Source organism: Lagopus muta, chromosome 3, assembly GCF_023343835.1.
Source record: "Lagopus muta isolate bLagMut1 chromosome 3, bLagMut1 primary, whole genome shotgun sequence".
NCBI lineage: Eukaryota > Metazoa > Chordata > Aves > Galliformes > Phasianidae > Lagopus > Lagopus muta.
The window spans coordinates 72,865,789-73,009,967 of NC_064435.1; the positions used below are offsets into that span (position 1 = coordinate 72,865,789).

Consider the following 144,179-nt stretch of genomic DNA (forward strand, 5'->3'; position numbering starts at 1 on the left):
TTACATTTATTCAGACACAATTCCAACTGGTGCCAGAGTACATACTTTCTATGGAAATATGTATGTACTTCGTGCATCTATCTTAAAAAATATTAAATGGGAGAAAAAAAGTAATATGGCATATATAAGTCTACTGTTGCAGTTTCTCAAGGGAGTATTTTCTTGGTCTGTAGTACTTAATCAATTCAAAGAAAATGATTATAAGCAATAAATTCTTGCAAAAAAATTAACAGGCCTGATTAATACAGAACTGAAACTGACAATCTCTGTGTTGGAAATACACACTGTTCCTTTAAGCACTTGTTCCAAACTCTTACTATCATCTTGGGGAGGAGTGTGTAAAGTTAAATTTTCTAGTCTGTTCTTTGTTTCTATATCTTCTTTTAAACAATTTATCTGTAATAAATTCCTGTGGGGCATTAGACACAGATATCATTTCATGAGAAAATTCTGATATAAATTTAACACTGATGAAAGCTCTAAATCAATATGAGTTTATGATTATGAATGCATTATAAATTTTCCTATTAATACGCATAACTAAACCCTACCTATAATGGCTTACTTATATTATTAGGCAGGAAACAGAATTCCCTGTGAATACTTACACATTTTAATACTTGTTTTTCATGAGCAGTCACAGACAAAATAACTTATTCAGAGAATTAAATTTAAACTTTCAGCAATGAAACAAAGAAAGAATCAATTTGCTTCAATATCAAATGACTAATCATGCTTTTTTTTTTTTTTTCTTTGAAAGAAATAGATAAATATTTTTTCAGGAATAAATATATCTGAAGAAATATTCCACTTTCACTGCACACATAATGAAAAGGAAATATAATTTAGAGTAAATGATTTTTATAATTGAAGAGTTGTGGTGAAAGACACTGTGCAAGCCTAGTTAGTGACAGTCTGAATTTCTTTTAATGTAATATATGCCTACACCTTAACCAGCTTTGAACTCATGTTTGGGTATATCACAGTTAAATTGAACATATATTTGTGAACCAGGACACATATTGAGCACTGAACATATATTTGTGAAACTATGATCATCTTTTTCTTCATTTTCAGAGTTTTGAAGTATAACTGCCACTGTCATTTCCATGTAATTTCGTTCCCTTCAAATTTATGCAGGGTTAAGAATCAGTAAGTTAAGGTTAATATCTGTGAATCATCTTATGAAGAGTTAATGATTCAAAACTGACATTTTGATCAAAGTCTTCAAAGCAGTTCCGTGTGAAGTCAAAATCCTGGCTATTTATGAGACTAGAGTGTGACATGATGAGACAGATGCATATTAGATGCATTTGAGGAAAGAGGGTAATCTCTGCTCAGTCCACAATGGCAAATACCAAAGAATATCTGAATAGGCTCTGAGGAAGTATTACTCTTCTAGGAGGAATTCATCAACTAAATCCCAGTAAAATTACTGAACAGCTTCCTCAAGATATCTCTCTGTGATGGAAGAAAAATTAGGACAGTGATAAAAAGTGAGAACACACCTAACAGAGCACTGTCAATACAGTAATATTACAGTAATTTTATTCACAAACATCATGCATAATCAGGCAAAATTAAATATAAGCAGCTGAACACACTGCTAGTTATTAAATGGCATGGAGGTTGGTTGCAGCAGAACCTGAAGGACAAGCCTGATATTGAAAGGAACAGTTTTTGTGTTCTTGCCTTACTCTTATATTGATCCATTTTCTGTTTTCCTGCTTGAATATAATATTTACCAATTTCCGTAAACAACCAAGGTTTCTAAAGCCACTTCAAAATTTACTGACAATTTAATTTGTAACTTCAAGATCTCTGCTTCAGTGTCTCTCTTGCGTCAATCAGCATTGTAGAAATTATTTAATTTGCAGTTAAATATAAGCACATAACATTTACATAATTAGCATGCATTAAAAGAAAAAATAATGACAGAAATATGATTTTGACAATGATAAGGAATGAAAATATTGTCTTCTGTAAAACAAGTAAAAAAAAGTAAAACACTTACAGGCCTGGATGTGGAATGATTAACTTCTTTATTATTGATGTGATTAGTACTTTAACTGAATAAAATTAGATAACATTGTGTTAAGGTATGACCTTGTCTTGTCTTCCAGCAGTTAATGATGTAATGGCAGGTTGGAATGTATACTCTGAATACAAAGAGCTTCATTTGAATTCTGACATTCACTGAAGTCTTCAAATTCATTTTTGATCTGCAGGTATGGGCTTTTATTTTCTATTTTATTTTCTATTCATTTCCACCCCTTTGCTTCATATACAGTTCCATGTCAGATACCTTTTTTTCAGACTCTTTCAACTCTTTTTTTTTCAACTTTTCAACTCTATGAGAGGGTAGATAATAGCAGGAAAGGGGGAAATGGTTTTAAGTTGAAGGAGAGAAGATTTAGGCTGGATATCAGGGGGAACTTCTTTACCATGAGAGTGGTGAGGTCCTGGAACAGGCTGTTCAGAGAGGTTGTGGATGCCCCATCCCTGAAGGTGTTCAAGGCCAGGTTGGATGGGGCCCTAGGCAGGCTGGTCCAATATTAAATGTGGAGGTTAGCAGCCCTTCCTGTGGCAGAGTGGTTGGAGCTTGATGATCCTTGAGGTCCCTTCTACGCCAAAGCCATTCGATGATTATGTGATATGATTCAGACTGCCTCTATGCTGCCATCTGTTGCACAGCAACAAAATGTAATGGAATACTGGCCAACATCTGCCGCTGTCATTGTGAGCCAGCAAAATAAAATAGGAGGCATTACTTTGGAGGAGCTTTCAGGTGTTTGATGAGTAGAAACTTCAGATGCAAAACATTGGATGAAACTGCTTCAAGGCCAATGTCTCAGCTGTCCTAACTGGTAGCTCAACAACAGTCTATGTAGAATATTAGGAAACGATTTACCTTCAGTTGTCAGAGGTTTATCACACACAGACTGGAATTCAGCTGGAAAAGATTCACCTGCATTAGACACTGCTATTGTAAAGGGCTATGTAGTTCATGTAGAAGCATCCTAGAATTAGACAGTAGCTCTGCCTTTAGTTTTTCTGTCCTGTTCTAAACTGCAGCCTCTTTTCTCCCTTCCTCATAGTACCCACTAGGACAGAAAATGATGTCATGCAGGAGTCAGTGGGGCCAGAATATAAGAATGTATATAATCCCACTTTCATTTGAATTAGAAAAATGCGGTAGACCATAATTTGTTGCTTTTAACAGACTGAAAGCTACAAAACACTTCTGTTAAATGAAAATTTTGATCACAAGATCAAAACAACAGTGAACATCCTCAGTCTGTTTCTTGAAATTTGAAGGAAAAAAAATCCATTCTTAAAGACTATCCACTCTTAAAGCTCATAGGTTTTATTTTACCAAGGTCATGCTGATCAATTACTATTTTAAGATTTACTATTTGTGTGAAGTAAAATTTCGAATCATGAGTGAATTTTTTTTTTTTTTTTTGTAACATTGCCCATATTTTGATGACACAGTCTCCTACAGTTTGTGGTTGATATTCTTTTTCAGTACTACAGAACTTTAAGTAGAAATTTTAAGCTTTTAGATAAAAGTGATGTTTAATAGAGCTTTAGGTAGGGACGGTGTCAACTTATTTAATCATACGGACAAAATAAGAAATTTCAGGGATATGCTATTTAAATGGAATGATATTAAATAAATACTGCAACTCAGATTGAAAAAAAAAAGACAGGAAAATGTTATTTTGTAGATATTTTTAATCTTATAGTGTATCTTTACTTTTTTTTTTTTTTAAAAAAAAAAAAAAGAGGTCACAAACTGGCAACATTTGAAATTGCTTTGTGCCAAAGATATACCTTATACAGTATTTTGTACTTTTTAGAAAACGCCGTACTCTTGAGACTTCCTCTCTGTCAAATTGATATTGTTTCAGCAGCATGCAAAAATTATTGGGAGGTATATATTAATACTGACATATATAAGGAAATAAAATCTATTAACCTATATAGTCAACTAGAAGAAAAAGGATTGCAATGCATGAAAATTCCACATAATATTATGAAATATTCTGAGTAATCAATTATTTTTTCCTCACTGATGTCAGTGAGATGAAATATGGTTTCTTTCTTTTAAATAAGATAAAGAGTAACTCACATTTATTCACCTGCCAACTCTATTAGGCCAGCCTTTTCAGAACTCAATGGGAACAACCAAACCATTAGTGCTTTCCTGTTAACAAATGTCACTGTCTCTTGTATGGCATTCCCAGCAATCTTTAATTAGCAAAAATGGAACCAAGCTCCAACAATTATTGCCACATTAATTTGAATTAATTTCTAAGCTGAAATAGCTGTCTGAAGTCTCATATCAGATTGTATGCTGTAATGGTTATCTGCAGTACATTCTTCTCATGAAGAAGCAGCCAGACAGGCTGACTAAAAAATAAAAAAATAACTAAACACCCCATAGCTAATTTTTATGTCCCCATAGCATTTTGATTATGAATTAAATATACTTTCTTTCATTTCCAAAAACTGAATTACTTTATCATTCTGTAATTAGTAAAAACATTTAAGGAAGATCCAGTAAAGTTTAAGAAAATTAAAATAGAGGCAATAGTTACTTTAGTCAGCCAATAGAAGGAGATTAAAGTAAACTTCATGGCCTCTGAAATTCATATTTAAGTGATTATGTTTAAAGAGTGCTGAGTCAAAATATTCTATAGAAGATCAATGAAGAGCAGTGAAATAATATTGGAAAAGAAATTTGTATTCTCCATAACGTTTAAGTGCACTAGAAGAAAGAAAATTCACATGAAATGAGAACGTAGTTTTTAGGTAAAGAAAGAATTAAAGTGAAGAAAGGAATAAGACAGAAAGGAAAACATGAAGCATTACTAATGAACTGAACTGTATTCATACAGGTAAAATAGCTACTTTTTTTTTGTATGGTGCTATATGTGCTAATACTACACAACACAATGAAAGAGCCTGGAGTGCTATGTAATGAGAAAGCCAATACAGGGATGAAAAGTAAACTAAAATAAGAACTGTGACCAAAGCAGAAGTATTGTTATATATTCATGACCCAGAGAGAATGATGAGAGAAATTAACACGATTGGATAGTATGCATGTGACTAAACAGACATAATAGAAGGAAGATAATTTTGATAACATGGTGTCAGTTTTAGCAAAATTATTTTGAGAATACAAAGTTCTATTTATACAGTGGTTTGAATCTCATGCAGGTTTCAAAGGTCATGCTAGCATAGCATCAGAAGTCATAATGGGAAAGTGAAGTCACCAAACACTAGAATTGCATAGGGAAAGAAAAATAATCATAGAGATTCTTCTTCTTAAAAAAACCAAACAATAAATATCAGAAGTCAAGGGATTTGAGAAGAAATCATTGGAAACCTATCACGTAAGGGAAGAAGCAAGGCAGAATAAATATGCAAGGGTGGCTCTAGCATAGAATTAACACTTAACAGAAATGGAAATTGGGAGCAGAATAGAACAGTGTTATGAATCATGCCAGACTAATGCCACTGTTCTCCAAGATGAGTAGGTGTTTTTGAAACAAAGGATGACTAACTGAGGACCAGAGTGAAATGTATGATGTGATGCTATATTTTAAATAATATATTTAAAAATGAAGATGTGAGGAATAGTACAAGAATTGCAAAAAAGATAATATGGCATGCAATGAGAGCATTGTATATTAAAAAAAGAAAAAAAAAATGCTTGAAAGAAAAATAGTTATTTGTGGAATCCTTTAGAATTTTATCTTGATGCTCAACTTTAATATTCCTTAATGACTGCAGAAAGTCCTTCTAAACCCAGACTTCCTCCATTTCCTATTTTACCACTAAAGATTTACTGTAAAGCAGATTCTGGCTGCTTCTGTTTGCAAAGTTGACTTGTCTTTCCAGCTTCCTACTGCAGTCTTTTCACAAAACATTTGTCTTAACAACAAAAAAAATTGTTGTGGTCTGTGTAGGTTATTAATACTGTCACATCTATTTCTGTGTTTACAGATTAAAAATATGTGCCTTCTTTGGTCATATATGAAAGCAAATCTGGAAAAACTTTTTCACATTTGAAACATACTGGATCTCTTAGTAAACTCTGCTGTATTATATATGAATTTACACATCAGAAACTCTTTTACACAGAATAAAGGGTATAAGCAGTATCTCCTGCTATCTAAGACAATGTGTGCATACAATAAGTTGAATAACAATCTTCCCTTTATTCATGGCAGAAGATTTCTATAACACAATTCAGAACAGGTTCTTTTCCTTCCAAAAGCAGAACTTATTTTCTGCCATCACCTTACTTTATGAGCCAAAGGAAATGAATAATTCTGTTTTCTGTAGAAGTTTCTAAGCATATTGTGCTTCTACCATGTCTCCCAGTAGTTTGAGATCTGCCCATATAAGTCATATATCTTCTCCAAACATATCCCAGCTTGGAAAGATGTTCACAAGTTGAGTAACTTAAGAAATTGAGCTCAATGCCGTGCTGACAACAACTCATGTCACATTGTGATGTTGGCCTTGCTTGATGCAAGTTTATCCAGTCTTGTTCTTTTTAAACGCCCTTTAAGAGCTGCAGAATTGACTTAAAACCTTTGTGGCAGGCAAGTGCAGTTAGCAAATTAGTAACTGCCAGCAACATATCTATTTTTCCTCTGTGATTCTTACAGCATTTCTGTGAAGGATTACCTTTGCTTATTCTCAGAATTCAGATGTGCTATATGGATCAAGTTGACAACTTTCTGCAAGTAGTGAGCATTGTTGGCTAAATCATCTTCCTTCAGCACTTCTGTCCTGCCTGTATATTTCAGGCTTAGCATGCACAAATAGGCTGTTGTCAGGTCTCTGAAAGTATTTCATTGCTTGACAAACTATTTTTCATCTGTGCTAATGATCTGTGTGCGTTTGCACTGATCTCCTGGAAGGAGAAATGTATCATGCCCAGTGAGAAAAAGAGAAATTAGACAAGGAAAGACAGCTGAATACCAGCCAGGTTGCAAATCTCTTTTTTCATTTAACCAGTTAGACTCGCTTTGTCATCAGTGACTTACCCAGGGACTTTTCTGTGCTTCAGATGACTGCACTACCAGTTGTTTGTTTTTTTTTTTCCACAAGTAGTTGTCTAATTATGCTCCAGAATCAAACAGTTTAAAATATCTGATTATGCAAACACCTATCTGACTTGATGATACAGCAAACAGTAGCACTTTGTGAGCTTAAATGATTGCATTATTGTTCCACTAAAACTCCACCTAGAGAACATCTAGGCTTGCATGGGAAGACTGACAGGCAGTGAGATGCAATGGACAAAAACGTTCTCTCGTGAATCCAAACACAAGTAGAAGTCTGTTGAAACTAGTGTCTGAAGTTTAAACTGCACTTACTAATTACCTAAAAGGAAGCGGACAGCTAGAACAGTGGAAGTCCCAGAATCTTCTGTCGTATCAATACGCAGTTCACAGCCACATGATTGCCAAGTCCTCACCTGTAAAACCGAAGCATTGTCTCTCTCATTGCTATACTAGTTTAGATGATTACAGGTAAAATTGAAAACAGTTAGCAGATTTTAGCTTTCTTTTTTTTTATGTTAAGACCAATCAATCTCTAGAATCTACTGTAGCAGTTACGGACTCAGATGTGTGACGATCCAAATTGCTCTAATATCCGTTAAGTACATTTCCAGCTTCCCTCCTGTAACTTGCCATCCCCCTACACATCAACAGAACACTTAAGTCTCCTTCATATCTAGGCACTAACTGCCACCGCTAGTGCTCATCCAATCAGAGCCACAATTGCTTCTATTCACGGGCTTCTTCTCCACTCATGGCCGTCATTATGTGGAGATTACTCGCCCCACTTGACTTCTGGAGACACCTTTTGTTCTCAGCGTCCTCTTCCAACCTGTCAGACTTGTTCTGTAGCCTGTGTTTTGATCGTTGTGTTGAACCCCCTCACCGACCTCTGAGGAAATAATTTCTTCCAAACATCTAAACTTATTCTCCCTGCTTTTAGTTTAAAGCCCTTCCTATTTTTTTCCTGTTGCTATCAAACTCTGTAAAAAGTCAGTCTTTCTGTTTATAAACACCCTTCAAGTACTGGAAGGCCACAGTGATGTCTCCCAGAATTTTCTCATCTCCCAGCTGAACAAGCCCAACTCCCTCAGTCTGCCTAGAGGTGCTCTAGCCCTCTGGTCATCCTAGTGGCCCTCCTCTGGACCCATTGCAGAACCTCCACATCTTTCCTGTGTTAGGGGCCCCAGGTGTGGACGCAGTACTCCAAATGGTGCCTCGTGAAGGCAGAGTAGAGAGGAATAATTCCCTCCCTCTCCCTGCTGGCCATGGGTCTTGATGCAGCTCAGGATACAAGTGTTCTGGGTTACGAGCAGACACTGCTGACTTTTGTACAGCTTTTTGACCACCAGAACCCGCAAGTCCTTCTCCACAGACCTGCTCTGTGTTACAGAGAACAAAGTAGTATAAAACATGCTTTATTTATTTTCTTTACAGGTCTCCACAGTCTTGTAATGGAAATGTTAAGTCACGTCCTCACCCGGTGATTGAGCACCTGGTGGGAAAGCAGGGCCAAGCCAGGGGAGCTCAGCTGCATGCAATGTGTCTGACTAGAATGGGTAGAGCCAGGATCCACCCCTCCCCAGACCTCATTTAAGGGTTGGCAGCGGAGCTGAGAGCATCTTATCTAGTGACTGCTGGGTACACAAGGACCTTATAGATCTTCTGAAGGTAAGTTGCTTCTTTATTTTTATGGCCACTGCTCTTGTATCTGAGTAGCTCTTTGCTTGCTGTGCTCTGGGAGCTGGCTGTTCTGGTGTCTTATCATGTTCTCCATTGTATTACACGGTCTTCAAATTAAGTAGTTCTCTTACAAGCAAAGTTATGCTAAAGGAAATGAAGTAAGTTGTCAGATCTAAGTGTTTTGTTTAAGGTAGAGCTCATGTTTTTCATGTTTTGTAATCTCTGGTGTAGTTTTTTTTTTTTTTTTTTTTTTTTTTTTCCCCTCCTGAGTGTTCTGCTCTGCCAACTTTTTAAATAATTATAGTTATTGGAGTTAAAGGACTGGTGACTACTAAGAGATGCATGGAGATAAGGACTGATTTATTTCTCTTAGGCATATGTTATTAATTTGCTAATATCTTTTAGGCCAATGTGCTCCATTGAACAGTGAGTAACAGTGCACAGTCTGAATTCACTGGAAGTTGCTCATATGCAATGATTATCCACTGATTAATACAGCTATTATGATGCATAGCCCAAAGGAATCAGTGAGAAAGTGATCATGTCCAAATGTTCTTGGTAATTAGATATGTATCAGTCATATCAGTAAATTGTTTATTTACATAAGAAAACGTGCCGATTTTTCTTCTAATGGTGAAACAAATCTAATATTTTATTTATATTGCAGTATAAAGTGACCTAAAATATTAGGTTGCTCTGTATTGCCTTGTAAATATTTCAAAACAAAAGAAATGTTATCTGGATAATGTGATTTTTGTTGTTGTTGTTTTTTCTGCTTTTTAAAAGAAAATAGCAGTTGTGTTGAGGTTTTGAAGAATGCTTTTTGCTGAGTTATACCAATAAGAAGTTAAATGTAGACTTGTCTCTTGAATGGTCTTGTGTTGTGTGCTGCGCATATTTGTGAAGTCCTTGGGTTGCAGATATTGTATTATATATCGCGTTCATGCTTTTCTCTCACAAAGTACCGGAGGTGTAAGGAAGAGATACATTTGCATTATTTCTTCATAAAAATTTTCTCTTGTTGTGCATTTATAATAATACACAATTTGTAGTGTCTTGACTCTTTTTCTTCAAGAAACTATCACAAAGAGAATACATTCAGACTGATCTCTGTGATTTTTTTTTTTTTTTTTTTTTTTTTTTCCATGTTGGCTTACTGGCATGTTTTGGGTTTTTTTTGAGTAAATCAATAGAGCTACAAGTCTACTAAGAGTTCTGAATATGTGCTCAGACCACTTCAAACAGGCTGCCAGCAGTATACTAGCAAGGTATAATGCAAAGACGAATGGCTTTTCAGAAGTCAAATTCATTGAATCATCAAATTATCAACTGATTATTTTTCTAGGCTAGATGAGCAGCTGACTATCACTACAGTCTTGAGCTCAAAAATTTCTTTTTCTTAGATTCAACTTCTATCTGAATATTTCTCATGTTTGCTTGGGCATGTTTTTATGTTTGGTTTTAGTCATGGTAGGGGTTGTGTGTATCAACACTGTATATGATCATTTCTTTGCATCCATCTATTTTCAAATTTGTTTTCTCACTGCTGTGGGGTCAAGAGCTTTCCTGTTTTGCAGAAGCTTTTGAGTGGAACAGCTTTAGCTGAGGTCAGAAATATAACACTTAACTCATTTCTAATACACAATTAAGTTATCTTGCTTTTGTGATCCCTCTGAATTCAATTCCTTATGACCCAGATTCAGTATTGGAAAATGCACTTTAGATTTAGAGTACCTTAAAGGTATACTGACTTCCTTTGCAATTTATTAGTTTGAGAGGTGGATGAATTATAATTTTTCAAGGGATTGGTTTGTAACTGATTACTACTTTATCCTGAGATATAACACTTTGCTTTTTCTTGATCAGAGCTTTGCTGAAAAAAACCTCTACAAAGTTGATTTTGCATTTCTGGCCTTAAGAATTCAACACCAACTGGACTCAGCTGAGAATTTTACTCCTTTTATAAGAGTTTCACCATAGAAATAACAAAAATGTAAACCTGAGATTTCAATCCAGCTACTTTTGTATTCTTCTAAATAGCTAATAACAGTGGCTCACATTAAGGGTGGAATTAAGAACCACCTGTGTTCTAGTGGGTCTGTAGAGAAGGTTCACAGTCAAATTATCTATCTCTCACAGTATTGCTTGTAGCAGTGCCCCTGGCAACGGTTTGGGGCATGCAGGTGTGACCTATTTGTGAACTGATAGAATAGCATGAATTTAACTGGTTTGGAGGTGCTTAAAAATTTATGCAGCCTGCAGCTTTGCCCTCTGCCCTTCCCATGATGATATTGTGCAGGCTAAAGCACTTAATACAAGTGCTGTTTTCTTTACGCTGGTTGCTGCAGAGGGGTAAGAAGTTTGTGAGGAAGCAGTACACAAGATTAATTCAAATTGGCAGCAGAGATGTTATGGATGTTCTTTTGCACAATATTTAGGATAGGCTGGAGAGTTTCCCTTGTACTGTTTCTGTCTAGCACTTTAGAGACAGTTAAGGAAGTCAGATGAACCTCTGTAGTGTCAGGTATCTTTAAACACTTTCCCTCCATGATACAGTAAGGAAGTTAAGAAGATCTTAATTACGTTCGCTTCTACTTTCACGTCTTGCTTCATCAAAATCTCTTAGGTGACCACTTATTTTTCTATCTTTTACCATAAACAGTGCTGCAAAGACTTAAGCAGTAGTACAGTAACTCAGTAGTAGGGTGTTATAAGGTACATAATATGTATCATGTATGTATACTTAAAATTTTGCCTTGGGTGGCAAGGTCTTGGTAGTGGGAGGGCTGCAGCAGTGCCCCTGTCAGACCAGAGCAGCTGCAGCTGCTTCGAAGGAACCCACTGGCTGCCACAGCTGAGCTGTGAGCAACACTGGGGGTGTGTTTCAGTGAGAGCTAAAAAGGAAAAATCTGCTGAATAACAGCAGCTGGGAGAGAGGAGTGAGTGATGTGAGAGAAACAGCCCTGCAGGCACCCAGGTGAGGTTAGGAGAAGCTCCAGGCACAGAGCAGCATCTTCCCTCAGAAAACCCCTGAGTACGTGAAATGGAGATATTATGAACTGAGAAAGGATTGCCTTCCATTTGCTTATTGTAGAAGTGCTATTTATTATTTAACTAAAAAAAAAAATGGCTTGTTCTTAACATATAGAATTACTCCCTTCTACCTGCTTAGCATTATTCAGGCAATAAGAACAAAAAAAATCAAGTTTTCCCCTCAGATGGATGTTCTCAAGTATACTTGAAGAGACTAAAGGTTATCCCTATTTTGATGAGATGGTCAGATCAGATTACCTCCAATCTAAACATTCATAATGGATGCCATAGTAGCTTGGATAAAGTGTAAATGTACATGTTACTAGCTATGGTAATATTAACTTTAATGGTTTGAGTGAGGCCATTGTTGAGGCTGGAACTGAAGTATGAACTATTTGGCTACTGTTACAGTTCTTCATAGCACACCAGGGAGACGATTGGTGCCTGCCTTCCTGCTCTACCCAAGCACAGTCCTGGATTGGGTTGTGCCTGTTCAAGCTGCTTGTGAAGAGTTCAGTCTTCTGTCACTGTTTTCTGAATGTTCATCACTTCACTGGCGGCTGTTCTGTGGGGAAGTCTTAGTGAAATAACAACACAAGCAGAAAAATCAGTGTCTTGTAATGTCTGGTATCTCTTAATAAATCTACAAGAGGAAGAAGGCATGAAACATTTTACTTAAAGGTGTCGATTTTATATGAACTCTTTTTCCTGATAGCTGGTAAAAAGATGATGATTCTTAGAACAGTCAGCTTAATAAGCAGCTCAGAAAACCGTCAGTGGCAAAGGGGAAATTCATTTTGCTTGGTAGGAGTAAAGTGCAGCAGTTTTTTGTGTCTAGCTTGTAAAAATGAGGCAATTACTTTTCCTAAAAATCTAGCTATTATTTTTACAAAGACAGCTTTCCTACCCAAATATAGGAAGGAAGAGATTTTTGATCAAAGTATAATTACTTTTTAATTTTCACAGTATCACTGTGTACACAAAATGTATTTCTTTAGGCATTATCATACACAACCATTGAGGAATGAGGATGCTGTATTTTCAGTAACATCTTTTATGCCATTTTAAATCCGTGTACTTTTATCCTGCCTGGCTGCCTAGTGTTAAATGAAAGTAGTATGTCTAATGAATAACAACAAAAAGTAATGCAGTAATAGTAAGCTTAAAAATACAGTATAGAACATGATTAATTGGTAAATGCTCACTCTGCTTTCACATGGACAGATGGCCTAAATTTATTTGTTATAGGATTGAATTTGGACTAGTCTAATACCATGGACAACCCAGAGCTGGACAGGAAAGAGACTGAGAAGACTATCAGCCTTCACCTGTTCAACAGCTTAGTGCACAGCTGACAAGGTGGGAGGCTTTGCTGCTCAAAGGCCAGGAGTAGAGTGCCTAGAGGAGAGAGAATGTTCATGGTGCCGGGAGGTGGAATGTATGTAAGAACAAAGCATTGTTAGATTGTGTCACAAAAAGTTCATCCCCAATGTATGAAGAAGCACAGAGAGCACGGAGGTTGGTGAAACCTCAGTAACCTCATCAGATGAGTTCCTATCCTGGCTCTTCTGAGGGCTGTCATCATTGAGCCCCTCGCCACGTGATCCAGGGGTGACTCAACAGCACTACAGAGTTTTTCAGATTGAGATTAGGGAATACAGAAGAATAACAGCTTGTAATTGTACAGTGTCTTGGGATCTTCAAGCAAGGACCAAAGGCAGAGTAAGGGGTCAAGGTTGTTTGGGAAGGAATGAGTGTGCGTTTGTGTGGAGGGGGAAGGAGAGGGAAATAAGAGGCCAGTCATGTAAAGAAGTTTCTGGCAGTATCCTTATCTGGCCATGGCTTGTGCATGATCAGTACACCCTCTCTGTTCTTACTAAGCATCTTCTTCTGCAGTAAAGGTAGGGAGTGAGCTTGGGATACCACCAACTGGAGAGAATGGTGTGTGTGTGTTTATGTGAATGTGCAGTCACTAGCTAAATCTAAGTTGCACTAGCTGATGACAAAGGTAGGAGGCAACTATTGGAGAGAGAGTGTAGGTCTGGACCAGATACTGGAGAGACTGGGGGAGTCTGAGGCAGCGCTGGAGAGAGTGCTACTGCAGTTCAGTATGGAGAAGGCTATAGCTTTAGACCAGATTCATGTGTGTATGTACAACAGTCTGTGAGGCAACTAGAATACTGGGGGACATGGGACAGAGACTGAATAGACCTAGCATCAGAGGTGACTTTCTGGAAGAATTCATACTGCAATCTGGTGTGTGTGCCAGAACCTCTTACTAGTAGCTGGATTCAGGCTGTAGGCTCAGGGTTCTGTATGCCCAGCAGCTCCTGGAGATCAGGAGATCCTAGGTCAGATACTGGATAAACTGGCTGCTGGAGGGTTCCATATAGTCTACACAGATGTTTGTGTGTATGCTGCGGCCCCTGCCAGTATTGAAATGTCTGTGTACATGTGTGTATATGGTGCACAGACCTGATGGGACTGGGAACAGGGAGCTGTGGCAGCCTCTATTTTTAGCATCACACAAGGCATAAAATCTCTTCTAGTTTTAGCTTCTGGTTGAGTATTCCTGAATAAAAAAAAAAAAAAAAAATTCTTAATGTTGCTTAAAGGTTTAAACTTGATCTAAGAAGAGGTGGTGCTGTAGGGCCAGTGTCCTTTCTGTGCTTTTGCTGAGCAAATTAGATGTTTAAATTACTTTGGCTTAGGGGCTATAGATATTCTTTTTGTCATGCTGTAATCAAAGAGACATGCTGTCTTAAAACTTAGAGGCTACAGTCCTAATGTTGCCACTAGCTTATCAAAACAGGAGAAGCTCATGTGAAGCATGTCTAAATCGGAGCATGCTGCGGACTCTCTGTGCCTATCTCCTCTGACATTCTTATAAAGGCATTTTAATGAACTTTCTTTGTAGAATGCTGGAGGGCAACCTCTTACTGATACTAAACAGAATATGAATATGGTTGGTGAACCAATAACTTCAGTGAAAAGAGATGATCTTTGGTGTGATGGAGTTCAAACTTGTAACTTGGAGGGTACTATTGTGAAGTGTCAAAAATAATAATAAAAAAAGCCTGGATCTGAAAACACCAGAACAGTGAGCTTTTGTGATTACATGATTGAGATCTTTTGATATTTTCTCTTTAGATGTTATTTGTTGCCGAAATAACCAATACCAATAGTAATGCATACCAGAGAATTTCGAATCCCATTAAGTTCATAACAGTACAGGTTATTACAGTGTTTCACTTGTAGCTTTTAGTCTTTCAGATCAAGCAGATTTCTGCTGCAAACTAATGGCTTTATTCAGTATTTGCCTAAAAGATTGGTTAGAGTAGCATGTTATCTTTGCATTTTGGATGCAAGTTCACCACATTTGAGTTTTCTGCTTGACCGGTAACACAGAGATAGTAATCAGAATAGGTGATTAATTCATGTACCATTTGTAATTGTCAAATAACTTGGTAAACTGGACAAATCTGAAGCCACCAGTCAAATACAGCAGTTATGTGTATCCTCCAGGGTAGCTGTAGAAGTACTTAATTTTCTAATTAACTCTTTATACTTCTGCTTGAATAGTCAAGTAACTGACCCTAAGCCTTTCTTGCAAGAAGCATCATGTGAGGGTTTAGTGAATTGTCTGCATTTGTGGTAATTAATAACACATGACATTGGTTTTGATGTTTAGAGCTTTCCCTTGTGGTTGAAATTATTGCAATAGGCATTATGTGGGTGGAGAGTGGGTTGAAGAGATGATGCTCTTGCTGCAGTGAAACACAGAAGTCTGTTCTACGTGTGTCATTGCGATGTAGTGTTATTTAATTTCACTAAATGAAGAAATGTCAGAAAGGAAGGCCTATGGCTTTATCCTAAAGGTCTAAACAGCTTTCCTTTTCAGTTTTGATTAGTTATGTATGCAGTGTATGCAACAGCATGACAGAAAGCCCCTTCCAAAAATAACCATTTCCTGTGAACTGTTGATTCTACAGCGTGACCCCAGGTCTTTACTCTCTGCATTCAAGAGGCTTTACTAAAAGCTTCAGATTACAACATCCTCACAACTCCACATCTTAATTCACCATTGTAATATAATCCTTCTGTTTTGTTTAGGGATGCATTCAGAATGTGTGGACTGTAGCTCTGAACTTTAGTATAGGAGCTATATGTAAGGCTGTTTCTCAAGAATCAGCTGAAGGACATGAACACTGAATACTGATCAAGGCAAGAGGTATTTATGAAGAGAATCTTAAGTAAAATTAAGAGTATATATATGAGAGATTTATGGATGTATGGAGAGACAGGGAGAAAAGTATGTTTTCATTGCTTTTCTTCCTGGAATAAAAAAGGAGCATTAAACTCAGGTAGCAAGTTCACAACAAGGGAAGAGGGGTGGTTTTCTGTGCAACTTTTTATTAAGCCAAATAACTGCCTGACATAGTACAGTATCAGCTCTGAAAATCTGTGAAGTTTAAAAGGAAGTCATTTGTAGACAAGAAATCCACCAGAAGGCATTCAGTACTTAAACTACCTCTGCTTTTAGAAGTGTTTGGGGATCAAAAAGCTGGAAGAAAAAAAAAAATTAATATACATGTGAATGTATAGTAATTCTTACACTCACAGACTTACGCTTTCAGCAACAGTCCTTACCTGAACAAATGCTCGTGCTTGTATGTTTCTTTTATTTACATGTTTCCACAGTCTTGTTGCTTCATGAGTTAATATACTTTGTTAGGATGTCCTCTACTTATTCTTTCCTCCTCTTTAAATTCTTTTTCTTGAACCTGGATTAACAAGTCTGAACCTCAGAGTTCAGTTCATGGTCACATAAATAACTCATTCTTCACATTAATACCACTGTATATGTCTTTAAATTCCTCATACACTTCAGAATAAGAATCACATTGTTATTTTCAGGACTGAATTATGTTGATGGCTTGAATTTTGATTACTTAACACTCCTGGTCTTTCTCTGCTGGTTTCCATTTGAATACTGTAGTTTATAAAAGATATCAAGCTTAAAGTGCATGGACTGGCATCTTTCTGATATTTCAATTTGCTACACCTTCTTTCTTTTTTTTTCCTTGCAATTCTACCCACTTAGCTGACAATTCCTTCAAGAGATTTATTGTCTGTTCCATCTCCAAAATCATAAGCATCACAGAATATACAGGTAAAGGAAACTTTAATGCTCTGTGTAAATCTTCTTTCAGTTCCTTCCCTACATAGCATTCCTTATGGTATATTGCAGAGCTCATCATCAAATAGGCTTGTATCTACCAATCATTTTGCAATAGCATGAAAACTGTGTGAATAAATGCTCCAAATGTTACAAGTGTTGAGGACAGTCCTAGTGATCCCATAAGATGAATACAATGGTGGTACCTGTTCATCTCAGCTTGACTGCTGCTGGAGTCACTTTTCTCTTTTAAGTCTAAGTCTCTGTAAAAGCAAATTACGAAGACTACATTTATAATAAAATGTTATTTGATGTTTATGAGTTAGCAAGATCTTTTTGCATATAAACAAGCTTTCTAGATTAGAATTACAAACATCTTGTTTTTTTCAAAAGTAGGCTGTAGTCATGCATGGAATTGGGAAAACTCCCATTATTAATTAATAGCATTTAAATAGTTCCAAAAGATCTGTTTAATTTATTAGAGTTTCTGTACTGCTTTTCTCAATTGCCACACAGTGTTGTTTTTTTTTTTTTTTTTTTTTGAACAAAACTGATTTTCTGATTGTATTGGAAAGGATCTGGATTTGAAATGAACACACATAATGGAACTAAACAGGAAAATGTACATACCTTTCTCTTTCGGGAATACTAGTTGGAGTTCTACATAGTTGCTTCTGATTGCTATTCTTTATTTACTGGTATTTCTTCCCAGTTGAGAAAAAGACAGCTTTTCAAACTGTACTAATAGAATATCATACTGTTTCATGTCATGTGAACTTTTTGTTGCAAGGTAATAAAACAAAGAGGAGTGTTAGATTGAGAGTAGCCATGTACAATACAATGTCAATGTAAATTCCAAAAACAAATGTAAGATTCAGCTGCATTTCCATATTAAGAAATACTGAACAATATTTTAAAATGCTGAGCTCTGGTTTGGTTCCTATACTGAGATAAATTGTGTTAATTTCCAAGTTATTTTTGCTTTCTTGTGCATAACTGTGTTCTCTGTTCTTAACACTAGCAGTTTCTGTGATGTATACCATTTGTGTTTGATCTTTTGATCAGCAAGACCAGACTGTACTCAGATATTGGTTGACTAATGCTTTGAAGATAATGGTGCATCTTTTTGAGGCCTTTTTTTCCTAATCAGATGTATGATTCCACTTACCTCAATCCTGCAGAAATTTGGGAGATCAAACTACTGCCCTTGCCTTCCATTTGTCAAATGTCATCTATCTTTTGTCATGAGTTCCTCTATCTGAACAGCCGTGGTTACATAGCTATTCCCTTAGCAGTTTTAGAGACTATTAACTATGTCATCAAATGCATTTTTGTTCATATTACAGAAAACAGTCCATATTACTGTGGACTGTTGCAAACCACCTACTTTAAACTCAAGTGCTTTCAATATTTTTCAAATCAAAGTTCATAATGGAGAATCTATAATTCAGTGTATAACTTGCCTTTTTATGGCATAATTACCTAATTGCATAGTAAAAAAGAAAGCTATACAATCCTCAAAACCAGCAAATTAGACCTCTTCATGAACCTCTTTCATTTTGTGTAGATGGCTGTTCATTATAATTTATGTGAACCAAAAGATAGAAGTTATCTGAAGTGTAACTTTGTAATAATAGAGAAGTTCTTCTGTAGGTATATATCTTGTCTCTCCCTAAAACAATCTGCTTTAAAAAAAAAAAAAAAAACAAAAACAAGCACAACAAAAAAGTAAATGCAGTCTAGGAAGACTTCATTTACTGCGCTGTCCAAATGTTGGCTTGTGGATATTTGGTATGCATTATAAGATGTCTACCTGGAAAACTGGGAGGAAGAAAGACACTTAAAAAAGTCAATAATATTTTCTGGGCAGTTAATATATTTAGAAGCTGAAGACTTGTGGTCAGTTACAATATACATAAACACATTTTTATATGTATTGTCATACACATGCACATGACAGTGACAGCAAAAACCACCCAAAGTAATGCCTTTTGTGTACTTAAGGTCACAAAACAGACTTCAGTCTTGACAGTCTACATTCAGCTAATGTGGCAAGGTTTCAGTAATGGGAGGACTGCAGGGCTTACTCTGTGAACTCCAGAAGCTGCTCCATTTCAGTGAAGAGCCAATTTTAGCCAAGTCAAAAAGGGATCTGTTGCTTGCCAAACATGTGATGTTGCTTACACATCTGTGATAGTATGTTTAAGATGGGGGGCAAAAATCCTGCTCAACAGTAGCTGTGGTTGGATAAGAAAATAAGAGATAAACGGTTGTACAGGTACCAGAGTCTGTGCAGGAGGTGCTCTGGGTGTGGAGCAGAAGTTCCCTGCAGCCCTGGAAGATGCACATGGAAGAGCAGGCCATCCCCCCGCAGCCCATGGGCACTGTGTGGAACAGATCTTCTGGTGCAGTCGTGGAAGAGCCTGTAGGGCAGCACTGGATGGTGATTGAAGGAGCAGAGCCCGAGCCTCTGAGAAGACCCTGTGGGATCAGTTTAGGAAAGACTGCATTTCATGTTAAGGACCTTATGAGGAGAAGAGATTGAGAGTGGTGAAAGAGGCAGAGATAAAGCATTATAGAGTGACTGCAGTCCCCATTCCTTGTTTCTCTTGAGGGGACCACCTGAGGGGGGAGGGGGGGGGGGGGGGGGGCGGGGGGAGAAAGATGTGGATGGTGGCAAGGTGCTTTTAATTTGCTCTTAACTTCTTACAGATCTAGTCTGTTTTCTGGCAATATACTATATTAATATCACTTACACTGAGTCTGTCTTGCCTGTACTGGTATCTGTTGAGTGATCACCCTTTGTCTCATCACATCAGCCCTTCTTAATCATATTTTCTCTGTATGTACTTTTGTGGAGGGATGGAGTATGGTGTGGTGAGGGTGAGGTATTGCCCTGCTACCCCCAGCTCTCTTATGGGATTTCTTTATCACTGAATGATTTTGTGGGGCAGTTTCAAAACTTATGCTTAATGGAGTATAAAACCTCTTAAAATTAGATTTCTATTTCTGCTTGTCTGTGTATCATAGCAAAAACAACTGGTGAAAGCACAGTTACAGTGAAATAGTGTCAGCTAATTTGAAGCAGCTGTGCAATTAGATTTGATTTCCTGAAAACCTGAATTTTTCTCTTGTAGTTGATCTACATTTTCCTGTTTGTGACAGAACTTGGCTAATTAGTTTCCTTTTTAAATTTAGTTCTGACAATCCAAGCAATGGCAATCTACTAACTCAACTCAAAACTGGTTTCCTTGCTAAAAACACACAAGCAATATTAGCAGGTATCCTCCTTCTCTTTCTTTCTATGGAAATCTAGAATAATAATCAATAGTACTTTCTTCCACATTTTAATGATGCTCTTTTAACTATGGTTGTTTTGTAAGATCAACTATGAATTAAAACACATATACTTGCTGGTTGAATTTTTTGGGGGGGTTTATTTGTGTTTTTAGCCTGTATTTTATGTATTCTTTAACAGTATGAAATTAGCTCTTCAATTATGTCCTCTTTTGATTTATGGCTAGCACACTTAGTAGATCAGCAAGTGGATAATTAGACAAATAATATCTGCACGTACCATCCTCTTGTACTACTTCTAATTATTGTGGTTGTGGTGACAGCAGGGTATGTTACCAGTTGTGTTGAATGAGTACTCTCAATCATCTGCTGTGAGCTGAAGTTTTTTAGCCATTGGCTTGAAAACTGATGTTTCGCTCCATCTGTTGCTCTCTACTCTACCTGCAGAGATTGGCTTCTGCTAATTTCCTTGCTCTTATACTTCTGAGATGTTGATGTCCATCTTATGTTTCTGTTACTGTTACCCTTTACTTTCATTTTGTCCTAAACTTTATAAGCACAGAGCTATTCAATGTTAATTGTCACCTTTTAATTCTGGCTTGCATGCTCTCACCAGGATCTGCATTGTATCAATTGCTATAAACAAAAAATATTACATATATTTTTGCTGAAAAAACATCTCTGGAAGAAAATATAGTTAGTTCAGAAGAGGAAGGCATAGTGGACTAAGCTTGGCAAACAGCCATGGTCCCGAATTTGGGGAACAAGGCAGTCACTCACTCCACCTTTAGCAGGAGATGGTGAAAATTGAGTACGACAGAGCTCGTGGGTTGAGATAAAGACGAAGAAACAGTGATCAGATGAACAGCATTGCTTCTTCTTGCTCAAGAAATTTTTGTTGGGATCAGAAGAACAGAGAAATCTTGCATGCATTTGACTTGGAGTCTGAACTCTTTGAATTTTTCAAGGCCAAGCTACTTGAAGTCTAGTGAGAGCTCAAAGTTCTTTCTGAATACAAGGTTTAAATTGGAGCACACGCTTCTCTGTAGGGAAACCAAGAAGGAGAGCTACTCCACCATCTGCTCTCCTTTGAGCCGAATGTATTACACCTATATGAGGTTTTTACATGTAGTTAAGATTAGAATAACTGAAAAATATTCCAGAAGGTATCATATATGAAGATATCCATTCTGTTAAGTATAGGAAAAGGAAACTAAAAAGAACATTGGAATTTTGTTAGGTGTGATGCTGAACTAAACAGCACCTTTTCCATTTCAAAATATGAAATCTAACACTGAAGGAACAGCTATCTTAATGTGATTTTTTTTTTTTTTGTAAGCTTTTTGCTTGCTGATGAGCTGTGATTAGTTCACAGAAATAAATCAGGTGGAGGACTATCTATGTGAGAAGTAATACAATTTTTTTTTACTGGATAGCTAATAAAAATGAATATGTTGTGTGCCAGTACTGTTATAGGAAAATAGCTCTTGGTACTTCAAACTGTAATGATGATAAAAAAAACTGGCGTAAAGTTATTTTAGGAGGAGAAACTTTTCAAAATTGAGAAATCTTTCTAGTTAAGAATCAAAATTATTTGAGGAATGTAGGACCAAAAAGAGGATATTTTATCTGAGGAAGAAAATAAACATACACTTCTTAAAGAGAAGCTCAAATATCTCTTCAGTGAGAATTTGGCTTTAGGATATATAAGCACAGAAGAATTTCTTGCTTTTGTTATACTGTAAACATTATAAGAGGAGCCATGAATAAATTGTATTTAAGGTTCATGTGTCACTTCTGTTTTCAATGTCCTATTTAATTTGAGTAACCAACTTCCAGGCAGGTATAAAAAGCTTTCTGATTATCTTGAGCCTTTAGAATTAATTTGAACTGCATATGTTTTGCTCCAGATCCATTCACCAATGAGTTTTCAAAAAAGATTCTGACTTCTGTCCTTTAAAAATTGTTTTTGCCTTTTTATATGATTTGAAAAGTGACTTCTGCATATTTTATATGAAAATCATTTGGTCTTTGCTGAACTTGAAGATATTTGATCCATTGCCTTTGGAAACTGTTGCTGTATGGCAACTATTGCATGAGGATGTGAGTTGTATGTGTGTCTGTATTTACTGGCATAAACTGTGGTTGTAGATCAACATAAACTGAGTGTATGTGTAGCATTAGTAGCAGCTGGAAAATGCATCAATTTCTATTGGAAGTAATTCCCAGCTGGTGATAGTACTAGGAGTGCTTCAGATGGAGTAGGAGTTGTTAAAGTTGTAAAAGGTGTTTGCTTTTGAAGTTTAGTTTATTTTAAAAAGCGAATGTTGTCATTGGTCTCAAACATTAATTTAAAATAAAGTAGTCAGTTTGAGAGACTGCAAAGAAAATGCATTATAAGAGACAACTTATGGTGGGATCTGGAGAAATAGGTTGCAATTAAAGTTGTCTTTTTCTGTGTTGGATTCATTGGCAGTGGAAGCTGTTCTTCGGGGTTATTACAAACTAAGCTGAAAATACCTTTTATAACTGATATAAATATGTTGAACCTAGCAGCTACTTCCACTGGGTGTACGCTGTTTGTTCATCTGCTACTATAATTAAAAACATTTTGTTTAGAGCCTAAAATCCTTGTTTGATTAGTGGCTGTGCAGAAGGCTACACAGTTAATGTAAGTTTACAATAGGTTATTTCTACCACAAGAAGGTTTTGCCCTGTCTTTTTTGTATGTGTGTAGAGCAGCTGTTTAATACACAGAATAATTCTAAGGAGATGGTAAGCCAGCGAGTCAGCATTCCCATCAGATGTAGATATAATTTCTCATTGATTGTTAATTATGTTTTTCAGAAGTGGGTTGGGAAGTATTCAGTGTGTTATACTCTGAATTAATTCAAAGGTAGCCCACTGCCCTTAAGTTGATTTAATTCCAAGCTGAACATTGGGCTGCTGTCATCATGAAATACTTAATTACAACTATATTTATTGCTGTGCACTGTAGTGCCCTGATTGCTTCTTCTATAATATATGCTGAGGACACATCACCAAGAAAACAATTTTCACAAGGGGGACAAAAAATTGTATGCGATTTTATAATATTTTTGTGATTGTTCACACAATCAAGTGAATCCAGGCAAATAACAAAGACAATGGGGAATAAAAAACACTTGAACAAAAAGAGGGTAACAGCACTGAAATCATATTGAACTCTTCATTTGCTGCTTGCAGTGTTTATCACTGTATTCAAGGCACTGTGGAAAGTAGGTAGTGTTGATGCAGAAAGTGTTCTCAAGCTTTTACAGGAAGTTACTTTTATGGTACATAAATGGATGCAGCAGAGTTGCCAAAAGACAAACCTAACATTCAGTTATTTCCCATTTTTTATGTAATACAATATTTAGTGGATAGAATTTTCGTGCAAACAGAAATTTTGCTTCTCAACTTAGACAAAGAAGGTAAGGTGGAAGACTTTAGGTAGTTTAGTAACTTAGAATTTGTCTGAACTGCCTTTCCTTGGTCAGTGTGAACAAAAGGCTGGCTTTTCTTCCCCTTTTTTGAAATGTGATTGTTATACACTGCACTCTTCAGATATGGGGGCATAAATCAGGTAAATCAGATTTTGAGCAAAAAAAAATAAAATCTTAAAACTATTCTCTGTAATATGAATGGTAGGCCTTTAGATTAAAAAAAAAAAAAAAAACATTCTATAAACTATATATATACTATGTATTTTAAATGCATTTACTCGAGAAAAACTAATTATAAGACTATTTTACTGTAAGCTTCCTTGTGAGATGACCCAGTCTCCACTGGAAGTAAAATTAACAAAGCTAGGTTAACACACTTTTATAAGTAGGTTTGAACACTTTTATAAGTAGGTTTGCTTGTATAGAGTTTTATATTAGTAGATTCTAAAGTGATGTTTTCAAATAATCATTTTCTACCTCCATATGGTTGGTCCGTATGAAGTCCCTGCAGTGTGATAAACACAGGCAGTAAAAAAAAAAGGCAATTTTGACAGCATTTTGCACTTATTTTCCACTTGTACTTAATAATAATATGCTGTGTGCATGATGATTTCAGTCCAAAAACTGCTATGTAGCATGAGTAAATGCCTGACTCCACTTTTAATAGTCCACCAAATTTCTCAGTCCCATCTTCATCTTTCCTTTTTAGAGTTATTGATGTCTACTGCAAAGTAAGATATTTTTCTCTTGTGATAATGGCTTTGTCCCCCAGAAAACATATTGTGGTTAGTGATATATTTAGATAAAAAATAAAGAGGAGCTCAAATAAAACAAAATGTAGCAACATAACTAGCTATCTGTTTTTTGACTTTTGTTTGATTTTTAACTTCTATTAGCCGTTAATAGCATTTGTTTCTCACTTCTGATTTATACATCTCATTAGAGACAGTATTCCAGTGGACCATAGACAGAAATGTCTAGGATTTCTGATCTTGACGTAGGTGTCATTTTCTTAGTGTGTTTAACACTGGGTAATGGAACTAGTAAATGCAGATGACAAGACTTGATAACAAGTAAATCTACTCAGAAGGACTCCTCCATCCTGATGTCCCATTGTAAATACTTTGCATTAACTGAATCTGATGTTACTCCATAAAAATCCAGCTACCAAAAATACATCTGTGTCAAGTGTAAGGATTCACACCATACACATAAACACAGATACAAAGCACGAGATATTAAACAGGTATTTGTATTGTGTATCTATTTTTCTTCTCCCATCAATTCATCAGTTTTGTCTTGGTTGCTTTCTTACTGTGTATCTCATGCCCTTTACCCTCAAAAGCAGGGATGAGAAATGGGACTGTCTCAATCAAATCCATCCCTGGGGGCTCTTGCTGTCAAAACTGCTTGAAAGTGATTGCTGTAATGGTGGGGAGAAGGGATTAAAGAAGGCAGAGTTGTGAAATAGTCTTTCCTATTATTCTCACCACAGGTTTACACAGAGAAGCTGACTTTAAAATCCATTTCAGAGAACAATAAAATTGAAGCAGATGTTTTAAAATATATACATCCTTTAAAGTACTGCATCTTGTGAAAGTAAAATAATAATTGAAATATGACATCCTATATCCTTAAAGTGTATTTTGTGCTGAATAAGCTTAAAATATCTTCAGATTCTTTTTCCCTTACATGATCTGTCTCAGTCAGATTCTTTTCCCTATCCAGTCTCCTGTGCGTTCCTACTGGCTTTTCTCTTTATCTGGTTTTATGTGACTGGTTTTTGGTGTACGGGTTTTATATGACAAGATTTTGATAGTGGGAGGGCTGCAGGGGTGTCTCAGCGAGCAGAGCCCAGCAGTGCCCCATGTTAGCCCAGAGCAGCTCCAGCTTCTCCAAGGGGACCTACTGCTGCCACAGCTGTGCTGTGAGTGATACTCCTAGGTGCAGGAAGCTGTGCCTGAAAAGTGGGACCCACGGGGCAGTGCTGGAAGAGCTGCAGCCCATGGCAAGCACATGCAGATCAGTTTGGGAAGGGCTGCACTGTAGGAAGGACCCATGTCTTGTGGAGTTAAAGCCTTATGGACTGGCCACAGCCCCATTCCTTGTTCTCCTGGGCCATGTGAGGGGAGGAGGTAGAGGAGGGTGGGAAGGTGTTTTTACTTTTCTTTAAATTCTCATTGCTTTAGCAACAGGCAGTAAGCTATATGAATCTCCTTATATTGAGTCTATTCAGCTTGTGACAGTAAGTGATATCCCTGTCCTTATCTTAAGCCACAAGCCCTTTTTCATCATGTTTTCTCCCCTTCTTCCTTTGAGGAGGGGGAGTGATAGCAGTTGTGGTGAGTTTAGCTGCCCACCAGAGCGAAACCTCCATATATGTAATGACGAAAACTTAAGAGAATTAATCCTTACATCTCTGCTAATATTGTACTCTATGGAGAGAAAACCAACCAGGCAGTTTGGTCATTTCTTAAAATCAGCAGAGGCTCAGGGAAGTGGCTAAAATACTGTGATTTTCATTTGAATAGCTGTTTTTTCTGAAAGGCAAAGAAAATAGGGTGATGAGTCTTATGTTTTAGACAACAGTCCATTTCTTAAGCTAGAGTGCCAAAAGTAAGATGTAATAACCATAAGAGTTCCTGTTGCCTAGAGAAAGTCACAATCCCATTATTTTCACCTATGACATACTCAAAAAGCACAGCTCTGAGAATCGAACTTTCTAAATACAGTCAAAGCAAGGAGATAGAATTGGAGTAAAAATAGTTGTGGCTGTCACTGCTCTGATTAGTGTAGATCAGTTTATTAATGGTACATTAATTTTTTGTCACTGAGGTGCTGAGTTTCATTTCAGTGGTATATGAATCGGTAGAAACCCCTTACTCCAGAATCTTCACCTCTGAGTGAGATTTTTGTATTTTAGTGTCTTTCAGTATTTAGTAATATGTAATCATATTAAGATTTTTTTCGCATGATTCAATGTGTTATCATTTCTCTCCCTTTGACAGCACTTAAAAAATAATTGTTTTTCTGATCTTGTATGATTAATTATATAATATACTCATTGAGGGTGGATGTTATCCATCCTTCTCCCACATTCAGGTGGAGCTTATCAGATACCAAGGTACCTGAACAGATATAATTCAGAATGATATTCAACTATTTTTCTTCTAGGTAGGTGTTGCCACTACCTTAAATATGGCTGTAGTATGTCCACAACACAAACTTTTCAGTGTTGGGATCATAAAGGCTTTGTTCTTGCTACAGGAAATAATGGAGATAAAGTAATCACTTCAAAAGTGATTAAAACTACATACACCTAGTTATTTCTTTTGGTAGCTCTCAGTACCATACGTATAATTATGAGCCTCTAACATGAGCCTGTTTTTGTTTCCAAGGCAATCTTCTGACTTCTTATACTGAACTCTGCATTGCACATGTTAAGTTTATGAAGCTTACAAGCGAGGTCTTGAAAGAAAATATTCTCTGCCCCTTTCAGTTTTCTGTGCTCACTTATTCCTTTGATCTCTGAGATGCTTTGTCTCTGTTTTTGATGTCACATGAAGGAGGAAGATGAAAGAAATGTCAAAACAAAAGAACAGGAAAATTGAGAAAGCAGTAGAACAGCTGTGACAAGGAAATAATGTGAGCTTTAATCAATTAGCAAGAGATACCAGATTCTGCTACAGATAGAATGATTTAAATGAAGAGGGTGTGAATGGCTGGACATATGGCTAAAAAGAGTGGCGTAGGTGTTAGTCACTGCTTTTTATCAGCACCCACAAAGTTTTACAGGAAGTATCAGTCCCTTCACATACCTGATTCATGCAGTGCATGGAACAAAGTTTAAGGATAAATTTGAAATGCACTGTAAAAAGTTAAGTAAATTTGTTGCATGCTTATGTATTCCTTCTCTCAACATTAAAACTATGCAAATTAGTAAGAAGGATGTATTCAATGGGTGCATGTGTGTATAGGTTTAGTCATGATTTAGGGATAGTTTAGGATGGCTGGTGAGTTGTTTATGTATTTCCATGTGATGCTATTAATTTCATAGCGGTAAAGCAGAAATAAATGTATTGCAAATGTTCTCTTTACTGATGTTGTATTCTGGATTGCAGGTGTCTTTAATCTGGACTTTGAAAGTTGTGGTTTCAAAAAAAAAAATCAAATACAAGTTGTTAGGAAAGGCAATAGCAAAACTGCTTTGAGTTTAAATTAACAGGTGATATTAAATATAGTTCCCTTGTGAACTTCTGAATATCTATAATGTTTAATTGACATCAGTTAAATACTAAAATGATTTTGTTTTATTTTATACTGCTTTCATGCAGGAATTTAACCTTTATAAATGCTCCCATTTCAAGAGGAAAAAAGGTACTTAAACTATCAAAAGAAATTTTGGATGTCACAAAAAGACAGTCATCCTGCAGCACTGTTTCATAACCCTTAATATTTGCCTGACAGACTTGGAATTCATAATAGGCTTTTGTTGATAAGACTGCTATGCAGAGAAAAACAAGACATGGGTAATTAAGCAGGTGAGAGAACCTGTTTTATTCAGTTGTCTGGAGTTTAAAGAAGTGAAATGTGCTGAAAGGAGAAAAAACACTTTCCAAACTTTCCTCTTTGAAATAAAAACTAAATAAAGAAGCACACTGTAAACCAAAACACACAAAATATGATTTCAGGTAAAATATGAGAATATCTTTTTAAGACTGAATGCAGCTCATGAATTTACATGAAGATTATACTAAATATTTAAGCGTGTGAAAGAATCAGTAATCAAAGTTAATGTTAATTGTAGGCTTGAAAGATGAGAAGAACAAAACACAGATGGTTGTCTTTGGGGGAGGTGATGAAATTCAAAACTGTTGCCTGTAGATAAGCTACAGTCTGCAGATTTGGAATTTTGCTCAAATAATTATCACTAACTCTACATCAGACAAAATCTTGAAAGAAATAGTGCTAGTGCAGTGTAGATCTGTTTTACATGGACTGGGTCTCCATTTTCAGAACAGGGCAGGTAATTCTTTTGCAAATTCCCTGGATGTGTTTTAAAAACCATTTGGATGTTGTGCTCAAGGACATGATTTAGCAGAGGGTTGTTAGAGTTCAGGTAGTATGGTTATGTTGCGGTTGGACTTGATGATCTTTAAGGTCTTTTCCAACCTGAGCCATTCTATGAAATTCAGAATAAAAATTTCAACACGTGGAGAGTACTGATCAAAAGTTGCTGGTCAAGTTTGGTTCTTTGTTTGCTTTGGCTTGCTTTTTTTCCCAGTTTTTTTTTTTAATATCTAGAAGTATTCTTACCTTAGAGAATCTACTTAATCATTTTCCTTTCCATCCCTTCTGACTTCCTGCATGTTGTGTACTCTGAAAAAGTCTTCCAGTTGGTTCACTTACAGTTCAAGACTGTTTCTCTTTGATGTTACTATTCATTCAACCACATGGGAAAACATACATAGAATAGCTTCTTTACCCGAAGCTTTTCAGGTGAACAGCACTGAAACTGCTAGAAATTGTACACGTCCCCAGATTAATTATATCTGATATTGAACAATTAACAGAAACAAATCATTTGCATTTTAATAACATGGTAACTACCTGGTAAATGAATCCATTAATCTTGATTAGCTGTGTAGCAGACACTGGATTTTATAGCTCACTGAGGTGTGTATGGTTAAAAAAGATTCTTAAGTTGTTTGAAATAATTTTATCTATCAAAGGACTACTTTGCCTTGATTAAGATGATGTAAGATACTGATCTGTAGTCCCAGTAGGAAAGAGATGATAAATATAAATAATATGATAGCTGAGGCAGAAAAGTGGCTAAGCCATCAAAACAAAACTGATACTTTTCATCTATCTTATGATATTAAGGTTTTCAAGAATACACACTGTAGATTAAAGATGATAATCAGAGGTGAAGTTGAAAATCTTACTGATATCAGCACTTAATGTAGTTAAAAATAATTACTGAATGAGAAGCTTGGGAAGGTCATGTACTTTGTATATTGCTGTGCTTAGGCAGAAGGTCAGACTGGTATCAATCACTTACGCGGATTAAATCAAAGTTCTACATTTGAACACTAGGAAATGAATTTTCCTAGTGAGGTAATATTTTTTCCCTCAAGCAATGTTGCTGGATTTCCATTCTCTTTTATGAATAGTAGGCACAATTATGAAGCAATAGTTTAGTCATTATGTAACTTAATTTTAGCTCAATTCTTAATTGCTGCAGAGAGTAGATCTTGATGGTACAAACTATAATGCTTTAATCTGAGTGCATTTGTGGTTCTGTGGTGTTTCCATTCATGATCTTTGTTCTTTTGTTTCTTCTCAATTAGTTCTCAGAGATGTTACAGGAGATTTGGACTTTTTTCCAGCACTTCTGAGCTTTCCTAGGTGTATTCCTAAGTGAAGAGAGCAACTTTATTCCCTGTTCCTTTATTGATACACAGGTGAGAATTGAATCAATAATAAGCACCATCTCTGTAGTTTTTCTTCTTGGAAAAACTGTCGAGTCTTTTTTTGCCTGTGATGGTAAATAGTGAGTAGCATATCTGTCTCTCTCCTGACCCTGCAAGGTTTTCCATTTCATTTGCCCCCCCCCCCCTTTTCTGTTGAGAAAGTTTTTCTGTTGAGAGAGTGCCTCGTCAGGCATCTGGAATCCAGCTCAAGTTAGCCAACCACAAGATCTGTTATCTATTTCACTGAAAGCATCATGGGACCAATTATTATAGCCTCTAAGTATCATGAAATGCAATGCTTTAGCTCTCAGTGCATTAATTTATAAGTCATTTTTAAGGCTTGAAAATGTTTTGTTTCTATGTTTTGTTTTGCTGTGCTGCCAGTCATGCATTTGTAAGATCTTCCTGAAGTTTTTCAAACTTATTTATTGCTTTTAATGCTCTGAATAACTCATTATCAGCAATATGTTTTCACAGAATTGCGGGGGTTGGAAGGGACCTCAAGAGATAGAGTCTGACCCTCTGCTAAAGCAGGTACCATACAGTAGATCACACAGGCATCTGGAAAGGTCTTGAATATCTCTGGAGAAGGAGACTCCCCTCTGGGCAGCCTGTTCCCAGTGCTCTGTCATCCTTACTGTAAGAAGTTCTGTATGTTTGAATGGAACTCCCTATATTCAAGTTGCTCAAGCTGCTGCTCCTTGTCCTATTGCTACGCACCAGCAAGATGGCCTCTTCTTTTGACTCTCACCTCCATTTAGGTGGTGATAATTAGTTATAAATGTTTATCAGATCTCTCCTCAGCCTTCTTTTCCTCAGGCCAGGTAGACCCAAGTTACTTAGTCCTTCTTCATGGGGGAGATGCTCCAGGCCCTCTGTCATCTGTGTAGTCCTCTGCTGGACTCCTTTCAGGAGATCTGTCTTTCTTGATCTACTATTTACTTCTCTTTCCAGACCATCAAAAAACAGTTTAATATAGTACAGCAAATGACACTGATCACATCTGAAGGAATGTACACAGTAACTGCTTTCTGCTGAGAGTACAGACTTCTTATTCTCAGTCATTGGTTCCTCTTTTTTTTACTGATTTATTTTTTTTGTTATTCAGGGATTTCTGCTGTTTTGCTATGATTGCTTATTATACATAAGTTATACATTCTTGAGTCTCTTAAATTACTTTAATTTTAATTTTAAAAAATGGATCAAATAATGAGTTTTAAAACTGAAGTACAGCTTTATAAGTGTTCTGACACTACCAGTCTGCATATAAAGAATTTGAGAAATACAGTATGTTCTTGCTTCAACACTTGTTGATTTTAGCACAGTTGCTTCATCAGTTTCTTTTCAGAAAAAGAAAAATAATAAGAGGGGTGATACTTGATAATTTTTTTCAATTTTCTTTATCATTTGCATCCAGAAGTCATGGCACATGACTGTCATTGTGATGGACATGCAAAACTATATAGGTTGGTCTGAAAGACTGAAGGCAGGGATGTTACATTCATTGTAACTTTATAAATGATGATAGTGGAAAATGCAGTTTCTCTGAAGTTTTGTGACTAACTCTCGCCCAATCATTGTCTTGTCATTCACACTTTCTTATAGAACTTGAGGTATCATGAAGTCGGGTGATTTAACACTGTCTGTCATTTCAGTATTGTTCTTCAGTAGATAATCATAAATAGTACAAAGAAAAAGCAAGAAATGAGAGATGCCATTTCTCTGCTATCAAATTGTAGTATGTAACATTTGTCTATGATACACTTTGAATCCATTATTTTCAGAGAAAATGTGATTACTTGCAGCATGAAATCTGGAGTGGAACTGAAAATGCCTGTATGTAGCTCATTTTAGTTTTACAACTTCTACACACTGCAGTATTGTGAGGAGTTTTCTGTGCTGGTGTAAAATTAATTTTATTTTCTGCATGGCACTCTCCAATGTCTATTCTTACAGAATGTTCCAAAAGTTGTATTGTGTTCATATGATATTTTCTTGGCTGACCTTATACCACCATTAGTAGAAGGTCACCAGGAATGATTCTGGCATTCTCTTCTTAGACCACTGCGATGGTTGCTGTGACAACTGGACACAGATGCTTGTCTATGCCACTAACCTGTGACTGAATTACCATTAGGTTGTTTTCACTGTTCACTATTCCTGTTATGTTTCCTTCCCATTTTGCATCTTCCTCCTAACTCGTTTTATAGAGAACTTGTATTCTTCATGATGCTTAGTTTTTTCCCATGCTCCTCAGCAGCTTACCAATTTCTCTGCCCATCAGTCCTGAATGCTTCCAAAAGCTGAGATGTTAAATGATTGTGATGAAAGCATGATTTCTAGAAAGGCTCCCCTTTCCAAATATAGTTATGGTTATTCAAAAAACATTTCAGCACATATGGTTGTACTGTGAAATGTTTCTTTCCTTTACAATTTTGTACTTGTATTTTGTACTTGTAATTGCTTCAGAGGCACTTAAAATTCAAGGAATCAGTGGGATGAGATGGGATTCTGCCTTCCTGCTCTGCATGTAAAGGAATATTCCCTCAGTGAAAGACAGTTTAATGCATTATACATAAGAAAATGTAGCCAAACAGAAATTAGTGCATGCAGTAGGATTACTTGAAAATCAAAGTACCTGAGCACTCTAATGAATGAGATTTTATATAGTTCGCATGGAAAAGGACCTATTAAATAGAGCATTTTTTTTCTACTTCCGATATAGATGGAATATAGGATGACATACCTGTATCTGTTTTCTTGGTGGGAGACAGTATGATCTTATGGCACTGTCAATAATCCTGTGCCTATCCAAGGAATGGGGACTACTTTCTGAAAAGAAAACTTTCATGCTTAACAGGGAAAGAAGGATTTCATTGGTAAAGACTTTTTAAAGAGCAAATGATACTTTTGAAGAACTGTTTTTTATGGGAACGTCAGTATTTCATTGTGCTGTAGAGACAATTGAAAGATTTTAGCAAGTCAGAAGGACAAAATATATACTGTAGCTTTATAGTTTATGACATGAATTGTCTAGCAAGCCTCTACCATTTTACATCCAAAGTTAAGTGTAAAAGTATAGAATTGTTTTCTGTGTTTTTTTTTTTTTTTTTTTGCAGGTCTTTTAATGTCCTTTGCCAAAAAGCATGTTCCAAAAGGTAAATTTTCAGGAAAAATATGAATGTTTACATTAATAACAGCCTTAAATTAAAACCAGCTCCAAAGCCAGGCACCTTATGCCTATCAAGTCTCCATAGCTATACTAAACTTGGATCCTTCACTGTAGAATTTCTATAGCTATGCTGCAAATGGCATGTGTAGGGCTTATGTCTTATCAAATTATATACTGCTGTTTATAAATGTTGTAATCATGGCTCTAAAACATCTTGGAGGTCAGTTCTGCATAATTTTGGATTTAGATTTAATATGCAATTTATTACTTTAATGTTCAGATTTGGCGTAAAACACCACACTTTTTTTTTTTTCCGAATACTTTTTACTTCTGCTCTGAATTTTTATTTGGAGACTGTATCATAAACAATATAGTGAGGTGCATAAAAATAAAGTCATCCCTGAATTTGTTTAGCTTTGGTCACCAGTAAAGGAATGCTTAGGGGATTTACCTCCTTTCAGTAAAGGTATTAGGAAATAGCTGTAGCACATAACAAAAAGAAAATGCAATTAAAAGGAAAAAAAAATCATTCCCTTTCAGTGTTCATCAACACATGAAGAAGAGATGGAATTGCTTTTGTTACAGTAGGTTATGAAAAACCTATTGAAATAAAGGTTGCTGACTTCTTAAGCGTGCAGCTTTGCTCTACAAAAAGTCTTTGAAGCCTAATTTTTCAGTTATTTACTTCCACAGTTACTCCTGTATAATGTACTGCTTGATGCAGTTCTGAAAAATTCTTTAGGCAAGTAATCCAAGTGTTGCCTATTAATAAAGTGAAAATTAGACTTAACTAAATAGTCAAATAAGAGGACTAAGGGCACATACATGCACTGCATAGTTATCTGTCAGAAGCTGGCCTTACTCCTGGGTAGAGTGTTCTTTTGGGAACATCTGGGGTTAGAAATACATCCACATATCTATCTGTTCTGCACTGGGCTTATTAGTATCAAATTGTAACAACTTGATAGTATTGATAAACTGATAAAAACGTTTACTAGGGAAAAAATCATTTTTCTATTTTTAACATGTACCCAAAATGATTAGAAGCAGTTGTACTGACTTTAAAATGCACTTTTAAATCTTTATTTTATTTTGGTCAATTAAGGAAGATATCATCTGAAAGGATTTTGCATAGTAATACAGCAGTAACTGGATTAGAATGTATTATGTAGTATGATTAGAATTAAAGTTCAAAATCATCTGTAATACATTTTTATTATACCAGGCACTACTGAGATCTACCATAGAATATTTTTTTAGAACTTAAATGCACCTGCTGAATGTTACATCTATTATTAATGTAATTTGAAGCGTAACTGTTCGGGTGTTTACAACAAGTGTGTAAGTACAGACATGGCTACCTCCATTACCATTACAATTCAGAGTAAGATGGGTGTGGTAGCAGTTCACATATTCCTTACATTTTTTTCCTATAAGAATCTGATTATGTCATGCTTGATGAAAATATCTGTATAGCTAATGGATTGAAACTATTCATAATTTTCCCATTGTAAGCTACTCACTGATATATTAGAAAATCACTTATTTTCTTCTTCTCATTGCTGGATGTGTATATTGTTCTTCTGGGCTGCTTCTGCCAGAGTTCATATGACTTCCACTCTCTGTCAAATTGGCTGTGTTGGTGTTCTTGATCTGTTCAGATCTAGGGAAAGGATTTACTTCAACTACATCTGTTGTTTGTTAACAGACTGGTCAAGATAGAGTATCTGAAAAGAAGGTGACAGTATCTGTGTGCTAGAGGAGCCTCTCTATTTCTTCTTGAAGAGAGACCTGGATTCCTTTCACACAAGGCAAATACAGTTACGGCCAGTTTCAACCACACCAGCTGCAGTGTTACTATTTTAGCCATTTCAGTAACAGTGCTCTCTTCTCTTCCCCCATTCATCCATTGTGTTTAACTGGATAAACTGCTGTGGCTCAGATCGCTACTTTGTCTATAATGTTAAATCGACTGTGGCCAGGATTGTTCTCCACTGCTAATGCCAGCTGGCATTAAATAGCCAGTGTCCGTCCTCCTAAGCTCTCTCACCCCTCAAAAAGTCTGTTTGGAATAGTCTTTGGCCTATGGCAACTCTTGGGGAACTACCAGAAATGGTTTGAGAGAGGACTGTCTTGTCTATGCCAAAATCATGTCAGGGACTGTTGCAATATGTTGACTACATGTGTGCACACAAAAGGAAAATTACAAAAGAGGAAAATTTCATGGCACTGTTTAACTTAGTGACACAGACACTCCCAAATAGACCTAATTTTTATGGTACTAAATCTTATTATCTCTGGATCCTAATACCAGATTGGCCATTGCAGCCAAGAGTTTGGCTCTCCATAAGCAAGGAAATCTAATAAGAAAACTCACATCAGTCAAGATGCTGAGAGATGGATAAATTGGAAAAGAAATGCTGTGTCAGAGAGAAATTCCTCTTGGCTAAGACATTGACTTATATGAAGGACAGAGTCTTCTGAAGTATTTTGTTTGTTTACCATAAATGACACGGGAGCAAGCATTTCTAAACTTTGAGCATATGGAAGCAGATCAAAGATTTTTTTTTTATTCTTATTTAAAGTCATTATTTAGTATGACTAATAATCCTTTAATCTTACTATCACCATGCATGTATATATGAATGGTGTACTGTAACTATATTAATGTTATATTGCTTTCAGATGTTCTGTTGACGAGTGCTTACATATACATATATTTAGTGTAGGATGTAATTATGTTAACTACTATTAAATTTGTATTGACTTTTCTACTCCAGGAATATAAAGAGCTGTTCTTCTGAGCTTAATCTACTTAGTCAGGAGAAGCTCTTTTTTGTGACCTCTTTTGTCATAAATGAAAGAAATTTATCTGGGACAGTACAATTCCAGCTTGCTTCTCACCTGAGGATCAAAGTTTTCACCTGACTGCAAGATGGAGAGTTCTCAGTTAAGCTACGTTTCAGTACTGACTTTTTTTATACCATATTAGGATAGAGATTATCCTCAACATAGTGATGTGCAAGTCAGAATTACTGTTACATTACAGTAACCCCATCCCTGGAGGCAGTCAAGGCCAGGCTGGATGTGGCTCTGGGCAGCCTGATCTGGTGGTTGGTGACCCTGCACATAGCAGGGGGTTGAAACAAGATGATCACTGTGGCCTTTTTCAATCCAGGCCATTCTGTGATACAATCCCACTCAATTTCTCCATTTTAGATATGAGAGTAAGAGGGCACAATTTCAGAGTAGTTTAATAGACCCACTCAGGCCTCGAGTTAGTTTTTTGTATGTATGACAACAGTGAAGCCCATTTTCCTGAACCCTTCCAGGCTGGTTCTTAGTGCTACAGTTTATATTATGTTAAAATTAAAGTACAGCTGAGTTAAAAGCAAACTAAGCAAGTAAAATCAGTCTATACAATGAGTGTGTGAATGGGTGGCTAGGATTAAGCATGCTACAAATTATGTGTAATGAAGAATTGACCAGCTTCCACACTGAATAGGTTATAGTGTTTCACATCAACTGCATAAAGAATTACCAGATACTAGGAAAAAAAACCAAAACAAACAAACAAAAAAAACAAAACACGAAAACCTACTAGTTGTTTATTTTATGATGTGGTCCTTTTATCCCTCAAGTCAGTTTCTTTGCTCCTTTTTATTCCTTTTTTTATTATGAATTTGGTATGTATGCAGTCCAGTATATTTTCTCATTGTTGTTTGTATTACTTACATGCAGTAAATCTATTTTTTCCAGAACACTTCTAGTATTGATGTAAGCCTGTCTGAGTTGTACATTCCTCGTGTACATGGTGTCTGTCACAGTTCAACAGCCTTTGGAGGTTCTGTGTTTCCAAGGCTTTTCATGTTTCACAGTTGCTAAAGTTACTTGTACAAAGGTTTTTCAGAGCTACTTGGGAATAGTCAACTCAGTCACTCTTACAGTGTGTATAGATGAGTGCTTAGAAAACACTTTGAAAAAATACTTTGCTTGTTCAAAAGTAGTGCTTAAATGTCTGACTTTATCTTGAGGTTTGGTGATTGAAATATAAAAGGTAATCCTCAGAAAACTGTCTATGGAAAGCTGCTGAAATTGAACTTAAATTCTCTGAAGAACATTAAGTCCTGGAACCTAGAGTCAAATGTTTAGAACTATAACAGGAAATGAAGAACTTTTGAAGTAAAGTTTTATGTTTCTTTTATGGGAAGTAAAGATTTTAGAATTATGTCATTAGATTAGCCAGAAAAATGTTGTTTTAGAGATGGAGTCCAGAAGGATACAGCTATTTTCATTGAGTTTAAGCTTCTTTAGCCATAGAACGGTTGCAGCTCCTGCTGTGTACAAGGAGGGTAACTCTTCCTCATGAATTTCAGAACAATATTCAATTGAACTTACAGCTAAGGAACTTAGTGTCTTTTAATTCTGGGAACAGTTCTGATGGTTTGTTTAATGCACAATATTTGACAAAAGGAAGACTTTTTTGTCTTCTGAATGGAGCTGTTACAGGCGCAAAAGACATTTTAAAGAAATACAGTACTTTATTAACTAATTCATTTAAAACTTCGATAGGTTGGATGGCTTTGAAATTTCTGTGGATGTAGGAGGACAGTTTGCACACACTTGACAACTTTTTCATTTAATTTTAATGTCTGAGGACCAAGAAATGCGGTTTTGTACAACTTAACATAATTGATGCTTTCAATAGAAATTAATCTGCTGTCTCTGTTACATAGAAATACTTACTTGAATGATGAGGTTTTATTCTGCTGCCTATTTCTGCCAATATGTAACAAGCTGTTATTATGTGATTCCCTAGAAGATGAATTAAAATGCTGTTTTCACCAAGAGATTATTCTTTATCTCATTCTGTAGAGTTTTTTTAATATATTACTCTCAGTTTGATAAAACTCTTCTAGTTTTTGATCTTTGCAAATGAGCTTGAGTAACTACCTTAGTTTTTGTAACTATGTGAGTAGTACAAACATAGCCGCGTACAAATCAGACAAAGAAATTACATAATGAATTATTAAAATATCAGTTTTAGTAATTTTGAAAACTATTTTTATTAAGTGTGGTGCAGTCAAATATTACTTGAGGTCCTCTGATATATATTTAATGGGCTATATGGCAATATTGCCCCTTTTAACAATCAGATGAATATGGAAAATCTTAAGGATTTGACCCCGAAAACTTGGGTCAAGTACATAGCACATGTCATTAAAAAATTAATTAAAAAAAAAAGTAGGGATGGACAGGATAAAATACAATTAACTTGTTTTTAGCCATAGCTGCTGTATGTGACTAAATCAGCAGGAAAAATGTAACTATGCATAGTGACCAGAATAAACTCCAAGGGCAAAGCTTTTGTTCTTGTTAAGAAGTTGTCTAGAGTGAGATGTGAAGGTAGACTCAGTGTCATACATCAATAGCATAAAATATGCTGTGTTTTAACTACTACACATTAGTTGCCTCTGTACTCTTAGCCAGGTATTTCTGACTGGCACAAAAAGTACACTAACAATCTGTAGACAATGGGATCCTCTTACAGCTTAGGCAATGGAGTAATGTACAGATACATGACCTAGCTTGAAGTGAGCTAGGGTAATTACAGGAAGCATTGGTGCCAGGCTGACACAGGCAGTCAGAGGTGTGTTTTAACAAACATTAGGCAGGTGTGATCTGTGCACAGTGAGACCTTGGGAGCAATAGCGAGCTTACTGTAAACTCAGTCTGTTTCAGTTTCCTGACTTCCTGCATGAGTGAGTCCTATTAAATTTCTAGCTAAATTTAGGTGCAGCTCCTGGTCTGAATAGATTGTCTCAGTCTAAACAGACAAAACTTAAAGGTGCAGTTTGTCAGCAACCAAACTGCAAAACATAGAAAAGATTTGCCTTGGCTGTATTTTCAGCTAGAATGCCATGGTTTTATATTTGTTAGGAATATTTTTACTAATCACAGAGAATCCAATCTTTAAAAAAACAAACAAAAAAACCCACCATTTTTTAATGTGACTTTCACATTATGTGGGAAATCCTGCTTTTGAGGAACAGTAAAGGTGGGCTACCCTGCAAAGGAAGGTGACACTGGAGGGGAGCAACAAGTCACAACAAGGAAGCCAGCAGATCAGAGACAGTGATGGTAACTGCAGTAAGTCAAAAGCCAAGTGAGCACCCAGCAAGTCCATAGTGATGAGGGAGGGCTGAGGTCAAACCAGAAAGCCAAGTCAAAAGGTTGCATGTCTGGATCAGGAAGGTGTAAGATGTTGTCATGTGAAAAGGACAAAGAAATTTGGCATGAAATAAATCCCCTTGCTACTCCAGCTTGTCCTCAGGTATCAGAGGGGCTGGTGGCATCTAAGCTTAGTTTCTGAGTGATGCCCAATCTAACACTACCTGATTCTGTTCAGTATATGAACTGTCACAGTTACAAATGCACAAATTGTGCACCTCCCTATTTGTCTAGTCACATTCAAATGGACTCTCATGACTACTTTTAAGGAATTTGGTTGTGTCCAATATGAGCTGTGACAGCTAGACTGACAGTGTAGTTTATTGAAGTTTATTAAAATCTATCGTGGAGCAGAAGGGCAAAAACTCGCTTGATCTTGAATTTCAGTATGAATACAGACCGTGAATGTGGGGCCTCACGATCCTTCTGACTTTGACGATTTTGGGTTATTTTGGGATTGCCGATGATGAATGTACTATCTGCAAAGCATATAGTGATGTTAACCTGGAACATGAAAAATATGGCCAACTACAATCACATTAAATCAGGGGATAACTGTAAAGATTTGAGTTTCTTGGAAAAGCGCTCAGTATAGCAGAATGTGTGAATCTTAGCCAATAGTTGTCTATGTGAGGGGAGAAAGGCTCAGCTTATTGACTGATCCCAGTTTGTCTGCAGTGGTATTCTTCCCTCATGAGATTCCTTCTCTCTTAGACCATTTTTTATACTGTTTTCTTATTTCGAAGTAGAGTTTGAGTGACTCTAGTTGAACATACCTTCATTTTGCAAAACTTACTTGAAAGTGTTTTTGACAGATGGGTGCAAAGTCGCTGGCTCAGGAAAACAAGATAGTTGATCAGTCCCAATAGTGTCAAGTCCCCATTACTGCAAAATGATCACACGGTTGGGCCACAGGACCTTCACCCTTCTCCATGATCCACGTTGTTTTTTCTTAGAGACAGCATACCAGGCTCCCTTGGTGTTTGCTTACAGCTAAGATTGCAGGTCATATTATTTAGGGAAATATCACAGAGCAGATTATCCAGTGCATTTCACTCCAGAGGTTTACCTTCTCTCAAGAGGTGGAAGTTTCAGTAAATTTCAGTAAATATTCCACAGGCTCCAGATGTGATGGTAATGCAGCTGCAGCCTAGCTAAGCTGAGCATAGTGGCCTCAGCTTAGTCAGTGCCCAACTGAAGGCAGGGAGAGCCACTGCTGAGCCTTCTTCCATCTTTTTTTTCCAAAGAGCTCTGAAATTGGTTGAGGTTCCTTAAAGAGATCTCTCTTATCAGTGAGTTGGTCTTGAAAGCAGCCTGTTAAAATTTTAGGAGGAATGCACTTTTTTTTTTTTTTTTTTAACCTCCCTATGAATCTGGCTCATGCTCCCCTAAAGACAGTTGCCATGCTTGTGAATGTTATTATTTAAGTGTAACAGGTTTTTTTTTTTTCCATCTTCTGCAAGAGCAAGTTCATCAGAATAGCCCTCCCTACTGCTAGCTTTGGATCTTTAAGTCCAATTCAGAAGAACCTCAGTCTAAGTCATTTGTATTTTTGAAGAGATGTCCAAACTTGCAAACAGGTCTAAATATTTTTTAAACTGGAATATGTAAAAACAAAGTCTCATTTCTTAATAATTAGCATTCAGTTATTCTAGTCGTGGGCTTTAAAAGTCTTAGTAAGCTTCATCTGTCCTCAGGCTTATTTGGGTCTTCTCTTTTTGTCTTCTGCAGTTAATTTATATGTGTAAATCAAATTTTTGGTTTTGTTATTGATGTTTGATTGTTGAAGGACAGTTTCTAGCTTTTTTTTTTTTTTTTTTTTTTTTACACTTTCCTGGTTATTTATAGTCTCAGAGAAAACTACTGTTGGTTATACAAAATTCTCTTACTAAATGACATCAGATTTGCTGGAAATACTCACATGTTTGCATAAAGTAACTTTGATATGGTGTTTTAGAGTTTGTGCTATTGTAAAATAGATGTTAGATGGATGTTGAAGTGAAATATTAATTTTGTTTGGAAAAAGTAAAGAGATGTTGCATGGAAACAGAGATTAGTTTCAATAATGCATTCCTGTAAGATTGATGTAAGAATTACATGACATTAATTGCAAGTATTTTCTAGAACAGTTTATCTGAATCTGTACATTTCTACAGACACGTGTTTTTTAATGAATCATTGCTTTTGTGGGATGAATATATACTGACTTTACAAAAACTGTGCCATGTAAGTTTTGCCAGTAAACACTTTATCAGTACTTGGTTCTGGAGGTTGAGGTGGTCGGTCTTAATATCTTATTGCTGTGGGAAGATGAAATTGAATTGGATGTTTTTTCTCATCTACTGTGAGACATCTGTTTTACTTCCTCTGCAGGCTTACTTTGGTTTTATGAAGCCTATCTCTAGTTTGTCTTTTTCAGATTTTACTACTTGCACACTTTTTTCTGCTCCTTTTTTCCTATAGCTGTACTATCGGTTCATTTCTTTGTAGTTTCACATTAATTTCATGCTTAGCTAAGATTAAAAAAAAAAAAGCTTTTTGCTTCTTGTGTTATTGATTGTATTACAGTGTTAAAACTTGCTCATACTCTGTTAGCATATATTCTTTTGAAAGTTTTTTTTCCCCTTTCTGCCTATATCTTTTTTTTTTTTTCTAACCTCTATTATGGATAGAAATTAAGCAGTGGTCGACAGGTGAAAATAGAAAAGGCTTAAGAAGCTGAAATCAGACCACAGAATTTCCTGAATAATTAGTTCCTGAAAAATAAGTGCTTATTTGGAATGCAGTTATAGTAAACAAGGCTCTCCATGTTGGTTGAAAATGGCTTCTATCATGTTAAAATACTTCTGTTTTCATTCTCTGCATGATACAAAATTCATTATGGGAACAAATTTTATAGTTCCTACAAAGAAGCTGTCTAATGTGGGATATCAAAATATATTTTTTCTTTAATATATAGTATAAAGCTGTGTCTAGATTTCAAAAGATGTATGTAGGTGGAACTGAGAAAGACGGGATGAATTGCTGGTGACAACTGCCAGCATGAGAGCATGGATGTGGTAATCAAAAACAATGTATGCACTCATAAATCCATCATCCTTACTGCTAGAGAATGTCTAAAAACAATGGAGGTTAAAGTCATCTCTGAAATGTTGTTTTTAAGAAAATGCATTTGCTGAGACGCGAGGAAATCATTACCCTGTATCAATGGCAGACTTGCATCTTGTCAGTTCAGACATTCCTTCATGAACCTACTGTGGTAGCATCATGCCCATATGGAAATAAGATAAAGTACAAAAGGCTTTTGTAATCAGGATAAGTAGTGAATTTTCAAAAAGGAGGTAAGTTTGTAAGGATGTGCATTTTGTATTTCTCTCCAATTATGCAAAAAGAAATTCTAGTATGGCTGTTAATTGGGTAACTTATTATGAGTAATGTATTGTGAACCTTTTTTTTTTTTTGTGTTAATAATACAGCTAATTTAGTCACAGCCTTCATTAAGGGTAGTGGATACATCAGAACATGTAGGATGGGAGTTGAGCAGGGCATCAAGGCCTGGTGCCTTTTTTGATTATGCTTCTATGAGAAAAACTGGATGCATGTAATCCCTTCCCAATCTGTTCTTCCGTCTAATTTGCTCCTGATTACTGAAGTAAATCCACTTGCACAAACAGTGAAGGCATCAAACTGCTTCAGCAAGTGTGGCTGAAGTTTTCAGACCCTGAAAAATTAGACATAAAATCACAGTCATAACAAGGAAAAGGACTCCAGAACAACACTGAATTCTCCAGTTCAAGAAAGCAATAAGTGTGTATTCAAAAAGGCTTGTGTATTCTATGTCCAAGTGGAGGCCAGTAACGAGCGGTGTTCCCCAGGGGTCTGTCTTGGGACCGGTGCTCTTTAACACTTTTATCAATGGTGGAATCGAGTGCACCCTCAGCAAGTTTGCTGATGGCACCAAGCTGAGTGATGCAGATGACTTGATTGAAGGAAGGGATGGCATTTAAAGGGACTTTGAGAGGCTAGAAAGGTGGGCCCAGGTGAACCTGATGAGGTCCAACACGGCAAAGTGCAGGGTTGTGCACTTTGCCAGAGGAATCCCAGGCATCCACACAGACTGAAAGGAGCAGTCCTTGTGAGCAGCCCTGTGGAGAAGGACCGGGGGTCTTAATAGATGAAAAACTTAATATGAGCCAGCAGTGTGCCCTTGCAGCTTGGGAGGCAAATGGTATTCTGGGCTCCATCTGAAGAGGGTGGCTAGAAGGGACAGGGAGGTGATTGTCCCCCTCTACTCTGCTCTTGTGAGGCCCCAACTGGAGTACTGCATCCAAGTGTGGAGCCCTCAGTACAAAAAAGACAGGGAGCTGTTGGAGAGGGTCCAGAGGAGAGCCACAAAGATGATCGGGGGCTGGAGCATCTCCCCTATGAAGACAGGCTGAGGGAGCTGGGCTTGTTCAGCCTGGAGAGAAGAAGGCTGCAAGGTGATCTCATTGCAGCCTTTCAGTAACTAAAGGGAGTCTATAAATAAGAGGAGAGTCAACTCTTTGAAAGGTTTGATAACAGCAGGACAAGGGGAAATGATTTTAAGTTGAGGGAAGGAGGATTTAGGTTGGATGTCAGGGGGAAGTTCTTTACTGTGAGAGTGGTGAAGTGCTGGATCAGGCTGCCCAGAGGTTGTGGATGCCCCATCCTTAGAGGTGTTCATGTCCAGATTGGATGGGGCCCTGGGCAGCCTGGTCTAGTATTAAATAGGGAGGTTGGTGGCCTTGCTTGTGGCGGGGGGTTGGAGATTCATGATCCTTGAGGCTCCTTCCAACCCTGGCCATTCTGTGATTCAAAAACTCATTTGTGTTTGTTCTTCCACTTCATCAGTAATTTTTTTCTAACAGACGTTAGGCCATCTCAGGCATCTCACCAACTTCAGGAATTCCAGAATATGCCAGGCCAAATTACTCTGCAGCTTCCCAATTTCACAGTTATCACTTTTTTCTCCTCTAGATTTTAGGCGGTTAAAAAACTAGACTATTGTTGTTACTACTACTTTTCCTATTTTATGTAAGTGGCTATTTTTCTTGTTAAAGTATGTTTCCCTAAACTGGAGACTGTATTTCAGCTGGAGTATGATTAGTGCTGAGAAGAATAATTTCCAACATACAACATCCATACTCGATGTATATATGCATGCTACTATTTTTTTCGCAATATTAGTTGATATTTAGTTGGTGACTTCTTAGAATGTCTCTATTCTTTTTATTTTTCTCATTCTTTATTTGCATACTTGACTTTTCTGTTGAAGTGTGATATCCTCCAGTTCCATTTGTATTACCTCCACTTTTGACCTTGCTATCCTTATATTGTTTACTCAGTAATGAATGTGACTTCTTTATAACATTCAGGAAGATGTATGTCTCATGTTTATGACTTAATGCATGAATTAATTATAATTAGGAGACATCATTCCATCAGTTCACTTCCCTGAAAGAACTATGTTTTTTGCCTCTGTGACTGATAGTACCTTTAGCACATGAAGAAAAATCTCATATTAAAACAAATCAATTCAATTTTACATATTGTGCTTTCACTTTCAGGTCATTTTGAATTTCAATAGTCCTTTTGATGCAGTTGCAGTTCTTTAGGGTTTCCACTGCTTGCGATCACAGAACACACTGAATTATTGAATGCATTATTTCACTGATGCTATGTGGAGAAATAATTCACTTTATCTGGGCTATATTAACATAAGCAGAGCTGGTAGTTTGGGGGGATGTTTTGGTGCCTTTTTTGACATTTGTTAATGTCAGTTCTGGAATACTGTGACTAGTTTCAGACAGTTTCAGAGGAAAAATGTTAATGAAATAAGCTCAACAAGGGACTTGCAAACTGGAAGGAGGTTAGGGGGCAGAGGAAGGGTTGGAGCATTTGTAAGGGATGAATGGTTCTAGCAACTCCTGCAAGTTCCTCTCCCCACTGAATTCAAGTCTGAATTCAGAGAGTTTGGCTTTGCTTTTCTTAATCTTCTCATGACTTCTATATAAAATTTCCTTGTTCTTGCTTTTTGTTCATCTAGTTTCTGTGATTGATCAATATAGAAAGAAACCTGTTGCTATGAAATCTTTTTGTTTGGACTCATCTTGCAAGTTTACTTGAGATGTTTTTGCAGAATGATACAGAAACTTTAGTGAGTTATCTCTTATTGAGAGACTGTATAGCTACATTAGCAGGGTTTTGTGCTTTTTTTTTTTTTTTCAGTAAAACTTAAAATTTCTACATTTGTAGAACTATTTAAAACAGTAGAAAGTGTGTCATTCTTATTGGTAATCTCTGTATTTATGTTGGATAGGGCAAACAGGATTCCATCAGTGTGTGTTTGTATGCATGTGTTCCACAAACTGATGAGAGAGTAACAATTTCTATGATCCTCTTCTATAGAAGAAAAACTGAATTATTCAATTTCTTCAATCTTACTTGTGGCTTCTCAAAACACTGTTGTTCCTTTCTTGCACTCTGTCTTTTATTATCATTTTTGTCAGACAGTGTGACAAACAAAATAACTTTGTGAAATTGAACTAGTTCAGTGCTTCTCAGTAATGTAGGCAAACTAAGGAGAAAATTAAATTTCTTCCTGCAATGCTTGTTCATACCGAACACAACAGATCTCTCTAAAGCGCTGAAGGTAACTCTTGCAAGTTGGGGTACTTGTAAGAGGTTATTTTTTAATATTAGAGACAAAATAACACTCAAGATAACTTTTGCTATCTGATGGCAGATTTCTGTCAGAAAGTGTCACTGAATGCCCCACTGACAGGTTCTTTTATGATGCCAAAATATCTGAACAGCTCACATTTCTGATGATAGTTAATCCTTCAAAACCCTTGAAATAAATCAGAACTATTATTCTCATTTTACAAGAGTGGTTGTGAGTGACAGGGAACTATTGGGACTTGCCACCATTTGGATTAACAGGCCATGGATGAACAAGCAGCTGTAACCCAGTTTTCTAAGAAATACTGGTACTTAACAGAGAAAAAGAACAACAAGTCTTTGAACCATGAAAGAGTCCTTTGCAACAAGATAGCATGCTACAGTAATTCATCATGTTGGAGTTGTGCTGATGAGCAGTCTTTTACTGATAGAAAGACTCAGGCAGTTGCACTCATCAGTGTGCTGAACTGCCTGCAGAGGCTCAAAGGTCAGACTGTGATCTTCATTTCTCATTCCTCGTCTGAGCAAGGGTAGAGTTCTGTTTGAAAGGAAAACTCGATTTCTGGAGGAAGTGAACCTTTCAGGCCACTGTCCAAAAATTCTTTTATCTGAATAAAGAATGATGTGGATTCCTGTAAGAATAGTCCCCACAATACTGTTAAAAGGGTAATTCAACAAAATAGAGGAAATTCGTTAAAAAAAAAAGTTTTCTATCTTAAAGAATTTCTGCTTTTCTTATTACTTTGAAATACTGTGATGCAAAATATTAGTGGAACTTTTCTAATCATGTTTGTTTTTTCATGTATTTGCAGAAAATATCTTCCTGATGTACAGATTCTGTATAGTGATGCTTTTATTATGTCAGCCCTTTTACTGTCACAGTGTAGTAGTTCTTAGTTATCGGTATCTAGTGCAGAATTAGGAGCTGTAATTCCTCAAGGCCTACTGCATTTCCTTTCCCACTTTCTCATTGTAAAAGTGCCATTAACTTTAATCTAACTCACAGGCCATTTTCTAAGTATGTGGTCCTAGATTTCCTATGTTTTGACAATAGAACTACTCATTGCTGTACATAATGCTATGGCACATTTCTATCCAATGGTACAGCTGGAAAAAAAGACTAATATAGGTATGCACTTAGCTGTTGAGAAAGGTTTCAGTGTTTTTTTGTCCTAATGTATCCCCCAACCAATTCTTGTGGCATGAAAAATTACTATTTATTTTATGACAGTGCTCTTGACCATCCGCCAGTCTGCCCTGAGTGCATGTCTGTAGAATGCATTGTGGACCAGTGTAACTATAAACTATATAATTCTCTCACATGCTGCGTATTAAAATATTCTTTGCAAATTGACTTATTCTACAGTGACTAATTTGTGAACAGATGCTAAGTTACTCATCTGGGGGTTGCGTTTTTTTCCCTGCAGGGTATTTTCTGATGATTTAGGCATATTTGCCAGGACAATGCCACCTGCTTTTCCTAGTATCAGGAGGGTACGAGTAGGTACACAGACAGCTTACTCTACTGTCTGCTGCAGGCAGAATAGTTGTACTATACTATAATACACTATAAACATGCAGTATTTCTTGTGTAAGTTGCCAGAGGTGATCCAGATAAAGGATTTTGATCTTAAAAAAAAAAAAAAGGATTAGTGGAACAAAATGTGAAATATTACACTAAAACATACATCTGTGTTTTGCCTTTATCCAGAGATAATAAATAGAAGCAAGTTTTAACTGTTCCTACATCATGCAGTCAATGGAAGTAGAGTAAGCAGCTGCTCTACAGTAGCAGTTCCCAGTTCATTTATTCTGTTTTTCATAGCAGTAAAGGATGTAGAGGAGGCAGTGGAAGTGGGGTTTTGTTTTGTTTTGAAGAGGGGAGGAGAAAAAAATTGTTCCTGAAAAACAGTAGGAGTTCCAGTTAAGACTCATGTGCTAATAGTAAGTGCTAGGCTGGAATGTAAGCATACTTTCATTCATTAAGCACCTATGTGTTTCCATTTTAATACTCAAGTGTTGCATTTTCCATATTCCTAAAGCAGATGGCTGTAGTGTGCCTTGACTTTGCAGCTTAGCTGCAAATTTTCCATGTTTAATCTTAGTGGTTTTAGGTTCATTTTGAAACATTAAAGAAATAAAATTACAAAAAAGTAAACCAGATTAGCTAGGAGTCTATGGTTTGATATTTGATATGATTTAATGACTTTAAACAAGAACAAAGCTGGTAGGTAGCAGTTGCGGTAAGATCAATCTTTTGGGTGCTGACAAGGAATAATTATATTATTTGTCCCCTTAAGAAAAAAGTATGCATGCAATGGAATCCATTCACTACTTCCACCAGTAGGCAGATGTACAGCCACTTCCAGGAAAGCAGAGCTCATCATACGCAATAGTTTATTGGGAAGACAAAAACCATCACTGCAAATGTCCTCCCATTTCCTCCTTCCTTGCCTCAGCTTTTATTGCCAAGAATGATGCCATGTGGTATGGAACAGCCTAGCTTAGGTCATCTGTCCTGTTTCTGTCCCTTCTGAGCTCCTTGTGCATACCCAGCTGCTTACTAGCAAGGCAGCATGAGAAGTGAAGAAGTCCTTAGTGCACACGGTGCCTAGCATCAACTGAAACATCAGTGTGCTAACACTATTTTATTAAAAATACAAAAGACAGCTTTATACAGGCATCTTTAAAGAAAATAAACACTATCCCAGCACAAATTATGACAACTGGACAGTGACGGTATGTAGCAGCAGCTTATTTAACTAGGTAGTTCTTCTGTGGTTTCTACCTAATCTATACCATAATCCCTATCCCTAAAGGTCCTGAGAGTCTCTCCTCTTAACAGACTATACATACTGTTCTCTGTGTTGCTTGACTACTCTGTTTTTAATCTTAACTTTGGAGAGAAAGGGAAGTTATTTAAAAAAAAAAAAAAAGACAAGGAAATGTCTGTTAATGAATCCATTGTAATGACAAATTCTGTCATGTTAGAGCAAATCTAATAGAAGATTCTTACTCTGCTTCCACTTACATCTCGTGTGATTTACATACATGGAAAATTCAAAGAAATGTGGCTACAGTTGCAAACTTTATTTAAGGTGTGAAGAACTTGTTTCTATGGAGTGAATGCTGTAATATTATATGTAATATAAAAATATCCTACTTATAATACTATCAGTGGCTCTGTTAAAAGTTGCAGTCTTTACCTAGCAAAACCACCTTCTCTGCAAATATTTTAAGTCAAGGAGCGGAGAACTATCCAAATGTAAACTGAAATTATCAATCATCAGATTGGGCCCTTGTTATCTTAAAGATAAACTGATGGTATCGGGAGACCATTCATACAAACAAATTCCGTTATCTTGGAAATTTAATGAGGAAAAGGTTTTAAGGAAATCTGTTCCTGAAGCCTTACAAATTCAGAATGGGAATTTTTGAATTTCAGCTGTATTTTTTTTAACGCTTATTTAGCTGAGGAAAGTTATGATACCAGGGAGATCGAAAGGTCTTATAAGGTCCTTTTTCTCATATCTTTTCTTACTCATTAACCTGGCTATTTCTCACTACCTTCTCTGTTCAGTTTTTTGTTCACCTGCTTTCCTGGTTCTGAGTTCCCAAGAAGCGTATGTGCCAGCACTTTTAAAATCAAGATATACAGTATTTTATTCACTTTTAAAAGGAGCACAGTGCCTGCCAAAATAATCTCAGACTACCTGCATATTTATTAACTCAAACATAATTCTACATTTGAAGATAAAACAAAATACACCATTGAAATTATCTAATTAGCTGGTTGCTTTTCTGTGGCTAGGTTCCTCCCACACATCAGACACATCACCAAATGAGAAGATGGAGGGGTCAGAAGAACTTTTGTTCAAGGGAAAACTGGCAACTAAGATCAAACGTAACTGAGCAAGCTAGTCAGTATACCTTATTCTTTTCCACTTAGGTCAGAATTAAAGGCACCAAACCAACATTTATCATATCTTCTGCTACTGCTTTAAAAAAAAATTTTCCTTTCTCCTGTGAATTTAATGCTATTGAAAAGTAAAAAAGCAAAGCACAGGAAACAAATGATTAATTCCCCTTAGCTCTTATTTTTATAATACATTGTTCTTTTTTAACATGTGTTGTTAAAAAGTTTTAAATAAGGGAAAATGTCTCAGTGGCTACAGAATACTCATCTCTCTGCCAGAGGGAGAAGTAGCACTTCATCAAATACTTTCTCATGTATTTAGGGCATCTCTCACATTCTCATCCTTCTGCAGCTGCTCGTAAAATGATAAGCCTGTGGATGTGAAGTAGCTGGAGATATTAAGGTTCTAATTGCTTAAAAACTCCATCATTGCGTTTTTCTACATTATTGTGTTGAGAGACATGGTTTATTGAGAACTATTAGTGATAGGTGAGTGGTTGGATAAGATGATCTTAAAGGTATTTTCCAACCATGGTGATTTTGTGATTCTATGATAATTTGTTTCCCACATTGAGGAAAAATAATTTTAAAAAGAACTAGAGATATACAAATGTTCTACTGATATATTTATTTGGTGAATTTAACAAATGTGTTCAGATTTTCTCTTTTCCATGTAAAGCTCTGCCACTTCTATCCTGTTTTCAGCTAATGCTTAATAATGTTAGGTTTTTAAAATAAGAGTGAATACGTTAGGGAAGAAAAATTAAAACCATGATTGTTATTTATAATTTCATGTTGTTTAAGCATGAACTAATTAGATCTTAGAGTTTAACCCATCTACAAGTGTGAAAACATCAACTGCTGATTAAATTGCATCTCTCAAACATTCAGTTGTTGAAGATTTGAGTTAAAATGTCAGAGAACACAATAAACATTTGTGAGTTTCCTTTTTTTTTTTTTTAACACTTATACAATCCTTCTACAGGAGCAACCAGAGGCTAGGAAAATTAAAATCCCATGCAAAACCACTGTATCAAATATGTTTAAAAATCACTTCAATTATTTTCCCACTTATATCCTTGTTAATTGGCATATTGAAAGTCTTCTACCTTTGAAATATCTTCCAGCTGTGTTATTACTGACTACAGCTACAGTCATGTTTAGATTTTAATGAAGTTTTTGTCTGGTGATGTTGGTAGGCTTACAGAGGCGTGCACTCTTTCACTGTAAGATAACATATGAGGTTGCTCAGATAGGCATCCTCCTTTGCTGCTGTGGATCTAATCCTTCATGAGCATCTCTTTGGGATGAGAGAATAGAATTTGTTTACATTAAGTTCTCAGACAAGCAGTCTCTATTGTGGTAATGAATTTTGTGTGTGAAAACCACAACCTCTGAGTTTAGCTGAAATGATTGAAAGTTCAGTGATTAGTGAACATAAGATACAAAGTAACTTTAAGTAGAGTGAATCACTTCTTTTTGGTGGTTAGAATTTGTAAATATTTTAATAAAATCTGGTGGCATGTTTAAAAAAAAAAAACCAAAAATACACAAACTATAGCAGTCCTTGTCACAATACAAAAGTATGTGAAATGTAATGGTTTAAGTTCTGATTCCTTACTTATTTTAAACAATGTTTTATTCTACTAGATGCCAATTTATACATTTTTCACTTTCCAGTAATATCTTTACAGTCAGAGATTAAAAGTTAAAAAAAAATAAAATAAAATAAGCCATTGGAGAGCTGAACTTGGGCTTACACAAATAGTAAATTTAATTATCTTTAAAGTATACATTTTCTTTGAAGCAGGTATGAACAACTGTTGGGATTTGCACTAATTTAAATGTGTGCTTGCTATAAAGTCTTCAAGAAGATTGGACATTAGACATGATTAAATTGGTTTGTGGATGAAAAAAATGTTTCATATCAGAGTGACAATTCAATTGTCTGGAATGCACAGCAGTTTCTTTAGAAAAAGCTCTAATTTTTCACATACTTGCTCTGCCATTCATCTATAATTAGTCTTATGTATTATTAGATTTACTCTTAGAAAGGAAATGAATTTTTCTGTAATGTCAAACTGGAAAATGAATATTTAATGTCCATTTAGCTTTCTTATTCCCTTTCAATATAGGAAACATAGAAGTGAAGGGTCTTGAATGACTTACTGAAAATCTGGTACTAGGTGTTTCATCATGAACAAGCTATGATGTCACAGCTCCTAATGAATTGCAATCATATTTTCGTTGTGAATTTAACAACAGTCAAATTTGTCAACAGTCAGCAGACCTCTGCTCCTAAATAGTGGCTTCCTTTATTGAAGAAAAGCTGCCTTCATATATTGTTTTCGGCTGATAATTTTCTTTATAGCAGCCTGTATAGTGCTATGCACTGCATTTGTGACCAAGCCATATTGGTAGCACACTGCTGCTTTAGCTGTCACTGAACAGTGCTTTCATAGAATCAAGGTCTCTCTTTTTTCCATTCTGCCCCCCAAGCAAGTAGGCAGGCTGTGAGTAAGAGGTTGGGAGGGGCACAGACGGCACAGGTGTCCCAAACTGATGGAGTGGAATGTCATGCCCCTCAACAAACTGGGAAGCAGTTTGCCAGGGCTTTACCTTGCTCAGGGATTTGCTGGGTACCAAATAGCTGGAGATGAGTGACTGGTTTTTGAATCACTTCTTTTGCTTTGCTTTGTCTTTTTTTTTTTTTTTTTTTGTTTTACCTATTAAGTTTTTTAATCTGTTTCCACAGATATGTGGTATTTAGCTACTGAGGTTAACTCAAAACACCCATCCAAAAAGGAACATACAGATCACCATTGGGATAGTAGTGTGCAGGATTCATGGTGAAAGCAGTCTGCTTACAAAATATTGTTATTTTAACGTTCCTGACAAAAGGCATATCTGTAATCAAGCATGCTGTCAGAAAATAGTACAGATATCAAAATGTCTAATATGATATTACAGTATTTTGTAGCATGCAGTAGGCATAAATCACACCTCCATCTTCAGTTTGAAGTCCAGGGCACAATATCCAGACAAAGCTTTCACGTATGTGCTATGTTTTACTGCCTGGTTTCCAAGCAACCTTTGTAAAGAGGAAGACATTATCTGGCTTTTCACAATACTTGCGATCATTGGCTAAAAAAAAAAAAAAAAAGTTTAGCAAGGTCACTTCTGACAGTTTTAGCTTACTTAGACAAAATTGCAGATTATATTTAGTAATGGGATTGTGCAAAATCAAAACCTAAAAGATTTGTGGCTGAAATAGTTATTTTTTTGGATTTTAAGTTGGAAGCAAGTGTGTGTAATGAATAGAAGAGAAAAAGTAGAATCATAGAATTTCCAAAGTTGGAAAAGACCTCTGAGATCATTCTGTCCAACTGTCCACCTATCAAGAATATTTCCCACTAAACTGTGTCCCTCAGTACAACATCTAAATGTTTCTTGAACACCTCCAGGGATGGTGACTCCACCACCTCCCTGGGCAGGCTGTCCCAGCTGAATGATCAGGAGATCATTCTTTTGGAGAATTGTTTCCTAACATCCAGCTTGAATCTCCAGTGGTGAAATTTGAGGCCATTTTATCTAGTCTTTTTGCTAGTTATGTGGGAAAAGAGGCTTCCCTTCAGGTAGTTACAGAGAGTGATAACTTCTCCTCTGAGCCTCCTTTACTCCAGAACAAATTGTCCCAGCTCCCTCAGCTGCTCCTCCTAAGACTTGTGCTCCAGACCCCTCACCAGCTTAACCGCCCTTCTCTGAACAGACTCCAGAGCCTCAGTGTCTTTCTTGTAATAGGGACCCAAAACTGAACAGATTATTTTGGGGTTCCCTTTTCCCAGAGGTGCGGGTTTTGCAAAATCCCTCCACCTGCTGGTCACGAAACTGGGCCAAACCAGCCTGTAAACCTTTGACAACAGTACTCAAAGCATGGCCTCTTCAGTGCTGAGTGCAGAGATATGATCGCTTCCCTGCTCCTGCTGTCAGCACTATTTCTGAGACAAGCCAGAATGTCATTGGCCTTCTTGGCCCCTGGACACACTGCTGGCTCATGTACTGCTGAGCGTCAGCCAATATCCTCAGGTCTTTTTTGTGCGGTTTTCCAACCACTCTTCCCCAAGCCTGTAGTGTTGCCTAGGGTTGTTGTGGCCAAAGATCAGGATCTGGCAGTTCTTATTGAACTTCATCCTATTGGCAGCAGCCCAGCTATTCAGCCTGTCCCAATGGCTCTGTAGGGTCTCCCTACCCCCAGGCAGATCAACACAGTAGTCTGTATAAGGGAAAAAATGTGCTTTAGCATCTAGTCTCAGTACCTGAACAATGCAAAGTGTTTGATGTAATTCCAGCAAAGACTACTCAATCAGTTGATTGCTGCCAAATTGTGAACCATCACTTTAAAACAGTTTACGATGAGGTAGCATTATTGTTTTCTAAGTAAATGACTGAAATATCTTAAGTGAATAAATGATGAATAATGCAAGGCATCTTGACTAAGGTCTGGCTCTGCACTGCATGCTATCAATGAAAATGAAAGACTGCTTGCTCATCCAAGCTTCTACAAACAGAAAATGGGAGTGAATAGGAGTATTTCTAAGAAAATCTTCATGAGCATTGGCTTTGTTACATGCAGAAGGTGCAGAGTAGTATACAGTACATAGGTCAGTCTGAATGTAAACCCTCCTATTCATTTCCATGGAAATTACAACAGATAAAATGAGCACCAATAATATTAGGTGATAGAGAAAATTTTCAGCTACAAAACTGTTTTTCAACAGTCACCACCATCAGCAGTGCTTTTTCACCTGTTGTATACAAGACCCTGCTTGCCATACTCATAAAAATCTGCCCTAGCGAAGGTGCCCCGTTATCTCACAGCTGCCAGGATGGTGTCATTGCTAGGAAAATGTTGCCCACAGTCCATCTGTCATGAGCTGAACACATGGAAGTCAGAAAGCACCAAATCCAGACTTTAATGTGGATGTGGTAGGCCAGTCCAGCCAAGATTAGTAATGTGGTCCACAGTTTTCAGTCTGGTGTGGGACCTGGTGTTATTGTGTTGCAAGACAGAGGTTGCCTTCTGTGGCCTGACTCTAAAAAATTTGAGCATTTAGCTTAGCAGTGGCATGATGTTGTAGTGGTCAGACTTAGTAGTTTGTCTCGGTTCCAGGAAATCCATAATGTTCACCCCTTTCCTATCTCAAAAGACAGTGCACATCACTTTAAATACTGAAGGCTGCATCTTTAACTTTTTCTTTGCTGGGAGATTCACATATTGCCATTCCATGGACTGCCATTTTGACTGGCTCGTAGGTCTCTACTACTAAGTAAAGGTTTCATAGTAAATAATAAACCTAAAAGTTGCAAAGGTATGCTAGACCTTGCCATCTCATTTTATGTTGTTTTGGGTGTTTTTCTATATATTTCAGCTAAGACCTCTGCATTATGAGTAATTTAATATCATTTGTGCTCCTTTAATATATAATACTACTAGACTAGTTTAGAAGTACAATATCTTTGCTCAGCTGTGCTATTCACCTGCAGGCTGAGCTGGGATATTTTACTTTCTGCTCCCTGTCCCATTTTAGAAAGTAATATTAACATTATTGTCACATCTTTGTTAAAACTGCTACAAACCATGTATACACATTTATTGGTCTGTAAAAATTAATGTAATTTTATTTTAATTCATAGTGCGGGTCTATTTATATACATTGGAGTAGGCCATAAGTTTTATTCATAAAGAGATGCAAAATTAAAAGCATTTCAAACCTTGTTTTTTTTTTTTTTTTTAATTTTACACCACTAAGTAATTTTAAAACAATTCTATTAACTTCTATTACCTTTCTAAAAAAAAAAATCAGCACTTAATTTACATACTGATTAAGCATCTTCCACGCCTTTCTAAATTATTCTTAATTACAAAGGCTGTTTCCATAGTTACAGTTTATATGTTCATTTCATAGTAGATTTATTTCTACTTATTCAGCTCATTCCGTTTATCTGCCTTATTTGTTATTTGAACTACACATAAACTTAAAGGCTGCTTATCGCTTACGGTTTTTGGGAAGGAAAAAATGTATTAAGATGGAGATTAAAAGTGTTCAGTATACAGCTAGCTCAATTACCAGGGAATATCATTTAGACTGTTCCCTTTAATAGAAATACAAGCCTTTGAAGAGAGTCTATAAGAAAATAAACCAAAGAATCAATTAGATTGTCCTAGAATTCAATAAAATACAATAAGCACCATTTAAAATGTGTAATAATTTTTAACTAACAACCATAATTTTTACTAGGTTTGTGAAACATAGATAAGTCATGGAGACATTTAAAACACTTCTAAACAATTGTAATGCTTAAAGAAGTCCATTAATATTTTAATTAAAGTTGCAAAATATTATTCATTTCTCTTTATTATGCTTATTTCTACGGAAGGCAGACTTTATGGTTGCTACTTTGGTCTGTATATCACTTCAGATCCATTTCATGCTTCAGCTGTATAATTAAGTCACTTGTGTATTTCCCTGAAATATTTAACTACTTATGGATTTGTTCTGCTTCTTTTTAACAGAAATGACCTAATAGAATTTTAAAAACCAAAATAAATTATATGGAGGATGTTCTGCTGCTTGGAATTAAATACACAAACATGTATACATTCTACAGCATATCATACATATATTTAATCACATGCTTTTGGAAATGCCAGTTGAGTTATTTTCTTTAAGTGATCACCACCAGAACTAAAATTTAAAATGAAATATTTCTCCTTAAAAACACAAAACACACACACACACACACACACAAAACTCTTTTTCAGTGTGAAGGTGCCCTTTTTTTCACCTGAACTGAGAGAACGTACAGTCCCAAACAAAAGTTACGTTACCGCTTCACTGTTGTGTTTTTTGTTGTTGCTGTTGTTTGTGGGTTTTTTTGTCACTTGTTTTTTATTTCATCTATCAGTAGACTTGTTTTCATAAGTCTAGTGACACACAAATATTTCCTCCACGGCTACTACTCAGAACATGGTTTCGGGTCAATAAACATCATTCATAGATGTGCTTTTCCCTTGACCCGTTGAGAGTGAAGGGACCCAGTGGTGCTGGGCATCTCACAGGAACCAATGTAAATCCTGTCACTTTCTTTTGACTTGACAGTTTTGCGTCAATGAGGATCTATCCATCTATATCTGCACTCTAGAAATAAGGAAGATTTCCTTTGGTGTTGTCATATAATACATTAAAAATACATTAAAATTCCCATGTTGTGACCTGCGTTCTTTTTAGACAGTATTTTCATGGTGAAGTGATCATAAACTTAGGCCCCTGAAAACTAGCAACATAAAAGACACAACTGGCAAATTAACAAAACATGAAAACAGACCTCAAACAAAGAACCTTAGAATAAGTAGTGTGGTGAACTTATGAACTGTATGTGCCAATTTCTTTAAAGTGTCCTCAACTGTGAGGCCTACTGACACTTAGTAGAAATAACCTGGCAGCTCACTTGCGAATAACACATTTATTCTAAGGCTGTGTGTAAAACCTTTACAACTTGCTTCAATCTCATTTTTACTGAATCACTGCAGAGCAGTTTCAAGGTTATTTATTTTCTGAGTTTGAATATATTAAATTCTGCTTTTGGCAGTCACTGTTGTTCAGTGATACAATGCTGAGCTAGTCAGAAATGCTATAAAAAAAAAAAAAAGATGCCAAACTTTTAACAGAGCTCAGTCATTGGTAAAGAATAGTTACCATCCATCTCTTACTTGACTAAAATGAACTTTCTGAAAACAATTTCTTGCCATCTGTTACCTTAGTTTGAAAGTGGTATTTTTCTCTCTGTTGGGGCTACTCTTTTATTAATCCATTCCTTAGAAAGCAGTGCAGAAATGAATTATATCCTCCAGTATAACTGAAGAGCGGTACTAAGGAAGTCTGCAGTTGCACAGCTTAAGGTGCGAATTCTGCACTTTCCCCTCACTGCCCAGCTCTCTACTGAGATTGGGGAGCTCCTGCCTCTTGAAGTTTAGCCTTTAGGGAAGGTGTAGACTGAACTGTGATTACTAAATCAACTAAACTGTCTTCTCTTAGGGGCCAAATCAGATGTCAACATAGTCAGGTTGTGTTCAAGCTGGATCTGGAAATAAGATTCTAGATTACTTTTCATAGCATGAGGCATCTGCCCAAGGTCAAAAGGTTTTCACTGCACACTGTTTGTAGACATAAGCCATTATGCTATTGTCTAAACTGCTTTGGTTTTCAGCATAGTAACAACGTTTATCAGTATCTGTTTTCATTTTTGCTCCTTACTTAGGCAGTCATTCTGTGTCACATTTATGTAACCTTTCCCTTCTTGCATTACCTGGATTTTGCTTTAGGATATAATGACGTAAAAGAAAAACAAACAAGCAAACAAAAAACCCCAACAAAATCCCAAAAACAAACAAAAAACCCAAAATCTCTCTAAATCAATTGTATGTGGAGTATATGGATCATTCATAGACCACATGCTTTGTTCTGCCAGGTGCAAAATAAGAACACTCAGCAAAGAGAAAGTTTTCAGTAATTTCTAGTTTCTTAGTTCCACCAAATATTTAGAATTTCAAGTTCAGAGGCTATATTATAGTCATCCTTATGCCCCAAACCAGACTTTTTCTTACATAATTAATCAGAATTCTTTCAGTATTTGGCAAACTTCCCCCTTGTCTCCCCACCACAAACTTCTTGAGAACAAGCTTGAATTCTCACAGGCTGTTAATGAAGATGAATGCTTCTCCTTTTTTCCCAGATCTAAAAAATTAACTTGGGAAATATGGACAGAATGACTGGCAAAGTCATTAGCAAATGAAAACAAAACTCTTAACTAAAAACATGAGAAGATGCTAATAGACAAAGCTCAGCAAACCAGCAGAGACATTATTTCTTTGTTATCCTTGGAAACTTATTTGGATTCTTTTTCATCCATATAATTGCTGTCTTGTAGCCACATTGTATTATTTACCCTGTTCTTAAGACATTTTTGATTTTTTTTCCTGAAGATCAAAGTGCTTAATTTTTTTTGCCTGATTCTGTGATTTCAAATTATGTTTAAAAAAAGCAATTCATGTCAACAAGTTGGCATATTGCAAAATGCCGTGCTTCTGCCTCAGATCATAATTCCGGTAACACACTCAACAATCTTATATGTTATTTGTTAAGGAGAAAAAAAAAAGTGTCAGATTGATCCAACTGTCTGTGATCGAAGGTGGAATATTACTTCAAGAGGCTGAAGAATGAATGCGTCCTCAATAAGATGCAAGTAGCAATTACATACTTTCTTTTATTTGTTCCAATAGATTATGGGCTAAAGATCAAAACTGAGACTTGCTCTCAAAGCAACTATCAGTGAAGTTTACTTCAAGGAAACAAACTTTCTCTCTTATCTGCTTCAGAGTGATGACTGTAGCCTTCATTGCGTTTAACTGCAGGTCTTTCAAATTCAGTTGACAAAACTGACATCAAATTGACAAAGAGAGTACTTTATCTATTTTGAGATGGAAGTAGGGTGGCTTTTTTTCTTGGTCCTGTAGGAAAGACATACTTCATGCTAAACAATCTCATAAATTCACTTTGCCTCATTCATCTTTTGCTATAATATTTTAAGGGAAGTGACATTTAAGGAGCCATATCTTATCTCCCAGCAGAGATTAATTCATTCAGAATGTATATTGAGCAGTTCATTTATAAAAGGCTGTCAGTGTCACTCAAGAAAGTTAACTATAATCCAGTGAGGCTGTACTCCTTGTATTAACTAGTATATGATGAAGTGTCTCATGTTCTTTGTGCATTAAGTTTCAGGTATCACTCAACCTAATTGTGCTTTTTCCTAACAGTAAAAAGGATGGGTATAGGCCTTTGCAGTATAGCTTAAAGTTTTCTTAGATAGATCAGTAATATATGGAAGAAAGAAATGGGGATATATGGCTTGATTGAGATTTCAGAAATAATAGATACAAATGAAAAACAACATAGGAAAAGCTGTCTATAATCTTATTCTGCTATGCGGAACAGAAGTGTGACATTATCTTTACTTGAGTGGCCTCTACTGCAGTTTGTGTGCTATTTGATAATCTCAACCTTAGTAGCTCAAATTAACAGAGATTGTTCTTGAAGTTTTGTCTACACAAGGGTACATGAGAGTTGAAGTACAATCTCATCCATATTCTAGTACTTGAACTGAGAACCATAGACAAAGTATTAGTAAATCTTTTAAATATGGATATTTAGCTGCATTAAACCATTTGCTTACATTGATTTGGCTTACTCAGAATAATTAGTCTGCATTTATTGACTATCTGGTCTTCACCCACACAAAATAAAACATTTGTTTAAAACATGCTTATGTTTGAAACTCACTCAGTTGACCAGTGAAAACACACTGAGATTCTTGGTACATCATCCTACATGAACATAGGTGTAATGGAAAATCTGTTACTTGATGTCCAGAATTAGGAGATTTTGTGGAGGTGATAGTGGTGTTAAACTTTTTCTGTAATTTCCTCATTCTTAGCAACTGCCTTTTTTTTTCTTTTTTTTCCCCCATGAAAATAAAATAAAATAAAATCTTGCTCCTGAGCTCGACTTATGCTTGACTCTTACAATTTGTTATGGGCAATTAAATGCAGCCTGAAAGTGATGACTTTTTAACCAGCTCTTGCCTGTTGCAAATGCCTTTTAATACATATTTTGAAATTATGTTAAATTTTACTTCCTTTTGCAGTGGAAAGGGCTATTTTTTATACAACATTATTAAAAATTAAAATTGTTGCTGGAGAAAAATTACTGCTTAAGTTTCTGAGCTCCCCCCTGACTGCAACTCCCACCACAGGCCACACCTCTGCTCTCCCAGAGACAAATGCTGCTCACTAAAACATACACATAACAGTGTTTTGGTCTCAGAATAAATGGAACCTAGTTTACCAGCTTAATCAAACTATTTCAATATTCACCTTCAATCTAGTCATATTAATTGTCAGATTATTGACCCTGTCAGTGATAAGATGAAGTACAAAATCCCTGGAAAGTTGCTATGTTTCAGACTCTGAATACTGCCAAGAACTCTGGAAGCACTCTTGTCATTTTTAAATCATTTCTGCTCATGTGAACCTGCATTGGTCAAAGAAGTGACAAGGTCCTTTCTGTCACTAATAAATTATCCATGTTGCTTTTGGCTTTGCAGTGTTTGAGATACCTTCCCTGACTTTGAAGAAGCCAGCTCAAGGATAAGAATCACTATAACTGTGCTGCAGACTCTGAGGTTAAATTTCTCAGGATATATATGCTCCTATAGCCAAGGCTAAACTACTTTTGGTATTCAAGCCAGCTGGTTTACTGTAAAGTCTACTGTCTGTGCTGCAATTAAAATTGCCAAGTGAGGTCATTAAGGTAGTAATTTGCATCAAAGACTGATGAATTTTCATTACTTTTTGTGTGCTACTACTTGGAATAGTATTTTTTTCCAGCTCCTTGCAGCTGAAAATAATGCCTAAGTTATATGAAATTTTTAATTCCAAAAGTTAATACCATCATGTTTTAGACAATTCTAAATATGTAAGTAACACTACTTGTAAATTACCCTATTTTTGCAAGTCTACCTAGAGAATTTGCAGACATGCATTCAAAGCATGAATGCATAAGTAGTGTTTCATTGAGTGATTTCGATTTCCCATTTTTTGACCCCTTTGCTGGAGAAGATATTTTTTTGAATAATCCATATTTATCCTTGACGAAAAACTAATTGTTTTTCAAGGAGTGTAAAGAGTGGTTGGTAGATAACTTAGAAAAATAGGATTGGGATTGACTATTTCAGAGAAACAGAAAATGAACGTACGTATATCTCATGACACTGACCTTATATTCTGTATGTTTATTATATTATTAATTTTATATATACATATTTTGTGTAGAAGTGGCTTGACTTGGATGCCTACCTGTGCAACCTACTGTAGGGAACCTGCTTTGGCAGGGGGGTTGGACTCGATGATCTCTGGAGGTCCCTTCCAACCCCTACAATTCTGTGATTCTGTGATTCTGTGACTGTTATCTGCGTGGTGTTTGGGGTTTTTGTTGTATATTTTTTTTCCCCATATTTCTGGTGTCTTTTTTTTACTTAGAAGCAAACGTGCTTCTAGGTAAGGTTTGTAAGCTGACAGAAAAGGTGATACAATTTTTTGATCACTGATATTAGAATGAAGTCTCTTCCCGAAATAAGCTGTTTTTTGTTTACTTCTTATTTTATTATATTTATTATATGACAGTGTTTCTTTCATAGTTCCAGTCTGTAGTTTCGTAGTTATAGTCTGGTTTGTTTTTGTGATTTTTTTGTTGTTGTTGTTTTGGTTTTGGTTTGTTTGTTTTTTAAATTTAAATAAGAGTGAGAACTGTTGGCTTTGGATGTCTGTAATAGGTAATTCAGACTAGTAAGAGTGAAGTAACCAGATGTTTGGGTGTATTATAAATGGTTCATTGATATATGTGCCAGTTGCATATTTACAGACAAACATTTTATATTTCATGGCAAACACATAAAAGAGAAAAGACTGATTTTCCATAAAAATATTATTTGAAAGTCCATCTTCAAGTTTCACTCAACTTTTGACAAGACTTACGTTTAAATATTTGGTGATGATGTTTGGATATGATTGAGTAAACAATTATATCAAATTGCCCTATCTCCTCTTACCCAGCTCCGTTTTTATAGGCTAGAGAGATCTCTGGAATTTCTGTGTTGGTTGTACAAAATCTCTTCCACATCTTCGGTCATCTTTTTTTTTTTTGCTCTTCTCTAACCTCTGCCATAATCTTCTGAAGGTGGAGGAGATAACATCAAAACTGCACATTTTAATGGTGGAGGACACCAAGAACTTAAGAAGTTACATCTAGTTACATCTAGTTACAATAGTTACATCTAGAGATAGATAGGTTCTATCTCTTAGAGAGTTCTTTCCTAATAATCCTCAAAAATTGATTAGATATTTGCTATTTTGCTATTTGCTATTCCATAGCAGTAGTCCTAGCACAGTTCCACACATAGCCTACCGTGAAAATTGACAAATTTGTTTTACATCCTTACTTTTCACCAACTATTTTTCCATGCAAGGTCCTTCTCAAAAATTATTAATCCATGTGTGATCCTTTCCTCTTGTACCTTAAATGCTCTGTTTCCTACAGAACTCTTGGTAAAAGCCTTCAAAAAATCCTTTTATTAATCCAGGCTGCTTCAGTTGTAGTGATCTGTGTTATTCAAATGCTTGCTGAAATTTTCGTCAAAGTCCAACAAATCTGTAACGTGTGATTTTCTTTTCAAACAAAAGCATGTCATTTCTTCCTTACTATGTCATATTTAGTCACATGTTCAGATTTCTGTACTTCATTTTACTTCCTGCTGAGATTATAGAATGTGAATGTCAGGGTTACAAATACCTAGATTCTTCAATCTCTTGCTAATTTGCAGTCCTCTGCTACTAAGGCAGTTTCAGGGAAGAGGGTAGTAGTTTAGCTATTTCATTTTTCAGTTCCCTAGGTGATTACAACCTGGGCTTGGCACTTTGTTTGTTTCTTTTTTTTTAATTGAATTGTTCCACAACCTCTTTTTCCAACATTTCATACTCTGTTCTGTCCCCTGCACATAAGAAAAAGCACCACTCTAAGTCTCCAAGCTCAACAAGAATTATATTAGTGTCATTTAATCTTCCTGTAGATTCTCTAGCATCGCTAGCTTTCTGTGGCAACTAGGAAACATGTAAGCCTGTCCAGCAGTAGAAGAAACCATTACGTGTCTCACATTTTATCATTTTATTCTAGGTTTAAGTAAGTACACGCTATGCCTCCAGCAACGTGTACCTTTGATCCCTCCACAAGCACATAGTGTCTTTAGTGTCTCTATTAACTTAAGGTAGAATAACAAGATGCTATTTAGAGAGGGTTGGTAAGTTAATTATTTTGTATATCAGAGCTCACATGCCACAAATTTTCTAATTGTGTCAACTAATAGGAAAACTGTGCATAGAAATACATCTACTAATTAACTTGTTAAACTTGGTCATCTCTTCAGTTACCTGAAAAGGTGTCTTGCAGGTTGCATAATATTACATGTCTGATGAAGTGAAGTTACTTTCAACCAGACAGACAATCTGTTCTTCATTTTGCCTTTTTTTTTTTCTTCCAAATTTGGAAAATTTATCTTTGAAATTTTAGGAAAAAGGGAGAAAAATATTAAGAAGTAAAGCTAAAAATGCATTAGTGGTGGCAAATGTAGTTTCTCCTTAAGTGCACTGCTGTTCTTGAAAGAGAAAGTAAAAGGAATGAGGCAAAAAGACTAACAGAAAGAAATAAATAAAAGCGTAAAATAAAACTTATGGGAAAGAATGGATTTTTTTTTCGTTTCTTTAAGATATGAATACTTTTTTATTTTTAAATCAGCTTTAGTCACAGGTGATGCTGTTGTTGTTTTTGGTTATGTATTTTATTTTTCTCCTCAGCTGAAGTTCACTTAACTGTGTAATTGAGGTGTTGGGTGTGTTTTCTGCCTGTTTACACAAAGCAATTGCATTAAGACATCTGGATAGTGATGAGTTCAGATGGCATGATAGGAAGGTGATTTTTCCTCTTGCAGTCATGCCATTTTTGTTGCAGTTATATAGAAAGACCGTATCTCACAAGGTATGTCCATAATTCATGTTTAGCAGAACAAGATCATGATTTCAGTTCTTTGTATTTTAAAACACTTGAACCATAAAGATGGAGTGTAGACTTGTCTGGGGTAAACTCCAGTAGACAGCAAAGCCCCACATAGCCACTTGTTCAATTCCTATCCCAGTGGGATGGAGGAGGGAGCTGAAAAGGTAAAAGTTTAAAAGAGTGGGCTCAGATAAAGATAGTTTCCTAGGTAAAGCAAAAGCTGTGCACACAAGCAATGTTAAAAAAAATAAAAGGCAGTAACTTACTGCTTCCAATAGGAAGGTAGATATCCAGCCACTTTCCTGGAAAGTTGGGCTCATTATGTGTAACAGTTATTTGGAAAGACAGAGTAACTTTAACTTCAAATATCTTAGCTTTTATTTATTAGCATAAGGTCATATTTTATGGAGTATTCCTTTGGTCAGTATGGGTCATCTGTCCTTGCTGTGTCATCTCACAACCTCTTGTGTACCTCCAGCCCACTGACTGAGGGCAACTTGAGAAGCAGAAAAGACCTTGATTCTACATAAGCACTGCTCACAGGAACTAAATCATTGGTGTGTTATCAACATATTTTTCCTCACATGTACATAACATAGAACCGCACAAATTACTGTGAAGAAAATTAACTCTATTCCAGTAAAAAGCAGTACAAGGTTATACTTCTGAGAACAAATTCCATTTAGAACTTTAAACTCCATTTAGATTATAAAGTTTCATTTGCTTACTCTAAAAAGTAGAGTGTTTTTACCTCAGGGAGTGTCTTTACGTAGCTTTTTGAACTCCTTGATTAGCTGAGTAGGTAGATATAATGGTAGGTGTAAAGTATAGTTTAAAGATTAGTGAGTAGGTGTGAAATAATTTAAAATACAGAATTTTCAGTGCTGTGATGTAGAAAACTTTATCATTTTAATCTGTAAACCCTATTTAACACCAGCATAATATTAATAAACTGCTTGTGGTTATTTTTTATTTTTAATAAAGATGAGAAAGTATTAAAGTATTTGGAAGCAAGTTCTAATATTATCCCCATTTTTCTGTTCTCTCCTCTACTAAGACTCCTCTCAGTGGATTGGCCTCTGATTCATGATAGCTATTTTTCTTCGTATTTTATATGGCAGATCAACAACTGGCTGTAGACTTTACAGTGATTTGTGGTCATACAGACTTCACAAAAATGTCATGCTACTAACTTATTTGGTATTAGGCTCTCCGCTACAGCAGTCCTTTCACTTAAGATATGTTAATAAAGTGTGCTTATTTCAGATTCAAACACCCTGAGGCCTGTGGTTATAGGTTAATGATAACAGCCATGTTTTTATAATACTGTGAAACCTTCTGGATAAATACAATTCAAAAAAGAAAACAAGATATGAATATAATGAAATGATGATGAACCTGCTTAGGAAGGGTAATACAGTGTTACACTCTGTCATTGATGTGTCACATCTGGTATAGTGAAAACAGATCCTAATTCCTTAGCTTTAATTTTTTTCAGAGCAGTTTCAAACTGCTCAAATAATTAAAATGATGTAGAGAAGTGGCTGGAGAAGAACTGAGAATACCAAAACAGACTTTAATGACTTTGACCTGATATTTTTAGACAATATTTGCCTGTTGATACTCATTCAAAGAGAAAAAAAAACTAATGATTTCAGATATTTGTGTTGAAGGGAAATTTTCTTCCAATTATGATTACAGCGTTGTGGCCATAATAAATTAGTCACCAAGGGATCTTAGATCACTTTCAAAGATAATTTGTTATGTTTTAATTTTATTTTATCTTACTTATCTTGTTAAAGTCTATTAATGGCAGTAAGCACTTGCACATGAACTTCATTTTATTGTTGAACAAAGATCTTAACAACTGATTGTGGTAGCTGTAGAACTGAACCTAGCAATGTTAATCCAAGATAGCAATAAAAGAGTAAAAGCTTTTTGAACTTTTGTTGTATGTACATTTCCCTAGAGCAGGCATATTCTATGAAGCATTTTTGTATGCAGTCTGACAAAAAACAGCATAGATAGTGGACTTCAGGTAAAATGCATGTATGGAAGGTAGCCATGTCAGTATTATTTTCTGTTTCCCAGCATCCACATTTTGGCAGGAAGTCTGGGATTTCAAATAATAAAAGTAAACATGACCACTCTCAACTGCCATTTGGAATCTGCCATCCCTGATACATGGTGGTGCACCAAAGTTCTTCTCAGGATTTTTGTTCATAATAACCTCTCAGATGTGTGACGTATTAACAGATTAAAGTGTTGAATCTGTGAATAACAGTACTGCAAAGTCACTACCAGTGGTAAGAATGGACTCTGCAGTGTCATCAGTGCGTGATCCAAACAGCTTGCTGTGGTGTGTGAAGAGGCAGTGAAGAGGACAGAGAAAGCTACATAATTCCATAAACTGAAAGTACCACTTTGCTGACAGTATTGTGCTGTGGTCTCCTAATCACAGTAGCAATTAGTAAAAGGTCAAAATCTTGGCAAAGAAAGTGCTTTCAATACAAAGGAGGAACTGGCAGGAATTGAGAATCAATTAATTTAGAAAAACAAATACAAGAGACAGCATAACATCTCTGCAAAAGAAAGCCTCATGAGAAAGATGTCATGGCCAGGATGACTTCCCATCCTCAGGCAAGGGATCTGGAGCTTATAAAGCAAGAAAGAACAATACTGGTGATCTGACTTTATCTCTCACAGAATACATGCTGTAGAATTTTCATATCTTTTTGAAGTGGAAAATAGCCTAGGATTACTTTAGAAGTCAACAGCAATAGAAAATTTACGACAGTTGCTACTAAATTCGAGACTATATTGGAAGAACATAGAGGTGAGGTGATGGATGGTGCATTTTAGCATTATGATGGTATTACATCATAGTAGCTATGAAACAGTGTCACCTCCACTGGTGCAGATTCTTACCGGTGCAGCATGTGGGCTTTTATTCATCACTGGTGAAAATGCACAGTTAATGCATAGTTAATGGTAGTGACTGTGGTGAAAAATAGTGTTTTGTAGTTGAGAATTTATTTTATCAAATAGCGTTACTATGCCCTTTGTTGTAGTTTCCATGGAAATAAATAGGAGGCATTACTTTCGGAGCAACCTATATAGGTAAATGTTAATATTTGCTCCTGAAGTACGAATCTTATGAAACAGATTCAAAGTGTTAACGAGATATTAATATTTATATTACTACAAATGATATTTAATGATTGACAAAGTATGCTTCAGCAATTAGAATTGGTAGTTTGTTTTTGTTTTTTTTAAACTTTAAAACTGAATTCTGCATCCTTCTAAAGCACCTACATATGCTATCACTAGACTACACTAAATGTAGTACATTAATGTATATTAAATGGGTTGATTTAGAAATAAGACTGATAAATGATGGAATGAAATGATTTATCCCTTATTTATTTTGAAAGATTTGATTAGCTGTGGAGTGAAAAGAAACAAAAAAACATAGGTATCAGATATTTTTGAGTGAAGATTCTTTTCTAGTCTTTAGAAAACCATAAAACATGCCTATTTGATCTGGTGTGAAATTTAACATCAACATAAAATACCTAAATGTCAAGTCATTTTCACTGAATTTGCATTAGAGTAACCAGGTCCTTGTGGGCAGCTATATTTAACCATGTACAGGCAAATGGAAGAAATTCATATTTCAGCTTGTTCTGCATAAAAAAATATTCATGTGAAAATCATAAACCAGTATCTCATCATGGATCAAAATATACGTTAATGACTGTATCACTAGAAGGCTTTGGAGGCAATGACATAGTGTTATGCTTTCAAGTCTTAAGTGGGTGGTATGTGTTGTAATTGAATATATGTGAGTACGTACACATATATATACAGGTATTGAACCAGGAAATACTGTCATGGAAGTGCTTAAAAGGTGGACAAATAAAACCAGGTTCCAATCTTTTAGCACTTTACTGGGCTGACATTGATTAAGAGTACACATGAGCAATGATTAGTTAACAACTCAATCATTAGATTACACTTGGCCTCTATGGTAGGGTTTTGGCACAAGGGGAGGCTGCAGGGAGGTGTCTGTGAGCAGACCTAGCAGAGCCCCATGCCAGAGCTGATTTCATCCTTATGTAGTTTTCCTCACTCAGGAAATAGTTCTGCCTTTTACTTTTAATGTTTCTGTTGAGAATTTATTATGCAAAGTTATAATTATTTAGTATTTAATATGTTTTCAGATACGATTATCTTTCTGAAAGCTCGCTTGCATTTCTCCCGAATTTGGAGAATTGGAAATGTCAGACTTTTACAAAGAGGAACTTTGTTAGACAATCTTTGCTGTCCCCTGTTGTTCCTTTACCTTTGTGGGAAAGAAGTGATGTTTTTGTACTAATTATCTTTCTAAGTGCATATATATGTGTATTTCAGTGTTTTTGCACTGAAATGTGTGAAGTTCAACCATGGAATAAGTGAATGACTTAAATTACCAGGTTTATTTACAGCAGCACAGATTTATTCCATGCCTGCAGACATGTCATGGCTACTGGTTTTCTCCTGCCATTATCATTCCTGGTGGAAATGTTAAATTTTATAATAAACAATAGAAACATCGACAACATTTGTTTATTTTGCAGGACATGAAAATATGAAAAGTGTTTTACTTAGAAAGGATGCATATGAGACTTTTCTCTAGTTCTTACAGAATTATGAACAAGGAGAACCTAGCAATAGAAAATTAAAAAAAGATACCATTAGATCTTAAGTCGAGACAACTGTCTTTGAAAGCCCATAAAGTCTTCCTTTTTAGGAAAACAGATAGGAGGTACTGAACACTGCAGAACTGTTAGCTCCAAGTATAATTCCAAGTAACTTCGTTTTCAAATGTAATGGCATGTAACATTTAGTTTGCCTTATGCACTGTCCCAAGGAATAGAGCTAATGTTCTGTGTATTGCAAGATTTTAAATCATGCAAAATTCAGCAACTGAAGTTTGTACTGTTTGATCAGATACAGCACTCAAATCATGAAGGCATAAGTGTCAAGTCAGAAAGGCATCCTGGGATGATAGATATCCACGTTGTAGTTGCAATATATATATAATACTGTTTAATTGAAAAGCACATCTCTGATCATAATCTGTTTATAGTGCTTTTTTTCCCCTGCAAATAAATGAAAAAAGCAAACAAGCAACAACAACATGAAAAAGTACACAGTGTAATTTTATATAGCTAGTATAACCTGACAAAATTTGTATTGAATCTGGTGATTTTTCAAAAATGTTACATTACATGGAAAAAGTGGTGACTTTTCTGTAATTTGCTTCACGCCTTTATTTTTCTTTTTTCTTATCATTTAACTTAGTGCTGAAAAGTGGCATTAACAAATTGCTTACTAGCATATTTGATACAATAATCTTATTTCCTGGTTCATTTGACTTTTGCTAGTCTACACGTTATAAATAAGTATTTTACTATTCTGTGGAGCAGCAAACTGTTCAAAGCCCAAATTTGTTAGATTTCTTTGCTTACTTGTTTTAAATATAACTAAAAATTATTACTTTCCATCTTAAATGACATTTCCCATTTCTACATGAATTTACTGAGATATATTCCAGCGATTTTTTGTTTGACTCAGCTGAATTAATTGGTAGAGTAATGCCTATAAAGTAGAAAGGAAAAAAATAACTCACTAACTAGTTGTTTCTCTTCTTAATGTTTCTCTTGTAAAGCCTCTCTGTAATGTTCTTTTGTTTGTTTATTTGTTTGAAATCTGTTTTATGGTTTCACAACAGCTTCACTATTGTTTATAGCTATATCATCCAAGAGAAATAATAGTGCACTAATTTAGGGTAAATTTGAATCCTTGCTGGTCTCTGTTTGTTTAAAATGGCTGTATCTGGGAGTTGTTCTAGTTGTCTGGCTTGCTGAGAAATCAACATAGCTGGAACTCTACTCAGTATGTTGGATGACTGTCTCATCTGTCTCAGCAAAAACACTGTGATTTAAAGGTGATTCTGTTTGCCTCTGAGTCAGTAACCTGGATTTACAGAGAAGTAATGAAGTACTGCTAATGTAGGTTTTTTACTTGAAACATTCAGATATTTTTAGACTTTTTCAAGGAACTTTCTGAGTGAAAGTTGCTTTTTTAAGCAGTGGCCAAGTGTGTTATTAACTGGAGAAATAGCCATGCTCCATTGTACACATCTCTGAGGCAAACCACAATGACAGAAAGGTAAGAAATATGTGGAAATTAAGATGCTGATCATTAAAAGAGGTTAAAATGCTGGCATATTCTCCCTTCCTAAAAGGGAAGAAAAAGAGGAAGAAGAATTAGCTGTGATCATATCATTGTCCTCTCCCTTCCCACTCTTGATGTTATTTAAAACAGTGCGGTGGCTATAGCTGAATGCTGTCCATGGGTGAGGCAGGTTGAGGTGGGAAAAGCCTTGTGTCCGTAAGAAATCTTGCTACTTTGAGTGGCAACACTCATCCTTTCACAGTGCTGCTTCTGTCCAAAACCAGTATCACCAGTACCTCTCTTCCCTCACCCTAGATTGTGTTGCCCTGCTTGTGGTCCAACACCATCATCATTGCCTGAATGCTGAGCAAAATACCTGCTAAATGCATGAAAGTATTTCTACTTTCACTACAACAACTTAGCAGCCATTCTGAAACAACAGCAGTTCAGTGGAGAAGTTATCATAAATATTCCATTTTCTACTGCAAGCAAAACCAACAGTAAAGAGGAAATATTTCTTTAAAACTAGATTAAAATTAGCAGGAAAATTTTACAATTGTTCATAAAAGCATTCCATATAAGTGCTTTTTAGTGGAAATCATTACTGCTTCTTTTATTTTATTTTTCTTGAGGATTATCCTTTGTGGCATATTAACATTGCATTTTTTAGTTTCCTTGTGTGTGTTTGTTCTCTAAACTTTATGTTTAGAGACTGAAAACCCAGAGAGAAAGTCGAATCTATTAGAAGGGTAATAGATATAAATTGCGCATTGAGGTGCTTCTCTTTCCTGAAGATTTCAGTGGAGGTTTTGCATCTGGCCAGAAATGGCTGCTTTGAAATGGCTCCCAACATCATACTCCTATTAATGCTAACTGTTCCGATCTTAATAACTCAATCATTATTGCTTGTGGCCTTTATACCATTTACTGCCTAGCTTGACTGATCATAATTCTCTTGACTTTAAAGAACTTCAGGGAATTCTAATGTCTGCGCAGTTTGGAAGAAAATGATGAATCCCTGAAATGAGACTCTGACTCACAATGCATGCTTTTACTGCTTTGTGCAAAAATTGGTTAGATACGCATTTATGTTATGCTTCATGCTTTGGAAACTCTTGGGTAACCTTATGTCTGCGATTCGCACATCTCTATGTTTGATTCTTTCAAAAAGGCAAAAGGCTCCTGACATCTCAGAAAAGAATATGCCTTTTGCATTTGTCAATTGTAATACCTCTGAAAATACTAACAGGCATGCATCTTATCTTCTGCTTGGCAACATGATGTTTTATTCTAATAGTCTCCTGAACAAGCCCAATTAAACTACCATTCAAGTCAACTTTAATCTTATTTTGATTCAGGCAATGTCTGACAAAAATAGGATTTGTTCCACCTTCCCATATGCAAAGTCTGTTGTTGTACCACTGTAGTCCTCAATATCCTGATTGTATAAAACTGTCATTCTGTCCCTCTGACCAAGGTCTTGAAGTCTCATTTCTGTCAATTTTCACACTTGCTATATTTTTGTTCATACTACTTCAAATAGTTATTTTGCAAAACACTAACTATGTATGGGTGTCCTGGTAGGGTTACTTTAACACTGTACTGTTCCTGAATCTCAGAATAATTTGATTTGAGTTCAAACGAGTACTAGCAAGGAAAGTTAATGCTTATGAATTTTAGGGAAACAAAAAAACCAAAACGTATTTCCACAAAGAACCCTTTCTCTCCAGGTTTGAATAGACAAGGAGAAATACTAAAGGACAACTTTTAGACTTTACGTTGCTTTGCCAATATTGTATTAGGAATCAGAATGTTGCAGGTTTTGTTTATATTGTTTCTTAAACTAAAAATCCAGGCTTTTAACAGTTTAAAATAAAACCCGAAAGATGAAGAATTAAGTTACGAATCTGTACGTTCTACTGATATTTAAGGATTAGTTGTTTTTAAGCACTGAAGAATCAGATTGAGAAGCAAAGCATAGATTACTGAAGAGGTCATATCAAGCAAAGAAATTGTTTGCTAGAAGCATCAGATTTGAAGTGTTTGCAGTGCAAACGTGAAAACAAAATGATCTAGGGTCTGTGGCCCCGCTGCCCTTCTGCTGTAGCTGTTTTTTACAGGTATCAGTTGCAATGCTGAATCAAGAACTGACTTCTTGATTGTTTGCTCCATATGAATTGTGAAATTTCACAATAAGTATAATCAGAGGTCCCTTGTGGAAAGAATTCAGCTTCAGAGAGTCTGAAGGGTCCATGACAGGGTTTTACTTTGTTTTTGTCTCCCTATTTAATGAATCAATGAGAATTTGGTCTCAGTGTAAATTCTAAATGAAGAAAATAGCACTCCCTAGTTTAAACTAAGGTCTGTTAAAAATTGGGCCCTTTTTCTCATGTACTCATGGATATTATACTACTTTTGAATTCGTTATATTTCTTTTTTCTTTTTTTCTGTCCCTCCCCAACCACGTCCTCCCTTGGATGCTCATTGATGCATGTATGAGTGTAACTGGATGAATGAATACAGTTAATTTCACTTGGCTTACAGAAGCTTTAGCACCTTGACTGAAGTGAGGTAGCTCTCAAAATGCTTTTCAGTGGAGAAAAACTGTTCAGGTGCTCATCTGTTAAACAAGAACAAAGGGGTTCGAACAAAAACTGGTAATTTAGTATTAAACAAAGTAATTCTTACCTGTTGTGATGTGATCAAGATTTATGCAAAACCAAAACATAATGATTTTGCTTCCTGACACATTGGATGAGGTAATGACTTTGGTGCATATTTTGACTATAGCTGTCTATTAAAGAGTATACTCAGAAATACCAGTATGATGTACAATTTTAGTCAAAAGTAAAAAAAGAAATAAAAAATACTGTGTTTGGAAAAAAGAGAAAGTGCGGGAAAGAAAAAATTGACCTGCTTAAAGACTCTTTTTTTTTCCTCTCCATGTTGGGGAAAAAAAAAATGTATGAGTGTATAAACTCAGATAGCTGAGGTTGTCTAGCTAGCAAGTTCAAGAAATGCAGAGTTTCATTTTGGCAGTCTGTTCATGCAAGTCAACATGATATTTAATTACTGCACAGATAAACCATTTTTCATATAAATGAGAAATCCTATGAGCACAGAAAATCCATTATTTTAATTTACTGTAAGATTAAGGTTCTCAGATGAATTCCTTTAATGTATACAGTTTCCATTTTTCAAAAGAATTCTCTAACTTCTGATTCATAGTACAGAATAATAGTATTGAGTATAGTCTACTGTAAGATTAGCCCAGCTTTATCTTAGCAAAAAGGTTTACTTGTCAAAACCTAGTAAACTGTAAACTGTAAACTTCAGAAAACCATCTTGTGTGCTTCTGCACAACTTGCATAGCACTGTAGGCTGTTTAGTGATTCTGTCTCCTAATCATTCGCCAATGGAGGCTTTTGTGTTACTTTACTGTAGATGAAAGCTCAAGTAAAAGTAATCCTAAAAGCAAAGTTAGTTCATCTCTTTGGACCAATATATACTGAGCGTTTGTAGAAAATATCATTCCCAGAGCATTGGTACATCTGCACCCTTGTCCTGGATTGATAGCTATGAGCTCCCAACTTCTCACTTTCATGCTTTTATGTCAATTTCTGACTAAAGTAAAATCAGATTTTAATTTTTTGCTTTCATTCTTCCTCTTTCCCATGCTTTCCATTTCATTCTTAAAGTAATTTACAATTTATTATCTGACGATTTTCATATGGAGTGGTGGGAAAGCCATGATGTAAAGGTAGGAAGAGCTCAGTTCTGTAAGTAGTAGTTGAGATACCCTGAAACAACCAAGACCAAAGGAAAAGCCAGAAAGTCTCCTGCATTTTGAACAGCATTTCTTTTTTGCTTGAAAAATGTTGAGAATATTTATCTTAAGTTGACTCTGTGCTGCTGTACTTTCAATTCACAACTCTTATGCCTAAACTACAGAACCTGGAAATTTTTTGGAGTTGTAATTTCAGCTATCTACTCTTCCACAGTGGACTCTTTTACTGGTCAGTGTTCAAATGGCAACTTGACACTTGTGTTCCTCCTTTTAAAAATAATGACTGAAGAGGTGGAGGGAAGAAGACAGAGGGAATAGTCAGTGCAAATGTTTTATAACTATGTTGGGGAATAATCCTAAACTAGTGGCTCAGACTCTTCGCAATTCTCATGAGTGCTAAGAGTTGCAATGACACAGTAAGGGCTCATTATAGTTGAAATCCAGTAAAGCTTGATAACTAGAAGATATTACACTGATTCAAGTGGAAATTTTTTAGGTTGTAAATTTTGAAATCTTTGATAATATGTAATTTCCTTGTAGGAATAAATACATTTGCACTGCTCAGCCTACACATTTCTGCCTGTGTCAAGAGACTTTTCTGATTTTTCTAAATCTAAAATTGCTTGGAATATCTTAGTAATTTTTCTATAATTATTTAACAAAAACACTATATTTAATTTAGTCTGCTACTTTTTGATCCCTAGTTTCCCTAGTTTTACAAGCTGTCTTGCCACTGGAGTTTTTACGAAGTTCAGCGAAGTGATGGAAAATTTCCTTTGTCTTCCTTACGATTGTCTTACGCTAGGAACTGGGTTCTGTCTCTTCTATAGCAACAGGATTTTTTTGCTTTACTTAAAACCCAAATAAAATAAAAAGGCTGAAGAGAATAAAAACAAATATGCTGGCAGTGATGTAGAAACCAGAATGCCAGATAATAAAGTGAAGCTACCAAAGACAGTAAAAGTGGGAGAGATGTGTACTTGCGTATTTTACCAGATACAAGTGGAACAAGAGAAGGAACAAGAGAAATAAAGTAGCTATTAGATTGTCGTGGAAGTTGGATAATGATGGCAAAAACTGCAGGAAGGTGTTGACATTTCTGTTAAGCCTAGAGCTAGACCAGTTTTTGATGGCTGTTAAGAGTCAAAGAAATATACAGTTGAAGCTGATGAGAAAGGAGTGTACTGGAAAAGTTCAAATGCTTCCACATTTGGCACTCTACAATATGGTGTAACAGTAAGAAAAATGTGCTTGTTATGTTGCTGGACCTTTATCTTAGCATCTTCACTTCTTTGGTGACCCAGATGATGTGTTAACAGAGCATACAGATCAGCTAGTAAATGTGTGAGAACCAACACGGCATCTATCACTGACACTAAAAGAAAGTGCAGGAGTTATCGGGGTTAGGACTTGTTTTGCAGGCTAGCACTGAAGAATGAGTGAGGCAGTCTTTCCTTTTCTTGGCATTTGGGGATATTTTTTTTCTCTGCTTCAGAGAGCTTTTCCAATCAAAGCATGGACATCCAGCTGACTCAGAACACCTTACTGAACTCATACCTGCCTGTTTGCCAAAAGCATTTTGCAAGCAGTAGTGACCAGTTGTTAAAACAAAACAAAACAAACAAACAAAATAAAACTGTGAAGAATTTGCTAGAGGAGAGATTGATCTATACTCTAGATCAAGAGTTAGAATGGGATAGTTTCAAGGAGCCTGTGCGTACCTCAGTGCAAAAGTCTCTTTTATGGCTGGACTTCTGGGAAGTAACCTTGATAGTGTGTTTATATTGTTAGCAATTGCACTTTTACAGTCAACAATGCAGTCAGACAATTCATTCATAATTGGATATTCTTCACTGTTGGAGTATGTTTTTCTATAAACGGTAGAAAATGCATAAGTTTTTATTCTGTTATAACTTTGCAATTAAATATAAGCAATGCTGTGTCTATTTATTTCATTGTATGTGGCATTATTTTACAAAGTTTTTTGTTCTATGGTACACAAGCTTATAAAAATATTTTAGCTACACATCTTTTTAAGATGTGATCATCTTTTATCTTCTTGGTTGCAGTAAAAAAACTATAAAAAAAAACTGGCCATGAAAACTATATTATCTAAAAATACTCCATCTGAAAGAATGTCACACTTGGAAAAAAATATTCTTGAACTGAGGTTTTTAAATAAATCTCAAGAAATGCTGGCATCATAAGAGCTTCTGAAGCTGATGTAAATGTGAGCTTGCTCCTGTACGAAAAGATAATCATTATTAGTGCAGGATCTTGTCCCACAAGTCTGCTTGACTGTAAAATACATGTGGAAAATTACGAAAGTATGGAAGAGGCTGAATCTGTCTTATTCATAATGGGTATTTGAACCAGCTTTCTGTAAGAAATTGCTCCGAACAGTCCCACAGTTTTGCTCTATGTAATTCAACAGGTCTTATGAGGAATAGCTGAGGGAACTGTGATTGTTGAGTCTGGACAAAAGGAGGCTCAGGGGAAAACTTTTTGCCTTCTACAACCACCCAAAGGAAGATTGTAGTGAGGTGGTGTCATGGTTAGGCCTGGTTTCCTTGACAAGAGGGAAAAGAGGTCAATGGATCCATGCCCTGAGAAGGAGAGGATGGAGAAAAAGAGAAAGGAAAAAGGCAGAGAGATGGGTCTGGACGAGGAAAACAGTGGCAATGAACCAAAGGAAAAAACTCAGTTCACTAGATAAAGTAGTAGAATGTGACATAATACAGTATGATTGAAATTGAAGCTAATAAATCAAATAAAATGTGAAAGAGAAAGAGTTTCTGAAACTGCATTTCTTACTCTAATGCTACAGGCAAAGCGGCAAGGGAGCAAAAAGAGGAAAAGGGCCATCTTGTGTCTACCAGTCCATTTTATCTTTCCTTTCAAGCAGAAAATGGAAACGAAAAAAAAAAAAAACCCTAAAATCTTCTAGGAGTTCTTTCTTCTTTTCCAAGGAAACTTCAGCATTAACTCTTTAACTCCCAGTTCACTGCATGATATTGTAATGTGGAATAGCAGTGAAAATCCATGAACCGTGGCAGGTGGGGGTTGGCTTCTTCTCCCATGTAACTAGCAATAGAACTAGAGAGAATGTTTGTTCCAGGAGAGGTTCAGGTTGCATATTAGGAAAAGTATGTTCTCCAGAAGAGTGGACATGCACTGGAATGGGCTGCTCAGGGAGATGGTTGAGTTACAATTGCTGGAGATGTTTAAGAAACATTCGGAGGGACATGGTTTAGTGGGGAAATATTGGTGATATTCAGACAGTTGGACTGGATGATCTTGGAGACTTTTTCCAACCTTGGTGATTCTGTGATTCCATTTCAGTTGACTTCCTGGGAAACCTACTAAATCTATCTGGCTCAGTGAGGTGAATGAAAATGAGTGATGTGAAATTCATGGTTAAAAAAGAAAACAAAAAAGTGAAAAAGCAGTTAAACCATGGCAGTCAGCACAATATATCCCATTATGGAAATTGTAGTAGCAGCCCCACTGTCTTTTTAAGATACCTAAACAATATTATATCATTTCTGTGAATGTTCAGTTTAGTGAGTGAAAAATTTTAAATAAACGTATTCAACTTATTCAACAGAATACCTGCAAGTTAAAAGTGGAAAGGTAACTGAGTTGGTATGTCTATGTGGTTATTTAAAAATCTGAGTTATATTCATGAATAGTTTCCAAAATGTTCCTTCATAACACTTTGTTTTTCACTCCTGCAGTGAACTGATATTTTAAAACCTTCTTCGTCAAAGCGAAGAATTCTTTTTTAAAATGTTGCATATATCAAGCAAATGAATGTTACATTAACAGCATATTTTCCTGTAGAATTATTAAATTAGTAATGGTGAATTAGCACACATTCCTGCAGGTATCTATTATATTTAGATGTCAAAAGCTTGTGTTCCAATTTTTCTTGTGTATTTTGATTGCTTGTCATAGCCAGCTCAGGCAGAGTTATGATATATTTCCACTTGCTCCTAAAATAAATGTTTTCTAATCAGTTGGCAGTAGTGAAGAACCCTCCTGCACTTTTACTGCTTTCATTTCTTCATTGTAGCTAATACTTTCTGTCTTCCCTTTGCTGAAAAGTGTATTGATCTGACAGTGGTGGTAAAAACAGACATTGGTGTATCAGTGTTGTGAATGTGTATTCTGTCTCTTCAGCTCTGATGTGATGCGTAACGTTTTTTCTGCTTTTTAAATTATGTGCCCTTAAAGCAGTCGGGCTAGGAAGGCTGAATTCATTACACCTCAAGGACAGGGTGCACCGAAACAGTGAATGCCATCAACTCTCTGCAGTCAATAGAGAAGGCAGAGGAAATGGAATCAAGACATAATGCTGCCCTGACCCAAATCACAAGCCAAGTACAGCTAAACTAACACTATAATTTGTGCTGGTAGAGGTCAACAGAAAATTTACTATCTACCCAGAGGAAAAGTGGATCAGATAGGAAATTTCAGAGGCACAGTTCTTCCCTTGCATTACTTTTAGGACAGCGTAGGTACAAGCAGACAGTTTACCACAGGTGTGCTGCCATGGCCTTTTACTGATTGTGCTGATAAAAGAAGAAAACAAGAAAAAAATCCACTCAACTTCTGCTTCTGAAATTCATCAAATGAAAATGTAGAGAAATGTTAGTATGCTGTGAGATTGTTTTCTGGCATGAGAAACAGACAGGTCATTGATTCTCTATTAGCAATCCTCATCAATATCTAAAACGTCAGTTGTCATCATCACTGTTTTCATAATAAATCCAAAAACTTGGCATCACATGAGCTACTATGAAGAAAATTAATTCTATCCCAAATAAACCAGCACGCTGCTTTTTCACTTGGAAGAGGAAATTATTATTAATACACTCTAGGAACCCCTTGGATTGCATATGCTGTGCTGTATCTCCAACAGATATCAGGACGAAATCCCCCCTGGGGACTAGGACCTGTGAATGTGAGGCTGTTTCTGTTCATCTGTAGGAAACCTTATCTGATTGCTCTGCCTGGCTAGGTGAGCTGTAGCAGATGCTCACTGTAATGTCACTTTACCTGTCATCTCTTTAATCCTAATCTATAAACTTTCTTTTTGCAACCTGTCCTCCTATAGGCAGAACTCCATGCACAAGATACTTTCTCATAGAGCAGGTAATACCCCCTCACCATCTTCTCAATTTGTTCTTTATAAGAGCCTGTATCCATGCTGTAAACACACCAGTTACATAAGCCATTTATCACGTATCTGTGATCCCAAAGAGATAGTAACTATGCACATGCACGTCTCTTATTTTCATCTTACTTGCATAATGCAAGTATGCATAAGCACACAATTTAGGAAGGCACCCCAATATATCAAATTTGTAGGAAGGCTTTGGGGCATTTTGACCATGTGGACTCCTTACTTGTATCTAAGTGCTGGAGGTTGCGCCCTCAATTTCTTGATATTGTAGTACCTCCATGTCATACCATTCTGCTCAGCAAACTGTCTCACTGAATATTTATTGCCTGCCTTACTCTAAATGTCTCTTTGTTGTGTTTGTTTTGTTTTTCAAACAAGCGGATACTAACTGAATGAAAAACTAATGAAAATCAGAGAAAAAAATTCTGACGAAAAATACATTGCGAAAGTATGTGATCAATAAGCAGAATAACTAACCTGTCTTGAGAAATTCAGTGTCACCATTTTATAAAGCTCAGACTTCATAGAAAATACTGTGCCTTTGGGGAAATTAACTAGAAGTCTAAAATTCCCACCTTTTCTGTAACTGTTATTCAAGTTTTCTCTTGATTAATCTTTTAGTAAAAGTTAATATTATTGGAAGTACACATTATAATATCAAACAGAATGTCCTCAGGCTACTGTTGTTTAGCTTTGTGTTTTGCCATTCCCATGTGCCTATCACAACAGAGAATTCAGTTTTTTCTTCGTTAATCAGATTCCTTCATATTTCAGTTTGCAATGTGGCAAAGATATTTTTATTCAATAATCATTGATATGTTTACAAAGGTGAAACTTCTTCATTCCTAAAGCATGGCAACTCTACTAAACTACTGATAAGAGTGGTAAGTTAGAGAAATTTTTGCTAATTTCTACAGAAAAAAATATGAGAGCAACAGGCTGTAATTATTTCTTCTGTATTAACCATGTGGTCATGTACACTACCTATACACACAATCATATCATATTAACATGCATCTGTTATTTGTCTTGAATCTCCTGAGCCTCATTTCATTTGAGAGACATTCCTCATTATCTACTAAGAATGGAAACCTGTAATCATTTCTGAATCAGGTTAATGTTCTCCCTCCTTTTAAGAGTTCCTATCAATGGATTATGCTACTAAATGGCGAGCCACCTACATTTTTCATATTTGTTAAGTTGTATATTTCTGTGCACCAGATGTTTTCAGTACTTGGAATTGTAGTTATGTTCAAAAAACAGTTTTGTAGAACAGTATCTATTGGCAAAAATATATTAGTGAATGACTTAGCTTAAATATTTAGTATCTATTCCTTATGATGGATTAGATACGGAATAAATGTTGATTGTCATCTTTAGCTAGCTAACAATAAAACATGCATATACACAAGCATACACTCATGTACATTTATTTTGAACCTGCTGGGTGTTTACAAAACTTGTTCATGTTGCAGTTTGAGACAGGGCTTATTCTATGTACTTGTTATTTGGATAATTTCAGTATAGTAACAAAATTTTGACTTGATACAACATGTTTTAAGAGCTGAAAATTAGTCACCTTTATAAACAGACTGAAAAATTTCACGCTGTTTTATAAGAAAATCTTTACTCAGAGAAACATGCCAGTCATTCATCACAGGTTTCTCCATTCAATTACAATAATGGTATTATTTAACTTCCAGCATGGAAGAATAGCAATGCGTTAGGGGTTTATAACTGTAAGTTGCATAAGTATCTGAGGGAAGCTTGAATAGAATTTGTTTCATAGCAGAAAAAAAGTAAAGGTTGAAATGAAAGATTTTAAATAAAAGTGGGAAAAAAACTACTCTAGAAACATTTGGAATTATGATTTATAGCAGAGCTTGGTGTTGGAGCTGGTCTGCAACCATAGTTTTGTGACATTGCTTTTTTTCAATGAGATGTGAATGAAAGCTGAAATGAGCTGTTGGTGCTGCTAATTATGACTAGAATAACAGCAGGAAAATGAGCAGGTTGCCACCTCATTACTGTTTTTAACTTTTTTTCTATGCTTTCCTTAGAATTTTCCCATATGAATCATACTATTACCAGAATTAATTTGCTAGAAAATATTTTTAATTTCCCAATTAAACAGTGCTGCTGTAACTTAAAAATATGCTGCTGCAATGAATGACTTAATAGTTCAGATCTGTAAGCAGAATAAACACCACCACTGAGGTGGATTTGGCTTTTCCCCATTGTTTGAGAATTGTAAACCTGATTTGAATAGCTCAATAATCTGTGGTCAAGTTGTTACTTAAGACAACTCTTTGGGAGACTTGCTCATTATTTAAGTATTTAAGAAACTGAACAATTATAAGACTGCGTCCCGAGGGCAAGATTTTAACACTTTCTAAAGGGCTGAGTGACATAAATATTGTCAGTGTATGTTGCAATATGAGACACCTTCCTTCTTCCTTTTCTGAGTCTCTAATGTGAGTTTAACAAATTATCTTAACGATTCTAAAGCAAGGAAAAATTGAGTACATTTATAAGGTGAAGCACCTTTCATCTGAAGTATATTTATTTAGGTGTGATTTTGAATTCAAGGTATATGCTTGTTGTTGTTTTGGTTTGGTTTGTTATTGGTGGCTTTGATTTATTTTTATTTCATTTCTGTTTCTGTTTTTGCACTGTACTGCAGCTCATTCCAGAACACCTATCTAAGTTATCCCTTTCCACTTGGTTCCTCTGAACACTTTTGTCAATATATATGGACTGTGTATTCAAATGATTCAAATGGATGTGCACATACGTTGTTAAATCCATGTCCAGGAGTGAAGTTTACTCAGCTTTAACTGTCTGAAAGATGTCTACTTTAAAGGTGCTCTGTTAGAATTCTTCCTCTGTCAGTGAAAAAACCTCTGAGGGAAAAACAATCCTTCACAGGCATCAGGTTTAACAAGAGCAGGTGTAGAATTTTGCACCCGGGGAAGAATAACTGCATGCATCAGAACAGGTTAGGGGATGACCTGCCATAGAGAAGCTCTGCAGAGAAAAACCTGGTGTTCTGGTGGACAAAATTTAGAATACTGTGTCCAGTTCTGGACTCCGCAGTTCAAAAAAGACAGAGATCTCCCAAGAGTCCAGCAGAGGGCCACAAAGATGACAAAGGGCCTGAAGCATCTTCTATATGAGGAAAGGCTGAGTAACATAAGTCTATTCAGCCTGGGGAAAAGAAGACTGAGGGGGATCTGATTAATATTTATAAATAGTTAAAGGGAGGTGGGAGGCAATTGAATGAAGCCAGGCTCTTCTCAGTGGTACATTATGATAAAACAAGTAGCAACTTGAATATAGAAAGTTCCGTACTAACATGCAGAAGAACTTATTTATGGTAAGGATGCTGGAGTACTGAACAGACTGCTCAAAGAGGTTGTGGAGTTTCCTATGCAGATATTTGAGACCCACCTGGATGCCTACTTATGAGACCTGTTGTAGGGTACTTGCTTTTGCAGGGAGATCAGACTCTATGATCTCTTGAGCTCCCTTCCAAGCACTGCAGTTCTGTGATTCTGTGATCATAGGGAATAAATTGCTCTTTGGAGATACTAACATTTTCATTATCCTAATACAGTGGAGGCTAAATAGCTAGTTTGCTGGTATTTTTAGATGGTCAAAGTTAGATCAGAGAATCCTTTACAAAAGAGGGCTTTATGACTTTTGAAAGCATTTAAGTTCCCTACTGTCACTGCCATCAAAAATATTTTGGTGGCAAAATATTTGATATATTTGGCTCTCAGATGATTAGGCCAGACTTGTGCTAAGAGTTTTATGGCTCATGCATGTAAGTTGGAGAACCACCTAATTTTATTTATTTTCAAATCGGGTCTTAGGGAGTTAGTATAGTAAGCTCTACTGTTGCATGAGAGAGAAAAAAAATTCTTATCTACTATCTGTTGTCTATGTATGATTGCTAATCATTCTACTCTGTCATCTTTTTCAGGCTGAAGAGTATAGCCCTATTAGCCAGTAGTGAGAAAATATTGCATACCTTTGATCCTCTTTGTTGCCCTGAACCTCTCCAAACTTCTCCAAGTTCTGTGGCACAATCTTAAAATGGGAACAAATTGTAACAGGAGGCGGGTGAACCAGGGATATGTTACAGGAGATAATTATATTCTACTTTTTTCTCTCTGCCTTTTGAACTAATTCCTAGCATGCGATTTTTTCTGATTGATCCTGAACATTAAGTTGACATTAAGTTGTACTTTTCTACATGAAATAAAAAAGCATTTCCCCTTCCTCCCCATCCCTCTTCAACCCCACTCCTCCACCTCAGACATTTCTTGACATGTGACATTTCCTTGGGATTTTATTGTCTAGTCTCTCACCTTGAGTTTTTCACAGTTGGTCTCATCCTTTCTATTATGAATAAACACATTTTAGCAGAAAACTTTGTCACTCAATTTCTCACTCTGTTTCCCAGGTGTTAAGCAGAAAAAAAACCTATGTGCAAATTCCCCAGTGATCCTCTTCCACTCCTGAACTTTGTTCCCCTGTCTCCTAATCAATTATTTATCTGTGCAATTACATCTTTTTTATGTCAGGGATGTTTATTTCCCTTTAAAACCTTCTGTGAGCAACTTGTGAAGACTTTTTAGAAATCTATGTAGCTTTTGTGAAACGGATGATCCTTGTTCCTACAGCTGTTGGAGGCTTCAGAAACCTAGTAAATCTGTAGGGGTGATTTCCTTTTTCAAAAGTCATGTTTGACTTTCCTCTGGTATGGCTATTTTCATAGCAGCACTTAAAGATGTTGAGCCAGACATTGCATGTCGCTCAAGGTCAAATACAGGGTTTCATCTCATTTCTCTAATCTAATATTTTACTAGAATAAGTTTTTCTTTTATATAGAATATGGTCTTCTAGCTTTCTCATGATATTGGTAGCTCCTCAGTCCTAATTGGATTAGTAAATTTTCTTTTTTAATGCAGTCTCTTTGACTCCCTCAGTAAGGATGTCTGTGTTTTCCAAGTGAGCAGTTAAGAAGGGCCAGTACCATGTTTTTTCCAATTAAAGCTTAGAATTACATACAGTACACGTGGTTTCTCAGTTGCTTATGATAAGTTTGTTTTAAAATGCATCAATCATGTTTAATGTATTACCAATCTTTAGTTAGGCATATAGCATTAGCCCACTAACAATTAGGTATGTCTTTAAGCAAAGTCTTGATTCAGAGGGCTTTGTAGTTTGAATTTTGGGTAATCCTTTGAGTTGTGCTTGATGATCCTTATAAGTCCCTTTCAACTCAGGATATGCTATGATTCTATGACAAAGAAAGAAAAAAAAAGTTTTAAAAAAAAAAAAAAGTTGTGATTATTGATGCTTTCCACTTTATTATACAATGATTCATTTGTCACATATACCCCCCAAAAGTGAGAAAGCATTCTGTTTTATTGCTTGACATTTATAAATCTCACTTTCTTTCTTCTCATATATCCAGTAGCACACATTAACATGTTAAAACAAAGTCTTGGAACAAAGGTTGTCTGTCCTGCTGAAGCTGTACTTCTGAAAAGGTGATGGACACAAAATAAAATTTATGTCCTAGTGATGCCCTCTCTTGTAAGAAGAGTGCTAAATTCCAGAGCTTGGTTCTGCTACTTGCTTAAATGTATAGCATTGGCTGATACATTCAGGTTGTGAATGCACTCCATGAAGCAAACAAATTTTCCTATTTCCAGCAAAGATGCTATTGTCAGTGGATTGCAGAGGCATGTTCTCTGTTGTTTGTTTCTCTTCTGCTGCTGTGCTTTGAAATGATTTGGAATGCTCTCTTTATGCATGGTGCAGACAACAGAGTTGTCTTTATACATAAATTTTACTCTGAATACATTTTTGAAATAGGACCCTGTGGGGGGACTTAGATAAGTGAATCTTTGCTTTGCACATCTTGTATGGTTTTATTTATGCCTAATATGTTCAGAACAGCCAAAGTAACACGATCTTGAAGATATCCTGTAGTGCAGCTTTAGTTGTTTATGTAATTAATGCAAATAGAGAAAGCAATGGCTTTTAAAGCACCCAGCTTGACAGGTGGGGATTCTGTGATTATTTTTTTTCCTTTGGACTTAATAACTACTAGAATTTGTTTCTATTCATCACCAGTTTAATTTAAGCTTAGCTCCAATTTCCTCTTGTACTTTTGGAAACATAATTTTTTTTGTGCTTCAGTTCCCCATCTGGAAAATGAAAGTGCTGTACTATTGCAGAGATTCTTTGCAGCTCATTTGTTTATTACCAGAGTGTAATACAAATAATAATTATGCTATTTGTTGCTTTACACAATGCAGCACTTTTTGACACATCAGAATTTTTAATACATTTATTTTCCTGTTTAAAAAGCAAAACATTTAAAATACATATGCTCTGTTAATTTGCTTATAGAAGGACAAAATGTCACAATGTCTTTAAGCCACTGAGTGTGATTTTGAGGTGGACTTTTTCTTTTCTGCGCCAAGAAATTGTCAGTGGTGCAGACCCCGGCTCACCTATTCCTGTCCAATTTCAACCAGCTATTTCAACCATCTCTCATATTTTCCTGAACAGAGTTTTCAAGTGTTCTTTCCTGATGCATCTGTAATTAAAGTCTTTATTCATACTAATATCCTGAATTGTCCAATCACAATGTATTTTTTTTTGTCATATTCGCTGTCTCTTGCATGACAGTTTCTGCAGAAGACATTATTTAGAAATGGCTTTTGGAATACTGATGTTATTCAAGCATATTTCCCACTGAGTGATCAAACATTACAGATGATGTGAATTCATTTGGTACTCTGCTTTGTGTATACAACAGTGATACTGCTGAAATATTTTAATTTTTTTTTCTTGATCACAGCGTGTATAGAAAAAATCTGAAAAGACTGAGGCAATGAAATAAAAATGTGTTATGAATCCAACACCATACCATCATATGAGATAATGGTAAAAGGTTTGGTAAGATACGGAGAGGGTCATGAAGAAATATTTTTTATTCTTGTCAAAGGCACTGCATTTAATTCAGGAATTTGACGTTAGCCAAATATATGTTTATGATTTTGAAGAGTGTGAGCTACAGCAATATACAGAATGCAATGCCAGTAATGATAATTAAGGCAGGTCTGAATGAGCTGTGCAGTTTGCAAACCCTTTGATCTAGTTGGTGTATGTGTCTATGACTACAGACATAATGCCATGGGACTACTACCATTCATATTTGAAATACTCAGACTCATTTTGAATTAGCTGCTGTTCCTAGCCCTGGAAGCAGGAAGGCCAGTATAACACAGCCATCCAGTTTCCTTAACCTGCGTACTCGCAAACCTCTACGGTGGTATGCCCTCACAGTGCTGCTTTTCTTGGTGTCTCCCTGGACATCATTTCCTCCTTTGTTATACAAGCTCTCCTGGCATTTCTCTGCCTTATTACCAGTTGTAATCAAATCCATTGGGCCTCTCTATCCTCTCACCTTCCTCCCTTCCTCCTTCTCCCCAGTGATGAATACTGGGGCCACCCTCTGCTAACAAGGGAGAAAAAGAAGCAATGAACCCCAGATACTACTTGTGCCCTGCCAAATGAGGATTATTTGTGTTCATGTCTTGTCTTTGGATTAGCTCTGTTCTACATTTAATGGAATTCTCTTCAATGGTTATTTAAAGTTAGTATTTCACTTATAATGGCATTCACATAATGTGACCTAAGGGCAGACTTCCCCTAAATATTTACGTAGGCATAGGTATCTAGGTATGTATATTACTGTGCTTTCCAGACTAATTGTAGTAGTAAATTGTTTACAATCTAGTTGTAAATCTAGTCTAGTAGTTGACTAGATACGGCGGCAAGTCAAATCCCAGAGTGCCTATATTTACACTATAATTTCAGATGACAGATCATATCAGCATCAAGATGGAATAGAATAATTTCTTCTTTTCTAGTATCTTCCAGGATTTCCATAATGAATGATCACCTTTATTCCAAATATTTTTTGAAATGTGCCAAATTAAAGATAGAATTGGTGCATTTCAACATCTGCTAGATAGCATGGTCCTTTTAAAATCTGAGTTTCAGGGATTAAGACATCTTTATTTTCTCATACATCTCAGTATTCTAAGTAACTGTGATAAAACTCAAAAGAAATACCTCTCCAAGATTGTAAACATGAACAATGTCTGACATTTTATTACTTCTTTTTCATGTTAATAAGGCAAAATTCTTATACATAATGAAATTTTCAAATTTCATATAAATTTTTTATAATCTCTGATCATAGTTCCATAAAGAATTAAGAAATAAATAGAGCCCAAGCTAATGTTATATGGGATTATGCTTTTAACTTCTGATTTTGCCAAACTGAATGTAATTATTGGGAACTTTCTAGAATTTGAAAATTTGAGGAGCAATCTTAGTTTGTTCTAGGAATGTTTTCACAGTAGGTACCAAAAGTCTGCAGTACTAGGCATAAAAATGAATAGGCTGATAAGGTTAGAAGATAGAAAGCCTGTGTTTTCCTGGATGCAAATATATTACTTTTTGGACATCAATGATAGAAATAAAGTGCAGCTTTGCAAGCCTGAAATAATTTCCTATTTTGAGTGCATTCTCAGTCAATTGCACTTTGCCAATATTTTCATTTTCTGTAAAGATTTTTTTTTTGTTGGAAAGGATGACAGAATTTGGAATTAATGCTAATCCCAAATATCTTCATTGTTTTTCAAGTCTGAAAAAGAACCAGGAATGATAACATTTAAGATGAAGTTATATTAAGGCAAAAAACAAAAAACAAAAAACTGACATGTTTACAATCTCTTTGGAATTCAGCATATTGTTTGTAGTGAACTAATCAGATTCACCTGTTTACTTGCTTTTGTTTTAATATCTAATCTTTCTGAAACATTATAGTGGTGTGACTTCTCTAAATTTTCCAGGACAACAAAACTTTAAATTCACACTTCTATAAACATTCTTAAAAATACAAATGATCTCCTGAAATCTTGACCGAATTCTCAGTTTTAGAAATAGTGCTGTCATCCTTGTAATTGTGTTTTCCCCACATTATTTAACAGACTTCTATGTGAAAGTGTTGCATGTATGCAATAGATCAAAGATTGCTGTGACTACCACAGAGAAATATTAATGTGTTAGAGCACATTGCTGCTCATAATAAGCAAGCAAAGTATGCAGTGGTACTTTCTAAATTAGCCATTTGTTGTGAAATATTATAGTGAGAAAGACTTGATGAAGGCAGTAGATCTAATCATATAAAGACTTCTAAGATCCATTGTAAGCTATTTAACTACCTTGTCTTACAAAGACTTCTGTTCTTATCTCGTTTTTTATTATTTCTATTGGAGAAAGTTTCAGACATTTTTATTTTCAGCTTTTTTTTTTTTTTTTTTTTTTTTGGAACTGTTCATGGCAGTTTGAGAAGTTGGTTTTTTTACCCTTTAAATTCCCATTAATTATTTTCAACTTTGATTGGTTTTTTTTGTGGGTGAACACATAAAAAGTCTAATAGCTTGGAGTAAGCTTTAAGTGTTCTATTTTTTAAAACTTTTTTTTTTTTAATACAGTTCTGCTTTTCTTTCATCATATATCAAATCTTATGATAAAAATGGATTCCAATCTAAAATTGCATGCAAAACCAAAGTTGTCTTCTTTTGAGCTCCATAGAAAATTCATTGATCAATTATAATAATCTGAAATATATCTTTACATGTATTTTCCTGTAGGCTATTTCACCATACCTCCAAACATTAATGGTCAGTTTGGAAAAAAAATAAATCTTTTTCAGTGGGGAAAAAATAAGGTTACTGTAGATATAGCAGGCTTTCTATTAGATTTTTCCAGTGCAACCATATCAGTCTCCTCTGTCTCATTTTTCTGCAGACATTGGCATTATGCCTGCGGCTGTAGTCTGCCAGTGGCCCTTACTTTGTTCTTATGACTATTCAGTGTAGGAACCTGGGCCCAAATTTGTAATACATATAAGTTAATTTAGCTGCGCTGATTTCATTGCCAACAATTGGCATATGGATGTTTTCTTCCATCTGTCCATCCATCTGTCCATTTGTTGGTACTCTTCATTTCTTCCTTATTTACATTCTGAATTTATTGGAAAAATTAAGAAGGTGCCAGCTGGGAAAATGAAAAAGGCAAAAAAAACCCCAAACCAAAACAAAAACCAAGCAACCAATGAGAAAAAAAAAAAAAAAAAACACAACCAAAAAAAAAAACCAACACCAGAAAAAAACCAATAACAAAAATTCAACAGTAGCAGTATTTCTTTCATTACACGATAAACATCCTAGCACATGTTTTAAATAATTCTCAGATAATCTCATTCTTTCTCTCAATAATCAGAAAACATCTACATGTTGAAGTACAGTCTTTCCCCTTTGTATTTGATGCAGGTCTGGATTAATTTTCATTTTACCTGGCCTTGCCTTCAAATTAAACAGAACACCTGAACTTGATTCTTAAGATGTTCTCTGTTTTTTTCTTCTTAAAATTAGTTCTTTCATTCTTTTTCCAATTTTGAAGCTTTAATGTAGATTTGTCCAGTCAATCTTTGAAGAAGCAACATATTCACATTGGACACCACTTTTTGCATTATATTTTTCCTTCTGTGCTAAAATGAGAAGAATGGAAGGCTGAAAATGGCATGCTGAATAAGTAGATAATAAAAATGACCTCTACTTAAGAAAATAAGGAAATGAGACAGCAATGTATTTTTTCCACAAGTTATTTTTGTACAGACTCTAAAAACAATTGCCAATTTCTGTTTGTCTTGCCAGTTATTTGATAGTGTTTCTTCTTTCCTGGATGGTGAAAAATCACTCTTTATGTTCATTTTCTGTGCATCTGCAGCTCTTCATCTGCTTGTCAAATTTCACCCTCTGGCTTAGTTAAAGTGATGGAAAAATACCTTCCTCATTTGACTAAAACTGCTCTCTCAGTCTTCACTGTTGTTTTCTTCTGTGTGCCATCTTCGTTTTCTTTGTATCCTTAGAGACTCTGGCTAGTATTTTTAACTGTAAAAGGTTCACAGCAAACTTCTATATGTAATGAGTCATAAAAAATAAAGTCCATGAAATAAAACCACTCGTGGATTAATCTAATGGTTGACATACATTGTATACCATTGTTTTTACTTGATTGCTACTGATGTTTAGGTACATTAAAATTAGCTTCATTATTAATAATTCACAGTAATAAAAGCTATTGCAGATGGCAGTCCGTAGTGCAGCCATTTTTAAAGTTAGTTCAGAGAGACAAGCTAAAACTGAAGGTGAGGGCTGAGTTTGAGCCAGAGGTGATATTGTTCAACATTAGAAATACTCAAGTAATTGAGGACAGAATCTCTTCTATAGCACTATGACTTTCTGTAGAATTCTTTTCATATCCATTCTCAAGATTCTAAGAAAAAGCTTGTCTAACTGTAGATATTGTGAGATGATAGTTAATTTTGAATGCACAGTAGCTAAAAAGAATTCAGAAAGTAGTGATGAAAAGAAAGGAAGAGCGAAAATTATCCAAATTTTTAAAAAAAGTTTTAGACTCCATATAAGAATCACTTTTTGGTTCAGGGTCTTTCTCCTTTAACTCATTAACTTGAGAGCAAATGACCTTTGGAAGCAATTTTATTAAACCATGGTGTTTATAAGCAAAGAGAATAAAAAAACACACTGCAAAAGATACTTCATTTGAGGGAATTGCCTCACTTTCTCTGTAATCTCAGTTTTGAGAACTCCATAATTATCACTAGTGACAAGCATCAAAAGAAGAACGATATTTTCTTTTATTAAATTTTTTCAAGTATCTTACTTTAAATCATAACATCACAGTGCAGAATCAATTTTGTCTTTGGTGTAGTTTTTGAGACGAAGCATGTGTACTTTCTTATTATTCTAATTGTCCTGTGTATCTCCTTTCACATCTAAATGACAGTGACTTTTTTTTTTTTTTTTTTTTTGTAAGGACATTACCGTGGCTTTGGTTAGAAAATGAATTTTTCTTCTTTGTGTTAGAGTAAAACAAATTTTAATTTTGGTATTGTAATGCTATATGATAGGATGGAAAGTAACATGACAATAGCAGAATGGCAAAGTCTTTAGCTACAGCAAATGACAACGAGCCCAAATATAGCAACTGCAGAAATGAAGGAAAAGAGCTGCTTATATTTAAAAGGCCTTAGGTATGCAGAGATCTCTAGTAAGAGATGCCTTTGCCTCCATTGCCACCCCTTAAATGAGGCCTGGGAAGGGGTGTATCCTGGCTCCACCTGTTCTGGTCTCTCAGGTACACTGCATGCAGCTGAGCTCCCCTGGATTGGCCCACCAGGCACTCAATCACTGGTTCAGGCTGTGATTTAGCATTTGTACTAAGGTGTAATATCAGAATTACTAGAATATTTTAAGTCAAAGGCTATAGTTACAGTGCTAATCTATAATGTTATGCTAGCCTATGTAGAAGTTTATTGGGGAAGTGAGAGCTAGTGTTGGTAAATGTGAAGGATGGTGACGGTAAATGAAAAATACAAAAGCAACCCAGCAGTGATTTTACTTATATGTCTGACATCACTTTGCTGTAAGAGCAGTTAAAGGCAGGAACAACTTTCCAGTAAAAAAATAGTGCCAAGAAGCCTGGATAGCTTTGAAATTTGAGCTTAAATAGGGGATCAGCAACAGAAAGGAAATTCTTACTAAATCATTTGGACTTAAAAAATGAGAGGCACAGCTAAATTGTTATGTAATCTCAATTTTGCGTCTTTATCTCAGTTCTGTTAATAACGCTGTTCTCCGTGACACCCAAGTGGAATCACTATTACTTTTATATCTGTGATTGGCAGTTCTAACAAAAAGGCTGAGAGATGCATGTGTAATGAGACTGAACTTCTTCCTTCTCAGAAAGTAGTCCCCTTCGGGTCAGGACTGAGACACATTGATGTGCTAGTCTAAGGGAGCTCTCAGTATTACTCCTAATATAATATTCATTCTCTGGATTTATTAGTGCAGGGGTTATTCTCCCAAGCTGTCAATCTGACAAGTATCATTAGTACTGAAGATCTTCTAGTATATATAGGAAAAAAGTAGGATATTTTCCTTTAGCCTCTTGATAAAATAAAATCAAGAAAAGTAAATGCTAAGGACAGAAATGTCCTTCCAAAAGGTTCTGCATTTCTATATTTTCCCCTCCATTATGACCTTTTTACACTTTTGAAAGGTAGATGAATTTCATGTTTTAGCTATTAGAGCAGGTGGCAGTTTTGGCACTCAGAAGACTAAATGTCTTTGGAAGGACTTCACAGCTTAATCTTCATATGTGATTCCTGTTAAACTTGATGACAGGATTAAAAATGCAATCTCATCTCTCCGTTACTATAACCTTAGCATTTCCATTCGTGATGATTACAGCTAGCATTAATATGAGATTATTAAAATCTGGCACTGTTCCTTGCTGCTGTCAGTCCTGTAGAGTGTAGACAGGTCCTGGCAGAACTCTTATGAACATAAATAATTTCTTCTTTTTTGGTTACTAGATATCAAGCAGTGTACCAGGATGATCTTAAAGGATTTTTCTGTGTTAGTATCTGGCCAGTCCTGCCCTATCATTCATATGTTTGCTGCTTTCCAGGTCTTCGAAGCCTCAGTGATACATAGCGCACTCTCAGTTTACACAGTCATGAAATTTTCTTCAAGAAATTTCTTCAATCTGTTCATTCTACGTATGGTTGAGGGGAACATCTTCACCAGAGTCTTTTGACATAGCAGTTAGGGACATAAACATTTTAGTTTTGGCTTTAAAAATTATGTCTTCAATTCCTGGAATATCCATAGTAGACAAAATGAGATCAGAGGAAAAAAATCACATCTCGTTTCATAGATTCTCCATATGAATTTTATTGACGAAGAACTGCTTGAGAGTTGGTGAGAATCCATGTGCTAAAAGCTTAAAAAGTTTGAGGAGTCCTTATCAATGGCGGCCACAGCTAGAAAAGCAGGAGAAAAGTTGTTTCATCTGAGGCTTCTAAATGGGTTGAGTGAGGTTGGCCCAGATAATCCTAGCAAACTACTGCTTTCAGTGCTGACAGTAATGCAGGAGGCAGAGCACTTCAGTGGAAGTCAACTTTTCATTAAGAATCAGACAAAATGTTGTCAAGATAAACACTGATAGTCAGAGGTGTCCAGTGGCTGCTTACTGGCTTCATCTCTTCCAATGTCCTGTTCTGTCTGTGACCGGAATCTGTTGACTTAAACAAGATGAGATAAATGACTCATGCAAATCATGTACCCTGACTTGAATTGCAGGGGAAATGTCTCTACTGATGCAAGTGTGGAAAGAAGAACCTGGCTAGATCTTTTATCTTAGCTCCTGAAAAATTCTTTATCTTTCCATTACAAATAAATTTTGAAATCATGTTAGAAAGTACATAGATTAATCTTGTCTGCTATTACTTATTCTGTGTTGCACTCTCATGTTTATTTTTCTGATGAAATTACATGATGTGCAACAGTCTGGTGACAGTGACTAAGGTCATTCAGTGCTAATATGTGCCATACTTACTCATATGTCAGAGTACCTTAATGTGCAAGTAATACTATTCAGATATAAATTGAATTTGCTAAGAAGTATGTTGCACTCACTGTATTTAAACTTCAACATAAGAGCGAACCATGCTTTGACATAATGAAGTAAATAGTCTGTATCAGTTGGATTGCCTCAGGAAGTCTCCCAGGCTCTTTGAATACAATTTTCTCATTGTCTGTCTTTTATCACATCATTTTGCTTCCTTTCTTTCCCCTTCTCTCTTTCCTTTTGTGAACTTTGGGACATGCAGTTAGGAAAATCACTGCCTGTTATCAATGCTGACTGCCGGATGCTTCTTGTTTTTCAGTCTGAGCCCAGTGGGGAGGCACGAAAGTGGAACAGTTACCTAAGATAGCAGTAGGCTCATTGTAGCTTCTCACTGAAAATATTCTTTTCATTATCATATTCACTGAACTGTGCAACTTTTATCTAAACATGTAAAAGGTTTTACACTCTCATTACTTCTGGTATATGTGTACTATTTATCAATTATGGCTGAGCATTCATTGTCCAGATTATTCAGGAATTCATTACCTCAGAAGTATTTGAAAAGAGACAGTACATTTTAAAGTCTAAAAATTTGGGGCTTCTAATAAGGAAGGGAAGTGTCATGTAAGATTTTGATAAACAAAAGGTCAAAAAGTAAAAAAAAAAAAAAAAAAAAAAAAAAAAGGATGGAAACCTGGAAACCTTACAAGTAGATATTGTCAGCCTACAACCAAACAGGCTCGCATTTTGTGTTATGTGCAACACCCGGATTACTGGTTTTATTGGTGCCAGTTATATAAAATATATTATTACCTGAAGAATGGACTGGAGTTGTCTACCAGTTCTCAACCCAATGAGAAAGTTGAACAGAGGTAAACAAAAAGCCAGTCTGGAATCTAAGAAATTTACCCTGTGCATCTATGGGTCATGTTGAAGAATAAAAGCTTCCTTTGAACATATCTCTGTTATTTTCTAAAAAAAGAGTGACTCCATAAGGCGGAGGTGGGCAACCTGAAAGAAAAGTATGGGAGATAAAATTATAGAGTTCCCCCAACTTCTCATTTTCTCCATGCTGACACTGGCCAGTCAAACCATTCTGCCAGTGCTGATCTCATAATTCAAATCACATCTCAGCTTCCTTCATGCTTTCAGTTCTCATCTCAATGAATATTATTCTAGCCATCCATGACATTGCTCTTAACCCCACCCTCTCAGCCCATTATCCTTTCTTTTCCTTACTTCTTGACAAGACAGTTAGATATTTCCATGCTTTCTACCCTTTTCCAGGCTCTCTTCTCACCCACACATCTCTTCTGACATAGAACAAATTAAACTTTCTGCTTTTTGAGCCAACATTGAGTCATTATTTGTGCATACTCTATGACATTTTTCCTTCGTGTCTAGGTTACAGCTCCCCATATGTGACAGGATATGCTCACAGATTAAAAATTTCATCTACTCTGCTGACAAGCTTTTTATGCCATAGCTGTCTGTTGCTGTTGAGTCTACAGCTCTGCCTTTTTAGGCCATTACTCTGTTTGATTTCTGTTGCTAAGAAGTGGTTGTAGCAACCAAGCTGTTAAGGTCTGTGTTTTGAAAGAGAATCAGAACTGTTAAAAACCTTTGCTGCTTAAACCATATAGTACAATATCATTCGGTCTCCTTATAATAGTGAGGGTTGCAGGACCTGGTCATGATAGTGTGGCCATGAATCTGCCTTGGCATATCTTGTAGCTGAGCCACATGTGCTTGGAAAGCATTCAGTTCCTGCTATGTTTTTGCTCAACATCTGAGCCGGAGTTCCTTCCACAGTTCTTATTGCCGTTGTTATCATTACTGGTATTAAAACTTGTTGATTTTAATGCTCAGATAATGACTCTTTTTCATGATATTGCTGTTGAATATAGAGTTTCTGTCATCATGTATTTAATATTTTTTAATCAAAGAGGGACTTCTCTCTCATCTGCTGATTTTGGCATAATTGAGTAGTATATCTGCCTTTGGATGTTTTACTGCAAAAAATGTGACAAGCAGTCGAGTGTGCCATTTATGAACATTAAATAATTCACTCCTCTGAAATTTTATCTAACACCAGTCATTTTGAAGCCCATTAGAATGGGCTGCATCAATAAATAAATAGCTTGTCAACTGCATTTGTTATTATGCCAAAGTGGAAATGTTACATTTAAAAGATGTTCTAATATGTCTGCTTTCTGAATTTAATGCGTCAGAAATCTTTATGCTTCTCCACAATCTACTTTGCATTTTAGTTTTATCAAGTGAAAAACAGGGGACTTTACTCTGTTCTTTATCACAGTTAACTCTTTCTTAACCAGTAAAATGATTCAGCCTGTTTTTTGTTTGTTTGTTGTTGTTAATATAATCAGTGAAGAAAATTCATTGCATAGTCCCAGGGAGTAGAACCAAAAACAATTCTGTGAGGTTATCTGGACTACTCCTCCTTCACCAGATTACGTTTTCATGAGTTTTCCCTGATGCTTGCTCCAGATATAAGAAAATCAGAGTTTTCAGCAGGTCTGTCCTCCACTCACACATACATTTGCATAAACACATGTACCAAAATTTTGGAGATTATAAGAGAGCTATGGCAGAACAGACTGAATGCCTGGATACCAAGCATCCAGAGTATTTTCTGGCATGTGTATGCCCATGGTCAATGTGCTTCCCTGAAAGGGAACAATAGAGTCAGGAATCCAGGTGTCCTCAATCCACCCATCACGCATTTTCTTTCTTCTTTGTCTGCTAAGGTAATATCAGTTGTAAGAAACCATCAATGGCTTGGATGAGATGATACACCTTTTTTTTTTCCACTAAAATATGATCTTACATCTGGGTTAAGGTAGAGTGGAATTTTACCAAGACGAAGAAAATTAAAGAATAAAGGGATAAATACAGCATCACTGCTTTTCCTACAACAAACATGTATTGTCTAACATTTGGATATCATCATAGGAGAAGAAACTGAAATTCATAGTTGTCTACAGTAAAAATATTATCTTCTTGACATTCCTCCCCTGGGAATCTCCAGATCTAGGATATTATTGCGCATGTATTTGCCATAAGAAGATGTACAATGTAAGGTGAACAGGAAACTACTGAAAATGCAGATGGAGTTTGTTAGATAAAAGGCAGATATCAGAAGTGAAATTTGGTCAAAATTTCTAACTACCTTTTCAAAGTGAAATATTTTACTGGACTTTATGATGATTAAGTGGCTTCTCTTCAGAGAAGGAGTAGCCTATAAAATATAGCATTCCTTTAAAAGAAGGATTGCTACTCTGGTACCTGCATCACTGAAGTTTGTATTACCTGAGAACTGAACTACGTTGAAAATCTTTACTTTCCCAGATGTGCTAATGGGTTCTCAAAATCTAGTTCTCAATTTCTGGCATGCTGATCTGTTTAGATATTTTTGTAGGAAGCTAAGATTTCTACAAGCTTATACCAGTCCCTTCAGTGTAAAGTGATACCGTGCACGTTCTGAGCTGTTAAGAACAAGATGGCTTGTCAAAGCTTTTATTAGTCTTTCTCCCTGACAGCACTTCTCACTAACAGTTAGGCAACCTCCAAAATTATTTTGTGCATGATATGAGACATGATAAACTCTCTCTCTGTTATTTCTATTCTTTCTCTCCTTAGAAGGGAAAGATGATATTAAATCATACAGAAAAATAAAGATGAGCCACACTTTAGGAGTACTAACACTTAGTGTGTCAAACAGTGCAAGTTTTGTGGTATGAATTAGTGTGTGACAATAAAAGGAAGTTCAGAGCTGTTGTGGTTTAACCTGACAGGTGGCTGAGCACCACACAGTTGTTCAGTCATTCCTCTCTTTCTCAGTGGGATGAAGGAGAGAATTGGAAAAGAAAAAGAAGAAAGTAGAGCTAGAGGTTTGAGATAAAAACCATTTACTAAGATAGAAAAAAAGAAAGAGAATAATGGTTATGACTATATATATATATATATATATATGAATGTATGTAACAAGTAATACACAAACAATTGCTCATCACTCACCAACTAGTATCTAGCTAAACTCCTAGAAGTAGAAGAAAAAAAAAAAAGATGAACTCCTACCGATGGAACTTTTCTTCCACATGATAGCATATGGCATGGAATATCCCTTTGGACAGTTTAAGTCAGCTATCCTGATTCTCTCCCCTCCTATCTCCTTGACCCTCTATTCCTCCCAGCTCCATGTGCATACCTCCTGCTTTGGAAGAAATTGAGAAAACTAAAGTGTCCTTGGTTCTGTACTGTGCTGCACGTAACAACTGGAAACTTCAGTGTATTATCAACATTATTTTTCTCTTAAAACCAAAACATAGTATCATGCCAGACACTACAAAAAAAAAAACAAAACAACAACAACAACAAAAAAACAAAAACAAAAACAAAACTCTATCCCAACTGAAACTAAAACAAAAGCAAGGGAGAGAAGATTTGTTGATCACTCAGTCAATTTCTATGAGTTTGCTCATAATTTATTTCCATGGAGCCACTGAACAAGGTCAGAATTCTGGAGAAAAAGACAATTACTCATTTGATGAGGTTATAAAGATTAAGTGTAGATGGCATTCAAGGTCCCTACTGGAGAAAGTTTGACATACACTGTCTATCCGTGAGTATGCATTGTAACTTAAGGACCAGTCATTTCTTTTGCTGTAGATCAAGTGTTTCTTTACAGATGCTTATTGATTTTCTTCTGCAGTGAGGAGAAGGGGTAAGGAAATGGATTTATGGCATACCTTTCCTTTTTATTAGATAGTGATAGCATTTCTTTTGTACACGGCATTTTGAAATTGGACATGCTTTAATACTGAGGTCTTGTATAATCAATGAATGTAAAGATGTTATAATTATGAAATAAAAGAGTTTGGCAAAACAGATTATAATTACCAAGAGAGAATAGGTAGAAAGCTTACGCATGTCCTGGGCTCACTGCAAAACTCCAGAGGAAAACTTCCCCACTGCCAGTCAGCTCTTATATGGGTCTAGGAGAGGTGGAGCCAGGCTCCTACCTTTCCGGCAGCACAGGTAAATTGCCTTCACCCGTGCTCCCAGGGCTGACTCGTTGCTCACCTCAGGTGATCAATCAGAGGTTCAGGCTGTGATTTAGCAGTTCTCATACAGGTCTGCATGTATTGCAGCTTGGTCACAACTGTGTTTTGCTTGCTCTGTTGGTAAATACTGTTATATTGATAAGGCAGATACCAACAAATGTTTCTCTGCTATTGTGTTTATATCAACTTTTCCATTAAGATGTTTATTCTGCCAATTGGGTTCGGTAGCAGCATTATGGTATCCTGAAAAGACAACTGGTAATATGAATGGTGCTGCCAAGTGTGTCATTGCTTCTCAATGAGTAAATCTTCCCTTTCTTCCTTAGGTTTAGGTTGTCCAAAATCATAATCCTAATATATGCATGCTATGTTTTCTTACATATATACAGTTAAAACAGAAGTATGGTGATGGTGAATACAAGTTGATAGTTTACTGAGTAGGCAAACATAAAAAGCCTGAGAAATCATATGCAAAAAAAAAAAAAGAAAAAAAAAGTAGCTTTATAGAATATGTATCAGTAGAGGCTCTTCATAAAGCCCAATTACAAGAAAACAAATTGTTCTTAACAAGGCACTTGGCAAGCATGTATATAGCTATTTGATTTTCAGTATATCTTTAACTGATACAAAAGAGTATGTTTTAATTACACTCATTCTTGACCACATTTTCATTTTAGTGTCTCTGTTTCTACTTATCAAACAAAACAATGAATGTTTAATGTACTGCAGTTCTGCTGATGCACCCTTGTAACTCTCTTATATTCCTGCAGTTAAAATTCCATTACCAGTTCTAATGTAATCTAGCAGTTTATAAAAGTGCTCTGTGAACAAAGTGTTGCAGTCTATTGTGTTGTCAATTAAAGTAAATAAGACCTCAGTAGAAGATGCAATTTAATTCATGAGTTACAAGGAAATTATTTCCACCTTTTGTTTTTTCAGTAATTTGTGTAAAAAACAGCTATAGAAGTAGAGACTCTCTATTATGTTGTTGCCACAACAGGCTGAGCAGCTTTTATAAGGGTGAAAAACATTAGATGTCTGCTCCTGCTTAAATATGAGAAGTACGGTGTCTTTTTTCTTCCACCGTGAATGCTCGAGGAAGAAGCAAGCAGTAGACAGTTACTGACTTGGATCACTGTATCAATAAAGCCCTGTCTGTCTACTGCTTTTCTTCTTGTTTACAACAACTTCTTCATGTTTTCCAATAGAATTCTCCATTTATCTCGCTCGAATTTTATCTCATATGGAAATCACTATTATAGTGTCTGCATTTCAGGAAGCCTGCAGTGAAGTACCCTTCTCTTATATCATTTTGTTTTAACAGAACATTGTTCATAAAATACTGTTATTTCTCTGAGCTCCTTACTTAAAAAATAGTCAAAATGCTGGATGAATTTTAAGAACAGTGTGACCTGTCTTTGGATTAAAGCTAAAATAAATACACCGTAGCCCACTGAATTCCCAAGATCCTATCTGCACGTTTTCATGCTAGATGCCTGGTAATTCCGTGCATATTTTTTTTTTCTTCTTAATATACTGATAGTGGCCTTTCCTTGATAAAAAAGATTCTAACATTGCTTTAGTCCAGAAATAATATGTTTGATTATGTCTCATAAAAATATATGTTGCACACAAATAGAAAAATCTGAGCTCTAGCCGGAGGATTACTGGCTATTCTTAAGTCAAACAAGGAATCTGTGTGGTCTGTTGCTGTAGTTTGTCCTGTCTGTTCCTATTCTTCTACGTTTACTACAGGAAGCAGTACATTGTCATTTTGTTTAGGAGTTCCTCTGTCAGCTAGTACTATGTTCCTAGGCATGTTCACTTTTCATTTTTTCTTCAGTTTTCCATTTCAGTGGTTTATAGGTATTTCTACACTCTTTCTTCTAATAGTTGTTTATTTCCAAGCCAGTGATCGTCTCAATTTATTCACAATTTTCCTAGTAAAGGGAATCTGCCTAGACTCTGAAACCCTGGGAGTGCAGGGGGTTTTCAGATATGTTCTGTATGTTACAGAGGTGTGTTACTTGGTTCATCCTGCCCACCTTAATTCCAGTTGCATTCATACTTTTATTCATGTTCTTCACTCTTTTCCTGAAATGGCTCCCTGCAGCCACATGTAAGTTCCAGCTTTATTTGTCCCATGGTAAAATACCTGTCACTTCTCTGTAGCTTCATACAGGGTCCCCTTTGCCTGAGATAACAGAACTGCTAAATACATCTGGTACCTGTGGAAGAAGGCTAGTTATCACTGAATTCATTTGGTATCTACCCCATTAGTTGCTAAAGGAGAACTATATATAACTTAGTCTATATTTTTGTTTTGTGGCTGGTTTGTGCATTTTTATTTTTGCTTTTTTGGGGGCGAATTTTTTTTTTCCCCTATTCTTTTTTTTGATATCTTCATTCTTCTATTGGTATTTTCGTTCTTCTTTTGCAGTCCTAGGACCATGCTGACTTCAGCGAGCAAACAATGCTTAAAGGTTTTTGCAAGAGACCTGATTTGCTCTCTTCTGTATTTGGCCATCTGGAACAAGTCAATAAAATTCTCACAGTACCCAGCTAACACTGTCTTTTAAGCTGAATTATTAGAGGCATAACTGCCAGTGCAGAAGAAAAGAGAATAAAATGAAGTTAGAGAGGAAAAAAGCCAGAGAAATAGTGTATAACTGAATGATAAATAAACAGCACAGCGATAACTTTACATAAAATAGCTAAACATTTTACAAATATATAGGAGAAAGGAAAAAGAAAAAGACAATGAAATGGGAAGCCAAAAGGCTTTCTTAGTAACACATTTCTGACGCAGTAGATTTCTGATGATCAGTGAGAAGTTTCTGGCTATTCTCAATCAATCTGACTGACAGGAAAAGAAGTTGTGTAACGCTGATACTCCAGGCTCAAACCATGCTGCAAATCAGCTAGCAATAGTAAGAGCAGAGATTTCATATCAATTTCTATCCACTGTGATATGATGAATCATCCCTAGACAATCCCTTTCACTATCGAAAAATGAGTATATTGAAGTGAAAAGACAAGCAGAAATCTGATCCTGTCACCCTCCCTTATCAAAGACCTTTAATGTATCTATCACTGAAACCATGTAGACTAACTTAAAATTTAGTACAATTACTACAGTTAACATAGATGTTGCCATGTGAATTAGGCTTTGTATTAATTAACGTCATCCAGATGGGTTCACTGTGAGTAGTCTTGAAATCCGTCTTCATGGTGCATTTTGACTGTGCATTCTTTACTATTTCACTGATATATTGTATTGTAATATGACTCATGTTTTATCTCTGTAAATACTAGTGCCTCATCAACAGCAGTTTTGCACAGAACGTTTGTAAAATTCTTGCCATCGAATGTACATTTCATTGGCATGTTTCCACATAATTTCATGACATTTTATTCCTATGGTAACTATCAATAAGTTTCACTTTCTTCCTGTTCTAAGTAATTTAAAGCACTTTTCAGTTCCAGTTGAATTTTCCAAGTCATTGGTGTTATAATTCACTTGTATGGAGTGCATCCAAATGTAAGGATAAGATATATAAATAAATACAAGGAACAGAAATAAGTCACTCATTTCAGAGACCGTAAAATGTGGGGGAAATTTCTTTAAGCAATTGTCTGTGGTAAAGTTTTCGAAATTTTGAATGAATATTACTGACAAATAATTATTGAAAATTCTACCTTATGCTTAATTATACCACTCCTTGTGCATGCGATAAAAAAAAAAACAACAAAGCAAACAGGAATTTGAAACATCTCTCCCAGCATGCACCGAGTCTCGGTCTGTTCTCATTTACAGGAGCTCAGAAATAAATTTGGTTGTTCATTCTTTAAGCATTTCACAGGTATAGTGGCTAGAGTTTCCCTGGCACGAGACCCTTGAGCAAGATACAAGATAAGGGAATAGATTAAATGATTGTCCCTGTAATCTGGGAATTTCAGTCTCTTTTGCCACCCGGGAGTAACTTTCTGTTTTTGACTCTCAAAGAGGTTTTCCTCTTTGCTTTTTCCTTTTTGCTGTATATGTAATAAATTAAGATAGGAAGTATTCCTTTGGGAAGTAGTAAGGAAATAATGTTTGAGAAGTTAAATATCCAGCAAGTGTGATGAGAACGCTGATGTATGCTATTAGAGAAGGAAACAGTAACTGACGGTGTCCCTAGGGGGCACTGCAAATGCAGAAAGCAGTCAGTCAAAACTATTGAAAGAAGCGAGGAAAAATTCCTTTTGCTCTTCTCAGGAGGTCCTTACATAGGATAGAAAGAGAGAAGAAAGGGACAAGTCTTCTCAAGTGCCCTCTTTTTTTTTCCCCCTAAGTTGTCTCATTTGATGGGTCTGCTTCTCTATTCCTTGCTGTCTTTCACATTTGACCTCAAAATGGAGAAAGGAAACCAAAGTGCAACATGTTCCATGTTGTAAATCTGGGAGGAGCAGGAGGACAAATGCTTAAAGTCACATGAGTGCAGGCAGAGTCACCCCTAGGAAAGAGAGGGAGGAGAGCAGATATGACATATGATAATAAAATTTGTTTGGAGTAAAGCAAACACGCTGCTCTGAAACAATGTGTGCTGATCATGGCACACAATTTTTTATTTTCTTTATGCACCCCCCTTCCATAGTTACAAAATCTCGAAGTGGAGAAATGAGATTTTGTTCATCAATTTAAGCTTGTACATTCTGTTGTCTTGATTCTAAACAAGTTCTCTCTGGCTCCCTTTCTTTTCGATTGAGAGAAATGGAGCTGTTTCATCTTACTATAAGAATCTAAGATATAGAAGATGAAATATCTCCTGGAAGTATCTTTTCTTAGGTAGGGAAATCACTGGGATGATCTGACTTAGGCTAACTGTAGTATCAAGCGTTTGAGTGAGGTGGGCTGCTAGTGACTCCACCTCTTTCAAAATGTCTCAGGTAGATATCAGTTCTTCCGGCCAGCTGACCAGTTTGTTCTGTACATTAAACCAGAAGCAAATCTCATTAGCACTTTAAATTTAAATAAATAAATAAATAAATTCCAGAAGCAGTGGTTATTTCTGTAAAATCTTAAGAGTCTGAGTTAAAAGCACTAGATGATTCTTACATTCAACCAGATGCTTGTTAGGCATAGCTAGTGTGTATCAGTATTCCTAATGTTTCTGCTAAGAATAAGCTACAGTATCCTTCCAAAATAAATATCAGCAGGTTTTAGTTCTGAATGAGAAGAGAGTATAAGAAATCATTATTCTACTTAATGGAATAGAAATAGTTCATTTTTAGTTAAATACACTCTAGACTTTTAAAACTTAAACTGAAATTTTTTTAAAAAGACTTTTTTTCTATGAACAGTGTGCTCATACATGTTCAGGGAATGGTATAGATTTTTAAATGCATCTGTTTTCTATTTAATTTAGCTTTAAATTTAACAAAATAATATTTTATAATAATATAGAATTGTAATTTATAATTTTTGCTTTATATTTTGGCACCTTTTATTTTTAATTAGGTGTCCAATTTGCTGTCAAGATCACACGAAAATCTGCATTTCTTATTAGAAGTGATAAAGATGAGTTTAGGTCTGTTCTTTTATATAGGATGCTGTCTTTACAAGATAGAAAGAGGATTAGACTTGAATATTTATTTTACAACAACTTTCTTTTACAATAAGAAAATATATAAATCACTGTTTTTCCTTCTAGGGAAAGATGAGTTGAGCAACAGTGTTAGTAGGCTGAAATAAATAACTTTCATGCCCTGTAAAAATAAATAGAGGAATAATTCAGATTCCTATCTCTCCAGTCCCATTAAATTGCCTGCAGAAATAATTGTCTCTCACCATTCATAGGAAGATGGAGCTACTGAACCATCATCTTTCAATAGTCGATAACAAAGTGTCTTACTTTAGTCCGTATAAAGATTCTGCTTGTTGATCTTGACATGGTATACATTTCTGACAAGTGGAAGAAGATAATGAAAAGTTACTCTCTTCCTTTTTCTATTTATTCTTTCATTATTTTATGCGCCCAGCATAGTATTACTCCATTTGACTCTGATTGGCAATGTGAAAATATCATTAGTATGACTGAGTTTTTGATTTGTAGTTCTGTATTGGCTTATTGTAATTTTTCTTTGGTCTTGTCATGCAGTTTGGTTGGCCACTGCAAGCACTCCTTTTGTATGAGAAAGAGTCAGAGGCATAAAATAGAGAAATCACACAGTAAGACACAGTTGAGATGAGATATAACAGATGTAAAACTCACTTTTGGAACATAACAAAGTAATACATTTGTTCTCTGCAGCATATTGTCTTTGTATTCCAGTAATTTTTCTTTCTGTTTTATTTTCTGCCACTTTACATGGAAGGAAATTAGAAATACAAATCTGCAGAAAACAATTTTGAATTCTCTATCAAAGCAGCAACAGGATAAATTTCATTTGTAATTCTAAATTCCATCTGAAAAAGGAAAGAAAGACATAGCTTTACAGTAGTAACTCTTGTTCTAAGTAGAACTAAGAGAAATTTCTTGAATGAGGTGCTTTAGATTAACATTTCCTATTTTCCTTCTAGAGTATTCTCTAGTCTCAAGTCTCTTGCACAGCTGAGGTAATAGATAGAAATTCTTTAGTCTGGTTGCAGATAAAGGACTGGAAATATGCTGTCTTGCTTTCATTCTTTTTGAATATATATATTACTTTTAATTGGTATTCATGTCTCATTTATAATAAATTACCCTTCTTCTGAGTAAAGCTAAAACCTTTTCAATGTCTGTATCCGTTGGCTCTGCTGCTGACAAGCTAAGCTTTTTCGGTTTTGGAATGCTTTAGTTAACATGGGTGCATATCATAGGAAGTTTAAAAGCTGCTTCCACTGTAATTAATAAAATCAAGGCTTTCTAAAATGTATTATTCCCAGTGTAAATTGCCAGATAGCACATGGAGAATAAATGTCATTTACCAAACTGCAAACGTCAACTGCGGATGACTAAAGAGTCTGAAGAGTCTAAAAAGCAATTCATTTGCTCATCTATGCTGAGCCCCCCCAGTAACAGTTCTAAACCTCCTTCTGCTGAATGAAGCTGCTGGATCAAATTGTGCAACTCCAGAACTGGTCCAAAAAGCAGTCTTTTCTCACTTCCATTTCTGTGCACATTTGTAGATACTGGATTTGGCATTTGTGTGATAGACCAGTGGGAATGGGTATCTTCCTTTCTGTCACTGTCACTAAACTTCTATTAGCTTTTTGTTATTTAATATATGCCCTATGTACGCCCAATTCCTCTTAAATCTATGGCAAATTACTACTAAGCTCCATGGAATTTTACATATGTGAAGTATTAGCCGAAGATTGCCCAAGGAGGTTGCGGATGCCCCATCCCTGGAGGCATTCAAGGGCAGCCTGGTCTGGTGGTTGGTGACCTTGCACATAGCAGGAGGGTTGGAACTAGATGATCATTGTGGTCCTTTTCAATGCAGGCCTTTCTATGATTCTGCGATCATCTAATACAATAGAAAACTGGTAGAAAGAATTCCAGTTAGTAAAGAAGATTTATAAGATTGCACTATACTTCCCAGGAACAGCATATGCCAAAAGTACTGAAGCAAATCAGGATCACATGTAGTTTAAGGCCAAAGTAAGTACTGCATGTCAAATATGCATTGTACTTGAATATTTTAAAAAATAGTGTTATTTTTTCTTAGGAATGCAAGGCTTTGTAAGTCAAAATTTTAACCTGAATAATGGGAATTTATCTGGGAGACTCCTGATTAATGTTTATAACCAGGACAGGATACACATAAATACGTGTATATATATATATATATTTATATATATATATATATATATACACACTAAAGAATGTTGTTTGTTGGCTACTATACTGCAGATCAAATCATATCAGAAGTTTAGCAACTACAGAATTGATTCTGGAACAGTGGATATAAGAGACAAGATAAAAACTGATCTCAGATTTGCTTCAAGGCTTGAGATTCAAGGGAAGGTTTCTGTTGACATAAGAAACGAGTTCCTAGCCATTCATATGGTTTATGATGAGCAACAGAATTTTTTTAAGGCTGACTGATAACCTAAATGTGAAGCAAGAGGTTTAAATTTAAAATCTGTCAAGGAGAAGGTTAAGGCTTATACTTTATTAAGAGTGGGAACAAGAGGTACTGGAAAGTAATATGTGTAAGAATAGTGGGCCTGTGTTTATGTAGTCAAGTGAACTTGGTTTCCTGTATAATTTTTGAAGCAGTCTGACTTCATATATTAGAGTTAAATAAAACACAACAACTATTGCTTTCAGTGGTAGTCAGAGTGGAATGTTCTTCCTTTCTCCATCCTTCTTTTTCTCCCTCCCTTCTTACCCTCCTCCCTTCTTCTTTTCCATCCTTCTATCTTTCCCTCTTTACTTCCTCCCTCCCTCCCTCCACTCTGTTTCACCCTTTATATAAATATAAATATATATATTATATAAATACATGTAAATAGTAATCTTTGTTGCTAGCAGTTGTGCTGAAAATAAATTTCATAAGAAAGATGGATGGGATACCTTATGCTCTCCTTTCACTCAGCTGTGAAAGCTGAAAATCTGGTTGAAGTATTGTATAGCTGCTGCATTTTAAATAAGTAAATAAAACAGTGGTATTTGCATTTTAATAGTTACCAATATCTAAAGAAACATTCAATGTTTCAATTGTAAAGCCTTTGTAATAATAATCACCATTTGTTTTTATTGAATAAAATAGAAAATCATGATACGACGCTGATTTTTCGATAGTAGTATACTCATTCAGGAAGGAAAATGCATATGCCAGATATAGAACATAATGGGACTTTTTTTACATGGGTTTGGAAAAGTATTTTTTATAAATATAACAAATGCTTACATGTGTTTTGTCTGCTTGTTTGTGTATGCATAAATACAAAATGTGTATAAGAATACTCTAAACACATACATATTTATGTGTTCTTGCAGTCTGCTCGTGTGATTGAAACTATTGCGATAAGAGAGTCTGTGTATAGTTAAGGCTTTAAAATTACAGCTTTGGGAGCAGTCATATGAGCAAGTGGCATAAAAATTAAAAAATGCTATTGTATTACTTGAACAAGGCAGACGCTTTTCACGTGGATACTTCAGGTTTGATTAATCACCTGTATTAAGTACTCAGCAAAATCCGCAGCAGTTACTGCTTGGGTTCTTCTTAAATACTTCTGCCTCCTTGTCAATGGACCAAAACTTCTGGTGACTTGTAACAAACGAATGGATGATCAGAACAGTAGCCATTCAAAAAATTTAGGTTCTCATTATCTGCATAGTGGGTAGTCTTCCATAGCAGTTTTTTGTAAAAATCTGGAGGTTTTGGCTGATGGCTGGAAGAAACGTTACAACAGTGTATGGCTATATTTTCCACCAGTTTCATTGAGAAGAGTGGAAACCTGAATTCCAAACTTCAGAATAGACTATAGCAAATAATAATTGCTTCTTCTGCTTCTTTCTGATACATTGTTTTCAAGTATGCCACACAGAGTGCTCAGATTCGATATTTTGGCTGCCCCTTGGCCTGCAAGGTTGATCTACTAAAACAAGGTTGATCACATGATTAATTACTGAATGAGTTGATAGACTAATAAATTCTACATTTAAGGCATGTGTGAAATTGAGGTAGTAACTCCCACTGTCCATTTTTGTTTAGGTATTAGCAAAATATATTTGTATATTCCTTAGCAGTATGACATCTCATTTTTGCAGATAAATCACTCCTCCTTCACAAAAGCTTGCTTTGGAAATATTTTCATTCTTTTCTTTCTGATGGTCCAAGTAATATTACAATAGAAGGAGACAGATATTTCAGTGCTTCAATTCATTGTGAAATGATTAAACGAAATGTGAAATGATCAGTAAGATAATCACATGAGATGTAACAAAACAACAAAAGTAGAAAAAAATAGGGCATAATCTCAAATTGTTTCAAATATTAAAGCTCAGTGTTTCCTTTTGCATAAGAAGCTGATTTAAAAAAAAAAACAAAACAAACACAACAGTTGCTTGTGAAAAATAGTTGGGTTTAAAACATCTCTAGCCTTAGCTAAGACTGGCCATGGGATAAAACATCAATTCCTATTCTTTCTAGCCATGTCTTTGAGATATCTCTCAAACTGCTCTAACTAAGGAAACAAGATACACTGCTGTTCTAGGAAAACAGTTATGATCATATCATTTAGATGAACTAATGGATATTGAGTAGATGAAGAGGCAGATGGGGAGTCTCTTATCTGCCAAGCTGTGGAGTAGCTGTGAGGCATTTCTGATAATTAAAATACAGCCAATGCTTTCCTGCAAATTTCTTCAGAGTTCCTAAGAGGTAACATCATGCCCCACTGGCACCTCTTCTGCCAATATGCCTTCAGTAAGTGCAGAAAATATTGTAGCAAGAGCTTACTACTTGCTTGCATTCATGCATTATTATTGGAATTTGCAATTGCTATTATTCAGCAGATCTTAAATATGGAGGCACATTAGTATTTGTGAAAGATAGGAAGTATTGCCAAGTGCATATTTCCAGGATCAAAGAAGAAAACTCAGTTTTTTTTTCTGTCACTGCAAGTATCACCAGCAACAAAAGCTTGATCTGTGGTTGTCTGGGCCTGAATGTATAAATAAATGCTTTGCTGGCTTACTACATTATCTCCTTTGGAGATAACTTGAGCCACTTGCACTTCTCTGTCCCTGGCAGATGTAGAGTGAAAGGACAAGTGGCCTTTTTTAATGTATTCGATTCCACAATGTGGAAATTTACTTTGAGTTACCACAAATAAACTGTTTTCTCCAATAGAAAAGATTTTAAACTAAACTGGTATTAGATAAAATGGATGCTATTTAACTTTAGCTTAAAGCCTAGCAGCTACCATTAGAATCAATAAAATCTATCAGAAATGCTGGATAAATGACCATGAGCATCACCATGAAGAGGGGCAGATTTTCTGAGTACACAGGATTACACATCAGTAGACATGGGGATTTTTGAGAAAGCAAGCTGAAGCTACCTGTTTACTGTTTGTAGTGTTCAGGGAATCATTTTTCCATGCTTCATTTATCTTACTCTCCCTTACTCCTCCAAACTCCTGAAAATAAAATAAAATAAAATAAAATAAAATAAAATAAAATAAAATAAAATAAAATAAAATAAAATAAGAAGTCCAAAGAAATTATAGTCACCTGTATTGTGTTGATCTTGGCTGGCTGCCCAGACCTGTGTCACACCCCTTCCTCATCAGGGCAAATTTTAGGGAAGAAACAAGATAAAAAATTTTGTGTATCGAGGTAACCACAGAGGGGTCAATTACCAGTCATTGTTACAAGCAAAACAGATTAGAGTTTCAGAAGATTAGTTTAAATTATTGCCTACTTAAAAAAAAAAGAAGTCGCATGGGCTTTATTTCATACCAGACACCAGACTTCTGGTTCCACTGTGGGCTCCTCTCACTGCAGTGCCAGGAACTTGTTCCTGCGTTGGATCACTGCAGTCTGCATCCTCCCTCAGGCCTCAGCCACTGCCACCCCATGGGCTCCTCCATGAGAGGAGATCTGCTCTGAGCAGTGCCCATGGGCTGCAGGGGAATGGCTTGCTCCTCCATGGCCTTCTCCTGGGCTGCAGGAAGCCTAGAGTTTCTCCTGGGCTGACCTGGGTGCTTGCATGTTTTCCTCTGCGTTGAAAGTAGAGCAAAGGAACAACTCACTGACAGTAGAATTCATTTTTATTGCATTTTTAAACAAATGTAATCACAGACTGCTATCATTCTTGATGAATAAGATGTTTTTTAAACCCCAGTATTGCTAATATAATGCCACAAATTTAGTTTGTTCTTCTTACTTACTCCACTGACACTGTGTTTGTCCTTCTTAAGGTACTCAATTTTTCTTACTTTATCCTAGCTGTCATTATAACAATTATTAATTTATTCATTTCCTTAGAAATTTTCTGCTCTAAGTGCTCTAACATGCAGAACTTTATCTTCTGTGAACATTTTACAAATTTTGAATCAAATTAACCATATTTTGTAATCAAAAGCATTAGCAATATTTGTATTTCTCACAGCATTCTTAAGCCCAAAATAATAAAAACTACACTTAAAATAAATGAGTAATATACAATAGGTGGAGGTGATACAATTCCTAAATGGATGATAAATTTTTCTTTTTCTAGCATCTATTCTGTAAGTAGATATCTCACCCTTTCTTATGTAACATCAAAGAGAAAAAATGAAGCAACGTGAGCTCATGAAAATTTTGATTTCATTTTGCTTTATCTTTTGTTAATTAATAAAACAATATAACATTCATGGAACAGAAAACACTTTTTAAAAAGAAACTACTCTTGGATCCAAAACATTCTTTAACATTTAATTGTTGTCTTTCTAGATAATTATGCTAGATTTTTTTTTTTTTTTTTTTTTTGGAGTGTTGTGAATTAGCCAAGTGAGGTGAGAGAGTGAATAAGTTGCAAATAAAGCCATCGTATTTTTGTCTTTGTAGTTAAAGTACTTTCTGTTTGTCTTGGCTGGCATTTCCCAATGACATTTCCATTAGTTTTGTCTGACCATATACTCATCATGACCATATACTCACAGAGACGTGATGGTGTAAAAACATATAAAATATTATTACTGTATTTGTATGTTGCTAGTTCAGATCACAAGATTATCCTGTAGTTGACTCTTAGTAGAAGCTGCTCCAGACTAAGATGTTGTATAATAGTCAAGTTTATTTATGAAGAAAGGAAAAGGTGATGCCATCATGATCTTTTTCATGTAGAATTTGAGAGACATAGTAACACCTGTCCAGGTTCATAACAGAAACCTGAAAATCTGATTTCCGTGATACAGCAACAATTTTATATTTTAGGATAATATATATTGATAATATATGAATATTATGAATATATATATAGAGAGAGAAATGGCAGATAAATTATAGAGTAACCAAATCCATTGTAATGGATAATCTACAAAGCAGTAATTTAATTATTCACCCTTGGGTGTTTTTTTTGTTGATGATTTTTATTTATTTTTTAGTAAAATTCATGCATAAAAGTAAATACCACTCATTCTGGCTGATAGTGATATCTTGTTCAACTTTGACCCAAAGGAAATCCTTTAATTCTTTCTTATAATTCTTTCTCTTGAATTCACAATTAGTAATCAAGTGTTCAAGGACTAGAAGGCACTGTGCTTTGAATGAAATGGAACTTCTTTGTGTAATAAGCTATAATTCCTCTTATATTGAGATTTAGTGAAAAAGTTTAATGTGGAAGGATGGTGTCAGCAAATACACATTTTTTATGGTCATATTCTAAGCACTACATCGGTGGAGAGACTTCTTTGCTGTTCATAGTAGAGCTAAGAGTAATTTTTTCCAGACCTTATTCTTGCTCCATAGTACTTCACATAATAATAATTAATAAATTCTTTAATTAAGGTGAGCTTCCTTGATATAAAGCCTGTCAGACTTTTGTTTCACGAATAAACAGTGAGTATGCATTAGTATTGAACTTTGGTGTTCTTTGAGAATAGGTATTTTAGGATATAAAGCTATTAGAAGCTTGTCATTCACACTAAGAATTCAGTTGCATCATTTTGCAGATGAGAAGACTGCAGAACCAAATTAATATTCCAAACTCTTGAGTTTTTCTGTCCACCTTCTTTCTCAGTAAGTGTCCACTCTCTTTTCAAAGAATTAATGCACTGTGCATGATATGAGACACTCATGTAGAACTTGCTCCTTATCTGCTATCGCTTAATTCTATTTCATTTCAGCAGAAGAAGTGAGGTGGACTATCATTTTCACATTGGCATCCAAATTAAAAAGTCTTGGGCTTAGTTTCCAGCTGTAATTTTGTGTTTCTTTACCTGCCATTTCCTTTTTGGATTTGTGCTCCTGAGTTCCAAGTAGTAAGTAAATGTAGCTCAAAATTGGTTTGTTAATTAGATTCTGTGGATGGCCCAGCATGGCCCAGCATGGACGTCCTCGAGGACAGGCATTTCATTTCCACTTACAGATATGATATTCCAGTGTGTTGATAAGTTCTCAGTCTAAGCTAGCTGCATCAGCACTAAGGGAGGGTTGAGAGCCTGAAGGCTAGCGTGCAGTGTGAAAAGTTTTCTGTTTAGGTTGAAGAAGTGGCCTAGCATGTGATACAGAAAACGTTCAGAAATAAACACTGCCTTGAAAAAGTGCCTCTTGCCTGGTAAACTATTTTTTAGAGTCATATTCTTTTGACGTTATTTAGTAAGTAGCAGTTTTATTGAACTGTGTTGAATTGCATTTTGACAGGGAATTGAGTACTTTCAAGAATTTGCTTTCCTGCCAGCAAAGTAAAGTAACATTTACTTCCTGCTGCCCTTACTGTTATTTTTTGGATGCTCATGACTGAGCCATAAGCCCAATTTCAACGTTACTTCAAAATGATAGTGCTTTCACTGACATGCACAGCTAGCTTGGCTTCTTTCATTTGCCACTTCCTTAGCACATATCTTTTCCAGTTACTTTTGGCATTATTTACAATTTATTCCCTCTAGTGGAGAAATTTCACTCCCAGGAAGAGTTCAGCAGTATATTAGGAAGTTAGGTAATGGTTGTAAATGAGTGCTCCCGCTGTTGACTAAAAACCAGCAAAAACAGAATTCACCTTATACTGAGATGTGCTTTATCGACCTGTAGCAATGCTAGGAAGTAGGTTAGCAAGAAGTCACGTTAAGTTGGAACATTTCAGCAGCCTAAATGCTTTTGACCACAGGAGGAGTAGAGGAAGACAGAGATACCACTGATGACTGCTGTAGGAAGAAATAGATTAAATGAGATGGAGACAAATAATCATACAGGGCAGCACCAGCACCATTCTTCAGTGAAAGTGTAAAATCCCTGTTGCTTAGGATGATTAATGTTTAGACCAGAGAAAAATTTTTACCTGACCTCGAAGCTACTGATCAACTTCACCTTGAGCAGGAAAATGGGAGAGATGACTCAAAGTCTTACACCTCAGAATTATTTTAGACATTGGGTCAATTCAGTGTCACTTCGTTTAGCTTCGTCCAGCTTTGCCAAACCTTGATGCTTCACAAGAAGATACATATTCCCTTCTTCCCTCTTCTGATCCCCATTTGAGTAAGTCAACTTGACAACTTTAAATGTTGAAGAAAGTTGACAGGACCTAGCCTAGTCCTTGTAGAAGCATCTAAATCCTGAGGTTGATATGCAAGTACGCTTTCCTTTCACCTACCTGTAGGTCAGTTTTATATTCCTGGTCTAGAATAGATGTATGAACAACAGAAGTAACAGGGTTTTTTTTTTTTTTTTTTTTTTTTTTTTTTTTTTTTTTTTTTTTTTTTTTTTTTTGTTGTTGTTGTTGTTTGTTTTGTCATTAGTTGCTCCAAATTACATTTACATTTCCTAATAGTACATGAATAGGAATTGGACCTTGTGGTGTTTCACATGCTAGTAAGATTAATAACCATCCTCAGAATTAATGAGTGTCAGACTTAAGTACCTTACTTGTTTTATGTATTGGCAATTAAAAAAAAAAACAAAACCAAAAAACTAAAGAACTCTGCACCTTCTGCTCATGTATCAGGGGTGACAAAAGAAATGGAGAACTCTGAGATACAGAATGCTTCTTTTATCTCCATTTTTACTGAAAAGGTATCCTCTCAGATTCCTGGGTCCCTGAACCTAGTGACAGAAGCTGTGGGGAAAAAAAAAACACTCCCACAGGGGAAATAGAGAATGGGAATACTTAAACAGATGGAACACATATGGCAGCAAATGGAAAGTTGACATTGATCACCAAGGTTGACATGAGGTTTCTCTCTTTTAAAAGACTATGGTAATGAGGGGAGGTTTGTGATTGCAGGAAAAAGGCAAACATCACACTGTCTTCAAAAGAGTCAAAGAGAACAACTGAGGTGGTAAATTCTTACACTGGGTTCTTTTCAGTTCACATATTACTTTATGCAGAACTAATGAGTTTCATTCCAGGAAATCCAGTGTTCAGTCTTAAATAAAGAAAACAAGAGCTTTTGAAATGTGGACTGTGATAATACTGCTATGCAGGATGTAGGTAGGTATGTATGTGAGAGTTAACATACATGCGTATACACACTTCATTCAAACACAGGCTCAAGTAAATTTTAGCTTTGTGCAGTCTGGTGAGAATACTTTTATGCTAAAACAAGTGCAGTTTTCTGAGTTATATTCCTGCAACTCCTCTAGTCGTCTTTTGAGAGAGGAGGAGTTGTCAGGGTTGTTGCTAAGCAGCAGCTATCACCACAAAGCTGTATGTGTAATGCTGTGGTGGTAGATTAGGTGACACTGTGGTGTATCACTTCTGAAGCCTTTCTTTCTGTTATCTGTTGAAATGATTTATAGCCAATGTATTTGGTTCAGTGTGTATATCCATTTTCCCCCCTCTGCCCATACATATTGCCTGTGACATTTGGAAAGTTTAAGCTTGTCTGCATTTCTCATTGTTAGTTTTCTGAGGAAACTTGGCCCTAGAGCTAAAATCCTGAGTTTGTCTATGGCTGACTTTCTCCTGACAAATATGACACCTAGGCTCAATATTACTGGAGGTACTTGTTAAACAAAAGAAATTTGGCTGTATGAATATCTCCTTGACCCTTCCCTATTTTTTCCTATAGAGAATGCCCTCTTTTTGTCAAAGTCAGAGCTGGTATGGCCAACTCCCATAATACTAGTCTCAGAAAATACTTTTGAGGATCCTTGTGAGAAACATCACACATTTTCTACTTCTGTAGTAGAATTAAACATGGAAACTACGCGTCTATGCAGAATGTTTTGGTATTTGAATTGTTTTTAAAAATGCAATTTCTTGAGAGAAGTCAGGTAGGCAGTTTGCTAATGCTGTGTGCTGTTACCTTTCAATGAGATTGAAGAAACCAGATTCAGACTAGGGAGGACTTCCATCTGTTCTTTATAATGTCAGGGAAGAAATAATTTAGATCCAAAAGCCTTTCATTGAAATTGAAACTGTGTCTTCCAAAAATAAATAAGCCCTCCCTCAGAGAAGGTTGTTCTGACTTGGATGTAGTGGCTTTGGAATTGCAGTTGGTTTTCATTAATTTAATCCACAGAAAGAATACTGAAAGAATAGTGTGGGCTCTATTTGCACACATAGATAGATATTTAAATCTCTTTGCTATCTTTAAAACTATTTGAAGGCGATTAGAAGGAAGTTCATTTGCTTACCCTCAGTAAAAATATAATTCTTCTCCTTTTGCATGTTTGTCTATGTTATTTTTGCATTTGTTTTGGTTTTGGTTTCTAGTCTGCTTCTGTTTCCTTTGTTGTTTTGTGCAACTGATGGATCAAGTGAAGGGAAAAAAAAAAGCAGATTTGTGACCAAAGGTGAGAAAGGCAAATAAAATCCAAAAAATATCTTCTCTCCAACTCTGATGCTACAATGAATATTGCAGTTACTGCAGACATCTCTTCCAGTATAAAAAGGTGAAATTACAGTTCAGTTTACTACTGTTCAGTCATTTGTCTTTGTAATGGTCACATCCTAAAACAACGGGCATTAAAATCAAAAATTTCCCAGACTGACATGCTTTGGGAAGGAAAATCACAGTGTCTAAGTAGGTAAGGTTATGTTGTTTGCTCTTCTTCGAAACCTGCTGCATATGGGTACAAACATCACTCATGACTATTGCTATGAAAGAAATTGAGTTGACAGATATTAATGTGAAGGAAAAGTGTAAGTGAAGGAAAAAGTGTAGTAAGTAAGGTTGAATTGTTTCATGTACAATCATTAAATGATGATCTATTTATACTTGGAATTTTATGTTTGGTCTTCAATGTAACATCAAATGAAAACTGTTCAGTTGCCATAAATGTCAGAATGAAGGAAAATACACACATAAGAGTACTGAAATTATACTGACATGAGAAAAAAATAGTCTGCTGGTAGTTGCTGACAAAAGAATTTATGTTAGTGCAAGAAATAAGCTGGATTCCTTTGCAGAGTCTCTTCGTATTTTATACTGAGTACTTGCTTTCATTTGACTTGGTAAAGAAGGAGGTCAGTCTATAAGTAGCATCCTGTGAAATTAGCAAGAATATGCTGCCAGTCAGTGAAAACTGATGTAACGCTATTGATGTTAGCTGAAATAAACAGTGAAATATTGTGGTGATGACCTATAACCAAAGTTTACTGATTTGAGTTTTATTTCTGTTGGTTTAAAGTTGTTGCTGACACACTTCTATCTCAGAAATATATTTCTATTAGTAAGTTCTTTTCCTTTTCATAGCTCCCTAGTATTTGCATGTGTTGATGAATAAAAGATTCATCTTTATTCTTTAACAAAATATAGAAAAATAAGTCAGCAAAAATTAGCTTTATGTACTTCTAATATATATTGAGTCACATTCTTTGACATGTCTGGTGCCCAGCCATCAATGATAAAAATAAAGGAAATAAAAGAAGGAGAAAAAAATAAAATTTTTATCTTTTGCTAAAACTCTAGTAAGTGTAGTATTTGCTTCTCTGTCATCTGAGATTTTTGTGCCTGCACTGTTTTGTCTCTCTTGCATTTATATATGGATATATTCTGCTCTTCTTTCACAGACCAGCATAAAATTGAGGATTGTGGATGTTGTCATTCTGTCCAGAAAATACCACCAAATTACTGAGAAATTATCTTAAGTTCTGAAAGGCATATTTCAATGGACCTATGTAACTCCAAAATCCTGAAAGAAGAAACTGAAATGAAGTGTAATTTGTTTGATATTGACTCTTTTGAAGGAAGATGGACTTACTTGCTTTCCAGACCTCCACCGTTCTCCCTCACATTTACTTTTTTGTTGTTTTTAGTTGAAAAATAATTTATTTTATATATACTATAATGCTACAGTAGAGTAGTTCAACTTTTTCTCTATTTTGATCTAACTTCTAATTTTGGTGGTCTAGAAAGAAAACTTGCAAATACAACTCTGTCACATTAGTTTCTATCTAATTTGAAAAGTAACCCCTGTCATCTGTCAGGGTGTTAAACAATAGATATTTAGTTTAGATTCTGTACTAACGGACATAGTTTAGTGGGGAAATATTGGTGGTAGGTTGGACTAGATAATTTTGGAGGTCATTTACAATGTTGGCAATTCTTTGATTCTGTGATTCTAATATAATAATGTTAGTACGTGCTTCTCCTTTGTCTCACCGTTGCAGTGAAACTTTAGAGCCAGGATACAGAATACAGATACAGATCACCACCATGCTCATGGAAGTGGCAGTAAACATCAATGCCAAACAAGATAACAAAATATGTATAAAATTTCCACTGAAGTCACTGCATAAAGTTATGTTTGTAACATGGCACATTAAAAATGAGTTCATGCAATTCCTATCTGTGTTCATATCAGAAATGTTAAATCATATGAAGTCTATCATGGTGCATCAGAAGAAAAACTGATAAATATGTGACTTGTGGAATAAAGATATCTGGGTATGGATAAGATTGAATGACGTGACTTATTGATTGGAGTACAATATTTTTTCAGTATACATAAAGTTGAATAAAAAACAGATCCTTTTGCTATGAATGAAATAGGAAATCATTGGAAATGTTTCATTTGTATATTTACAATGGATAACTTTTTTTTTTTTTTTTTTTTTTTTTTTTTTTTTTTTTTAATACATATTTGGGTCTAAAACCATTTTGAAATTCTAAGTAATTCCAGGGTTTTTTTTGTTCTGATCATTGAAAGCATCTCTAGAAGATTATCTGACAGATTTGACAAAAAAAAGAGAAAAAGATATTAATGTTAATGAACTACGTGAAAGTTAGTGGAACCACCAGCAACTGCAAAATTAAATTGCAGCCATTTAGTGTCATTAGACCTGCTGGACATTGTTCAGATACAGCTTGTTGAGCAATAATATATGCTATCTGGTTTGTAAGTATACTGGTAATTGGACAAATAGTATTTGGCAGTACCCTAGCATTCCATATTTGTGCTCAGGTGTATTGAGTCCAAGCCAAGACTGCTTGTTGAAAGGCTGAATCTACTATATAGTTTTTTCAGCAGTTCATAAGATTCTGACATCTCTTTAAGAATGGGTCACAATCATTTTTATTTATACCAAGAGAATGATCTTTTTAAAATGGAAAGCTTTCTGTGACTTGTAAAAAGTAGATGTTCAGTTATTTTTGTTTCTTTTTTGTTTGTTTTTAAACACAGCAGCAACTGCCAGATGCCAACAACTTATTTGCAAGATAATTGAAAGAACTGAAAACGTTGGGCAGTACAAGGGGAATTTATCTCTTAGAAATAGAAGACAGTTGTTCAGTGGAGTAGGACATGAGAGAAGAAGATGGAGAAAGGTCTGGACGAGAAAAGCACCTAGTCATGAACAGTTGATTTCTCCATGCTTTCTGAAGAATTATCCTATCCATTTATTTTAAAAAGAATGCATAGAAGGACATTCTTTTTCTACTAATGATAGAGATCTTCCCACTTAGTTTAACAAAACTCTGCATCATTCTGTTTTGCATCTTAATATGATGCTAGATCTTCAAATAATGTTCTTTGGAGTGACATTATCTAAATGAGAGGCCACTAATCATTTGAGCAGACATGAGGTAACATTGCCAAAGAGCTGGCATCCTATATTTTCTCATTTTTGAAAAGTCAGACCAGAACTCTTTGAATGCTAAAAAGAATCAAGCCTCAATCAAGAGACTGACTGAGACTTTGAGCTGTGTAAATGTTGGCAAACAGCAGACTCAAAATCTTTAGACTGTATCAAGAGAATCCTTGCTTTCAGTAGGGAAATGCACAAAATCCAACATCTGGAGCAGAGCTGGTTATAGAGAATAACAAGCTGAATAAGAACCAACAATACTATTATCATGAATAAAATAAGCTACATGCTTAACAATCTTAAAAGGAGCATGGCTAACAGATTGAAGGAAATTATTATTCCCATCCATTTGGCTGTTGGGAGGCCAAACTTTAAATACTGAATTCAATTTTTGACACTTCATGTCAGTTTACATCCCAAGTAAGAAAACTTGAATGGCTCACAGAGGAACTTCCAAGATTGTCAGCAGACTGGGTTCAGGCATGTGTTTGAGTCTTTCTGTCAGCTGAGATGAAATTCTTTTTTTCAGAGGGTCCAGTATGATGCTATGTTTTGGTTCTAGGAGAAAAACAATGTTGATAACACACCAGTATTTATAGCTGTTCCTAAGCAAGGTTGTACAGAGCCAAGGTCATTCACAGCAAAGGGCCCAAGGAGTTGAGGAGGAACTGAATTAGGACAGCTGACTTAAACTTGCAAAAGGGATATCCCATACCAAACATGAAGAGAAAGGAGTTTTGAAGGGGGTGGGAGTTCATCTTAGCTCTCTTCAGCTGCTCGTGGGGCTAGCTGGGTATCAATCGAAGAGTGGTGAACAATTTGTTGTGCAACACTTGTTACATGCATTCATATATATATATGTAATCATAACTACTATCCCTTTCTTCTTATTAAATAATATTATATCAATGCATAAGTTATACTTTGTATTTTTTTTCAGTTCACTGTCCCATCCCAGTGGGAACGGGGGGAGTCAGTGAATGTCTGTGTGGTGCTCAGCCACGCTGTGTGTTAAATCACAACAGTTGTTTGTTTTTTGTTTGTTTTTATTGAGGATTTATTCAAGATATAACAGGTGTTATTTGAGAGATAACTTTGCATTTTTTGAAGTTTTTTCTTTTCTTCTTTTAGATGAAATTATGAATAATGCTAATTTTTAAAATACAGTTAAAAAGAGAGTGGATGGTGTCAATTTCTCAAGGCTGACTTTCTTGCAGAAAAAAATGATGCTTGTAACAGTTTGACTTACGCAGTAATGTAGTAATGCGCTTTGAAAGGTAGCAGAATTTAGGCATTTTCATGCATTTGGATAGTTGTGAATGGTAAAAATGTTCATCTACGTAGAGACGTTTGGTAGTGTTCACTGGGAAAGTATTAACTATGCACCACAGCACAGGAAAAATACTGGAGAAAGATGAGAATTATAAAATGTTACATCCACAGAGGCCAGAGTTGCCTGGTGCTTGCCTGAGTTCTGGCTCCTTGTTGCTGTGGTAGTGATGCTCTCCTCTGACATGTCAAGTTTGTCTTACATGCATTAATAATGGCTGGTCCAGAATGCAGATATGCATCTGTCCTCCAGTTACCTCTATATTATTATACTTAAGTCATTCTGAAAGTAATGTCTCCTATTTATTTCCATGGAAACTACAACATATACAAAGAGCAAAATAACACTATTTGATAGAGAAGAATCTCAGCTATAGAACACTGTTTTTCAACATAGCTACCACCAGTAGCTATGCATTTTTGGTGGATGAACAAGATCCCTCATGCTGCACTCATGAAAATCTGCACCAGCTGTTGCATTGCCTCCTACACCAGCAGGTGTGGTAAATTCAAAGAGCTTCTTATGAAGATTTTACCGAGTACTGCTTTCCTCTGCTTCTATTTCATGCTACTTCTTCACAGAATTTCTAACTTTATCAGGTTTACTTTGAAGATGTCTTAAATGACAATACAGATTATTGCATTCTAATTGGAGTACTGGCTACTCAAGGAACTGAAGATAGATACAAGAAAAACCATCCTCTGAAGTTGAATTTAGTTTTACAGTTTAGCATCCAGCTGATGATAAATAAAATGTCACACAAAAAAATTGAAACTAAGTAATTACAGTAATTAGCCTTAACAGTCTGGTCTGCTGGCTGATTTTGCCAGACAGTGGGGTGAATTGTTCCTCAGCATGTGTTTCTGAGGGAAAACAGAAAGCAGATGGTGTATATTCAGTTCCTGAGATGTTGGTACAAAATCTGTGGTATTTCATTCCAGATAATACAAAAAAATGAGTTGAGTGTTAGAGGAAAACATGTAAAATCTTGTTTGTAACTCCTATGGATAAACTGCATAGGGCCCAAGATAGATAAAATCTATTTCATTGTGTTATATTGTGTCTATTTCATTCTTCTATAATAAGTTACAAATAAATGAACTTAGACATTCTGAGACAATCTTGGTCTGACTAAAGCTAATACAGGCTTGAAAAAGGAAGAGAAATCTAATGTGTCTGTGTGGTACATATTGCAGTGCATGAGGTTATGTAGTCCTCTAACTTTTCTTCTTAGTAAAACAGTGCTTATCTATCAAAGTCCACAGGAACACTATTTGCTGATTATGAGACCTTGCAACGGTCTGTCTGCGCTCACAAAAATCTATCACTTTGTCAGCCTTTAAGTGGATGTTGTGGTAAGGACACCGAATAAATGCAAAGACAACCAGTACCCTCCTCACTGATTACTGCAGTGTTCAAGGCAGTACAGGAGTGCACATCATTAGATCAATGACACAGGAAATGTGTGCTCCTATACCTGCCTTACCTCCTGTATTAGCTGGAAAACCATTCTGCTTTGGGACGATGGCTTCCTTAGGATGAGGTATTATGATTGCTTTGTGTAATATTTTCTATGTTGCTATATCCACATTATATCAAATTTGGGAAGTTCTGCCTTGGTCGTCCTTCTTGGACCACTGGGACGCATAGGGTATGAAAGCTGATCATTTTTTGTCTAACTGCTCATTGAACAGAACTACTGCAGGTTTCTAATTTACATTTAGGTAAAATAGGAAGAAAAAAATAGTATAAAATAGCATGAAAAAACTGTAGGATTAGAATTTTAAAAATTTCATTTCTATTTGTGTGACTATTATTTACATTTACAACATGCTATGTGTGTATGTAGTACTTCCAGTTCAACGCTTAATATTTGGATATTTAATTCAAAAGATATGTAATAGTAGGTATTTTGTTATAGAAAACAAAACATTATTAAGAGGAAAATGATAGTTATTCAGAAATGATGGAAGTAGTCCCCATCTTCTCAACCAGCTAATCTCCCTTCACCTGAAACACTGTGGCAAATCTAAGTGAATGAAAATTGTGCTGTGCTAAACCTTGACATGAAGGTTGTAATATCAACATGAAAATTGTGCTTTAGACGTATCTTCGTACCTAAGGGTGGCTTTGTTTGTTTTTGTTGAATATATGTTGGACTATCTCAGTGTCTTGCAGTTTTGTTGATTTTTTTATTGCTGTTCTGAGAGAGAACTTGGCATTAAAAAACCTTGCTGCAATTTTGTTCAAGGAAATAATTTTGGTTTGTTGCTAAATCAAAGTTGGAAGTGACACAGTCCCATCAAAAGGATACTGGATTCTAGATACAGAATCTTGTTATCTGATAACAAATGCTATTAAAAACAGAAAAAGGAAGATAGCAATACTAAATTCAGTTTTAAACAGTACTACTTCAGGTAGTTTTAACTCTATCCTAGATGTCCTTTTAATGTGCTAAGTGCTTGCATGCAGCGCCACCACAAGACTAACAAAGGAACGAAGTTTTTCATTGTTAGAACAATAGTCTGAAAAAAAAGGATACATTTCCTATTGCTCCTGTAGAAATTAGGTCTTTACTCTCTTAAAATCTACTGTTGCTAGTATGCTTCTCTTTCTTTCTAGCTATAAAAACTCTTTCAACATTTCTGGAAGCTGGTTCTGCTGCTGGCCATCCAACTCTTTCAACATTTCTGGTTCACTCTGTTTTGGTGCAGTAGGATCTTTGTTCAAACCTTTAGGTCTTTTCTTCTGTGAGCAAGCTGTTAAGCAGTAGTACTTCAGACAGAATTACCTTCTATACTTCATGCAGAGGGTGGTGACACACTGGAACAGGTTGCCCAAGGAGGTTGTGGATGCCCCATCCCTGGAGGCATTCAAGGTCAGGCTGGATGTGACTCTGGGCACCCTAGTAGTGGTTGGTGACCCTGCACATAGCAGGAGGGTTGAAACTAGATGATGATGATTGTGGTCCTTTTCAACCCAGCCCATTTGATGATTCTATGATTCTATGATTCTATGATTCTTGCTGCTCTCTCTACTACATTTTTGTGGACCAGAGTTACTGAGATTTTCACCTCCATTTATTGTTCATGGAAATCTGTAGGAAAATGCTAGCATCTTAATTTGGATGCTTAGTAGCCACACACAAGTTGTGGTAGTTTGACAGTGCACAACATAGAAATACATAATTTTGTCAAAACTACAGTACTTCATCCATTCAAATATGTCTTTTTGTTTGTTTGGTTTTTATTTATTTTGTTTTGCAAAGATTAAGGAATAGCAAGAGCATGTCTAGGATAAATAAAGTTAATATAGTGTTTTTAGATTAGGACAATCAAATGAAACAGCAAAAGCTAGTTCACCTCTTACACAAGAGAGTACTGTTTATGATATTTTCAGAGAATAAAATATGATTTTATAGGTCAACTCCAAATAACCATTTTTTTCCAAGTATGTATGTTTGCTTGCACTCAGCTAAGATGCCATAGCTCATTTGCAATAACTCCAGTATATTACACTGTTAAGTTCTTTCTTGCAAATTTGGATAATATAACCTCTGTAATCCATAATTTGAAATTCAACAGGGAAAAATCAGAGTATTTCCTCTGCAATTACATTTTTCACAAATAAAACATTATGGATGTCCTGTGGGCTGTGCAGTACTTATTTTATTATTATCTGGGTACCTGAGGATGCTGCTGTTTGTAGGGGAAAGCTATTCTATGCGAACTAATTGATGGCTAACTGCTACCAAACTTGTAATTATTAGTAAAAATGTGGAAAAATTGCAGAAAGGGCCCTCCCTCAGAAAAGCAAGACATTGTCCAATAGAAGCACTCTCTTTTGCTCTCCTGCCTGGTACCCCAGATTTGAACACCCAGTTGGGAAACCCAATACTCAGTCCCCAGTAGGTGGAGACAGGGGATCAGGATGGTGTTATCTAAGGAGACTCTCCAAAAATTCAGTAGATTTGTTGATAACCTCTGTTTTGAAGGCTACTTTAAAAAGGTGCCAAGTTCCTCTTTTCTTTTTGAGGAGGAACTTCATCCAAATGCCATGAAAGCATGCAGAGTTGAACCTTAGCTTTCATCATATTTGTTGTTATTCTGTGTTATATACTGATTACTGTTTTGTTATGTATTTGATATTTTTGCTGCTGGCCATCCTATCCCCCACCCCTTCAGGAATTGGACAGGAGGGAGGGGCTAGAATTCATAATTATGAAAACCTTGCATGTGAATTGATTTGTTAGGGTTTGGAATAGCTCTGACTGGGGAATTTGTATTACCTTGCCACAGTCTGACAAGAAACTACTGTTCTGAATATGAGCAACGTCATCTCATTCTCATACCTTCATACAAGATGGACTGTTAGGTCCAGTAATATTACTAGTCATATAACATGGAAGTGGTTACCCTTCAGCAAAGTGGTTAACAAAATCTGGCATCTGCTACTAGCTTCTACTTCTAACAGCACTCTAGCCTATCAGTTTTGCATTGTCACTCATCCCTCTTTCAGCCTTAGTGTATGGATAGATGTCACATACCCCTCCTTTCTAGTCATCTCTAGGAACTGGTCTGCAAGCATAGCCAGTGAGCACTGATTTCCCACAGAAAGCTAGGAAAAGGAGGTGTGAATATTGTCCTTTTGACCTGACATTTCTTTCCTTGAACAAGCCTGAAAATTGTAAGGCTGATTACCCTTAACCTAACAGTGCCCTGTTGTGTACAGCTTGCTGACGCTATCTTGTAAGGCCATCAGCTGTAACACAGAAGCAGGCTTTCCTTCTGAGACATGGTTTATTCAGTCTTCGTGAACTCTCATCAGAGACTTTTGCATTTGTTGGGGCTACCCCATGAGTGGGTTGCAAAATGGCAATTGTGGCTGTGACAACACAACAGTATTACATGTAAACAGCTTAATCCAAAATGTGAATGTGAGGCTGTTAAAGTGTTTCTACTTCAAGAACACAGTAAGGCACAATGACCCAAGCTGATCTTAGAGAAATAAACAAGTAAAATAAAGATTTTTATTTGTAAAGAGGAAGCTTAATTTCTTTGTTAAAGTAAGCTTAAAAAATTGCACTAAAACTTTACTGACAAATAGTTAAATGATAACAAAACAGAAAATATTTATGTTTCCCTAATTTTCTTCAACTTACAACAAGTTTATATCCTCTAATGATGATTCAAAAAACAGCAAAACTTTATGAAACTAGAGTATTAACAGCCTTACCTACTTTACTGTATTGGAACTTTTCTTAAACTTAATGCATCCCGTAACTTATTATTACATGAGAAACTCTTCGTGTGTTTTCATTTCTAATAGCTTTTTATTTTTAATATAATCAGAAAGGAGAAGGCTACATGAATCCCAAAATATAAATAAGAAATATCCTAACAGAAACCAGGGGAAAGTTATCTATGCAGTAATGCCACGGTAATGTGGTGCACAGTTGGCTGTGAGTTTTGAAAGCATTAAAATTGGCAATACTCTGGACAACCTAGATTTACCTGCAGGCATTCTTGCAAAGCAGTAGGCAGTTTTTCAGCCAGAGGGTCTATTTATTGTTCCCTCCATAAAGAGATACACATCAATAGAAATACAGAACATGGCATTTGCAAAGTAATTGCAAAGCCTTTTCTTCCACCCAGGCCCTATCTGCTTTAAGATCATCTGAGTACTGCTAGGTCCCAGTAGTCTCCAGGAGCCTCCTCATGACTGGGCTGGCTTTGCTTACCTTTCTTCTCTGACTGATTAGGAAGAGGGCTTTTTTTTTTTCCTGTAAAAGTCCAATTCCCTCTTATCTCAGTCAGATTATTTCCTTGAGTGATTTCAAATACTTGTTAGGCAGGACATAGCTTAACTGAAAGCTCCCTTTGACACCTGGCTCCTCCAGCACTGTATGCTCCCTCTTTGATCTCATTTTGTCAAGCTGCAATCTGTAGAACCTTTGGGGTCCATGCATTTTTTCTCTAGCGGATCTCAAAAAGTTTCTATCTCATACAGAGTAGTCTGATATTTTAAAGGTTTGCAAGTTGAAAGTAGTTGAAAACTGTGACTCAAATAATGTAGTGATGCTAGATTCTTGATTATGTTCTCATCTGCCATCTGCTAGCAATGCAGAGAGTTGCTAGCAGAACTTGGAAGGAAAAGGGAATAATGGAATAAATAAGGGAATAAATATAGTTTTGCCTAGGTTCTTATTAATGCCCTTAGCTATGTTTACAGATCTGAATTGTATTATTTGGTAGAATTAAATTCTTTCATTCTAAAAGTAGACTGATCTTTCCATAAGAAAAGCAAAAGACTTTTTTTCCATGTTTTGGTGTAGTGCAGTATCTGTTACATTCCATCTGTACTGGCACCCCCTCAAATTTAAATGCTATCACCTTAAAGGCTGTTACTTTCAGACAAAATCTTAGCTCTCCATTCCAAAATCCACTGCTACAATAAAAGTCTTTTTGTGGTGTTCTTTCTGGGATTAAATTTAGAAATCTGCTTTTCCACCCAAATCTTTAGTTTCTCCAGCTTTTACATTTATATATTTTTATTTGATTTATATAGTTTTTAATATTAATGGTTAATATTGATTTCTTTGGCTCCTACTTGCTTTAAGCAGTATTTTCTCCTTGAAAAAACTTTGTTTCTATCCCTAGTGGAACTGCATAGAAACTAGCATTAAATTGACTTCACAGTTTTTCATGCTCAATAGCTAATGTAAGACAAAAATTAGCCTTGTAATATTTTCTTCTTTCTGAGTATGTTTCCTGAGACCACAGCTCAGTACCTTCCCATGATATGGTTCTGTATTCTTTCTTCCACGTAACCTATGGAACAAATGTCTAATGCAATTGGCATTAATCAGTTAGTAAAAACAGCACTACAAATTAAGTAAATGTGTTGTTTAAATCCTGCCAATTAAGAATCAATTCAGAGATGATTTTGAGTCTCAGCAACACAGAAATTTGGAAAAAAGACCCTCAAACTCCTCCTGCTGAATCTGTGGTGGGACTCATGTGAATTCTTTTTACTGCTGTAAAAATCTACTGTGTATGAGGGATTGATTATTTAGTTCAAGATGTAGGTGCTCCTGCTCTAAGCCTTGGAGATTCCTATTATAGTGTGCTACCCATGATAGAGGCTGTTATTTTCTTTAGTTTTGCATGAATTTAATTTTAATTGCATGAAAATAAAATTATTCAAGTACATGAATTAGTTAATTTTTGAACATCGTATTTCAATAATTGAAGTACAAAAAGCCAAATATTATCTCCATCCTTCCTATGCCTATTTCACAATCTAACATTAGCTATTTTATTAAAAACCATAATAGCTTCAGTACTTAGGTTTGTGAAGGCTGAATGACTGTGTAGAAGAACAACTTCTACGGAAGTTGAATTTTCATTTACAAAAACGCTCTGGCTGAAATGTAAAGGTCCACTTTTGTCATGTGTAAAATGTATGGTTGTCAGCCTGACACTGCAAAAGACAGCTTCTCTTCAGAAGCCTAAAACTGGCCCTAAGAAGATGCAGTTCTTTGACCAAGTACAGTTCACGGGAAAATCATTCAGTTACTGACAGCTCTGTTCTCAGCGCCGTTATAAGGCTAGACTGAATCCATAAGTAGAGAGAATGGACAGCAGTGAGCATATTTATGTGCAAGAAATGAAGAGAACCATGTTCTGAAACATAGCTGCAATATTCAACTGAACACTTGTTTGAAAAACATATTCTAAAATTTTAAATGCATTTCGTGAAAGCAATTAGCAGGAGAAAAGCTGCAGTAACTAATAGATTAACTAATAGATTAACATTGACATAGTAACTAATAGATTAACATTTCACAAATATATAACTCCCTCCCATCCCCACCAGGCTGCTCCAAAATAATGCCTCCTATTTTATAATGTCTATCAACATCATCAGAGGTGGATGTTAGTGGTATGGCAGTAGAGGTTGAACCTTCCCACCAATATTCCATTACATGTTGTTGCCATGTGACAGTTGGCAGCAGAGGGGTAGCTGCTGTCAGAATGGCATCTGACACAGAATGTCAGATAGATTTGTGTATAAAGCAAAGGAGTGCCAATGAATTGTTCCTTGTGGAGAAAGCAGCACCCATTGGCATTCACTGACAATTGGTGAATGTTTATGGAGACAGAACAGTGGATGTCAGCACAGCGAGGTGGTGGGTGGTGTGTTTCAGCAGTGGCAGTGGCATCAGAGGGTCAACTCCACAGGTGCTAATTTTTATGAGCGCAGCATACAGGCTCTTGTTCATACATAACAGTGGTGACTGTGTTGAAAAACAGTGTTTTGTAGCTGAGAATTTGCTCTTTCAAATAATATTATTGTTCTCTTTGTGCCTGATGTAGTTTTCATGGAAATAAATATGAGGCATTACTTTTGGAGCAGCTTATGCTTTAAGCCTACTCTTAATGGTGTGTATCTGATACGTTAATTAATGAAGGACAATTAAGAGAGAGATTTCTAAGAGAATATCAGAAACCAAACCACTCCTGGTTGTTTCCTGGGGCTTCCAAAGAGACTACTTATGCATGCATTGACTGCGATTTTCCTTTTTGTGAAAACTTATGGGCATTAAGAAATGGAAACAATGCTTTGATGCTGTTAAAAAGATACGGGCAACAGCACATTTTTAAGTCACCGTGGACAAAGTTCATGCACATGGCATATGTTCAGAGACCTCACATGCAAATTTGTGGTACCTGCAAATTCCTATTATTCCTATTAAATTTAACAAATATGTGGTCATAATTAGTGTATGAAGATTTGGGTGGATGGATGAGATATCTATTCTAGTCTTTGGCCAGAAAGGGGCAAAAAAAGCCTTTGTCGGAAAAGTAATAAGACAAGAAAGTAGAAAAAAATTTGTTGGTTTTCCTTCACAAAATGTTTCTCTTATATGAAAAAAGAGAAGATATCTGGCTGAGAGATACTAGAAATACACTCAGGAATCTTAGTAACCGGACTCCAGTTTTAGTTTTACAAATCCACATTGGTGTATTTTTGTTTCTTTCTTTTTTTGTTTGATGATATGTATTAATAGATTAGTTTCCGCCTTTTTCTGAATCCATCCTCAAAACTGTATATAAAAAATAAAAAAATCTAAGCTATCAGTCTTCCCTGATAAGTGGAAACACTTAACAACTATTTTAGATTAAGTATTTCTTGCCTAAAAGAGCCTAAAAGTATTTCTTGCCTAAAGGAGCACTTCAGTAAGGTCATTTCAGTAGTGCACCAAAAAATACATTTGTTTTCACTGGGATTCTCAACAAAGATCATTCAGCTCAGTGAAGGGTACAATCAGATGGCACCTCAGCATGTTAAAGTTGGATAAAGATAAACACTGTTTGACACATCTCAACAAAAGACAAGAAGATTTTTTTAAATTGAATTTTCTGCAGAGAAAGGATGTGAACACAGGCAGCTGTTATGAAGTAATTCACTGCTGGATTTTTTTTCCAGTTCATGTAGTTTCAGGTAAAGTTAAACTGCATTAATCTCAATGTAGATGCTTTTATTCAAAATTAAAGTGGCTCTGATTTAATTTAACTTAATTCACTTTGAAGGCTGAAGTGGCCTACACTGAACTGAAGTCATTATGAATCTGAATAAAAGGATCAATACAGAGCTTTAATGCATTTTAATTCATCCACTTTAAAAGTTAACTTCAGATTAACTTTCTCAAGGGTTTCTGCGTTGGCATATTTAATAGGCCTTGAGTGTGTAGATGGATACTTACCATTAATTACGAAACGATCATCTCCTTCCTCCACAACCTAAAGGAATACTATCATAAAACGAAGTTATTCTGAGACCGGTACAACCATAAGCACAGAATTTATTAGACTCTGGTATTTCTTTTTCCCTGGAAGCCTTGATCATAATTGAAAAGATAGTAAAGTTATTTGACAATTAAAAAGTAATCTATTATTAACTGGAATGATGCAAGCCATCCAAATTGTTTATTTGACAGTCATTAAAACTGGCTCTGTTCTACATGAGCTAAAGGCAATATTTGTAACATCATGACACTTTTGGTTGTGATTCTTTTTCAGTAGATTAGATTATTTCTTAGCTTACAGTGAGGATGTATAATTTATCAATTAAAGGTATTTCAATATTCAGACTTGGGGCACAAAAAGGTTATTCATTTATTTATTTGTTGGTTTGTTTTCTGATAGTTAAGGAATTATTCTAACATAACATACTTAGTGGAATTGAATTTCATCTCTCAAGCTTTACACAAGTACCTAAATCATCATATCCATTTTTAGGCTTGATGATCTTGGGGGTGTTTTCCAACCTTGGTAATTCCATGATTCTATATGTATATATAAATATTGCATATTGCATGTATGATATTTTATATGCAGCCCTTTTTTCTCATTTACACCATCTTAAATCTACAATGACTTCTGGGTAGAGCTAAAGTGATTTCATGATTAATGGAAATTTAGTAGATTTCTAGGAGAAGGTAACAGGCTTGTATTGAGGTTTCATGGAGTATATGAGTAGCTGGAGATTGTGGATGTGGATAAGGAAAGATCTGTTTGTAGATGTCATGGAAATAAAAGTGAAAAGTAATGGAGTGTTCTTCAAACAAACGTGGTAGCTGTCTTGTTGTTCAGTGGTCAACAAGAGAAGTAGTAGTAATTAGTAGTTAGTAGTAATATATTTAAAAGGACTTTCATTGGTTCCTAGGCTGAAGCTTTACTGCCTAGTGGAAGGCAGCAAATACTTCCACAGAAGAATGGAACAAATGGAGTAAAAGGGAACAACTAGGGAACATGTAACACTTGTTGTGTTTGGTAAGTGTTATTTTGCAACGTATCTTCTTTCCATCAGGGATTTCTTTAAAGATCAGCTGTGTTCTGCAGCTAGTACAGGTAATACCAGGAAAAAAAAAAAAAAAAAAGGACACTCTACACTCAGCCTAGTCTAAGAGGAGACACACCTTACAAAACTTAGGAAATACTTAATCAATCACATGTCTTCAGATTGCCTAATTGCTGTATGTATTTTCAGAAGCTAAAGGAAATGAAATACTAAAAAATACAAAAGGAGAAAATGCATTGCTTATCTTAAAAAAAAAATAAAAAAAAATAAGGGGAGACATAAGGAGATAGAAAGGAATTTCAGAGGCCTACTCTTTTACTCCATTATATTTGAATTCTTTAAAATCTCACAGAACAATGAAACTGTCTGTAGGTACCTGGAAATTAAAGAAGTGACTGCCAATGTAAACTTGCCAAAAATATCTTACTAACAGTTAAAAAACTATGTGGATGGGAAAAAAGCAGCAGGTATCACAGATATTGACCTTAAATAGGACTCTTGAGTGTGTCTCAGGTGACATTTTTAGAGACATTTTCTGTTGATTACATGCAACACCTATTGGAAAAAAAAAAAAAAAAAAAAAAAAAACAAACCACAAAAAACTACCCAACAATAACAAAGAATAATCCCAATTCCAGTGAGTTAATAGGATTTGCTATCAAAATAGAAGTTTATGTCAGATTCACTTTCAAAGAAAACCATCGTTTTGGACATGCACTGTTCCTTATTAGTAGTAATGACCTCGGCAAAATAGAAATGAAATGTAAATCATGCCTACTAAATATGGAATTGGAAAAAAAATATATGGAGAAAATGACAAGTATGGGCACAAAAAGATTATAATTCAAAGTTGTCTGGATAATTTGGGGAAATGGTATAGGAAAAAAAGGCAAAACAGTGAATTTTGAGAGACAAGTGCAAAGTATAGGAATAATTAGCTGCATGGCTACTGAACAACAACTCAAGGAACGGGTGTTTATAAAAACATCAGGAAGTTAAAATGTCACAGGAGGAGAAAAGCTATTTTGAAAGAAAGAGAAGCACTGTATTAGGATAAGAATAAAGAGAAAGGTACACTGCAAGATGTTTGAAACAGTCCTCCTATGAAAACATAGCCATGTGAACAAACTTTCCACAGACATATTGTCCCTTCAGGCGAGTCTAAAAAGTTCCCCTTTGCAGTTCTCTCCTCTGTACTTGTGGGTACATATATTAAAAAGCACAGGCAGGTTACTGCTGAGTACATGGTATTCTTGTCTGCTCAGCATTAGTAAGGGTTTAGTTGAACTGCTATGACAAGTTCTGTGCGCATTGAGAAATACTCAGATATTTGGAGATATTCAGGGCATATCTAGATGTACAACCTATTGTAAGGTACCTTCTATAGGAGGGGGGTTGGATTCAATGATCTCTTGAGATCCCTTCCAACCCCTGCAATCCTGTCAGTCACTGTGATTCTGTGAGAGCGGAGATTTGGATTATGTGGAAAATATTTACTGAGTTTGGGGGTTTAGAGAACATATTTAGAGAACGTGAGCAAGGATTAAATGTGTTTCAAGAACAAAAAGACTACAGAAGGGATGCAGAAGTCTGCAAAGTATGTAAGAGGTTGTTGCAAAAGCGAAGGACTCAGTCTGCCCTCCACACGTGCAGGAGCTAGAACCAGGAAACAATAGACTACCATTTCACCAAAATAATGTCAAGTACATTATTAGAAAGAAGAAATACTAGTGAAACAGTGGAAATGCCTGGGGAAAGCACAGTAGAATCTCCACCACTGGTCATCTTAAGAATAGGTTAGAAGTACTCAAATATAGCTGATCCTTCTTTAGGTTGGGAGGAAGGAGTAATGTACTTTAGTTCTGTAAGTTGTCATGGAGTTTGTTGGAACTTACTGCTGCTTATTCTGACACATGACCCAAATTTTGGGGTTCTTATGTTTTTAAGAACGATTTTTATTTTTATTTTTTTTTTTAATCAGGAGAAATTCTCAGAATTTCATTAAGTTTGTTACTTATTCATTGTTTTGACATTTGGGACACATGTCAAACTGTTTTGGTCTTTTTATAGATGAAAAGACCGATATAAAATAAAAAAATTTTCCTCCAGCAGAACCTTACATGGGAGCCTTCCATAGGTTACCTCTAGGGTCTCTTGAAAGCTTTGGAATGAGGGGAATCCAGTGGAGAGAGCCATGACAGTAAATTAAAACAAAACATTTAGAATCAAGAGATCTGTATCTTTCTCACTGAGCTTTCCATTTCCTTTAAAATATTTTAAAGTATATAGTTAGCTTTATGTATGGAATACTATGGTCACTGAAAAAAAAATTGGATTTTTTTTAATGACATTCTTATACTCGCTCTCTCTTTTAAATATGATTTCTCAAAAAAAAAAAAAAGAAAAAAGAAAAAAAAGCATAAAGCCAACATTTTTTATACTATTACTTATATTTCTAAGTCAAAATGTTTATATTCCAAGACCATATGTTATTGATAAATTGACTTTTGTTACAAGCCAGATAAAAGGTGATCTTAGTTAACCTCAACCATTTCGAAGCATGTCTTAAATTTAAAGATAATTTACTTTTATTGAGTATTATGACATAGTCAATGCAAATGTGTTGCAAAGTAACAGATGCAATTATAAGCCACCTGAAATGATGCTTTTTCTCACTAATACTTATACTATTATAAGGTTAACACAGGAAAGTTCAAATAATAACTTACAGCATCTCCTGTCTTGTCTTTCAACTAACATCGAATCATAGCATCCTGTAATAGAGTCATAGAATGGCCTGGGTTGAAAAGGCCTATAATGATCATGTAGTTTCAACCTCCCTGCTATGTGCAGTGTCGCCAACCACCAGACCAGGCTGCCCAGAGCCATATCCAGCCTGGCCTTGAATGCCTCCAGGGATGGGGCATCCACAGCCTCCTTGGGCAACGCAAAAGACACGTGATGAGATTATGTGCGTTGTTTTGGGGAATTCTTTACCAGAAAAAAAGAACAAGCCCCAAACTTCAGACCAGTATTTTAATAAATACAGTGTGAGCAAATGCATTTTTCAGAGATAACAGAATGTTTTCTTCTAATGCTAACATGCCTTTGTGGGCCCATTAAGTTTAAATAAAACAGAATCAGTTTTTGACTTCACATGATGGAATTTGATATATCTAATAATTAAAACTGAAAACTAAAAAGCTAGACAAGGGAATGTAGTATTTAGGGATGGGGAAAGACACCATGGAGTACAGGATTATGTTTTGATTTTGTTGTTGTTGTTCAGAGCGCTAGATAACTCTCACAGAACAAATTACTCACTAGTGTTAAGTGGCTAAATTTTCCTAATTAAGGATGGAACTGGATTCCCAGATTTACAGAATATTGAGTGTGAACATCTGGATGGAGAGGTGCAAAGTTCTAGAGATATTAATGGCACTGTGGTGTCTCATTAGCATGGCCTGATGCGACATACTGCATGCATTATGTAAGGGAGATACACAGGCATTGTTGCATGTGAGGCTGATGGTAACTGCACAGAAATATATTTGAGATCGCAGAGTAACTGCAGAATTCATATTGTTTTTATTCATGTTTAATAACCTGTATCTTAACAAACAATTTTTGTCACAGGGCCCATGCATCCATTCCCAGTCCATGAGATTGGGAAATTTCCATCATTTCATTGTTTCTACTGCAACAAACCTCCAGAGTTACGTATTCATTGACTAGAAATTTTATACTATCAGTCATTTGTGGGGAAGAATGATGTATGATCTTATAAGTTGTATCTTGTGTGCAGTTTCTGTGGAGTCATAACTGTCACCTTATAACTGATATTTCTGTGTTTGCTTTATGTCCTCTTTGCTTAGTTATGCTTCCATGGTCTGAACTTTTTTGGAGGCAAATGGATGCTGAAGGTCTGGGTATCATGATCACCTTCTCAGACTTCACATCAAAGTTACTACTATGGGCTATAGAATTACAATTTTCATTGTTTGTTTACATCACCTTACTGGCGTTTTTCATTCTCTTCAGTTTATACTTAGTGAAAGCATTGCCCACAAAACATTTTGTTTTAATTATGATTTTTCTATAGTTCTTTATATGTCTTGCACTTGAGTACTCTATAAGTCCCAGAATACGATCAATGATTACTAGGATTTCCTTCTGCACTCTATAATATATCTAAACAACATATATAAAATATATGTAGTGTATAGTGTATATAATATAATGTAATATAATAATATACAAGTGTACACATAGAGAGTAAAATCTACATCTTTCTGTGTAATGTGATGTATATATCTGTAAATCACATTGTTTCATTAATTTTCTTTTCATCTAACATAGCCTCAATATTCTCCACTTTTCTCTAAACTCAGACAGAAAGGTTTTTTGCTGATAATTGAATTAATCTTTTTTCTTTATAATTATTGTTACTTATTAAAACATCTCTAGCCTTGTATCTCAGTAACATTTGCAAACCTAGAAATCCAAAAATAATACCATATTTATTGTGTCTACATTATATGAATATGCTGTTACAAGTTTCATTAAAATAATAGAGAAGAAAAAGTCAAAGACGATTCACTTAGAAAAGTCACAAAGAACAAATTGTTCCTTCGACATCAGAATTAATGAAGCATGGCTTCCTTCAGATTTGTGTTTTTCCAGCCCCTCAACAATCCCCTTCAGTAGTCCTAGCTACCTTACATTTTCTCCAACACCTTTAACCAAGGGCATCATAAACTTTGTGATTAGTCTGGAGCAACTTTCATGTCAGTTGACTTGTATGTTTGTTCTGGTGACTAAAAAGAGTGTATTCTGAATGAGTTAATCTTCTTGTCCTTTGATGGGCATTTTCCTGTCGTCTGACCTCTTTGCATAAAAAATGAATATTACTTTTGAGTCTTGTATGTGTTGCTGGTTTTCAGTACAATTGCAATTTAGCAATAAGTATATTCTAGAATGTTGCTTATTATTAAGTATTTATTTTAGAGGGACAATACTTATTTTAGCAAATGTAATTTTGTGCTATCTTTAATCTGACCAACATGGTAGGTCATAGTATAGGTTTCAAAGTGAGCATTTTCCTTGCATATGTATAGGTTTATTCCTTTGTAAGAAGTACATGTCCCCATTAAACTTTATATTCTCTGACTCAAAGTCAGTGTTCTCTTTTTTTAAAATACGAAGTGAGGAGGAAAGAATAGTTCTTTTATGTACTTTTTGATTTATTTCTCTCATTCTGTGTCTTGATAAATGACACACGCTTATGATCATCAGCATAACCTCTAGCTCCTTTTGAGACAAAAAAAATATCAGTTCAAATGAAGTGGTCTAAATTCATGAAGTGAATCAGAATCATAATTCAAAATGGAATACAGTACAGCACCTGGTGGAACACATGCTGCATGGACATCATAGATATGACTGATTTCTTTAAGTCTGCACAAGTCATGTAACTCAGTATGTTTTATTTGTGAATAATACAGATCATTCCAATGGAATAGTAACAGCATATCTGCATTATATATCATGCATTTTGCCAAGACAATACATAAAGAGTTATTAATACTTTACAGTCTATTTTTGGAGGAAAAATATTTCTTCTTTCTCCGTTGTTTACCTGCTGTATAATTCTGTGCAAAGGTCACAGGAGGCTTTGAAATAATTAAAATAGCTATTGTTGTACACATGGTACAGTTTGATAAGTAAAACATTTTAAGTTCTGGTGAAAACCTATTATGAATAGCTGAGAAGCTGGACTTCCTCCTTTTCACAGTATCAAAATTGTACTACAAAAAGCAAAGAGATAGCTTACAACTGGTTCAGAACTCGGATGCTTCAGGAACACCTTCTATCCTTTTATTTATTGATTTAAATTCACGAAGGAAGGTAATAGATGCCTTTCTTTTGTTAACTTGCTTTGCTGATTTATCTGCTTTCAACTGAGCTGCTTAAAATTACTTAGGATCTTAGGAAGTCTCCATGTGTTAGACAATGTGTTAGTGCACATGCATGGTTTTGAAATAGCACCATGTATTTATGCCTATTTTTACTTCACGTTGATAATGTGAAGATGTGTTATTCCACAGACATAAACCACCTTAAGAATGTTACATAAATGACTCTGGACCATTTTGGAGAAGTTTCTATAGTTGAATATACAGGTGGGCAGGTTTATCACCCTAAATTAACCAGTCTCACTTCTGGTCTGGAACTTGTGCAAATAAATTTGCATTCCTTTGTCACTCAGGTTTTACTTTCCAGCATACGGGGCTTATTAATGTGTGTAGAATCCTGTCATTTCAGGATACAAGAAGTAGGTAGTTACAGGAGTAGAAACTTGCTTTTCAATGAAGAATTATTTTTAAATTTTGCCCAAGGCTTAGCTGTATTTAAGAATATTTAAAGTAAGAGAAATCTCATCTGTTACATTTCTTCATTCTCAGCTCATTTTTCTGAATTCCTAAAGATCACCCCTCTGAAATGTTCCATCTGGGAAAAAAATGTTTTTAGTATTCAGAGCTCCTTTGTTCCTAGTTCCCTTATTGGAATTGGTAACTGTCATTTGTTTTATCATCAGATTTCTATAGTAGATTAGATGATTTTGTTTATTCAAAATTTAATGAGAAGGCTAATGTCTTTGTGAGTTCTAATTGTTTAGCTGGAAAGGGCAAGCATGATTTACATTAGTTTTGTCACCTTCATAATTAATTAAAACCTTGGCCTCATGGCTGCGTTTTTAGACATTTTTCCACTTTCATGTCACAACAAAGTACTGCTATATTCTGTCTCAGAAGTCTGTCAAATTTTGTTCCTATTTATTGACACTAGAGAGTGACTGAGGGATAATCAACCTTAACTACAAATTTCATACTCAGCATGGCTCAAGGCTCTTATTCAGTGGCTTCCAGAGAAATACTGTATGTCAGTGAGACTTTTTTCTCTTCATCCTTCATTGTGATTCTCTGTTAGGCCAATTATTAATGGTGCTACGGTCAAGGATTTTAAAGATTAAAACCATATTTAATACAGATAAGAAGAAGATGGCTAAAGAAGTTCTCCTCTGTGAATATAAATGTATGTAGATGATGTATGACAGCTTTACTGGCAATTAACTTTTTGACTATCAAATATTCTCATTTCTCACAATAGAGTTGTGTAGGATAGCAAAATTTAAAATTGCCCCTGATGATCTTCACTTCTGTACACTTAACCTATGGGAACATGCTAATATTTCTTGCGAACAAAATTAAAAGGGTTTAGAAAAGAACTGAACTCACAGTGTATTACAGCAGTAGAGAAGACTTGTGAGAGGAAATAAATGGTGTTGTGTGATAGACAGAGAGAGCAGGGGGCTAGAGTTTTAGCTTGATATGAGCCAAAATCCAGAGTAACTAAAAGGAAGGTGGAAATAACGCTACACTACATGTGAATGACAGCATAGCTGACGGCACAAAGCAGATGAAACAGCGCATCTCCATGTATTCTACTCTCTTACATGTGTGCTGTTGAACCAATTCTCTTGGAGCATTTTATGTGGGGACTAAGTATAAAGTGGTTCTGCCTAACTGGTATTTTCTTACACTAAATTCTGCTTTACCCCTCTCTATCTCAGAGAAGGTGGAAACTAGAGGCCTCTGCTTATATGTATGCAAGCCTTGTTTCCTTTTCTGTGTTGTGGGCTGGGATATTGATAGCTATGACTCATTCCTCTTCTATCAACCTATCACCCTTACTGACCAATTCTCCTGGGGAATACTGCAAGCATGGAGAAAATACTACTCTCCACAGTGCGTTACAAGTCACCTAGAACTTATATGTATTGCTGCCACTTGCTAAGCAGCAAACAGTAACTAGAAATATTGTCTTTCTATACCTTCCAGGTATACAGAAAAAAGCTCTACAGAAAAGAAAACAAAGCAAAGAAACAAACAGACCAAGAAAATCTAAGAAAATAGGTTTGAATGAAGAAGTAGGTTCTATTAAACTAGACATACAAGCAGCAACTGAGGCAAGACATAGCTGGAAAGAGAAGAAAGGAACTGGGTCTTTCAGCGATCAGAAAACATGGTTGCCGAGGGAGGACTTCCTCCTCGCATTTGGTTAGCCTTGTAGGCTTGCAATTGTTCATGGGTAGAGTTCTCCAGGCTAATAATCTACTTAATGTTTCTCATGATATCCTAGCAACCAAAGGAATGCACTCTATCCCTAAACTTATGTCATCTCCAGCTCTGGAACATAAACCGACTGCTAAGAAAGATAGAGTTCCTGATCCTTAGCTGATCAGCACCAGCAAGGTTTTGTGTTTGTTTGTTTTTCTTATATTAATGTAAGAACTCCAACCTTTTCTTTGGTGTAAACACAGAACTGAAATAGAACATTACTTATTTTGACAGCTGACTTTTATAAATACGTGTTCAAGTGTTCAATAGCAACAAAAAATACTGCCTCGAGTAAATCCCTGTTAGAGTTGTAGTTTATAATCTGCATTCATTATCAAGAAAAATGTCAGATACCAGGTGAGAAAAAATGAAGTCTAAGGAGCTCTAAGAATATGCTATTTTATTTTCCATTTCTTTTTATTTACGCCACGTTTTCTTAATTCACCATTTTGGCATATTCTGTCCTCACACCATTCTCATTTCTAGCCATTTGTACTGTAAAAAGATGGCATTTAACTCTCCTTGCCCTTTCTCAAACTCTTCTCAGCATTAATCTGTATTTCTTTATTAATTGTTAATATTTTCTGTTCAGACATACTTATGACATCGTGTCTTAAAATACATGTTCTTACTGATGGCACATTTCTGTGGAATATTCCTCTCTGCAGAGTGTAGATCCTAAGTTCTGGTCTCTGTGTTGCTCATGTAATTTCACAGCTTCTTCCAACCTTACATACTCCCTTGTTAGTTCTCTTCTCAGCCTCTCTTCTTTCATCCTTTCCCCTCCTGTTGCCTATGTGTTATTTTTTTGTTTTCCTCTTTTTCTAGGGTATTATTCCCAACTTCAACCATTTCCATTTTCAGATCAATTATGCTTTTATGATTTTACTTTTAAATCTTCAACAGACCAAAGAATGTTTGGAGAATGCTATAAGTTATCTCTCTCTCTCCTTTTGTGTTTCGTTTTCTTTAATTGTTATTTGACACCTGAGAAGGTATACTCTTGGATTATATGTGCGTGTATGTGTGCATGTTGTGTGTACATATCTTGTTAAATCCACCTCACTGATTTCGTAAAATAATAGAATAAATTGGAAGACCAGAAGAAATCTTTATATAATACTGTCTCAATAAAAATGTTTATGAAAAATCTGAATGAAGAAAAACGTGATACAAAAATGAAAGTTTGTGTGATATGTGAATACATCTCTTAATTTTGTGGAGAATGAGAATGGCTTGCGTGCAGAAGTGTCGTTGGTGATTGGATTCTCATCTGTGCAAAATTCAAGTAATGCTATTCAATCTAGACATAACATGTCTATCTTAAAAACAAAACACAACCTGACAATCATTTAGTATTCTCACCCTCCTCAAAGGAATTGCTGTGCTTGCTGTTGCTAAGGATTATTTGAAGTTAGAGTGCTTGCTTAGATGTCTATATATGTCTGGTCATCAATATATATGACTTAGTAGAGGGAATAATTTGGTTTAGCTGTTTCAAGTTGTTCTGATGAATGGCTGATGTCTGGGTAACTTTTATCTGTTCTTAAAGACAGTACTTTGATTTATCACTAACTGAAGTGGGCACAAACACATTGGAGAAAACTCATTTATTTCTGACAAGGGCTTGTAGAGCAAATTAAAGGGAAAGAAAAGCAAGCATATTTTGAAATACATCTCTAAGTGTTTTTCATGAAATAAAATTTTAATCAAACTTCTGAAAGCAAATTATGCAGTTGCATATGGACTACGCAGATTAAAGATCTTCTTCTGTATCAATTGATTATGAATTAAACAACAACTACATGGCTTTTCTCTTTTGACAGGTGGAATTATAGCCAGTGTTGTAGAAAATATTTGAACATCAGCAAAAAATATTGTTTTAATGAAATTGTGCCTGTCAAATGGAAGATGGTTCAGCTTCATATTCAGCTACTTTGTTTGGTGATTAAAATCTGTTGCTCTGTCTGGTTGTGCTCCATTAATATTAGCCCATATTTTCCTGTTATCCTACATGAATGAAAACTACAAGAGCTGCTGTTTCTTATAATCTCTTAAAATAAATCTTAGAATTAGTCCTGTTATTTAATGAGTTCTACAAAGAAGGCAACAGTCCTCTTCTTCAGAGATCATTATATTTTCCTCATAGCTTTGGATTGTAAAGCGAGGTTAAGAATCATGCCCAACTCCTCGAGATGCTGCAGCCCAGGACTGCTCATGTTTGTACCTGTGCGCCCTGGTCTTTGCTCAGGCTGGTGACATGACTGCCACTACTTTCCCCTTTGCAAGTTCAAGTTCAGCCAGTAGCAGTGCTGAGACACAGGCACACATAGGCAGGACACTGATATGTCCGATCAGGCAGGCTGACTCACCCATGAGCTACCTTCAACAGGACTCATGTAAAACACAAAGAAGTAAGATCCCTTCCTTCTCTGCAATTGATAGAGATACAGGTTCACTAGTGTTGACACACATAGGTTCACATGCACTCACATAGTCATGGATCCCTCGAATACTCACTTCTCTGTCTGGCTTAAAATTTGCTAGCAAGTACACATACCAGGTTTGGGAGAGATACAGACACCTGGCTCCCCCAGCAGCTGGCACACAGTCTGTGACCTTCAGCCTCGCTCCAGCCAGAGGTGCAGAGTCCCACAGTTACCTCACTGAGACCAAGTCCCTCTCCCCAGTATCTGAACTGGGGACACACACTGCTCCTGCCCCTGTGGATGGGAGTAGAAAACCCCACTCATTCTAGCAGCTGGCACAACTGGCCAGGAGAGCACACACCTATGGTCTGATTCCAGTAGCTGGCACCTATACTGCCCCCCCAGCTCAAGGCACAAAGTCTGCAGCACTCTTCCTAAATCTAGAGCTCTGACCACCCCAGCTGCTGATGCTGGGACCAGCACTCATTAAATACAGCTTCACAAATATATCTACATCATCTGCAGTATAGAAAAAATCTCTTGAAACCTTTCTTCTTCAGTACTCTTCAATAAGAAAAAAACAAACAAACAAAAAAATAACCCAACAAATTTTGCTCTTTTGCATTAAAAGTTACTGATGGTAAAGCAAACAATGGAGACATTGAATCCATGAGTTTAACTGTTCATATGTGGCAGATAAATATAATGCACCAGGGTGCAAACCTTGAAATATTTTGTATGCAGATAGTGTTTGCATACAAACACTGAAAGTACTGAAGTTTAAAGTACTGAAAAATATGCACGTAGTATTCTTTGTTTAATGTGGTTTATTTATTCATGCAGATTTCTTATTCAGCCCATCATGCAGGCAGCTCTTTCTTT

At 35.8% G+C, this 144,179-nt stretch overlaps 1 long non-coding RNA gene across 1 annotated transcript; it reads left to right on the plus strand.

The window, feature by feature from the left end:
• Positions 1-2,133: 2,133 nt before the first annotated feature.
• LOC125691154 (uncharacterized) lies at positions 2,134-119,386 on the plus strand. The gene is made up of 3 exons (XR_007375936.1): positions 2,134-2,228; positions 8,526-8,759; positions 118,477-119,386. It is a non-coding gene; the product is annotated as an uncharacterized LOC125691154 (long non-coding RNA).
• The last annotated feature ends 24,793 nt before the right edge of the window (positions 119,387-144,179 follow it).